The 144,179-nt window shown below is 41.7% G+C and overlaps 1 protein-coding gene across 4 annotated transcripts; it reads right to left on the reverse strand.

Moving 5' to 3' along the window:
• Positions 1-5,186: 5,186 nt before the first annotated feature.
• Positions 5,187-95,261, reverse strand: BCL11B (BCL11 transcription factor B). 4 transcript variants are annotated; one of them, XM_054400147.1, is made up of 4 exons: positions 95,204-95,261; positions 81,072-81,437; positions 53,349-53,564; positions 5,187-7,198 (listed from the first exon to the last, which is right to left on the reverse strand). In XM_054400147.1, exons 1-4 carry the CDS (start codon positions 95,259-95,261, stop codon positions 5,187-5,189), a joined length of 2,652 nt encoding a protein of 883 aa, XP_054256122.1. The 4 variants fall into 4 exon arrangements, with proteins under 4 accessions (XP_054256122.1, XP_054256121.1, XP_054256125.1 ...); XM_054400146.1 differs by having other exon boundaries at positions 81,072-81,440; XM_054400150.1 differs by lacking the exon at positions 53,349-53,564.
• Between the last annotated feature and the right edge of the window lie 48,918 nt (positions 95,262-144,179).

The following is a 144,179-nucleotide window of genomic DNA, read 5'->3' on the forward strand; positions in this document are numbered from 1 at the left end:
TTTATTTTTTATAACTTGAAACTGGAACAAACGTTGTTTTGAACGAGCGTACAAATGAAATGGTAGACACATGCTGAACTCAACATTGTGACAATAAGGGAAAAAAAAAAAAAAGAGGCCAAAAATCTTGTACAGAGAATAAAAGGAACAATAAATATTTCACTAAGCCATATTGAAATGACCTCCAGCCATCTCAACATTTTATCCATAATAAAAAAAAAAAAAGTGCTCTCGTTTTTTAAACAGAGCACAAATACCAAGCAATAATAAATAGTTCCAAACTTGTAGTAAAAGACAAAACCTCCAAGTAAACAACAAAAGCTCATACAATAAGTAATAGAAAAAGGTAATAAAAATATTTTGCCTTGCCGGTACAAATGCAAACAACTTAAATCAACGTTACTTTGCTTTGCAGTTCTAAAATACAAAGAGCACCATAAAAATGAGTTTGCCTGTGAAAAACAAAACCTTGGACTGTCTTTTGCAAAGGACTGGGATGAAATGCTGGGGTTTTGACCCTTTCCTTAAAAATCTGTACTTTTTCTTTCTAAAACCATGTTCTCAGATCTGTCCTGTTGCCAAGGAAGTTGACTGGAGTTTTGCTCTGGACTTCAAAGGCAGTAGGACCAGACACAATGAAAAGAATGAATTCAACCTTAATAATAATAAAAACCTATTTAAATTGTGAAAAGAACTATGGCAGCATCATAGCTATTTTATGTCTATGTTATATTGTGCTTATGGCCTAGTAAACTACAATTCTTCTAAGCAAGAAGAAAAGGAGAGCCATTTCATTATCACTACAGTCTGCAGAAACATAACCCTTGTGCTTTTGGGTGACTAACTGTTAGTTTCGGTGATCTAAGTCACAAAATTAGACAACTGCTGGTGTTAGCTATCCTTGATAAATAAAAACAACAGAGAGGCTGGAGATCCTAGGCAATTTACACCAAAATGAAAGGTGAAATTCTTTCTCAAATCAATGAATTGTTGACCGTAAATATGCCGTTAATTCTGATCTTTGTTACACTGATGCACATCCAAGGAATTCTGCTGAGTTGTGTGGAATGACTCTGGATTTATACAAATGCCAGAGATCTGAATTTTGACCAAAAAAGTGAAAACGTGCCTTTAGGGGACCACATTCCAGCCTCAGCTATGCTGGAGTAATCCAGGACTATGAGTGATGGATAATTCCTGATTTGTATTCGTTTAATCCAGAATTTGTCCAGAAGTCTTAAGGGTTGGTTGTTCAAGACAGGAAGACACACCTATCTGCTAGGTAGGTGGACCAAATTTTCCCCACTGTCACATGCATGCCTCTCCAGTTGCTGTGGCAGTTCTGCGTGGATGAAAGCAGCAGAATTTGGCATGGCAGTATGCTTTGGGGGTGGGTTGTTTTAAGATTTACCATTATTTTCTGCAAGAGCAGTGAGCTCCTCCCCTCCTCCTCCCCTTCACTAGAGCCTTAGATCCTCTTCTGCCACCTGTCCTCCCCTTGACCCAAAAGTGTAAGAGAAAGAAGGAACAGCAAAGAAGAGAAAAATCAAAAGGCACAGGATTTCATCCCAGTCCCTCAAACATTCAGAAATTTATGGAATGTACAATTAGGAGTGAACAGCAGCAAAGCAGCTAATAACATGGACTGGCAAGACCTGTACATGGACTAGGTCCTGTTCTGACAGGGAAGAGGAGGGCTGTGCCTGGACCGATTTTACTTCAGCCTGGTGACAGCTGTACCACCAGCAGACCATTTTACCTTTCTATGTCAAAATGGGTGCAACAGCTCTCACTTTTTGCTATAAAATGACTTTCTTTCAGAGGGTGGTGGCAGGGTGTGGGGAGCAGTGAGTGGAGAGAGGGTGGCCAGGAGGGGGAAGATGTGTTGCACATCTTGTTTGGAAACGGGAAAATAAAACTCCTCTCTCTCTCTCTCTCTCTTTCTCAGATCTGCGGGGAAGCTGTGGGATGTCACCCCAGACACCTTTTCAGGAACGAAATTTAATTTCACACAAAGAGGCAATAACCATCCAGCCTGGTTCAACCATACCTGGTAAAACCTTGATGCAAGGGGTCCAGGCAACTTTGACGTTATTTAGAGCCCTGTGGGAACAGCACTTTTTTGTAGGCCATTTCTGACAAAAAAAATTTATATACAACTAAAATTATTTGTGAACAACAAAAAAACTAAAAATAAAAAAGCGCTTAATTATTTTGTTTTGTTTCTTTTACTCAAAGGTCGTCTAACAACCCCTTTTTTCCTGTACAATAAGGACTTCACTTACAAATTTTTTTTTTAATTTTTGCAATATTTTATCCTGCCAAATTAAAAAAATATATTATGGCAGCCTGTTTGTTTGTTTTTATTTTTATTTCCAAATTCACTAACAAAAAGGTACATTAAATCCCTTTAAAAGGACAAGCGTACAGTTAAAAAATTACAAGCTTCAGTAAAAATACAGCAAGTGCCTACATCATATGAATCAACCAATATCAATATCCATTCCAGAAGGGGAAGGGAAAGAGGGAAGGAGAGAAAAAAAGAGAAAAATAGGTACAGGTCAGAAACGTGATTTTTTTTCCTGCAAAGCAATAACAATATTAAGCACTTTTTTCTACATACTTTTTCTACGTGGTGTAGCAATCACCTTTTAATCCCCGAATACAAGATTCTATACATTTTCCAAAATAAAAATTCAACACCCAAGGCAGAAAAAAATTTACTAAAACTCAAGACTTTACAGTTACAGTGACAAGAACAAATTTATAGACCCACCATTTAAATTTTACTGCAACATTTTCAAGGAAAAAAAGAAAGGGGATTTTTTTTTTTCTTTCTGGTTTTGTAAAATGCCCAGGCATTCTCCATTATTACAAATACTGGTCCACTTTTACAGTAATCAAGAAATTTTAATATATATAATATATACTAAAACCCCGTCACCAAAAGAAAACAATATACACATGGCCATTATGGCATTTTTTTTTTAATAACCTATTAAGCAAACTTTGAAAAAAAAAAAAAGATTGCTCAAACACACATACACACAATTTCTTTTTTTACCCTTGTATGTATTCAATACTGTAAACGTATTTTAAGACAGAGTGCACTAAATTTAACTTTTAAAAAAAATTAGCCGTTGTTCCTGAATTGTTTTTTCTCATTCAATGATAACAACTTGCAATTTGTGTCATTTGAGTTTTAATTCAGCAGTAAATCATTTCCATTCCATTTCCTAAGCAGCGTTGTCCTGAAAAAAAAAAAAGGCTGAGAATAATTCAGCTAATGGATGTCCGAAGTTGTGCTGGGTATACATCTTCATTTGATTGGGTCTTATGGCATTTTCGTGTCCACTATCTTCAACCAGTAATTTTTTGTTTTTGTGGTTTTTTTTGTTTCTGTTTTGTTTTTGTTACATAAATGTGGCTTTTTTTTCTAAAGAATGTACTTTTCTTGCTTTACTTTTTTTTTAAAAGTCTTTCATTTCACAAAAACGTTTTGCATTTGTCTCAAGAGACTCAAATAGGAAGATCAGTTTTCAAGGCACTCACGTCAAATTGAATGGCAGTAGAAAAACTGTCCAATAAATTATTTTTATTTATTTTTCTTTATAGTGCCAGTATTGTGAATGCCATGCTTAGCAACACTGACACTTAATCTCAGCTGTTCCCTTACAGTTTAACCCACCTTTGGGCCAAGTAGAAGAATATGATGTAATTTCTTGTTGAGAAGCCATTTTTCTCTTTACCACAAACAAAAGCTTTAAAGTGCGGGTCAACATAATTAAAATCTCTAACCATAATTGTCCATTGTTTGATAACATTAGTCATAAAAGGCTTTTAAAATTTTGGAATTTAAAAGTAGAGCAAGTGCATTTTTATTTTCTTTACCTTTTTTTTTCTGTCACAATGCCTTTATCTGAATACAACCCATTCTGTTCCTAATTAAGTCATGGGGAAACGCTTACCAATTTCAGCAGGAGCAGAATCTTGCCAAGACAAGTAAATCAACTAGAATTTATTTTTCCCTTCCTTATAATAATATTATTGTACATCATATAAGATAGTTCTGATATTTCTATTTATAAAACACATGCCTATGAGTTGAGGCTTTTCATTGAGAAATTGCCACTTCCCATCCTCTAGTAAATGTTTTAATTACAGCAAATATGGACTAAAGTAGAAGTCCTGAACTTAAATTTATGATTTTGTGGTTTAAAAAGGAAAAAAAAAAAAAAAAAGACAAAACATGGCATTTGGTTCCTCCAAGGTTTGAAAACAATATTACAATACTCAATATGTACTTTTACTGTCTCCATGAAGAGTGGCAGGAGCGAAAGAGGGAGGGAAAGAGACCCCAAAAAGTGACAAAATGCCATCGTTATCTTGCCATAGCTTTTAACATGAAGAAACTATCTGACAGTAATACACAATCAAGAATGCAGAGTTAAGGTTTTTTTAACGTAGCTGCCTTCTGCACCTATGTCTTTTTTGTTGCCATAACTCCAGTGACAAAATCCATCTAGAAAAGGTCTCTATCGTCAGCAACATTGTCAGTGCTACATATTCGATCCAATTCCAAAGAAAGTGCTAATTTTAAAGATTGTTATCCGCTGTACAATTTAGTTTTCCCTAATCTTCAAGGTTATTTAAGAAAAGGAAAGGAAAAAATAAAAAGAAAAAGGTATTTATGTTCAAATGCTGGCTTCTTCACAAGAAATTACACATGCTTAGTTTAAATTTCAACAAAGCAGCGGCCCAAAAATTATAATTTTAAAGATATGTTTCTCTCCTACAATGCAAGTAATCTCAGGCTACGACTGGGTAAAATTAAAAAGGGATACCCAACAAAATTTTAAAAGAAATTTAAACAGAAAGAATAAAAAAATGTACCTGCACATGCCAAAAAAATTACAAAAAACCCAATAAATACAGAAATTATTGCACAGTTAAAAGGCTCCACAATTTTTACTGCCTTAATCAACCCTCGGGTTTAATAGAACTTTGTAGACACAGGTTATATTTGAGTGCCAAAGTCTGGCACCTACCATAGTTATGCTAAGTTATGTTTACGGAGGCAAGTTAGGTCATCTTTTCTCAGTTGGCAATAGTTAAACTGTACAAATAAAATGTTACCTAGACCCCTGAAATTTAACCTAGCGGGGGTGGGGGGGAGGGAGGGGGCTTTAGCTTCTTTCTGCCTGCTCAATTTTGACGTCATTTGTCAGCAAATGTTCTCCGTGCCACTTTTTCATGTGTTTCTCCAGGGTGCTGTAAACACTGAAGGGCATCTGGCAAATGTCGCAGCGGTATACCTCCTTCCCTATCTGGCCATGTGTTTTCATATGGCGCGTCAGCTTACTGCTCTGGGCACATGCATAGTTGCAGAGCTCACATTTGTAAGGCCGCTCTCCAGTGTGGCTCCGACGGTGCACCGTCAAATTGCTGCAGTTCTTAAAGACCTTGCCACAGTACTCACATGTATCACTCCTGCGCCCCTCCTTCGAGCTGGGTCGCCCAGGTCCGGGACCACTGATATGCGGAGTGCTGCCTCCACTTGCTGTGCCACTGCGCCCTGAGAGACCCCCGTCCAGCATGTCCCCCGGCGGGGTGGAGAAACGCAGACTCCCATTCTCCGACGAGTGCTCGGAAGAGGTTGCGAAGGGGGATTGTCGGGAGTCTGTGAATCCAAGGAACGGATCCTTCATGAAGTGCCGCGATGCCGCATACCCTACCAGCCACTGGGAGTAAACGTTTTCAGAAGGTATTATCGTTGCTGGTGGCAAGTCCAAATCTTTCTCTACCTTTATTCTTTTAGAGGAATTGTTTAAACTGGGGCTCGTGATAGGTGTTGGCTTGCGAGGGAACAAGTTTGGGAAGGGTTCACCTGGGCCAAAGTTTCTTCCATTGACTGTCCCTTCCTCAGTGCGGTCCAGCTCTCCTACCACTGAGTCTTCGTCACCTGGATCTCTCTGACAAAGGTCTCGAGGACACAAGTCTCGCTGGTCAGAAGACCTTTTCATGAAGCTACTCCTCTTCTGTTTTTCAGCTAGCATGTCATTATATTGCTGGATGGCACCTAGACTTACATTCTCAATGACTTTTCCCAGGACGAGGGATTTCTCGTCCGGCAGAGACTTGGAGCCGTTTTCTCTGTTACGACTCAGCTCTGAGTCCATACTGAAGCTTGATTCTGGCCGGCTCTCATTTTCGAGCTCCTCTTCCTCCTCCTCCTCCTCTTCCTCTTCCTCATTGTCATGGCCCAGGGAAGGATCACTTTCATTCCTGAAATCTGCCTCACTGGATTTCAGTCCCTCTCCAGTGAGCTCACTTGTGCCTGGCTCAGGAGAACTAGTAGTGGACAGTCCATCATCTGACCTGCCTGTCATGGAGCCAGCTTTATGCATATGTGTTTTCATGTGGCGTTTTAGCTTGCTAGCCTGGGAGCAAGCATGGTCACAGAGCTGACACTTGTAGGGCTTTTCCCCTGTGTGACTGCGCCGGTGCACAATAAGGTTACTCTGGAACTTGAATGTTTTCCCACAAAATTCACAGGACTTGCTCTTGGCCTGAGGCTGGGGAGGCGTAGTGCTGCTGGGGGGCATGGGGGGCAGTGGTGGGGTGCTCAAAAAAGGTGATTTAGGACTCGGCTGGAAAGGATTCAACAGGCGATGCATAGGGTTGGTGCGACTGGGCGAAACTGGCGGAGGGGTGGAACTGTTTCCTGCCAGCTCTCGAAGCCTTCTGGAGAAATCCATTGCTGGAGACTCAATTGCCATGGGGTTTAAACGCATAACTCTGTCAAAGGCACTGGGATGCTGGGCAACTAACCCCATTTCTTCGGCACTAAGGCGGTGTGGATCCAGATGATGACGAGGTGGTGGGCTAAACAGCGGAGGTGTGTTTGGGAGCCGACCCTCACCAAAGCCAGGATGTTCACGCAAGATGGGTCCTGTCATTCGCAAAAGATTGAAAGGGTTGTTGTCTCCAAGGAAATTCATCAGTGGGGACTGTGCAACAGTCTCCGGTCCCAGAGGAGGAGGGATGGTGATGCGTGGAGTGAGGGAACTGTTTGAAGGGCTTGTTTCCAGGTAGATGCGGAATCCATGTGTGTTCTGGGCATGCTGAAGCAAGAACCAAGCGCTATTAAAAGGCTGCTTGCATGTTGTGCAAATATAGCTTGAAGGCTCATCTTTACCTATAAAAGAAAAACAGAAAGAACATTCAAAAAATAATATAGCAGAGAACATTTAAATACAGTTGGCATACATTTTATTTTGCTAACACATTTCCTCCTTGGCATTTCTGAAAGAAGGACTTAATTGCAATGTATTGACTGATATAAATTGTTGAACAGCACTTTTACTCACCACACTTATTCACTTAACATGTATGACAACTATCACACATACACATTGGTGCCATATACATTTATATCCTCTGACTTGCAAATAGAACCTTGCTCTATGACGCATAAAGATTCAAATCCTTTCACGTGTTTATTCCACAAAAAGGAATTAGTTTCAAGGAATTTGACTACAGACAAAACCCAAGGAAAATGTGTGGTAGGTTTTACAGGGCACCTGCAAAGAGCTTCAGTGTCACTTTCACTCTTTCTTTATTTTTTTATACTTTATGCAGCATTCCCCTCAGATTTTGCTAAATTTAATTTGTACATGCTTCAGTCATACCAGCACATCCTTTTTTCAAAATACTGTGTAGGTATTTAGCTGTGCAAGTCCTACTCAAGTCAACAGGAGCCTGGAAAATATACCCCTGCGTAAACCACTTTGACATTCTTTTTGCCAAAACACCAAGAAGCCACTCAAATGAAACATCCGGTAATCAAAGCCGACAGCACAGTTGCAATTAACAGTAACAAATGTCGGGTCGTGCTTGAACTGAGTCCCAAGAATTCCTGAGCCTGAGCCTGCCTTCCAGTGTAGAAATGTTCACCACAGCCAAAAATATTGCTCTGTTTGCCTTTCTAGCCTATTTGAATGACAGAATAAAGGTGGAAAGCATTCCTTTAACCTTGATTCAGCTTTACATAAAGAACAGGTGTGGACAAGTCTGGGCTACAGTCATAATTTTGCTAGCTAGAAAATTCCAGTCCTGGGCACAATATAAACTATGTGCTATCTTCAAAAAGCACTTTCTTCCCTCCATCACCCTCATTTTTTCAATGCCTCTGCAAGACTCTAATAAATTCATAAATATGTGCCAACTTGAAAAATCACGATCCAGGATTTCTTTTGTTGTTGTTGTTTTTAAATGAGGAGGAGGTTTCCTGAAAAAACAACTTACCCATTTTGGAAATTCTGTAATTAATTTCTTGCTTGCTTGTTTGTTTATGAAAAAAACGTATTTTGGCTAGCAATGGTACCGCTGCACCTAAAGGCACTAAACTTCCTGAAAGTTCAAAGCGTGAACCAAACATCCTCCTTGACCTGTGTTTGCATAAGAACCCAAATGAAGCTTGATCTCAGCTCCTCTGCAAGAGCTCAGATCCAAAACTGACTAAACAATCCCTTTTCTAGAAAGGGGGACTGAAATTCACAAAAGCCTGTTGTTTGATTTTGGAAATGAAAGAGCTTATAAGGTGAACAGGACCACGTCATTGAAAAATACCATTGTAAACAGGAATGACTCAGCAGTAAAAAAGAAAAAAAAAGAAAAAAATTTAAAACTTGATCACATCAGGAAAAGCAGGATTGCTGCTGACTGAATTACCCTCTTCTGGCTGTTGCAGGAATGGCTGCTGCTAACACAACCTACAAAACCATAGACAAGGAGGCTAGAAGATTATCAACCTACCTATCAGCCTGTCAGTCTACCTACTCATCACTCAATGAACATAAAGGAAAAAGCATCTATCAGATTGAGATTTATTTACAAAGGTAGGTGATAAATGTGCTCCTATTGATTTAGTAGGGCTATTGTTCTGAACTGCAGCTTCAGACCCTGATTTTGGAGAAGCTGACTCTCCACAGCCAAGAAAACATATACACAACACGGCAGGCATTTCTGTCTGGCTGACATAGCCCCTGTGGCCCAGCCCTGCATGCATGTCAAATGGGACAGACTCAGTTTCTTTGATTAATCTCTTACAACCGCTACTGGAAAAAACATGTTTGGGAGCTGTACTCAGCTTGGAAAAAGTGCCTGTAACTGCTATTGACATTAATGAAAGCCACATACAAACACGGAAAGGAACTGATACATTATCCCTTAAAACTCTACTCAGTGCCACGGCAGTTAGGGAGTTTTATGTCAGCTCTGCAGCCAAAGCAACAGTAAATGCTCCCGTTATTACTTCAAATATTTAAAATATTTTTTTCTTACAGAAATATGATGAAAATGTCTAGACTTTAACTTTTCTTGCACAGCAACATGTGTAGTATAAAAAGTGACAGAAATCACTGAAGCAGACTAAAGAATATAACATACTCTGTCAAAAGCTTTTTTTAACAATATGTTTTACCTCAGCTCACCCTAGAATAGATTTTAATAAAGCCCCTTCTGAAGTGTGATCTAATAGCAAATGAAGTGCAGCATCTTACAAGGTCATACATCTTCAAATTAAAGAGTGCTCTGCACCCTTCACCTTCATTTTATCCACTCTAATTAATCGATTTATTACCAACAGCTGTTCGATTCTTTCATTTTTAAACTCACAGCATGCGTTCCTTTTTTTGCCGTGTTTTTTTTTTCTTTAGAAAATAAAAGTGTGTGAGTGTGTTTTTACATTTTGCTTGCTTAGCTCAAGAGCTGACAGGAGAAAGAAAGCGACTGTATATAGACAATGATGGCAACAACGGCAACACATTTACTTCAGCGAACGCACATACTTAAGGAAGAAAATTCCTGAGCAGGCTGAGGATCAAAGCCAATCCAAAACTCAAATGGCTGATTAAAAAAATTACCCTCAAAATGGCAGCTGGCTGGATGCTTGCTACTGCATGTTACATGGAATTGAGATGTTTTGGTTTGGTTTATTCTCCAAAACTTTACCTCTGTGAAATTCAAGTGAGGAAAGTAAATCCCCTGCCTTTTTAGTTTTCTTTCAAATAGAGCAAATTAGTGCTATTAGTGATCTAAGATTTACAAGCTAGCAGTCTTCTCTTCCTTTTTGATTTGTTTCACTTTTATGCTCCTTAACACTTCCCTTCAAAAGACCCTGGCATGACGGCAGAACTGACTGCAGGCTACCTGGCTACCAGCCTCTGACTGCTTCATGAGTGTTTGTGTGTATGTGCCTGTGTATACATGTATACATGTGTGCATATATATACACATACATATATACATATACAAACTTTTACAACCCTCGAAAGAGTCTCCCTAGACTCCTCATTTTTAAAAAATAATAATAAAACCCACCATAGAAATAAAAATGTTCATTTCTACATTATCACTTGATTATCTTGCCTAGAAGTTGCCCTGAGCAGTGTAGATCCTCACTTTTAAGAACAGAACAATGTCAAAAAAGTCTTTGAAGATCCACTTCATACATTTTTTTATTAAAAACTCGCTAAATATTTTAAATATGCCCAGAAACAGCCACGTATTGTTCAAGAATTATCCTTATACTTAATAATGCAGTGCACTTACACTATAAAATTCTTTGTTATAAGGCTACTTTTGATATATTGCTATCTTAATCCCTTGTCACCTGTACTGAAATCTAAATACCCACTTTATGACAACTAGCTATGTAGGCTTTGCCATATGCAGTCTTTATCACTTTAGCATGTGCTTGACTTTGAGTATGTGAGTAATCAATATCAGTGAAACTTAAGCATAGGGTGAAGTGCTCTGTTGGATAGTGAAGAAATTTTTAATGTGCTTAGAGTTAAGCACAAGCCAAGACTATTAATTATGTTCAATGAACTGCATGTGGATTCAACCCTACAGTCTGTAACTAGGCATGTTTTTTGGACTGATGGATCAAGTTTTTTTGGTTTGGTTTGGTTTGGTTTTTTACATTAGTTGGTAGATATGGTATATGTACTGAAACGAGACATCCAGGACACAAGCCCTGAGTATTCAATAGTAGCTTCAAATTTGTTTGACTAAAGTCAGATAAATATTGCCACTAGGGAAGGTTTGTAGGTCTGTATCCTAATGAGATATAATTATCTAGGTTCAGAAACATCAGTATTACTGATAGGAAGGACTGTGAAATCAAAAACTGAAAGGACTGGTATAAACCTTAAGGGTTACCCTTACCAAATTCCTGACCAAAGGGATGTCCACATCTATGTCAGATATCTCACTTCAAACCACTTATAGATCATAATATTTTGTTCTACCCACATGTACATGAAACACGTATTTAGTCTGCACCTCACATATAAATATCATCCAGCCCAATGATTCGTAGTTGTATCCCCTTCTACCAACTTGATTTGGAAACAGTGAGACAGAATTCACTCTGTTGAAGCACTCTGTGGCAGTGGTTGACTATTTTCATTATTTAAAAAAAAGTCTTCTTTCCAGTTCAGATTGCTGAGTTCAACTGCCAACCATTAGATATTGCTATGCTTTTATCTGGCAGATTAAAAATTTCTGTAGTATCCTCTCCCTATGTAGGTAAGTATAAACTATGAACTTATTGAATATTCTGCATATTATGACAAAAGATGGTCTTTTCCAGAAATATTAAAATCTGTTCCCTCCATTACTGCATGACAGATTATGTTCCATTCAAAATGTCAAAGCAATAGTGAGCTTTTTTTCTCTTTCATGAACAATACAAAACAAAGTTAAATTCAGATCCCACTTCGCAAAGGCTGCCTCTACAGCAGGCAGTGAGGAAAGACAGGTCCATTAGTCCAGCCAGGAACAAGAATAGCCTGAGTGCATGGACATTTACCCCACTGCACCAGGCAGCCTGAATCCTGACTTATCTGTCCTCTGCAGTCTGACTTGTGTCATGTAGTGATATGCAGATCATCCTTGCCCAGTTGGTACATGACTTCCTATATACCCTGAATGCTGGGTGCTTTTGCCTTGGAGATAAATTTCTCTCAAAATATCCCTCAGTTATTCTGGATACCATCAAACCATAATCAGTATGAGATAAGAACTGTTGAGAATTCATTATTTTCTGCTGGGCTACAGTGACATCCAGTGCCTTTCGAATCCTCCCATCAGCATGCCTGAATAATTCCATTAGCTGGAACAGAGAACAAACTCCCCTTGCTTTTAATCACCCACCCATAACCCCTGCCAGGATTGCAGTGAGGACCTGCGGTCAGGTCCATGAAACCACTACCATTCTTTACCTCTAGCAATATTTTCCAGATGATGTTTCTGGTTCCCTTTACAAAGTTACAACAGCAGCAATAAAAATGTTAAGAAATTTTAATGCTGTTTTACTGCACCTTTAGAAGTTCAGGAAAAGCAGAAACTTGCTGGCTTAAACAAAAGGACACCTTTTAATGTATCACTCAGGAACAGACATGCATCAACTTCCTACAATCTTCCCACCAATGTTACTCTCTTCTCCATGACTCGATTTTTAATGAGCATTTAAATAATTACTCCTTGTTATTATGATGGTTACTCTAATAATACCAATAAAGCTATCCTGGATGCTCCATTAAAAAACACACTTTTAATTGAATTATTGTTAAATTAAAATGCCATAATTGAGAACACTAGTTTAACAAGTCTCCTTATAAGACCAGCTGACATTAAAGAGAAGGGCATTAAATACTGGAAAGATGTAGTGTTTCATAGTGAAGAAAATATATGGCTATATGTGGTTTGACAGGTCACCTAGACAAAGGCCAAATACCTTCCAGGTGTCTGCAGTGTAAATCTCAATGTGAACTCTATCAGTTCATGCCCAATGTTTGATCGAGTGTTAAAAAATATCACTACTAAAGGTATTTCTGCTGAAGAGGTTTTATAAGCCATACTACCACTCTAAATTATGGAAATTAGGAAGAACATTTGCTTACATATGTTCATGATTGAACAAGCATATGCTGAGAACACCCAGTCTTGAGAATATTACCCTCCCTGCACTTCCTGGGGTGTTAGGAAGTGCTGCTACCTCCTTTTCAGAGGGACTGACAGTCTCAATTAAAAAAAAAAAAATTGAAATAGGGCCTAAGCCTGGATGAGGATCACCACTGCCAATCCAATGCCAATCACTACTTTTCAAGACCAAGTACAAAGGAACCATTTCTCTTTATGCCACTCTTCATTTTAATTTTGACAGCAACATGAGCTGAGCACAACTCCTCTATCCACCTCCAAAGCTAACAGTGCATCCATCCCCACATTGCCTTGTCTAAAGAAAGGGCTCAAGAATGTCAGGCAGCACATCCTGCAAGGGGACTGTCACCAACAATTCAGAAAGTAAGCATCAACTGGCAGCTAAAGTTGTTTTCTTACTTAGCTTGCAGTCTCACAACCTGAGTACTTCAAATACTCCACTCACATAAGCAGATGTTCTCCTTTAGAAAGTTCAACCAACCTGACGCACATCTCAGTCAAGAAAAGGAGCTGAAGATTTAGGTGGAGGAGTCCAAGTATAAGGGGCCACAGAGACTGTCATCATCTGAAAATGGGAAATCTCAGGATGAGGTCAGTGAAAAGAAAGAATATGGCAGGGAAACACAAATTAAATGTTTTTAAGAAGTGAATAGGAAAAAAAGTGTCTGAAGAAAGTAGGAGAAGTAATTAAGAAGTGTTACTTCTCAGTAACAGAATCCTGTTTCCTCCCATACTAGTCCCCGTTCTCTTTTTTCTACCTTACCTCTTGAATAGCCTATTTCTTCAAGCAGAAGAAAATTCATGACTTCATGCAATATTCTTCTCCCACACACACTGCCTGTGTGTTTTACAGCTTTCTATTCTGACTAGCGAGACTGCAAGTTCTCAATACAGATTATACAAGAAGCTTCATGCTAAGAGAAACTACAAACCCCATAAGACCCCCTCACTCCCAGTGCTGATTTCAATTAGCAATGCGAATATTCTCAAGAGCATTTTCTACCTGTTGAAAAAGATCTACAATAGCACTGGTTGACACCAATATTAAATTATATTACACTACTGTTAGTAATGTAATATTAATTCTCTCTGTGCTAAAGCCAACTACCAAACTGTCCTAAACGGATTAAACGCTGCCCCATTTTTGGGAACCTATTTTATTTTCTGAAGCCACTTGTGCTTTTCAGCTGTGTTCCTTTTCTCCTAAGCTGGATTGTAAATCGTCCGTTTATCATTCCTGTAATATTTTTTTTTTTTAGGGTCAGAGGAACTATGTTATCACATGAGTGATAAAACCCAAACAAATTAATTACCAATCATATAGTCAAGAAGTCAGGCTGCCATGCTGTCTTCAGTCAATCCTTTCAAAATTCCAAGAACAAAGAGTATAAATCTTTGAAAGACTTACGAGATACCAATCTGACACCTTAAAATCATACTCTTAGCCAAGTTCAGATTTGGATTACCCTGCTAAGAATTCAAAGTAACTCCAATGACCAGCATTACAAACTTTTTTTTCAAAATAAACTATACTAGCTTATCAGAAACAAGGATCTTAACTAGGCTTATGTGAATATGTCAACTTGTGATTTTTATTTTTCATTAAACTTCCTCCAGAAGCATTTTATATGCCCTCTCTGGCATTTATACTTACAAGGAGACTACAGACAGACTACAGCCATGCATAACACAAACAGATGCTTCCTGCTTCTTAATGGACACAGGCGACCTTTGGTTGAAGATGCAGCTCGTGTTCAATAGTCCCATTTTCTGTAAGACTTAATCATGCCTCAGATCTGTACTGCCAGATTCACATAAATGAGCCAAATGTGCAGCTCAGTTTAATTTCTAGTGCATTACAAAATGGCAATATTATATTTTTAGGTATAAAATGTCAATAGTCATTTTGGGCAACTTCCTTCTGGATGTCCAATTTCTCATTCCTTGTGGCTTACTGGAAGTGAATGTTGAGCCTACAGAAGAAGTACTTTTGCTTAGTGCAGAAAAAGAAAGAAAAATGTATAGCAAAAATTGGATCTCTCAACACAGGAATTTTGACCCAGAAGCTGTATTACAATGGAAGATAAAAAGACATCTCTGAACACCTTCTTCTAATTGGTGTTAAATTCTAAAATACAAAGGCAATTTATAAAGCAGAGAAAGGGAGAAGTGTGAAAAGGCAGGAGCAAACAGCAAAATCAATATTAAAAGATCAATAGTGAATAAGTTAACTTTTAAATTAGCCCTTTGTGATACAACAGTTTCAATTGACTCCACCTTTAGCATCTAAACATCTCTATGTCTTTGGTTAGTTTCTCTGAACTTAAGACATCAGAGAGCAGACTGAAACGATGTTGTACAAACCTGCTGTATAAAACAGTGAGAAGTATCAGTGAAAATTGGGAGTATAGTACGGAGGGCAAATTTACCCACTCGTGAGATTAAAAGACCATAGGACTACTACAGCTAGTGGTTTAGTATATAGAATCCCATTTACAACATTCATGAAAACCCCTTGTACTGCTCAAGGACACTTTCAAGCCTCTTCTTTGCATAAGGTATTCAAATGCATTTGAAATAATGTTAATCTTTTCTACAACATACAAAATATCCCATCAGTTTCCCTTTAAATTGGTTTCCTATAAACAGTTTTGTTCAAAAACTGCCTTTTTTTTCTCTCCCAGACTTTTCTAAGGTGCCATTTTCTCATTTTACAAGCAAGATTTCTCAAGTAATATGAACAGGAACTTAAAAGAGGACACATAAAGGAAATTGTCCATGTCATATAATGGAAAAATAAAGAGTAAATTAGGAAACAATAAAAAGAGCCGAAGGGTGAAAACAAATTTTCCTTTTTTTTTTTTCCCAGGAGTACTTCAGCCTGTTTTACTACAACTTATTTCTTAAGAGTATTAGGTATCTATTCATAGTTAGTAAATGAAATAGCGTTTTTGTTTTAATTCATTGCTTCTTTAACAAATGCTAACTCCCATCTCTGCTTCTTTAAATCCACAAAATCTCCACGTTCAATCCTAAGAAGTATTATAAAGGCTGTAAATCTTGTTTTAATGGAATGTACATTTAGCTATGAGGAGATAATTGACGTTATGGAGGGCCTAGATACTGAATTATATAGGTTATCTAATACAAAGGGGACTCATTACCGAAGCACTACAAACAAGTAGTAATATATGTATATTGTTCTGAGTGGCGTTATAGCAAAAGTGTTCGGGTCTGCAGGGATTTATAAAACACAAGAAAACAGCAGACATGCACTTGTAAATTTGTCTCATTTGTCTCTGAAGTTAAAGGTTATTCCCTTGATCTGAATTTGTAATAAAAACATGCTAGACTAAGGTTTGTAGAGAATGTTTGAATATGTAAATTGTGTATAATGATAGGCAATTATAGGGTAAAAACTGGACCTTATGAATGTTACAGAATTGCATGGAGCATCAAAGTATTTTCCTTCAGATGAAATATTTATCTTTTATGCATGTTATAAGCACTTTTCCAAAGGTATTCAGCAACCTATTTGAGTGTAGAGTTGACAAAAATCAAACCATTACAACCGACTAAGACTCTGGGCTTATGCACAGGAGAAGCCACAGCTTTTTGCAGAAAATACATAATAAATCTCTTGAACTAATGGTTCCGGAAATGGATCCTCAAGGACAAGTTCTACTGATTTTCACTCCCTTAAGAAGAAAGCTGGTCAGATGTTTCTGGATTTTTTTTTTTTTTAGGAAGATGTGGGGGTGGAAGCATGGGGAGGGAGACTGGGGAGAATAACTAGGTAAGTGTGAATTTTCTTGGACTGATTCAATGAAGCCCCATTTCCCATTCAGTTTGTTGGCTGCTATTTTCAGGGAATAATGTAAAAGGAAAGAGAGGGGAGAAAAAAAAAAAAAAAGAAAAAAAATTTATGCATTGAGATGGAAAGATGGAAAGGGGTAAAGCCAGGAGATGATACTGCAGTTTATGCTGCTGAAGATAAGGTTTTCTCCTTCTCTGAGCACGACAGTCTGTTCAGGTTAACCAACTGCAGTGTTAGAATAACTCCAGCCGACTTGTCACAGAGTACAAAAGTCATCAGCAACTGAATGTTCTTTTCTGCACCGCAATTAAGACGAATCAATACGACGTGCCACAAATGGTATTTTACTCTCAATAAGAACTCGGGCTGAGTTTATTCAGAATATTTTAGCGCTTCCCCAGGGGATTTTGGTCCGACACAGATGGCAAATAAAGTACTCAGCCTAGGGCTAGAGCACATTATGCTAATTCTAATGTCAGATGTACTTTAATATACAGCTCTATTTAATCACCCCATTATTTCACATTTCCATATGAAAAACCTGCGGCACTTCTGCAGAGCTTTCACTCTGCGACAATGCCAGCTTCCTTCAACTAGCTCGCTGCAAAAGAGAAAAGAAGACTGGTCATTCTCACCAGTCGAAATGTTACAGTTTCAAAGTTTCAGTATTCCTGAATTTAAAGTGGTTCTTCCAGTGCAATTAGCAAATCGCTCAGCTAGAATGCTGATATGTACAAAACGCTAAGGAGGTGTGATTGGGGGGAAAAAAAAATAATAAGAGCCCTCCCTTTCTAACTCATCTGCTCATGCACACAGATATAGGCAGGCACATATCTCAAATCCACTTGCAAAACAGTAATAATAAAAATAATGAAAATATTTTCATAGTGCTTGTCACCAAAACACTGCTATTCCTGGCTGCATAGCTTCCGTTACTTAGAACAGACATGGCTGGCACAGCTGCCAACCTACAGATGTCTCTGAATAAAACCTTCCTTGTGTATCAATAATTTTTGCCTGCAATAAACTACACCTCTAAATTAGGTTTAGAAGCCACACACCTTCAGCATGGGCCACTCTCAAAATAGTCTGCTGTTTTACCTCAATGCCTCATTTCTGGTGACCACAAAATCTGAACCTATAGACTTGAAGGTAAAATTATTCAGAAGTGAATTTACATGGAAAGAACATCGGAAAAAACTTTTCTGTGGAGCTATATTTCAAGCTGTTCTCCAAGGTTTTTATGTACAGGCAGGAAAAGCAGAAACAGTCCTTGGAGCACCTCTTCAGCATCCAAGCTTTCCAACTTCAGAGTAATTCTGTGAGGGACCCTTAATTCACCATTTAGGTACAGTAACCAGTGAAATAAGTTTCATGGTTTCAACAAAATCTTCCCCCAGTTTGGCATAACTGGGGCTCCATGACAACTAGTTCTGCACATCAGGGGGAGCCAGGTCAGGACAGGATTATACCGAGCTGCTAATAGAGAAATGTACAAAGCTTAAGTCAATCATTTTTCTTAATCATTGCATTAAACCTACAACACATTTCACAAAAAAATATCTATTTAGTAAAAGACCTACTTTTTCCTCCTCCAACCACCCAATCTGCATCCTTTAAAAATTGTTCAGCAATGCATACAGCAGCCAGCACCTGGGGCCACATCTCACCTGGTTTCACTGTTACGCATCAACATTTAAAGATACACAACTGAGCTGCTGTGCCCTGACATGGCATATGCTACAGCATCCATGTCCTAATTCTAACACAGCAGATGATATCCCTCACATTCAATGCAGAAATGCTTAAGTTTTCAAGGTTCCCTTTTTTCTTTTAATTTTTTTATTATTCTTCATATATGTGTGTGTGTGCATGTAAATATGTATACGTACCTGGTTTGGTTTCTGCTATGATTACAGCAGTATGCACAAAGGATAAAGGAGGCTGAGTCAAAGGGCAGGGGTTTGTCCTTCCCCAGTTATTCTAAGCAGACTTTCAAAAATACAATCTTATCTTCCAAGAAACATATACAAGAGTTTCACCCTATGGGAAGTTTTGCCTGAATGGTAAATACAGCACAAGTTAATTTAGTAAATTGGCACAACTTTAAGATGTCTTTAAAGTAAAGACAGAAAACGAGTAGTTAAATTAAAAAGAAGAGGAAACGAATGTTTAATATTCCAATGCAAAGCCCACCAAAAGTCAATATGAATCTCCCTACTGGCTTCAATGGGTTCTGGATCTGGGACTTCTTCCACAGTGGGATTTGTTAGTCTCAAGACACTGTCTTCCGTGTAGGGATAAATCTGGTTTATGGTGGTGTAGTTAAAAGAGAACGGAGTTCACAGCAGCTATAAGCCTAAAGAACTCAGCTGTTAATATTTCAGAGGAATAAATGGAGACATATCTATTAAAGTATTTTTGTATCTTTAGTTAAAAGAAAAACAGTTGATACAGGAGAAATACATAAACTGAAATTAATCCTTGATAATTCTGTTGCTTTTTCTTATGTTGATATCATGTTGACTTTTGGAAGTAAAAAAAGGATAATAATAGTAATTTTCTATATATCTGTCCTATTTCTTTAGCCCACTTTATAAAGTGACTGTATTCTTAAACTCCATTATTAAGAATTCTTTGAAAACAATTGTAGCTGAGACTAGCAAAAAAAAAATTAATAAAATGTTTATTCTTGACAGTACATAATTTTGTGAAATCCCATTCAATTTCCATCATTATGGAAATGTTTTGAATGCCAGAATGTCTGCAGAGACATCTTACACTAAAGGGCTCTTAGAGGACTCAAAAGTCCTGTAAAGGAGAAGCCCAGACTGAGTGAACAAAGAAGCAAAATGAGCAGAAGCTTTAAAAGGCTAAATAGGGGGGGGGGGGAGGGCACAGGAGAAGGGGGGTGGAGGGGACAAGAGAAGGAGGAAGGTATAAAATACTTGAGATCAAAAATAAAACTCATCAATTACAGAAGTAGAAATCATGGGGGTTGCTCTCGATTAAGCAGTTAAATTGCAATCTATGAAGGTGCAAAAAATGAACCTCCAGTTATTCTTCCTGAAATGCAAAGATAAAAATACCATTTTTGCTCCTTAAATAGGTAGTGTTTTATGCTACTGTAACACCGCAGAAAATAATGCCAATGCTGGCTTAAAATGAGATCCTAAAAACTTCCTGTTTTATTTCTATACAATCCAGATTGATCACCTAAGAGAAGCGTAATTAAACAATGCTAAGTATCCCAACCCCTTTGAGAATGTGCTGCTGAAAAATATTTTTAGAACAATCACTGTAGTAATTCTTCTTAGTTGTAGAAACACTCCAAATCAGAAAGTCAATTTTTCCTCTATTTGCAGAAGTGTGCTGGTTTTCACTGGAAAGGCGCCTGTGTTTTGTTTGGCTGCTGTTCATATACTGCCTTGGCAGGATTTCCTTGGATTGCTTACAGTGAACATTGCTCTCGCATACAGTAGCACTCCCATTTTAACCGTCCCAGCCACACGTTTTCTAATAACACACGGAGAGCTGCAAAATCCCTATAAGCACAGCTCTTTAAAGCAGCAACAGAAGGGGGTAGGGGCGAAGGACCGAAGAGGGGGAGAGGCTCTGCCTGTTCAAAATCCAGTACTGCAAACAGAGGAGAGTAGTCCTTTTAAAAACAACTAATGTGAATTGTGTTTAAGAAGCAGCTTTCCAGGAAAATAAAATAAAAAAAAAAAAAACCCTCTCCGAGAAGAGGGCCTGATTCACCGAATCTGATCTGCACTGGCTGGGCTCTGAGCGTCACTGAACTGGGTTCTAACTGCTGTTTATTTTCTTTTTTTTTTCTTTATTTTTCCTGCCCTTCTGAGGAGCATGCAGATAACTTAATAATTACTGACATTGGCTTGCACGTTTGAGACCTTGCACCTGAGGCTGTGTTCCTCATGCATCCAAATTTTCCACCTCATCAGGGGGAGACTGGGGTACACGGGGAACACAGAGCCCCACTGTGGGAAACAAACGGGCAGGCAAGATGAAAGAGGGGGACATCTATCTCACTGAAATAGTCACAGGAAACAAATGCAGCATTTCTACCTACGGCTGAGAGAGAGAAAGCCAATAACAAAACCGTTATTCAGCTCCGTGCCCTTTACAAATAGGACTGACTTGTTAGTGGACAGCTGCGACTCAGCCCCCCTCCATGCCATTCCAACTTGCTGCCTTTGCCACCCTGCTCTTGGAGATCAACAGCAATTTGCATCTCCATGCATCTCATTTCTCGTTAAGTAAGTTGATTAATTTGGGCAAGGGAAGTTGTCATTCAAAAAACCAGAAATTTCCACTGGCTTTATTTCTGCCTTTCAAAATTCACCGACCTGCCCCCATACCAGTCCAGCCCCCACTTCACACCTCTCTTTCTCCCTATCCCTTTCTCCCCCTTCCCATTCCCTCCCTCCCTCTCCCTCTCCCTCTTTCTCCCTGTTGTTTACAAAGGTTTCATTATGTTTTCAACTAATCAGAAAGGCCCACTAATACACAATTAACATGTGACTATAAAAAAATAGCTTCCAGAAGAAGGAAAAGTAATTAAGTAGAGAATGCTTTTCAGTAAGTGCTCGCTTTAACCCATCGTCAGAGAACAGAGTCTAGGTTAGTCCACAATGGATGGAACAGATGCCAAGGGCGAAATGTTAAAAGCAAATAAAAAAGGACATTGTTTTCTTTGGGAATAATAATTATCAGTGCCACAAAACAGAACATCAGACTGCAGTTGTTTTTATCTGACCTTCTCCTCTTTCCTCCACTTTTCTAAAGCGCCTTTTCTGTGTGTTTCGTTAAAATAAATACAAAAATAAAAGTATCATTTATTGCATCTCTGCTTCCAAGGTGACAGGAAACGAAGTGTCCTGATTTTGGCTGAGATAGAGTTAATTTTCTTTCTAGTAGCTGGCGTATACTGCTGTGCTTTGGTTTTAGGATAATAATAATGTTAATAACACACGGATGTTTTAGTTGTTGCTGAGCAGTGTTTACAGTAAGCCAAGGACTTATGCTTAGTTTCTCCTGCTGCCCTGCCACTGAGGAGGCTGGGGGTGCACAAGAAGCTGTGAGGGGACACAGCCAGGACAGCTGACCCAAATTGGTCAGAGAGATGTTCTACAACATATGATGTCAGGCTCAGCATATAAACTAGGGAGAAAGCTGGTCAGGGGCCACTGCTTGGGGAGAGGCAGGGCATTGATTGGTTGGTGGTGAGCAATAGTTTTTAATTTGCACCACTTGTTTTTCTTGAGATTTATTTGTTCTTGGTTTTGATATTTTCCTTTTAATCAGAATTATTTTTATTATCATTTTGTTTTGTTTTGTTTCAATTATTAAAGTGTTCTTATCTCAACCCACAAGTTTTCCTACTTTTACCCTTCTAGTTCTCTCCCCAGTCCTGGGGGGGGGGTGAGTTAGCAAGCAGCTCTGTGTTGCTTAGCTGCCAGCTGGGATTAAACCACAACACCAAGTAATCAGCATCACCATCAAAATGGCACAACACTTTAGGTTATTTTAAATATTTTGAGTCTGAACTTACACATAAACTATATCTCCAGAAAAACCAATTAGGAATTCTGCCCAAACAATGACGAGGGATGTTGAACCCTCTGCAATTGTGTAGGTATAGTAAATACAGAAGACAGTTTTAAAGGTTGTAGCATATGCAGAACTTCAGTTATTAAGTGTGGATGTATCTACAGACACTGCCTTCATCCTGAGTGTTAGCACATGGGTTGGCAGCCTGAGGACTCCAGCATATATATGGCACACACCTTATATATATGTGGGTGTGTAAATTAAAATATTATCTAAAGAAATCCAGCCTTTTGTTGTTGTTTTAATCCAGAAATTGTCAAAATATGTCCAAATGTTGCCTGTTATCTTGACACATTCAGCTAACCTCTAATAGTAAAAGTGGTTCCCTTTGGGGAAGTATATATCCCTCTAGATGTCTATCCTTGAAGTGGAGCATTTGGGATATTTTTTATTTCTATTCCCCTCCCTCAGATGAATTCTAGAACAGACAGTTGTGTATTTTGCAAACAAAATTCTGCAAGGAGCTCAGTGTTTTCAGCAAGACACTAGGCATTATTTTGGTCCCACTGAAATCAAGAAGGAGCTGAAGACTTTTGGGAGGAAGAGGTCTTCCAAAGTCACAAAGGGCCACATGCAATAGCAGCTTCTTTTCCTTACATCTCCCTTTCCAATGAATTTATATTCCAAACTATGTATCACAGAGAGAGTATTTTTTACTATCCAAAATCCCATTAGTTTCATTGGCACTTTAGGTAATAAGATTTGCATGGTAAAAATTCCATTTCTATTAGATTGGGTCCATAGGAGTCACCAGCCTGATATGATTGTCAGAGGAAAGGGAGGATGTGTGGGTTTGTTACAATACGAGGATTTGTCCACACAGAATTTGGCACCAGTTAAATCAAAAGGACTCACTTTAACCAGTGCAAACCCCAGTGTAGCCTCTATTTCTGTCAGCTTAAAACTGGCTATATCAGGAAATTACTCACTGTAAATTTATATAGGTATGCAAAAGCAAGTGAACTAAACTGAAATGGCAATCAGCTAAAACAATCTCTACCCTGAAGTATTCTAGGTTATTTGTCTGAAAGACCCCTTTGGTTAAACTGGTGGAAGTAGGCATTCAGGCCAGATCCAAGTCATGCATTGGCTTTACACAAGAAGGCTGTGATTGGAACCGCAAGGTCCTTTTCCAGATAGAGTGAAACCATTGAGATCCCATCAGCCAGACACCCCTGCTCCTGCCCACAGGCAGGACCTCATTTTCAACCATGACCACCATGGGAAAGAACATGTGAATCAAGGTAGAAAAGAGTTCTCAACTAGACTCTATCTGGACCTCCCAGATCCTAGCAAGCAACGATTTAGAGTCTTTTGGTGCCAGGGCTTGATCCAGACCAAATTAGCATTCTTATTATCTACACAGCAGATCTTCCTGATTTTGCCTAGACCTTTTCTGAACTCATTTGTTACTTTAAACCCCTGCAACATCCTGTGGCAACAAGTTCCACACCTCTGCTCTGTACAAGTGAAAAGTAGCATTGGCTGTAGGTCTGGTGCCTGACTTGCAGAATATTTAACAGGGATACTTGCACTGCCATAGCAGGGAACCATCATCAAATATTCCCCAGCAATACAAACAGCAAAATCACACTCTGCTTTTACACAGTTCTTACTTCAGCCAAGTCTTTACCAGTTCTGCATCAGATTGACTTCTAACTAACAGCAGATGGAAAACTTCAGGATTGGGCACAAGTCAGATATGGCAGCTCCTTCCCAAAGCATCCTTCCTTTAGCTTGTTTGCTCTTGATTTCTGATCAACTGAATAGTTTCTTGTTCTGGTCCTAGTCTGGGTTTGATATCTAATCTAGGTTTAAAAGCCTCCACAAAGGAGACATAATCACTAAATGTTAGGAAATAGTACTTTGCTGAAACTTGGCATTTTTCCACCTCTTAAGAACACTCTAGAACCTGAAAATCAGTCAGAGGCTGGAAATTTTTCCTAATACTCATTTCACATGTCATTCAGTTTACCTATTATCCATGGCTGTAGCTCTCATTCTGAAAATGCACCTGGTGTATAGCACCATCAGCTACTGAAGCTTCGTTGGCTTCCTGGACTTTATAACCTCACTTCAAACCTTCTGGAAATGGGGCCTGGCGTGGGTATCACACTACTGAATCATCCAAATGTTCCTTGTTACTTGAATCGTATTCCCACTACCTGCTCCTTATTTAACTTGCTTATGTACTTTTAGTTCTTTTCCCTATGAAATTATCCTGCCAAAAATGTAATAACATTTGTTGTTCTTCTCTGAATTACCTATGATTTGACAACCCTTTTAGCAAAGTGCACAGTATTGGGTCATTGTTCTGTGGAAAAATAGTTCTCCATTTAGCCTTGCTGGCTTCAAGAACACCTTGGGATGGTGAAACCGAGGACTGATTTTGGCCCATGCCTATAACACAGCTGATTGAAGTGTATGAATTGAGAAGTAAGGGTATTTTCCACAGCTCAGCATTATCCTCCCTAGATCAAGCAGTGACCAAGAACCTTCCCTCCTCTACGAGCCCGGAGACTGGCAGATGGAGCTGGGTGACAGAGGGATGAAGTGACAACCTTCAGACTGGACTATTTCACCTTTACCAATCTCAGGCAGGTTCTCTGGAAAGAAGTGATTTTCTAACCAAAACATGATGGAACACAACATTTCCAAAAAAATGCAATAGAGGGTTGCAAAGCAGCAAGAAAGACCCTGGACACATAGAGAGCAGATGGCAATCAGACTGACTTAAAGCCAGAGTCTGGTGGGAGGCTCCAGATAAGCATCCAGAAGTATCTGAAACAGACAGATAGTGAGGATGTCAAGGAATTGTTTGGGGGATTCCACTGGACTAGAAGAAGTAATGGGATTTAATTGGACCAGTGACAGTGTAGCCTGATTGTCAGGAACATGCTTCCTAACTTTGAGGATGGCAAATCCTTAAGAGAAGCCCCAAGCCATCAGTGTCTCAAACAAGGAGGGGCACTTGAGAGTACATAACAAAACTAATGTCACATCGCTAGAGTCAGGGTAGCATTATGTAACAGGCATTTTCTGCTTTTTCAATTCACAAAAATTAATCATGTTGCTCCAAGTACTCCGTTTAGAAACACCAGACAGTGTGAGCTGCGCACACACCCCCTCCCACCTCAGCAGCTGGGTTGCATAGAAGCCTTGGTGCACTCTAGAAATGAGTGTTACTAGTATCAGGTCAAAACTGTTAATATCTCATCAGTCACACAAACTGCATCTCTTTCCCAACACACAACTACAGATTTATTGCTAGGATTTTTCAGTTCTTTTGACTTTCTAAAGCAAGTCGATTCACGTACTTTAATGCTTATTATACAATTAAAAATATAATGGTAGAAGTTTTTTCCTAACTTATTACATGAAGTACATCTTATCATCTTTTTAGACCTCATGGTGTGTGCTGTCTCAGGCTAGACGACCTGTTATTCAGACTAATTGATTCAATTTTATATCTACAAGAATGAGGTATTTTAATCTATGCTTGGTCATTTGGCTCTGTCCATAAAACATGTTCTTTGGGGGGGGGATGGAAGAGAAACAAGATTGAGCACTTGAGTCTGTATTTATCCCTTTGTCAAGATGGATGAGGAATGGATAAATCTGGTGTATATGCTTTGTCTGAACTTGGCAACCTGGACTCTGCTCAGCAGACCCATCGAAATCCACAAATACTTTTCCAATTAACCAACAGGGAATGCTAGGTACCAGACAAACAGACAAGTACTGACTGCTTCAGTGAATTACATGAACTTTCATGATGACAAAATGAGTAGCCCTATCCACACCCTGAAAAGCTGAGATAAACCCTCAAGATCACTGAAGTGTTAGGAGAAATAGTAAAATAATTTCTGAGGTATCAATTAAAAAATGCCACTTTCTTCATCTAGGAAGATCCCCTACATTTAAGTGGATGTCAGTTCTTCCAAGCCTCAATGCACACAAAATTGTTCTCAACTGCACTCTTGTGTTTGGAAAAAATGTAGTACTGCATAAACCTTGCCTTCCTCAAGACTAAAATGGGACACAGGCATGAAAGCTCCCCCAATTCTCTAGCCCTCAAAGCATGAAAAGGGACTTGCATACTTTTATTCTTCCAATCAAAGAGGACTTAAATCAAAGTGGTCACTCCTGCCTCAGTCTACAGACCTGACCCTCCTCACAGATTCAGAATGATTTGTCACATCTGCACAGTGTGAGGTGCTCTGAAAATACGAAATACTGACTTGCAAAGGCTGGAGCTGTATTTCACACAGCTCCACACTGCCAATTCTCCCTCCCCTGGGTATACCAACAGATTTGTGTCAGATTTTGGAGCTGGAGACTGTACACAGACCAAGTTCCTCTGCAGCTTAGCTGTGCACTGTCCCCTGATAGCCAGCACCAGCTCTGAAAGGAGGAAAGGTTGTGGTTGTGGTATGCACAATTTCAGCAGGATGAGGCAGGGCTAGGAGGCAGCATGGAGAGCATGAGAGGTAACCAGAGGTACTGTCTGTGACAGTCAGTGAACTCTGACGAGGGAATCCAAATGGAGCAAGGGTGACATTTGAAAGCTGCCCACAGAAAAGGACTGTGAAGCTTCATTGAAGCTACAGAGAACTAGAGATCTCAATTTCTCCCTTCAAATCTCACTCTGTGATATGCACACTCCATTCCTATCTTTTCCTCACAAATTATACCTCCCTCTTCTGCCAACTTCCCCTTTGTTTTACCTCCTATCATCAAGCTCTCTTCTGATGGCTCCAGTTTAATTTTTCCACTGCCGCATTACCAGTCAGAAACTAAGCAAACCAAATTTTGCCCTAATGTAAACCTACCAGAGCTTTTAAAAAGAGATAAATGTAGCCCTGCAGACAAAATAGGGTACAATGGAGTGGCACATAGAGAGATCTGATTTTCATTGCTATAAGGATACAGACACTGTGGTTAAATGGTGATTATTGTATAACCCACACCCCTATAATGGACCAAGAAGAGTCAAACTTGTGCACTTAAGTAATAAAAGGTTTACAAATGAGCCTCTTCTATTAATTAAAATAATCTTCTCTATTTTATTAAGATCCATCTATTGTATAGTGCACTGAGCTAACAAGCAATCTTCAGTTGCCACCTTGCATATCTGCATCGCATAGTACAATTCCTCCTGGATAAGTATCTTGAGAGAAGCAGGAAAACAATTAAAACTAGAAGGTAATAAATGATGAACAAGCCTATGAACAGCATGCTGGCCCTCTTCCCAGTCTTCATTCATGCATCAAAAAATCCCCTAGCTCTGAGTCTGAGAGGGCAGCTGGGCAGTAGGGATGTCCACAGTAATATAAATGGGAATTAGATATGATTGAATGTGCTCATTGCATTTTCAAAAGCACATGTAATCTTCTCCCCTCTTCCCTGCAGTTCCTCCACCTCTCACCCTGCTACCAGAATAGATGACAAATGATCCTGTAACCAAGCAACTGGGCAACTGAAGAGTTTCAAAGTTCCAGTACATGATAGTTTAGCTATGATCATTTGGGTGATGAGGCTCTAACTGGAGACACCATCCCTGAGTTAAATACCTTTCCTTTATCCAATCAGTTTTACCCTGGCAAAAGTTTGCAGTGTAAGAGTTGACAGAGGTGGAATTTTGTCCTCGGAGCTTAGCATCTCTGTCCACTACTTCTGATGCTCCCTGAAACACACAAGAGGATGGTGACCACAGAGGAAAGGAAGATGCTTCTATATGACAGTAACCTGCATGGCATATATGGTGGCAGCCTATTTAATAAAGCCTTGGTGATATCTCAATGAGATTTCATCCCCAGCTAGTAAGTCCATCAGTAGGTACACTTAGCACAGTTTAATCCACCACCATTTTCCTTTGCATAATGCAATAACATTATTTACAAGAACTATGTCACGGGAAACATTTTAAAATATCTAAATCTTTTTCATGGGTCTATTCTAAATGCAGTAGTCATTTCCACTGGGGGATGGATTGTCAGATAATTGATTTTGATACCACCATGCGTGCCCTTGCTTTAGACTCAGGACACATAACTCACATGGAGGTCAATTAACTCATAGTACAGTCCCCAGTGGCAAAGTCTATGGCTTAAAATGATCCTATGCCAGAAAATTATTTACCATTATTAGAGGCTAGCATTTGTTTCCAAACAAAAATTTAGTGGTAAAATTACTGCCTACACACATATATACGTGTGGATACATGTGAGAGTATAAAATATATATTGAATATGAAAGGAATATACCGCTTGTATATCTATTTGTACAGGTACATCTGTAACTCTCACCGCTATGGTATCTTTGATGTAGATGTAGAAAAGTGCACAGCAAGGATTTTTAACTCTTGCATTGCAAAGAGAATGCCTACAATGAGGACATTCATTTCTCTCCATTTGAATAAACAAGGCAAATAAATGTCTTTAAAAGAAACACAGCCTAGAAGGTGCTAATTGTTTTTAAACTCTGAGCTGTATTAAGCCTTCTCAAACCTTTGAGTATCCTGGCAATACTGAGTCAGCATTCACACATCACCCATAATTGTTAACCCATAATTGCAGATGAAAACTATTTGCAACAAAACTCAACCGTATTAGGTTGACCCAAGATTAAGTTTTCTTCTCCAATCCCCACATCGGCTAATCACTGAATGGCAGTATCCAGACATGCATTTGTACATCTTCATTTAGCAATAGGGGCCCAGAAGAATGTGGCAGTATTCTAAAGAGAACTAGTCATAGGTAACTAAACCCCCCACAAAAGACTTGGCAAGCCACTCTGAGATCACACTGCCAAATTCCAAAGGGAGGTGAGTGCTTTCCAATCTCCAGCAAGCATTCTGGTTAGACTCTTCCGTGAGGTAGAGGTTAAATCAGTAACAGGCAGAGAAAAATGGTGCAAACAGTGGCATCTTTACCAGGTTGGGATTCTAGGTTTGCAGTAAGAGGTAGCTTGCAGGTAAGGAGATATGGCAGGAAATTCAGTTAACTGGAAAATATTACATTCCCTTTTTTCAGCCCAGCTCCCTGGTACCTCTCCATAAGCACACTCTTACAGTCTCATTTTTTAAATTATGTCCAATTTCTGACCCCAGATGAATGCTGAAAGTATTCACACCTTACCACTCGTAACTCCATTTGGTTTTTACCACCTTAAACTCACTGAATATGGCCTCAGCTATTTGAATAGCAAGCCTCAAGACTGTGTCAGTCCCAGTGAGAGATTTGCCAGAGGGTCAGATGTGCCTCAAAGTGAAATCAGTGAAAGAAATTAGGAAAACTATCTTGGGAATGTGCATCACTGGGACACTTTAAAGCTAAATGAAACCTATGTTCCTTTTCAAAGTCAAGCCAAAAATCAAAGAGCTTCAAGTAAGGAAACAAACACTCTGGGAAATTAACAGGTTAGTGCGGCTGGAGTTTTTCATCACTGTTTAGTGTAGGTCTATTGGCCACTTTTAAATAGGGAAAAGAATGCTTAGCAAAGATCGTCTCCAGCACACAAAGCTTCAAACCTGGAACTATCAGCATCTTATTCAGGGTGAATAATTATTATAAATAAACTAACCCTCTTTATCCATGTTAGATTACCATGAATAACATAGATAATATAGGAGGGATTTGGGGAGTAACTCTCCTCAGTGCTCTCACTGAACCTACATCTCACTCTACTGGGCAGTAAGTAATAAAAGCAAAAACATTTGCGGGGGCAGGGGGAAAGGAAGAAGAAAAACCGCTCCAGATCTTGTGAACTATGGAAGGCCAGGTCCCTGTAGAGTCTGGCTGGTTTAATAACACTAGTAAGAAAACAAGAGTGGTAAAAAGAACGATCAGAGTGTTCAAGAGCAGCGAACAGAGTATCAATCACAGTGCAACTGCCAAAACACTGCCTGTTCTCCTCCTTGCCGAGACACTAACTCTGAACAATTTGCTGCAGCAAAGGAGCAGATTTAATGAAACAACATGGCTGGAAGGGTTGCGGTGGCAGGATGCCTGGCAGACTGTTATACATGGCATGCAGGCACTGGTGCAGAGCAGCATGTGGGCTCCTACCTCCTTGCAGGGTGTTGATCCCCTCCCCTGCTTCCCAGCAAGACTGCGGTCCCAGAGCAGCCACAAATCTACTGACTCCTGCTCTCCCTCCACCCTTTCTCAGGAGTAAACCCCAGGAAGGCAGCTCACACACTCTAGAGCTAGGCTGGCATTGGAAATGTCAGTGTGAGCTGAAGCAGGAGACAAACAGATGATGTGCTACTGTTCCCACAGTAGTTCTGGGAGAGGCTTCACTCTTGCCTAACAAAAACCATACAGAAGCCTCCTCAGCTGATGACTTCTTTTCCCAAAACAGTTCACTGATAGTCAGGAAGACCTGTTCTGAAACAACCTGCCCCTTGTCAGGAGTTCAGGGTGAAAGGGCCCAAGCCCAAAGCACCCAGCGCAAGTCTTTCTAATACCTCAGGGGTTTGCTCTAAAATGTATCCTCCTAAGTTTTAACACAGGTGGGCAGCATGTCTTGCATTTACCGTTCTGATTCCTGCTTGGTTTATAAACTGCTCAGGCTCCTGAGCATGCCTCGCAGCCCCGCACACTGCCGGTGGATCACTGTGGGCCCATCAATTCAGCGTGACACGAATTCTCATAACGGAGTGATGTCTTGCACAGGGCTATTGTCCACAAACCATTATTTGTTGAAAAACAAACAAGAAGAGAACACTGGAAATACTTTTACATGATACTTTTCCGGTTCCTGAAAATGTGAGATAATGAATAAAAATGTTCATTACGGAATTATTCACTTTTCCCCATGATTCACATCCCGGTAATTACCGTGACCAGCCTAATAAAAACTGCTACAAAACGAAGGTCAACTAGCAGTTAGAAGTGTTCATTTTCATTTCAATGTATTCATCTCTGGCTCCTAATGGCCTCATTTTCTCCTATGCTCTTTAATAAATACCACTGAATTACAGGTTAAATAGCTAAATTAAATTATTGCAATTACAGCATGCGGAGCACTGAAACTGGTTTACCTTTCCCAGTTCAATTAGAGGGGAAGTTTCAACAGCCTGAGACTCATGATTGCTGTCAATATTCTGAATCACTAGGAATATGCACTAAAGGCCAGGTTATTTGACTACAGATTGGATAATTTCTACACCCTTCTTCCCTCCAGTATAAAGAGGAATGAATTGAGTGCTCTCAGCTAAAACAAAATGAGGCAGTCAAAGTATTTTGGAGGAAAGCAACCGCAACACATAATTGATTCTGACTGAAGAGAAGGAAGCCTTGAAGTGGTTCAGGCTGAGGAAGAGTATAGGAGACGACAATCTTCCTCTAAAGGAGAGGCAAATACACTTTAATAAATATGAATGCTTAACCTGCTATCGGCCCACAATTACTTTACATGTACAAATTAAAGATGTTCTTCATTATTTAAATATATTCCAGCATTTGTTGATGTTGCCCCTTCCACAGGCTTAATTATTTAACATCTATTTTATAAGAATGAATATCTTAGTAATAAGGGCCGTTGGAAGACAGATTTAAAAAAAAAAAAAAATAATTCTTTCCAAAAGATGCCAGAGCTTGCAGTGATATTTGTTGTGGAAGAGCTCCCCCTTACTTCTTCACTCTCATGTTTGCAAAAAACACCAAAAAAAAGCTATCAAGGATGGGAGATTCTTTCCTGTAATGAGAGCAGGACATGAAACACAGGCACACTCAAATATAGATAGAATGAGAGAGTGAAATATTTTGCCTGCTCAGTGCAATTACTATTTCTAGAGTCAAGGGAAAAGGGAATCTGTGTTCCACCAAAATCCACATGTTCTGTACTGCACTTAAACAGAGAAATGATACTTTCTCTGTGAGAAAAGTCAGGTGGACCATGCAGCTAAATCACTCACATGCTTTGATTACTTTTTCTTAGGGCACCTATAGGAAGTAGTGAGAAAGGGAGTTACTTTGTGCCAAGCTGAGGAGCCACATTAAAATGTCTTTACAGCCAAAATTATATATATATATATATATATATATATATATATAGTCATTGAGGTAATTGGCACATACACAAAATCCTGTTCTTTTATTATCTTTAATATGTTTTACCCCTACAAGCATTTAATTCCCAGTAATCAACTGGGTGTAAGCAAAATCAGAGTATGTCCAACATACCAAAACGGAGTTGTGATTAATACTAATGTTCAAGAAGGGGACATAAATAGGGACACAACTGTGAGTTAAAAATGTCACCAAGTCCTTGCACATGCCACATCAAAGCTGTAGAACATAAATAATTTTTCCTACTGGATTTTATGTTGGGTTTGTTTTGGGTTTTTTGCACATGCATCCTGCTGCTAATAGCCTTAATGAGCCACAACATTATGTTGGTGTTTGTTCTCAATAGCTTAAGCAGAACTGTATCCCTATTGTATTTTCTGTAAATTATAACCCACACTTCTCATGAACTTGGATGGAGAGATAGTTCCCACATGCAAATTACCAAGAGAAGATCAAATCTGAAATGAGGTAGCCTACAGCGTGGGGCAGACCCTGAATGCACTTCATAACAATGCACGAGCTAATTAGTGGCAGCACCTAGAGTCCCAAAGGAGAGGAAAGGACTATATAGCATTATAGCATGACTCAGCAGAGAATGTCAGAAACACAATTACAGAGAAATTATTACCAGGATCACTATGAAGTCCTAAGAGTACTAAAGAGTTCAATGCTTGTTTGAGTAGAGGAAGAGAATGAGGAGTTCTAAAGGTATGAATTTCTCAGACTCATCCCTCTAAGCAAACTTGAAAGGTTTGATTCTCCACCCACCCTTCCTCAACCTGAGAGCAGGTTCAGTTCACATACAACCATGTGAAATGAACCCTGCAGGGCTTGAACAGTTCTAGCCAAAACCATAGCAATGGAAATGAAATGAGAGTTTTGTGATAGCTGACAAATTAGGTTACATCTCTCCAACTGTGAAGTGCATCCACTCTACAAGGTATGTTTCCACTGCACTCTTCCCAGGTCTAAGAGGGCATCCATAACACCCCCGGGCTGAGTGACCCATGTCTGGACTTTCAGATCCTATTAGGAATTTAGCTGGGATATGCAGGACATGGAAGAGACAACTGGAAGGCTTTTCTTATGTCTATCACATTAAAAAAACTCTTGCAAGGATAACTGTACCAGTCAAGCAACATAGTCAATGTATAAAACCTTTTCACTGGATACCAGAGATCCTGTTTTAAAGATTCAACTCATGCATTTAAAGCTAAAACAAGTCTGAAGATCATAAACTAAAGCTGCTCAGAACACTTTTACCAAAGGTTCTCGACATCTAAGAAGACCTGTTTTAAGAGCTGAGTTTCAGTGAAGTTTCATCAGAAAAACTATGAGAGTTGCCTAAGGATCAGAGACCTGCCCTAGTAGTCATGAGACCCATTTACAAGTCCTTTTGTCAGACTGCAAATGATCTGGTGAAAGACACAGAAACAACATAGACACTGACCCAGAAGCCATCAGATTTGAACCAAAATACCATGATGTTGCCTAGAAAACTGAAAATGAAATTTAATTTCTCAGAAATCTTTAAATTTGGGATTTGTTACAGTAGGAAGGAAAACACAATTTGAAACTTTAATACTCGATGCAAAGTGAACATTTAGTATTATCGGTTCTTGGGATGCAAATCCTTATAAGAAACCTGCTAGAAGTCACCATGAAGTTTCTGCTGGGTTGTACCGACCACAATTTCATGCCTAGATCACATGTTTGTTTTTTTTTCAGAACATCATTGCTAGCACTTGAAAAAATGAAGAAAGTTGATTTTTTTCTGGGCAATTTCAAGCTTTTATATCACTATGAAATAAAGCTTTCCTCAGCTCGAAGCTAAGAAGGAAGGAACACTAGTACATTAGTAACAGACAATAAAAGAAACATGAAATGTACCCTATAATTCCTTGAATTACAGAAACAAGTCAAAGCTCAGACAACTTGGAAGAGTGAGCCAATGTCAACTTTTTTACTCTTTTTGTTTTACTCTGTGAAGCATAGTTTGTACCGTGAAACCTTTATTATGCTCCCTAGGGAAGAAACACCAGCTTGCTAAAGTCACTCATTCTCTTACGGATGAATTGCCACTCCCTTCTTCAAGGTGAAGAGAAAGGGCAATATCACCATAATGCACTATCAAGATCTCAACAATTTCAAGAGACTCCAAACCAGCCTCTCAGGGCTGGTGGCAAGCTGTATTGCCTGAGGGAGGGCAGAGATAAAGTCTACAGACCTCTCCAGGGCAGAAAACTGCATCACTGCAGTCAGATGCAATTATGGGCTGGAGCAGCCTGCAGGAAAGGGGACTGACAGTGACCAAGAGAGTGGAAAGGCCTGGGAGAAAGCAGACCAAACATTAGTAATGCTAAGTCAATGCCTAGATTGCTAAATCTATGTGTTACACAAAGGACCTCCTTTGGCAACCACTACCCAAGATGACTAACATTTGCTCATGCTGACTTCAACAAAAACTAAGTGCCTGAGAAACTGCCACCTAGGGTGAGGAAGGGTATGTCTACATGGTATCTGGCAAGCTGACAAAGGCTCACCCTGCCTGCACTCCAACCTGGCCAGATGCAAGCCAGCACCAATGCAGAGGACATACAACTGTGGTTAGTACAACTCCAAACCCAAGCTAACAAGCCCTGCAGAGACACGAGTCTGGGGCTCAACATCCTCACTCATATAGCTGTATGGCTTCCGGTGCAGGGTTGGCTTGTGTCCAGTTGGCTCAAAGCATGGGCAGAACAAGCTCATGTGTACTTGCAAAACACTGTGCACACCTACCTTCACACAGCTCTCAATTTCGCCCAAGAGGTTGAAGAAATGAAGAAATCCCACATAAAACAGCCATTCTGGATTCCTGGCTTCTTTAAAACCCAGCAATTCACACTGTAGAGACAATCCTAGTTTGCTTTCCTAGCAGCCTCCAGGTATCGAATACTTCATCTCAACAAAATAAAATTAGTTATAGTTAAATCTTTCAGGTCCTCTTTTTTTTCTTCCCTTTTTTTTTAATTTTTGCTTATTTATTTTTGTGTGATCTCAATTACAGTAAAACTTGAAAGACAAGCAGATCCTCATATTTGATCAGAAGTGCTTCAGTACCTCAATACATAAGTTTCAGCCTTTCTAAGCAGGAATTTTAGACGTGCTTTTGTCATGCATTTTAATTCTGACTACCTTGGGCCAAAATAGTCTTATCTTCTGCAAGATCATTTGGTAACTACTGACCTGGATTATGAGCCTAATCCAAACTCAGAGAAAATCGCTTTCAACTGTATGTTCATTCTATGCCTGTTGTTCACGTTGCAACATGACTAGACCAGACTTCTAGAGGCTGAGAACTTACTAACCAAGTCTGTGCCCAAGCCCTTTTTATTTCCTGCCTGTAAAATGGTCATACTCACCTGTGAGGGCTGATTAAGAGAAACCACAAAGATGAGCTATGCTACACAATCTCAGGCAAGTTGAAGCATTTTTAAGGATTATTGCTCCATTTCTGAAGTACTAAAAGACTGTACCTCAGAGAGCAGAGGAGTCAAGAAACGCTACACTCTCTGACTTCTACCCAGCTTAAATTCTTAGGAATCTACATGTCAACATGATGGCCACTACTCAGTAACAAAATTAAACACTGTACCCTAGAACTTTCCAATCAAACCAGATTGCTACACCCACTGCCAAAAAATAATGACTAATGAAATGACTAAGAAGGGATTGGTAACTGAAAAGCAGAGGCTACAGAGTGCCACTGTGCTCTGAAGTATTAATTCTGTCAGGGAGCTTGGCACCATTTGAGTATGTTATAGCCTTTTCCCTTTGATAACACAATGCCAATCCAGTTTGGTCATTTTATTACATAAGAGAGGGGAATTCCTCCTTGCAGCAGGAACCTCATCACTTCAGAGGAAAAAGTAAAGTCACCCAGGGGAACAACAAAATGTTAAAACAAGTGTATGTATTAGAGCTTAAAGTGGGCCTCAGAAAGGCAGCAAATGATAAATGAACTGGAATCATCCCTTGCTACTTACCGTACACAGACATGAAGGGACAGAAATGAGACAGAAGCATCAAAATGGCAAAAATGAGTGGACTGACAAACTTTCTCTTAATGCCCTTGCCAAAACGCCCTGTTGTCTTCTGAAATTCAATTTAATGGTAGTCAGGGAGTAGGAAGTCTGATCTAATGCTCACTGAATCAATAGCAATTGATTTTTCTGATAACTCCCATGGACTTCATCTATGTCCTGCCCTGAAAGAGTTCATTTGTTCCCTTGTTATTTGGTCATATTTCTTCCTAATGCAGATCTCCAAAAGGGCTCAATTTCTTTGAACATACAAGTCTATTCAAAATAATCCTGTTAACATTCTTCCACTGTTTGCTTTATCCACACACCTGATTGCCTGAGATTACATCCCCAATACAAGAGACACATTAGGGAAAAAGGGAATTGTCCAGGTTCACAGAGGAACAGTGTGATGGCAGCAGCAGCCAGAAACACCAGTTTCCACTGGCTTTCCTGTCTGGCATTTGAGCTGCAGAATTATCCTTGCTGGAATGACTCTGATTCTATTATTTATTGTTTACTCATGAATCAATTAGAAGTTCTCTGGGCTTCTTGAGATGAAAAGTTCTAGCTAAAAAGGTACATATTGTTGTTGTTGCTATCATTAAGATCATTCACAAACAGAAGCGTCATGGTAAATTCAGAACAAGTTCTCCTGAAGCTCACATATCCTTCCAGGCACCTGTTCATGTCGTTATATAGTATTAAGGTGTGAACAGGGAAAACCATGTACCCAGTCAGTGCTGTAAGTGGCCTGCCAGCTCCAGCTAATCACCAAGTTATTTACTTCCAGTTTATTAGGCTGAAATTGCCACTAGCTGTTGGCAGCCTCTAATATTTACACCTTACTTTCCTGGGGTCTCTTCAAGCACTGCTGTAATAAAAAAAGCCATTTCTTCCAAGTTTAGATGCAAGAATTAACACACAGAGCACCACACAAGGCCAAGCCAAATTCTGATCTCAGTTACAAATGTGCAACCCCATTGATTTCCAATGGCTTAATTTGCAACACTCTTGAGCTGCTGTACCTGAAAGCACAATTTGATCCACCATTTTCACAGAGAGGAGTAACAGCAGTACCTCTTACACACTTGTAAGTATTTTAAACACAATGCAGTTGTACAAATATCAATCACAATCAATGGCCCTCAGTCTGATTTCCATCACATCCAATAAAACCCAGAAGCAATTCCACAAATATTTGCCTAAATTATTCTTATTCATTTTATACACTTCTGTAGTTTTTTATTATTTTAGCATTTGAGAACCTCAGAACTTCCAAAACTTTATCCACCTAATACTCCCATCAGAGAGTGAAGAATTGAAATTCCTCATTAAATTGGTGGGAGACTTTCCATGGAAAAAATTAAGGGACGTTTCCAAGGTCACAGGGAATTTTCAACAAAGGCTTGGACTTAGATTTCCCAAACTGTAGCATACAGGACATGCAATATAAGAATTTTCTTCTCTTATCAATACTTTTCACTGTATAGCAAGAAAGGCCTACATCATATTCTTAAATCCACTCGCAGTATTTTCCAACCAGGATTTTCCTTTTTCAGCCAGATATAGGGTCCTTTCACTGATACGGTTGGGAATCCCTGGACAGGAATGCTTTATTTTCTCCTACCTGGAAAGAGATCCTGTTGTTGGTCTCCTAAAGTTGCCTTTTCTAAGGAACACACCCAATATGGTGTTCACCTTTCTTTTTAGACATGATTAAAACTCACAGCCATGCCCTCAGTTGTGTAAGGCCAACAGAGTATCTGTTTGTACAGAGCCAACATGAGATTCCTGATCCTGAGCCTCTGATGTGCATGGAGCTATGTGCTCCACGTGAAGTTCCCAACCCTTTCACACCTTCCAGCTACCAACACAAGGGAGTTCCACAATTTGCTCAGGGCCAGGCACGCCTTTATTCATAGGAAAGCCTGCTAAGAAGCAGCCAGACCAAACCAATACTGACTCATAGCACATGTGCACTTGCTCAAGTGACCACTTCCAGAAACAATAAAATACTTCAGACAAGCCCTGTCCTGCAAAAATTACACATTCACAGCTCATTTGTCAGGCTGAGTTCATTGCAATAAAGAAAGCTACCGTATTACAAAGGATAGCTTTCTTTACACATTTTCTTAAGGATGTTTTCCCCTACCCCACGTAGGAACAAGCTGTCAGGAGACTGCACTGCTCTGTTAAGACTGCTGGCTGCACTGTATGCTGTGCCTGGTCTCTTGACTTCAGTCCTGGCTCTCCTCTCCTCCTCTCTCATGCACTACAGACTGACCAGTAATGAGTATCTCACCAGCTTAATCTAGGGTCCGTATCAATTATGTTTCTTCCTTATAAGAAAAGAAAATGAAGAAGGAAGAGAAGGAAGACAAAAAACAGGTTTTGGTTTTTAATAACTCGCAAGTACAACCTGATAGGAAGAGAGCTACCATTTATTTTATTTTGGTTCACTTTCAGATTTCCAGTGGCTTTGTGAAGTATATCATTTGGGAGCTGCTGACATTATAGCACAGTCAGGTAGATAGAGGTCAGGAAAAAAAATCATCAGAAGCAATCTAAAAACGCCAGGTTTCAACCCAGTAAAGTGTAGTTACTTTAATTGGCAAAGTCACGCTGCTCAGTTCAGTACCATCTATGAAACAAAACCCAAGGATTTTAAGAAATAATTAAATTTGAAATAATTTTGTTATAGTTACATCCCAAATTGAAAAGCCAGCTAAATGTAAAAAACAGTCTCTCCTCTGTTCTCACCTGCCTGATGTATATAGAGTATCTATTCATGTACCAGAGGAATGGAAGGTAATTTTGGCATGACTACAGTACAGAAGCTGATGTAACCAGGGCTCTAAGATCCCAGTACCTATCCTTCTCCATGACTCCAAGTCCTTTCTCTGTCCCTTTTATCCTCCATCTCCCTTCCTCCTTCCTGCTCTCTCCTGCCTTACACACATCCCAAGTCAGCCTGATTTACAGACAGTGAGGAAGATTTGGTTTAGTCTTTACACCTTCGTCTGCCCATGTGTGACATAGTTTTCTAGTCATAGTCATTACCTGAATAGTGATTTAGCAACAAATAAAGATGGAAAAGATAGTTCACCAGAAAAAAAAAAATCAAAGTGATTAAATCGGTTAGGCTAACTATTTTTCCTCTGTGTTCACAGTAATACTGGCAAACATTTTAAAAGTCCAAGGAAAATTTTCAAGAGTCTTTAGAAAGCAAGAGCTCTCTGTTTCCTGGAAACGCTGACAACCCTACTCCCATTATGAGAAATTCCTGCTCTTGCCCAAAATGTCACCTTCATACTGGCACACTCTGGGCTGCTAACCTGCTGTTACACACTGGCTGGGATGGCATATTCCAATGGCCAAGAAAGAACTGCTTATGAAAGGACTAAATTGGAGAGCCCGTGTGAAAATATTACGCTTGTACCTGTGTTTATCTAAAAAGCTGTTGTGCTTATTGTATGCAGGTGTACGTCAAAGTTGCCTGGATGCTACAAAACCTGATCTTGCACCCAGACAGTTCAATCTTTTGCGGCTTTTACTGTCTGCTCTCCACAGATCTGCATAAATTCAAGCTACGGAACTCTGAGAAGCATTTGGCCTTGCCAGAAATGCTTGAGCACCTAGCCAGCACACAAATAGAAAAGGGAACAGTAGCAGTTTTTTGGGGTTTGCTTGTTTGTTTGGTTTTTCTTTTTTCTTTGGTTGGTTGTTTTTTGGTTGTGTTTTTCTGTTTGTTTAGTTGGTTTTAGTTTTGTTTGGTTGTTTCTTTTCTCTTTTCTTTTCCTTTTCTTTTCTTTTCTTTTCTTTTCTTTTCTTTTCTTTTCTTTTCTTTTCTTTTCTTTTCTTTTCTTTTCTTTTCTTTTCTTTTGTTTTCTTTTATTTATTTTATTTTATTTATTTTCTTTTATTTTCTTTTTCCTTTCCTTTCCTTTCCTTTCCTTTCCTTTCCTTTCCTTTCCTTTCCTTTCCTTTCCTTTCCTTTCCTTTCCTTTCCTTTCCTTTCCTTTCCTTTCCTTTCCTTTCCTTTCCTTTCCTTTCCTTTCCTTTCCTTTCCTTTCCTTTCCTTTCCTTTCCTTTCCTTTCCTTTCCTTTTAAATGGATTGAATTAACTTCAGAATCCACACTGTGCATGCACGAGGACTGGAAACTGAACTTCCTTGCCCTCAGATAATACGCCAACACTTCTCCCTGAGTGAAAACTGAGAGACAAAGTCTTGGCAGTAATCGTTTCACCGTGTGTTCTCCTGGAGTGGAGTTTGTCAAGTACTTCAGACAATTTGAGGATAGCACTGTCTTGTGTATAGATATTTCACAAGTAGAGAAAAAAATTACCTGGGATACATTATCTGGTAACTGTTCACTCAGCTCATGATAGGTATGTGCCTCTGAACTGTTTCTGGCATCTAACAATCTCTCTTTTGATAGATAGCAGTATCTCAGCAGCCTACTCTCTGAGCCAGTGCAGACAAGGAATGGGCAGCACACGTTCATCAAACTAACATCTGCTTTCAATTCTCCTTTATAGATGTGGAATCCTTTCAACTGGACATTAATCATCCTCTACAGCAGCAATTAGACACTTAAAACAGAGCAGAACAAATCAAATTAGCCTTATTTATTAAACAAAAGAATTCTAAGGAGTAAATAAGAAAAACACCAGACTATCCTATGTGCAGCAACATAAAAAGAAAATTAAGATATTGACACACAAGAGTGTAAAAGCTTTCAGGTGCTATTTTCAAAGCTTCAACTGTAACCAAATAGCAGAGGGCTCTACTGCAGAATGCCTCATTGATTATTTTAGCAATAAGGTATAATTGAAAGGATTATCATGAATGTGATGTTTCCCTTCCAAAAATTCCAGGAATGCAAAAATGACTCTCATCTGCACTGCATGTCTCATGTTCTTAATGCGGGAACTTCGTTTTTGCTCCTGAGGAATTCAAGTTCAGGGAAATGTTACCACAGAAATTCTCATTCACTTGACAAAGGAAAATCTCTCTCTTTTCTGCGGTTAAACAAACCTAAAAATTGTATCTTTGGAGAGTCTGTCTTGGTTCAGCTTCAGGCAATGGATGTCCTGCACACTGAGAGACATTCATCTCCCCCAGGGATTAAGCAGATCACCCAGAGGAGCTCAAATTATCCAGAGTAGCTCCTCTAAATAAGGAAACAGAGGAGTTTCCTCTTGCTGGGTTTCCCCGTCTTGGCAGACAGCTTTCAGCAAGCAGGGTGGGTGATACATGTCTATGAAAATTAGTAGCAAAATATCTGTATATCAGGAGACAAATTTGGACTGGTCCACAGAAAGGTGCACAGCTCTCCACCAAACACCCGATACTCTAGTTGTCTCTTTTTCCATCTAAATTTAATTGCTTTTTCCAAAAACACCTTTCATTTTTTAATGAGGAAATGGTATAATGTGTTTGTTACAGAAAAATGGCAATGCTTAAGTGAAGAAGAGCTCTCATCATCCAGATTACACCTACCAGCACTATTTCAAGCTTGGGTTTTTTGTTGTTGTTTTTTTGTTTGTTTATTTGTTTTTTAATAAAGGTGGCTAAATGTTAGGCAGATGAGAGGTTTCATGAAAGAATATGTCTGAGGACAGCAAGCAGGTTTTGGCTGTTCACGCACAAAAATGATCTTCCTATGCCTGTGCCACAGACATGAAGTTGGTCATCTGCTCCCATCCAGAAGGTTCCAGCTTCATGCTGGGCTGCTTTTGCTGCTGTAAAGTACCAGAGGAGGACAAGCAGGTCCAGAGCAAATGCGGCTGCTGCCTGCTCTGAAAAACTTGTGATGCTTTATTTCCTCTCTCTCTCAGCACTTACTCATGGTGTCCGCTGCTGGGATGGAGGCTTGTGTGGAAAAGGGAAAAACACTTTCTTCAGTGAACCTGTCAGACCTCTCCTCCTCCTTTGATATCTGCAGACCACTATGCTGATCCTTTCCTCACCCTTTCCCAGCTCCATATACACCTGACTGTAATAACAGTAGAGATACCATCTCAGGTTAGCTCATTACGTGTTTATTACTCCTTTGTTTATTTCTTCCTAATTGTTACCTGTGCAAGCCTGTGCCTCTAGCCCAGTTCTGGTGAGCCTGAAAAGCCTCAAACTGAAAATAGCCTAAAGATGTGAAGAATCTCGGCCAGCATCACAGCCCAAAAGGCAGTCAGTTAGCTGAGGTATGGAGGGAGAATAAATACAACACTTAGCACATTGGGATGTTTTTTTATCTAAGATTTCCTGGCTTGGAGGTACTGTGTTAGCTATTTAGATGTGGTTACAAATAGAAGTGCCTGACATTAATCACAATAATTTGGCAATGTGGCTACCAATGTGAAATTACAAATGGGACAGGTACCTCACAAACCTAAGCTCAGTGTATTGTTGGCCAGATCATTTATCAGCCAGGGAAAATAACCTTTCCTCTATGTTCTATGATCTCATGCAAATGGGAAACTAAGCAAGAGAGGGAGGATGGGACCTTGTTTTTTGATTTGATTTTTCATTTGGTTCAATGTAACTTTAAGAAATATTAAACTGCTCCTTCATATAATTTCATCTCTACCACTGGCCAAGAGAAAAGCACTAATTTATAACTTGAAGCAAGCCTTGAGATAATGTCACCCACCATTCATCCGAATTTGTCACTAGCATCCCATTAAAGCTGTAATTATTTTTTAATTAAAACTAAGGAAGCTGGCATGCGTGTGCCTACTTTATACATCTGTTATGGGTTAAAATAGCTTTTAAAAAATGTTTTTTTAGACTGCAGTCTTTTGTGGCCATGGCCTATGCCAAAGAAAACGCAAACTTGCTTATTTTCTCCATGGGGCGCAACACTGCCTATGTGTGCCTGAACAGATTCGACTGGCCGTGAAAAGAATTCTAAATAAAACACAAACATGGAATTTGGCAACGCCACAGAAGCGAGCTTAAGACTAATTCCAGCATGCGGACGGCTCTCACACAGCAAGTCTGGCTCCACTATAAATGAAACCAGGCTCTGTAAAATCGCCAGTAAAGTTTGAGTTAAGATTTAAAGAGACAGCGCTCTTATTCCAAGTTTTAAGGGGGAAAAAACCACATGCACACACATGGGCATGGACACATGCATACCCCAGGTTATTAAGGAAATTCATGCTGGTCCAATATGCCTGTACATTGTAAGCTGTGTTTACTTTCAGCAATCATGTCCATTTAAAAAAATGAAGTTAAAAAACACCACAAACACCTGCAAATTCACCTTGGACTTGCTTTCTAGAAATAAAATCTGTATTTATTACTGCAGGGACCACAGGATGAAGGTCCTACCTGGTAGCAAAGCTGAAATGATATGTTAAGAGCTTATGAATGTTTGGGGGAGAGCAGAGCAGGGGAAAGGTGTGAATGGGAAGAAGCTCCAAGGCCATGGTGGCCACAGACAAAGCAGCCTGTTCCGATCTGACAGCCCAGCAAGCAGGATGGTGAATCACTCGGACATGCTGAGAAGGAGCTATATGCAATACAGCCCCATGCTGCTATGCAGAGGGGCAAATTCAGCCCTGGGGCAAAGAAATCCCCTGGGTAACACCTCCCCGGCAGTCCTACCCAACCCAGAGAGCAAAGACATCTGTGAAAAAAGAGTATGAAGGAAGTGAGAAACAGTGCTCACCCGTTTTTACCTATTAAGGAGAAAACAAATTTAACAAATCTCAGGTTATAATCACCAAACGCGGTCTAGCAAACTTATCAGGAAAGGAGCAAATTACTTAAGGCAGTGATGGTGCTGTCTGCCACACACTCTCACTCCCCTTTACAGCTCTGGATAACACCAGGCCACAGAATTAATATTATACCTCAAATGCCCACCTCAGACCCTGACCATTGGGTCTTTCCTCAAAAAGCAGAGAGCTAAAGGGAAGATTTACTTGTTAGAGGGCTCCAAATATGGAAAAAGCTCAGACTTTTCTGAGTGTGCTCAACTGCGCTAATGAACATTGACAACGGTAGCGAAGGCAGGGGCTAGCAATACTTCAGCTTTCACACTGCTTCTCCTGGAAGGAGTGCAGAGATAGTAGGAAGGAAATTGGGAAGGAGTTTACAGCAATTCCACAGGATTACTTTTAAACTATTCTATGCATCAATTGATAGTGACAGTGAAGTGTTTAGCTTCAATAGGCTGCAGGTTTAGTTCAGTCTAAGAACGTGCCAGGAATTTTTTTTTTAAATACCCAACACACTTTATTTTTATTACTGTTGTATTTTATAAGGTTTTACAGAAAGATAAAGTTATGCACCAATCTTGTCCTCACTGTAGGCAAAACTACTATTATCCTATACCACAATGATCCTATTCACAGTTTAACCAACAGTTCAGATATTTTTGTAAAGGATTTGGATTGATCAATCCAAAAACACTCAGACCTAATTTTTTGACAGACTAAATTATAAGTCTGTCTGTACCATAATAAATGAACTTACTCTCCCCCTTTTCAATCAGAGGACTGGGAAAAATAACCTAAATTTCTGTTAGAAGATGCAAACAACAAAAAAAAAAGGCCATGGACAGTTTAAATACTTATTTCTAAAGAATACTCTGATTCTGACTTTAACCTGTGCACATCCCTGAATTCCATAGACCATGTTCACGGTTAGCATACACTGCTGAAGTCAGGAAACACCTCATAGAAAGATGCTCGACAGCCCCTAACCCACCTCTCAGTGGACTGCTGGCATGGTACAGCATGCTCTGGAAACACCATGCTTGTCACGCAGCCATGGAAAAGACTTAAGGATCAGGTTTAGATCTGTGTCTCACGTGAAATAATCTAGGTCAGTACAGGACATGTCAAGAATCAGTACACTGACACACCAAAAGGATAGGATACTCCCTATGCTTTGCCAAGGGATGTAATACATTTATAGTTGGCTTCAAATAGCCAAATGATGTTTAAACAGGCATAAAAGCTGCAGGTGTGTTGTGCAAACTGGCCTCTCTCTAACCAAAGATTCTTTATGTTAATAATAAAGACAGCGATTTAGAAAGCACGATTTCGTGGCATGAATCCAGCTCCTGTGTCTCCCCATCTCCTTGCTTAGTGCCTGCATTAACCTCATTTCAGAAGTCCCAGGACCTCTGACTCTTACAGCTGAATTCATTAAAAATGTAAGCCCTCTCTACGTGGGATTTTTGCCTGCTTCCTTCCAAGTGCATGTTTTAGTGACTCATTGAACCTGGTTTCCCTAGCTTGTGCTACAGCAGGTTGTGTTAGCTGAAATAGGGATCCATATAAATGGTTTGATTAACACAAAACCAAGAGGGAAATAAAGATAGCAAAGGCACATACCATACTCTAGCCTAGCATATTTCTGTTTGTACTGCAAAAATACTTGAAAAGAGAGTGTCCAAAATAAAGCTAACTGCACTAAAATGTATGTTGCTAACAGTTGCTCAGCTGTTTACTGCTCAGCAAAAAGAAGGACTAACATGCAGCACACAGGAGCCCAGTGGGGTACACATGAGGTACATCAGCATGGCTTCTTTGACTTAAATCCCTTTCTGAACATAAAGCATCCCATCTGAGCACTGAACACTTCCTTTCATCTATTTTTATGAAGCATTCAGGAAAGAAAAAAGAACCCAGGTCCTCTGAATTATGAAGCTCTAGAGGAACACAGGGTAATATTTCTGCAGTTCTCTGGCCTAAACTGAAGCTACTCCAGTTCTTCTAAAAAAATATATAATAAAGCTATTTCACTACAAAATGTACAACACCTCACTGTTGCCTCCACCTTTCCCGCTCCGGCTGGTGAACTAAAGAGTGGTTCTCATCACAACTACCTACAACATAGAACATGGCTTGCCCTACTTCCTTTGACCCTGAGCACTGTATTTGTGCACAAGAGATTTATCTCTGTTCTCACAAACTGAACAGCCCAATTCACTTCCTGGCTCAGACACACAAACACATCTGCAAGTGTCTCACAGAAAGTGAGAAGAAAAGTGATGACAAAAAGCTCTTGCTGAAGGGACAGAAGAAAACTCCATTCTGAATATGCCAGGTGAGGCTGTACAAGTGAACTGTTTAGCATATGCTACATACAAATGAATAGAAATTTACTGAGAGAAAGAATAATTGCATACATTTATGCCTCATGCATGTGTATAAAAAAAAAATCAGCTCTTAGAAAGATGGTGCATTGCCCAACCAAAAGGCGAGGCACCTGACAAACACTACCCCTAATTTTGTTGCTTTGTAGGTGATTGCTTCCTTCCTTCTCTTCCTGCAGTTGATTTCTTCTCTTTTTAGGAAGTGTTCACCAAGAAGCATTCAACTCCCTGAAAAGGCTAGGAAGGAGGTATCAGCAGGGAGATGATGGTCCTATCCTGCAAACCATTCCTGGTGGTTACTCAGTTGCAGAAACATTAAAGTCATTCCTGTCCTTTCGTGGAATACGAGCAAGCACCATGCTACCATTTTAAATCTAGGTCTTGTCCTCCTTCGGACAATCAAGGTACTTTTGAATGTAATGGCTGTCAAAAGCTACAGAGGTGCCCAGACCTTGCCTGCTGCACCCCATTAATGCTGTCTTTATTTATGCTGGTGTCTTCTGAAAAGTACTGCACAAATGCCAAGAAAAAAGAAGACTCTGATTTGTTTGGGTCTTCTGTCAAGAGCAGCAGGCACCTTGCCATCAGTGGTGCCTCTTTGTAACCAAGCAACTCTCTCCCATCTAAACTACCGATACTCCCAAACATCTAATGAATCGGGGAGGGGGAGGAAGTGGGGATTATTACTAATGGGAGCAACAAGGAACAAGAAAGGAGCTCTGTAAAGATAAAAAAAACCAAAACAACCTTGCCTAGTGAGATAGAACAGAATTGTCCTTCCCTTGCTCTCCCATAACCTTGTCTTTTGCCTGGTCTCCTACCTGATACCACCAAAGCCTATTCATCCTTTAACAAAGATGGATCAGTTGTGGTGCAGTTCCCTGGTGGTTGCCTATAACCTATACTCTGAAGTCTCCTACTAACTACTAACCCAGCCATAGCTCAGCAAACTCTAAAAGGAAATAAATTTGTTCATTCCAATAAGCAAATTATAAAATCACCTTCATCCGTCATGTTCCTATATTTTTAAATTTGCTTGTGGACAGAGAATTGCCTGCTGGGAATTACCCTTCCCCCACTCACATATACATGCTTTAAAAATGCAAAATCTAGCCCTCTATTTCAATATTTCTGATGTCAGTGACCGGTGGCGGCTCTCCCCATACAGTAACTGCTTTAAAGCGCTGCATAGAGCACTGCATTAAAAATTAATTACACATGCTATTTTATTGATAGTGCATAATGTAATGAGCACCAGCTGTGCTAAACATCCAAACTCCTTTTTAAGACAGCTATAAAAAAAAAGAAAGAAACTGCACTTCCAAATGCTTCTCCTGTCAGAGGAGAAAAACAGCAACATCTTGGATGGATTTGAAACAGGATTCTTTGATTTAGCTCTCCATTTGGAGTGTTTGAAGAGTTCAGACTCTCGGGCTCAGTGTAGTGGTATGCAGTCGAGTTAACTCTCTCAATGTTGGAGCCACTGTCTTTACTGCAGGCATCGTTGCCTTGAACTCTTTTGTCCCGAAACTACCAGATTCAGTTCCACCCGTTAATATTGCAATTAAGATCTTTTCTTTTTTTCCTGGGATGTCTGGAAATGGCATACATCCACTTTAAAGCACCTTTAAATATCTCTGTTGCTCCTGCTGGTTCTTAACTTGACATAATTAGGACTTGCAAAGTTATGCTGATTGGGCATCTGTCTAGAACAAAGTCTCAGCCACACTCAAATTGCCAGTTCCATTGCCCCATGCAGCACCCTAATTTTAGTCACCTCTCTGCAGTCTTAAGATCTCTTCACTGCCTCTTGACACACTATTCAGTCAAAAAATCATCAAAAAATCAGTTTAGGATTAGATCCATCTATTTGGAGTTTGGATCTGACTTTAATATCTGGTGAGACAGAAAGCTGCATAGACAGGTCACATATGATTTTAATACTTTGATAGATGAAAAGATGAATGCATACACTCACACTGATGCATTACCATTTTTAGTATATACATCTCCCACACATCTCTGCATTTTGTAAGTACTGTCCATAAAGTCAATTCTACTATAGCATGTATTAAATATTTCACTAAAATAAATACATACGTGTAACCATGACTAATAGGGACATCTCTCCTGAATGTTAGCCAATATTTTATGCAAACTTCTTTATGGAGCAAAATGAAAAGATACATTTACAAAGCATCTCAAGGAAGCCATGGGTCTTTGTCTGTCCTCAGACACATAAACCAAATTCCTCTTCCACCTCTCAAAAAAAGCATCCAGTGCTGATAGAAATCAAGTTTTAGTGGACTTTTTTTTTTTTTCTGAGATTCCATTCAACAAAAAAATTCAGAGCAGAGTATCAGCCATTGTCCTGGGACTTGATGAGTTAGGAGGATTTTGCTGGATGAGTTTGCATTTTCTACCCTGATTACTGTTTTGTTTTACATTGATCTTCTTGTGTTAATAAAACCCATTCTGAAGTGAACAAAAGCTTGTTTCTTGTTCTAGTAAGAAATGTGCTGAGCGTATACCATATCACTAACACAAAATTTTTCTAAATAATACTGCTTTCTAGACAGACTCCATCAACTGCATCAAGCTTTTTAGAGCAGGGTGGTCTAATCTAGCTCTTCTTATTGGCTTACTGAAGTTACAAAACCAACACAAAATTAATATCGTGATATAACTAAAGTAGGGGGAATATTCTTTTAAAACTATATTTACAGGTATTATGTTTTATCTTTTCTGTCAGCTTAACCTTTGCCAAGAAAACACCAGACTAGTTAAATGATGCCGTAAGTAGAATTTCAGTAGCTAAGTAAATTGATACTGACTTTACAAGATGACTGTGCTTTTCAGAATGTCCTAACGACCAATACAGCTCATTCCTTGAATTAATATGAGGTTTTTCCTCTCTTCTGAGCTATGGCTCCATGCCTTCCTCTATTTTAGATCCTACACTTCACAGCCCTGTCGATTAATCATTCCTGTCCATGACCACTTGCTGGTTTTGGATATATATTTGAATGCAGGTGTAGGGGACAAATTATTATGTGTGCTTTTACAATCCCTCTTTTTTTAATGCCGATTATAATTCCATTCCTGGGGCTTTTGCACTGTAGGATCTTCAGGGCAGGGACTTTTTTCTTTGGAGTGCACACTGTAAAGTGCCATGCACTTCTGTGCTGAGGTTTTCAAAGCTCATCTCTCGTTAACTTTAATGGGAAATGGGCATCCAAATCTCTTAGGCAGCTTCTACAATTTAAGCCTTAATGTACAATATTAATAAATCAGCATCATAAAAAGAGCCTTATGAAGATGTATTGTGAAAAAATAGCCCCACAAAAAGCATTGCAGTGTGTATGAATATGGGCATATACTTTTCTTTACATAATTATGTCTCGCAACAATCATTTGCATGTCTCTGTTATGCAAAAAACAAACAAACAAAACAACACAACCCCCCCAGAAAAAACCCTGTGTGTGTTTTAAAGTTACTCTGAGCAGTTGCAATTCATTGAAACAAAATAAAAAGCAGGTTCAAAAAAGCACCCTAATCTGGCAAGAGGTAAAGCAAAATGAATGCTTTGCCCATTTATATTTTAGATCCAAGCTACACAACCCTGTGAATTTCATGACTCTATTCCAACTTCTAATTAAATAGGCACTAAAAACATTTAAATGGGAAAACCCAATTCCACAGACAGAAGCCTCTGAGGCTAAAAATAAATAAATAAAGATACTGAGAGAGAGACTGTTTCCGTGGTAGATATTGTTTTTAAATCACATGCAAAAACATAGACCTTTACTCACAATTTCCTCATTCTTTGGTGCCCTGAATGCAAAGAATTGAACAAAGACAGAGGAGACCAAAACCAGCAATAGCCAAGTGACATGGTGGACACCAAAGCAGGCTTCCCAGAATCATTTACTGTGAAACTACTATTAGCATCACATTTTCTAAAGATTGCAAACAGCTCTGGATGAAGCAGCACCACTTCCCCTGTGCATGACTGAAAGCTACTCAGCATTCCAGGCAACGATTCTTATCTAGGTCGGAGATTTTCAAATGCAGTTTTCATATGGTTGTGCCCCAAATCCCAACACAAATTCTCTAGCACAAAACTCCTAGGACTTTCAAGGGCCCTATCTGTGAGTGCCCAGCAGAGATTTGGGAGGACCCGCAACCTCAAGCCTTCGGAGTCACAGCTTGCTTGAGAACTGCACAGAAAAAACTCCAGGTGCTGAATTAAATGAATGCTGAAAAACAAGAAAGGTAAGAAATTATGAAGGAGGAGGAGAGGCAGGAACTGTTGATGGCTTTTGTTCAAAGAAGGAAACAATTCCTCAGAAGCAAGAACAGGGCTGACAGAATAAAAGGCTAATCAAGTCAGAGAGACAAGCAGATCTCTAAAGCTGGAGTAAGTGACTGTTGTAAATGTCTAAATTAAAAAAGAGGGCACAATGCAGGGATCACTAGATTATTAGTCACCACAAATAACTCATTTTTCTTTCATTTCCACAAAACATTCAGGGGACTAGAAAGATCCCATAATCCTTGCCACAGTGTTTAAACCATGCCCCAGGGTTATATGCAGTGAATGCTATGGCTAAGAAAGGGTTAACCAAATATAAGCTCCTTTTTTAAGGGAAAAAATGTTTCTTTCAAGCAGAACTTGACCAACTACTGTCATAAACATGTAGCATGCACTTTGATATAACCTATTCTCTAAGTGTGGCAGACTGCAGCAGTAATTACAGGAAGCCATGATAACAGGTCTCTCCACAGAGCTGGCATCATTCTCCCAGCAAACAAGCAATTCTGAAAACTCACAGTGCACAATTCCAAAGTGAGAACTCGAAATACACAAAGCACAAAAGCCTCACTTTCCCATGTTCTCTAATAAGTTATTCCTTCCTTCCTTTTCTATATTTACTTGCTTTTCTCCCCACTAGCTGCTGGCAGCAGAAGCAACAGGGAATCGGGGCATCCAGTTTACTGTTACAAAATCCTGCCAGTCAAAGTCACCTGTGTGCATACTGCACTAGCGAAGACAAAGCACATCAAAACATGAGAACAGTTCCAGTTTGGTTTACTGGTTACAGTTAGAAAGGAAGAAGGGAGGTAAAGGAGCTATCTGACTTTCTGTTCCAGTGCTCACCATTCGGAAGAACCCAGTTCTGCATCCATCTCAGGCCAATTGGTCAGTTTGCTAAGGCTGATGAAGCAACACCTGATTAAAATAGCACACATGCACAAACACTGTATACAGCAGCTTGGATAGGAAATCAGACCAAATCCCCAAGATGCATTGACTGACACAGTGTATTGCTGCAAGCCCGGTGCAAGCAGCTGGGTGCAGGATGAGCCTCTCCCAGGCAGCACAGGAGCCTTCCTCACGTGCTCCTGAGATTTATTCAAAGTCAGAATAGGACCTCAGAATATTTTCTTTCAAGACTGAGAGTTTCCAAGATGTTAATTTAAATTTCTTACAAAACTTCTTGTCTTGCTTTGTTACAAGGAGAGTTGTACAGGAACATTCTCATGGTATACGGTGTACTGCAGCCAGGTGATACCACTGCTTGTGGGAAGGAAAAAGCCGGGCTCAAAGTCTTCAGGGAAGAGTCATTTCCCAGCAGCTTTACCCCTGACAGTCATTGCTGTGTCTCTAAATCCTCTGGTCCTCACACATTACTTATCCAGCATCATTCTAGTAAGTCCCTATTAAAACTCCACACACATTAGCATGAATGAGGGCTGCAGGGTTTGACCCGCCACAGTGAGACTCCATAAATGCTTGCAGATTTTGTCACAGCTATATTTTCTTTTAAGCTCTCCCCATTTTCACCTCTCTAGCCTGCAGTTCACCATAGACCAAATCTTGCAACTGAGCCACGCTTAGAAACATCCACCGATTTCAAAGATATCACTGAGTCTGAAATGATGGGGTCTGGTGACAACATGTCCTTGTCCTCTTCGGCTAGCTCAGAGAGCCTTCATTTCCACAACACTTTCCCCTACTCATGGTGACAAAAGTCAGGCACAAAAAAGGAATAAAGGAAAAGAATTCTGACAAAGGGAGATGTGAGGGATTTTTGGCGTATTACTAAGGAGCAATTTCCTCAAAGCAAGGGAGAAAAACAGCATGAAGTACATACATCCTGCATGCACATGGAAGTGGAAGGGGGCCTTTAATATGAATGATTTCGGGGAAAGGGGAAAAGAAAGAGGAAAACCCAAAACCCTCAGATGGTAAATGTTATCCAATTAAGCTTAAAATAAACATCCTTGAGAGATGATATCTTGGTACTGGGGCATCACATTTGAGGAGTCTCAGAGGCTTATTCACAACTTGGCACAAATGGCCCAGCAATGGTGACCGGTGACAGCTGAAGGTGGGCAGGCAGGAGGGAAGGATTGGGGAAAAGGAGGGAGTGGCACACCCTTTCCCACTCCCCAACCTCTGTCAGGATGGAGGGGGAAGCAGGAAGTGGAAGGGGGTGGTTTAGAGTATTTCGCTGCCTTCCCCATGTGACCCAGCAAAGGCAGCTCTCCCACAGCAAAGATGACATCACTTGGCAGCACTACTGACCTTCAGATAGGAACAAAAACAAAAATGTTTCTATTACCTGACAACTGACAATGACATCCAAATGTGCCTGACGTCTCAGTCTGAATCTCAGTCTGAGTCCCGCCAACTGAGACTGCACGTGCACCACAGCAGGGCAGGCTAAGGCAGGGCGGGAGGGAGGCCAGTGCGCGGAGAGGTGACGTTATCACGGATGTGTGAGGGTGGGAGGAGGCAGCTATGGGAGCCCCCGGCAGGTTTGCAGGCCTGGACGGCCCTGGAGAAAAAACAATAGAAAAAACTGTCAGTTGGATCTAAGTTTGAAGGGACAGAGGAGGCATCAACAGGGGAAACAGGCAAGATGGGGGCTGGCTGCCTAATGTGAGACACACTTAGTCTGAACACCTCTCTGGGTTCAGATGAGGCTGATGGGCTTGTGATGGGCAGGGGAAGAGAAAGAATAGATCTGGGGAACTCATGAACCTGGGCTGGAGGCCTGTGGAGGGCACAGAGAAGGGCAAAGTGGGAGAAACGGCTGGCCCTGGCATGGAGGAGAGTTAGAGGTGGCAGACGTTGCCACCAGCACTTGCTCAGGGACTGAATCAAAAGGGGGATTATTGTTTTACATCTGTGTTAATGTACTGAGCTGACACAAAACAGGGCAGGTTTTCTGCTGAGCTGCTGCTGAAGTAGGCTCCACACGCTAGCCCGGACAGAGTACAGCGACTTAGAACTCAAATGGCTTCAGCAAGGTACCAGGAGCTGAGCTCCCAGAAGAAAGCATTGACGACCACTGTACTGCCTTCCCACTTGAGCTGTGGCCAGTTGTGCATTTTGCACACCCTGATTATGCAGCCTGCTTTGCTATCACGTCTGTGAAGAAGGGAGCAACCTTTTTGCTGGTAGCTAAAAGATGATATCGTAACCTCCAACCGTGTTCTTTCTTTTTAACCCCTCTAGGAATCACCTGCCTTTAAAAGCTGTATTTAAGAGTTTTCTGCTGCTCAGCTGGAAATGCTTGGTTCTCCTGGCACTAGTCCAAACTGAGCTCCACAACTTTAAAAAACTGAGATACAAGTCTTACATATCGATACACAAACGTATGCTGGTATGCATACACACACACACAATCAGGTAAGAGTCACATTTGTGGTAGGCACAAATTAGCAGAGTTTAAAGAAAAGCTGAGCAAATGGCACCGGTTTACATCCAATGAGAATCCCACCCCCTTAATTTAAAACTTTGCTTGCCACTTTATTATTAAATAAAGGGTAGCTACTAATCAAGGGCAGTTGCTAAATGAAGACATGTGGTGGAGTGGTAGCCACTAGAATGCTGGCATTTGCCAACAGTTACCATACAGTGGTAGATCAGAAACCACAGTTTCCCCCTACATTTAGATCAGGAAATACGTGTGTTAATTGTGGGGTATCTTCTCATAAACCGTCTCTTTTTTAATGGTGACCATTCTGGCTATGTGTGCATGTGGGCCTTTCAGATACATGCAAACACCACAGCAACAAGAAGAAATATTTATCTTTGTTCCCTCCAACCCTAGAAAAAACATTTTCTAAAGGAGCCTACACTGTGGCAGTAAGGAGAAATATTTGTCCATGCTCCTTCCAACCCTAAAAAAGCAACATTTTCCAAGAGAGCCTCTCCACCTCAAGATTCCTGATTCGGAAACTAGGCCTGCATGCTGATCTGACAGCTACACATGAGGCAAACAGGGATACTTCATCCTTGGCACAGTATCCAGTGCTCCAATCTGCAAGGACTGCATTTGATTTTGTCGTTTATCTTAAATGGCTAAGAGACCACCAGTGCAAAACATTTGTGTGAAGCGTTTGCCAAAACCACAAGTGAGGAGTCTAAATTCCCTGTGTAAATACTTGAGCTTCAAGCATCAAGGATAAAATTTGTGCTCTGTTGTGAGGAGTGGTTTTAAATAGAAGACATCTCTGTGGCTCATGGAAGGATGTTTTAATTTTAGGGGCTCAGTTGCTTGGCTTTTATAACTGTTTGATCTCCCTGGAAGTACTACCCAAGCAGGTAATGATAACTACTATCCAGATCTTACCTATGTTGCATTTTGGACAGGACTGTGCATTAGCCATATGGAAGCTGATCTCAGACAAGGAGTTCTATGTGTGTATTCTGCTGCCACTGTAATATCTATATGAATAACAAGTTTGTTTTTTTCATGGAACAAGCAAAAAGTAATAAAGAGGCTAGCACAGGTTATCATGAGTTGCCTGGCCACTAGCCCTTGCTGGGAAAATTGTGACTTTGAAATTGGGACCACAGGTTGCACTTAGAGATGTCTGTGGCCTCACCATGGCTAAGGTTCTGCACTCAATACTCTGCACATCGTGGTGGCATACTATAGGTTTTGGAGGAGCTCATCACACACAGGAACTTTATGAAGCCTACCAAGTGCACCAACACAACTGCATGGGATTTGAATGTGGAAGTGCACAGGTCCTAGCACACAACACTGCCCTGAGAATAACAGCCTCTCCTATAGTCCTGGTGGGTCCTACTTGTCCTTCGGTGATGCATTTGATACAATCTGCATATTCCTAGGGCATGCAAGAAGATGCTAAGAGCTCATCAAGTAGGTACAGGGAGGCACTCCCTTCTCTTATCCAATACATTTCCTCTAGTGTAGAAAGGGAAATAAGGTTTCAAACAGAAAGGCCAAGGGATCTTGTAAGAGCCCTCCAACAGAGGTACTAAGGGCACGCCAGCAATTTGCTTTAACAAGGTACCTAAAGAATTTATGGAAAGGACTATAGGAACTAATTGCCAATGAATTAATAGAACTGAACCTGTCACTCATAAGGCCTTTTTCTATCCTCTGGTATGTATGAGGAAATCTTAAATGTGATAACCTAGTGCTAGAAAGAAAAGAGTTAGTAAGGAAGAAGAAGAATGAACAAAGAGAGACTCTGGCAAATGCTCAGGTAGTTTCACCACCACTTCTGAGTCCTGCACTAAGAGACAAAGATCATGGTTCTACCAGACCAGGACACTGAGTCCGACCCTACAAGCAAAGTCAAATCAGGTGGTTTCTCCTCCTCCTTGGTTTAGGGTTTGCTTCTTTGTCACAAATAGAATAGACATAATTCTATAGAATCATGAAAAGGGAAATCATGAAGAGAGAAATTGTATTCACTGGCCTCCAGTAAAGGTATGGGGGAAAGGAGAGCTCCACTGTTAGGTACATGATACCTCTCCATAGCTATAGAAAGAAAAACAAACTAGTGTTCAGAAATGCTCAGCTTGTGTATGCTAGGAACATGCTCATGTTTTACCTTTCCAGCTCTTCTTCTGTGGGATTTTTCCTCATAAAGGCTCTGTTTAAGACTCAAAATTAAGACAGGGGGTCTACTGTTACACAACTTAACTACTACAGGTGATGGACAAGCACAAAATGAAAAAAATAGATAAAAATATAGAAGTCAATAGACAGACAGTATCCTAAGGTGGTGCTGAGAGTTTTCTGCTCAGCTCACACAGCACAAAGCAAGGGAAGGGAGCCAGTCTCTGGAATTCTACAGAAAATTGACACCATAATATTGCACACAGATTTCAAAAACAAAACACTCCTGCAAATCCCTCACTGATACAAAAGGCACAGCCACAACCAGCACTAGGGGAGAGCAGATCACAAGAACTGCAGTTCAATCCTGAAGGCAAAAATCTGATCTGACTGGGGTGAGCATGCACATACATGCAGCTCTGTGTCACTTGGACATTGCTGATACAATATGTAAGGCTTGATTTTCCTCTTGGGTCAGCCCTGGGAAATCACTCACCTGCACTGCAGATCTCAATTATATATTCTGCAGTCATGCTGCACGTATGCAAAGGGGAGTTTTGCTCATAGCAGGAGTGTGAAACATGCACAGAGACTGTCACCATGTAAAGAAAAGATCTGCATTGCTGATGGTAAAGCAGCATTTTGTCCTCACACTTCAAATAGCCTTGGCATATACTCAATACCTGTATAAGGCAGTAGCTCACGGGTTATGTTGACTCCCAGGCACTGCTAAGTGTAATTTTTCTGCTCTCTTCTATTTTTAAACTTGCAAAGAAGAAAATAAGGTAAATTGGACATGACCCCAGAAGATGGAAATGAGCATAAAAGCCTAGATGAACATGACAAAAGCCACAATCAAGGCATAAATTGCATCCTTTTGTTGTCCCTCTCCTTGAGCATCAGCATGACTGGCCATATGATATGGTATATGTAAAATACCACACTCCTCTCGCACATCTGCAGAAAAGTCCCTGAGTGGAGCACAAAGATGAAGCCGCAAGCAGCATTTGCAGTATCCCACCTCAGCATGGTTCAGATCAGGGAACCTGATCTTAATTTGAGAGACCTTGCTTTACATCTCACATCATGTGTTAAATGCAGCCACATGTACCAGCGTATCTGGTGTATCCTGTGCGCTTGCCTGAGTGAGTGCCTGGGTGCGTATCTGTACCCAGGCAGACAGGAAGGTGCACAGGCAGACACATAAGCCACTAAACAGGGCATGAACTAAGTTTTTCTGTGTGTATTTCTGTGACTGTCTGGTGATGGAAAATCAATCAATAGCTGGTTAGAGACTAAAGCTCAGTTCCATTATTTAAAAAGTCTCTTTAAATAAAAAGAAAAACATCTGTTCAGACAGTGTGTGGCTACAAATTCAGAATACAGGCTGAAGCCTCATCACTGCCCTGTGCCCATCATGTTTAGGGAGAGTACTGCAGATGTTTTGAGATGGGTTTTATATGTACCGTCACAGCAGCCTTGAACAGACACTTCCACAAATGTTCGACAAGTTTGAAAAACTAATCACTAATCGCTTGTACTATCCAAAAGTGAAAGACTAAGCACTGAATACTATTCACTAATTTTTCAAACAGATTTTTTGGTAAGCTTTTCCTAAGACAGGTTGTCTCATCTGTATTACACGCTCTCATATGGGCTTTTCCCATCAGATATTATTATCTTTCTACCATGCCTTTTTACACAGACACCAAATGGACTGACAAAGCAAGTATGCACAACCACACATGTACACGCACAGAATGTACAGAGACACAGACATTTCCAACAGCGACTAGCAGAGCAGTACACGCACACCTTGCAAGTGGCAGGTACATACAGCATCCCCCAGGAAAGGCAGAAAGGCTCAGTGGCACAGGCAGACACAATATTACACACACTAAATGCATGGAGCCCAGTGCTCAGCCAGACACACCTGCGCACCAGCCTCTGCCTCTTGCCCCAGTACACACACAGTGGGCTTGGAGCAGTACCCTGGTACTGGCTTATGATGCAAAGACTAAAACTTTGCTTGAGATGGAAATGGAAAGGCTGCACTGGGTAGAGATGAAGGAGTACAGAGATGGGATTTCACATTATATTTTGCTCAGGGATGGAGGGGTTTTTTGTTTGGTTGGTTTGGGTTTTCTTATTTTTGGCAGACGAGGATTCCCTTTGAATTGATACATTTCTTTCTCCCAAGAATTTCAAATCATAATGTACAAATGAGTCATAGAACAAGAACAGCTATGTGGTGAGCAAGAAGGAGAAAGAGTGTGAGTGAGGGGCACTGGCACAGAAATTTGACAGTACCCCAGCTCTCCCCCCCCTTTCTCCCCCCATGCCAAGACATTAATTCTCACAAGTCGGAGAAAATTACTATGCATGAATGCAAAAAGCATGATCAGGAGTAATTAACATGGCTTCATATGCAAATTTTATTAATGCAGAAGTACAAAGTCATTATGCAAATGAAACTTACGTCAACTCTCTTGACAAATATTCATCTCTAAAGCTCAAGTTTCTCCCTTCTATTTTTTTTTTTTTTTAGATTTTTTTGGTGTAAAAAAACAACAAACGAAGAAAAGAAGTGGTGAGGACTGTTCGACAAGTTTGAAAAGTTGTTTTTCAACTGGAGAAATTTATTGTTGCATTGTTGATATATTTTTTGTTGTTGTTGTTGGCAGGTACACGACAGCTCATGGAGGAGAACGGGAGGATGGGGGACGCAGGCTACCAGCAGCAGGCAGCCAATCAAAACGCCAGCGGCTGTAATGAGCGCGATTGATGACTGTTTGGCTTTACTGCAGGGTAATGAACTAGAATCCAGTCTGAGGAGGAAAAAAATATGAATATTCATGAAGCTGTGCTCCTGCCTTTGATGATTAAAGAAATTTTTAATATTCAAATAAGCGCTTGCCAAGTGATTAACAAAGAACAAGCACGCAGGAATATGGAAATGGAGCTGTGGAAGATTTGGGAGTCACAGTCTGTGCAGAAAAGACAGCACAAAAATTCATAAACAAGATAGGCAGATAACCTAATTCAAATCTGAGCAAATAAAGGGGAAAAAAATCCCATTCTTTTTCATCAGTTTGGATATTTCATCAGTCACTTTGGTTTAGAGTGTGAGGAATAAAAACAACTGGTGCAGTAAGATGGAGTAAACATTCAAACCCTCAGAAACCCAGCCCAGCAATTACAAAGTAAGAATTGGGGGTGAGAAACCAATAGGAAAACAATGGTTAAGTCCACCATCTGCCGTGGGCTATTGCTTTTCAAAAGCAGTAGCCTGACTGATTCTGAGAGCCTACTGGCTACTGAGAAATGACAACTTGTTGTACAAGTAGGTCCAGGTAGGAGATGAAAGTAGCCCAAAATAACAAAGACCGGTCCCTTTCCTCAGCTAGAGGTGCATCTTGGGGTTTGACCACTGTCTGGGAGAGGAGGGGGGGAATGTAACAGAAAGAAATATTATTGTCAGTGAAAAAAAATGGGGGGAAAGGGCAAGGGTGCAAGGAGGTCTCAGTTGCCCACCCTAGTAATCAGTTGGTAAGAAATGTGTTTTCCATGTCTGAGCCAGAAAGGTCCTCCACTCCCCACAGCTTTCTGAACAAGGATGCAAAAATCCAGCCACATTACAAAATGTCTGATAAATTCAAGCTCTCACAGCTTAAGAGCTTCACTAAGGATTCACACTGAAGTACATAATAACAATATTATTGCTAAAATGACTTTTCAGTTAAAATGCATCTAATTAGCAGCCAGTGACATCCTTTTTCTTTTCTTTTCTTTTCTTTTTTTTTTTTTTTTTTTTTTGAAAAACAGTTAACTTCAGACACCAGAACAAAATGTGTTTGAGCTCTTTCTGTAACCCAAAAGCCAGAGTGTGGATGTCCTCAAACTCAGGGTACAGATAAAATGACTCACCTTCTTTGCTATTAAATCCTGGAGTTTCACAGGCCTGTTTGACTTTTCTGCAGATCTTTAAAACCTCCAGTTAATCATTTCCCATTTTAAAATCTAAAGAAAGCATAGGCTAGATACCATTTAATAATTAGCTTGTGTCATTAGAATGTAACATTTCATCTCTACTTAAAAAGTAATAATAACAGCATGAGGACAATGATACAAAATGCACAAAACAGCCATGACTGGAACCTTCAGAGCTGCCGTGAAAACATATCATGGAGATAATGGGATTTTTCCTCCTCTATCTGCTCCAATTTTGGAGACATAGAAACAATCACTGTTGATGTACCACAGGAAAGAAAAGGGGGAGAAAAAAAGGAAGCAGAAAAAAGAAATTAAATGCCTAAACAGAAGTAAAGATAAGGTTAAACACCATGCAGGGGTATTGCTGGGAGTCTTTCCTCTGAATAATGCCAAGACCTTTTTAAGATGCCTGTTGTCTCTAGGTGTGTGTGGGTGGGTAAAGTGCGACATTACATAACACACGTGGCAGCGGCTGTGCACAACCGTACTGATTAAAACGCTTGACTGTGAAACTCAGCTTTCCATTTCCTGGGCTGTCCGTAGCTCGTGTCAGACCCTTAAATACCATAAATGTTATCCTTTCTCTCTGAGATTCCTTGGCTTTATTTTAATTAACACATTTTCCTTTTTTAATGGCAGAGAAGCAACTACCAGCTCATACATTTGGTGGCTTTGAAGCCCTTCTTAAACAGCAGTTGAGTTCTACCACATAAATATGAATACTTAATATTTATGCCAAATTTTCATCCTTTCTTTAAAAGCATCTCATTTACATATTTCTGGAGCAGAATGATACTTCAGCAGGGCAGGTGAACATACATTTCAGCATATAGAGTCAATGGAGAAAAAGTGTTAAGAGTCAATATTGTAAAAATCAGCCCCTAAATACAAGTGGCTTGAAATGAGCACACAGCTGTGGTTGCCTGTCACTAGTTAGATGCTGTAATAACAACAACAATAATAATAACAATAATAATAATAACATGCCTTTGATTTCTCTAGTGCCTTCCACACAAAGATCTGGAAGCACTTTACAAAGCTAAATAAACTGAGCTTGGAACACCCTACATGGTGAATAAATATCCTAATATATCTAAATATCTTGGTTTGATCATGCAACTCTTCTCACCACATAAAAATCCACATTTTAGGTTGTCCATGTATTTGCAGTTAGCATTTTGGAGGCTCAGATATTGAGAGAAGGCTGCAGAGGTTTTTACTTACCTAAGAGACCATGTGGATTCCCACAAGGTTGCTTATATGGTACCAGAATCTCTCTTTTAGGAAACAGGGACACTGGACCCACTCAGTGGTCAGGGTTGGAGACCCACAGGAGTATTCAGGTGTCACATAACAGCATCACCAACATACCTATGATCTGGGTCCCTGTGAGGGCTCCTACAGGACCACCAGTCCTCACTCCCACCTGATGTTCATGCAAACTTGCTCCTGGCCCTTTGTCTGTGCTTTGAACATGAAGCTAAGGGAAAATCTGAAACATCTTGGATCATCCCAGTTAAACACACAGGAAAAAGGACTTTTGCCTACTCCAAAGATGTGTTCCTCACTTCCTCCCACAGTGCCCTCTGCCCACCCCATTGACAAAAGGCTTTGCCCCAGGAGGACTGTATCTCTGTTCTATCAGAGAATCCAGGAGCAATAGCAGGGGAAACAAGGGCAGAGTTGGATGTAAAACATCACAAGGCATATCAACAGCATATCAACAGCTGTGATATAAATATAACATAGGAAACCAGGGCCTTTTCTCATCTCAGAAGGGTGGTCTTGCAGATAGGGCTCTGAGAGGAAAGAGGGCCAGGGCTCATATTCCAGGGCACAAACCATATGGGATGCAGCTTGTCCCCTCCAGGAGCTTGTCTTTCCCCTTCCCATCCTTGGCCTGTCTGGGTCTGTTCAGCTCCGAAACATTTCCAGGCAGAGCCTGACTCTCATTCCTTGGATGCAGAATGCCTAACACAATGGTGTCCTGATCTGAGCTGCACTGTCCAGCAGCTACCACAATAAACTAACAAATAACAATAATCACTCTGATTTGTGGAGTTTGTTTTCCAAAGGGCATAAAGGGTTGCCAATGAACAATTCATCAATTTTCTGAAGTTTGCTCCCCAGCTCTTTTAAGTAAATCCTGGGGAGTTTCAATGGTCGTAAAAACCCTTGTGGGGATTCAATTTTTTAGTCCTGAATATATCATCAATATTTCTATATATCAGCAAAGATTCCTGATGTAAATTAAACATAAAACTACCCCAACAGTTGATCATCTCCACGGAAATAATAAAGGAATTCAGTAAATTGAAAGAGCTGTTTCCAAAGGGCAAAACAATATATACAGGCAACTAGAGAGAGAAATACCACTGAAATAATCAGAGGGCTTTATCTCAAGAGCATCATCAAGAGGCTAAAATGAAGAACTGAAATGGCAAGGGAAAAGCCCCAGATAGGCAGTAGTCAGTAACGCCAGTAGACCTCTCCTCTGCCTTGGCCATTGGGACCAAGCCCGGCTCACATCAGAAGACACTGCACTGCACACTTGTATCCTCAGGCAGAATGCAGCCTCTGGAAAATAAACAGCTGCTCAGGTAAGTATCTCTTCTTGTTCTAAAGTTTGCCTTCTACTAGTATTCTGTAATTTTGTCCCAGTGCCACACTGAAAAAGGCTTTAGCAGGTCTTCAGCTGTCTGATGCAAAAACAATTCCTGGAAGAGGAGAGACGTGGGGAAAGAACTGCAGATGATGTCACTCTGCCCCTCTGTGCCTCAGTCTCCCCATCTGTGAAAACTGGCTAATGACATCCACCTCATTTAGTTAACTGTTCTGGAAACTAAAAAGACTCTAACTGCCATATATTAAGCAGCAGCATTGTTAACTGCTTCACCACTGGAAATGTGAAGGACCATCGGGTGATGCTGATGCCCCTGCAAAGCACAGATGGACAAACTTAATATACAGACACAATTAGCTTTGGGAGAGAATCACAGCTCCTGGTTTGGGGCTCACTCTTTGCCAAAAGCAATGTAAGTGTAGGCACTTTAAAAATTCTGGTTTCCAATGCAAAAAATAGTCTACCTGCCTAGTGTGAATGCATACATTACACTTCAAGTACTATAACAGTGTTTGGGAGGAGTTTCATTGATGTGCACATTTATCATTTGCAAATTTTCTCATGAGCATGGAGGATGTTCACCCTCAGCAGAGCATTTCACTAACACCAAACTTAAACAAGCAAAGCAGGGCAAACAATCATAGCAGGGGGAAAAGAAAGAGAGATTTTTAAAATTAAGATTCCCTTTGAGTTTAGAATCTCTCAGGGAAAAACCAGTCCAGCTGCATGTGTACAAGCAGGCCCAAGTCTGATAACTGAATCTGTCAAATTAAATGAGCAGAGCAATCAACCGGAGATGGTAAAACAATCCACCAAACAAGGGTAACCCTGAGGATCTAAAGCTTCAGTCTTCAAATTACTGGACATCAGCACAACTGAGTAAATAATGCCCTCTGAATGGAAAAGAAGCTAGAAAATTAACTAGGTTTTAAATAACGAAAGAAAGCAGACAAATAAACCACCAGCCTGGAATCTAGCTCACACTATAATATAAGTTCAAAAAGGGAAATAGTAAACCAGTGTTTCATTTGCACAAGGAAGCATGTTGCAAATCTGCACCCAATCCCACTGCTAAATAGCACAATGAAAACTTTTCAGCCAAACACTTGTACCCAAGCAGAATTCAGCTAATTAGACAGGATAACTGAAGTCTACACCAGGAGAGGTAAAACATAAAACCGATACAAAAACAACCCCTTACTCCTTTCGGTATGACACAAAACTAAGAGCAAAGTCAGCTACAAGAAACCAAGAACCTTTCTGCATACAGGATGTTTTTTCTGAGGTATATTTTTTTCTGGACCAGATACCCTCATAACTCCCAATTCACCGATTTGTTCGTATAGAATAGCATCTTTCTCCACAAGACGGAAGTATAACACCAAAAAAAGCTTTTTACTATCAGGTCTGGAAAAAAAAAAAAAAGGAAAGAAAATAGAAAGAGAACAAAACAGAGATATTGTACAAACCAATGAAGAATTCCCTCAAACATCCATGGTCAGGGTGAGGAAGTCATATTAAATTTATACTTATCACCCCAGTAAAACAAAAGGTAGTGGGGTTTTGGTTTGTTTCTGATGAAAATTTCAATATATTCAAACAGCAGCTTATTGCTATATACATCACTGTCTAACCAAATCTTTCTGTAACCTCTTTCATTACAAGCAAAGTCTCTAAAATGTCACCAACTGAAAAACTGAACTAGCCTGTAATTAGTTTCAACAAAATACTCCTTTAACCCTAATTTTCTAGATGTAGATGGCATTTCTGAAGTAAGCATTATGAACCTTCCTTAAGGACAAGCAGAATCAAACTGTAAAATCATAAGCAGTGATCTAGTAGTTCCTCCTCTAAGCAAGCCTTTTATTTCCCTGTAATAAATTCAAATCCAGTCTTCAGTCTCTTAATAGGTGATCAGAGAAAATATGTGTGCACACCAAAACCGCTACAACAAACCTTATTTTTTAAATAACACTTCAATCACTAATATAATAAAGACCGCTGTAGCACGTTAACTCTGGTATCATTATTCCTTATGATTCAATATTCTAATGGCTGGCTGTAACAGAGGTTTATGTTCTGCCGAGGTTTATACCACTATTTAATGTAATTAAGGGAACTGGCAGCCAATGCCTCTATGGAAATAACATTTCTATCGCAGAGTATTCCCACTAGAAATGCAGAGAAATCAGAACATGCAAACTTTGATTCCATTTATTTTTTCTCCTGTTCTGAAACTGATCTGGCATTTCTTGGACTTTGTAGAAGGAATTAATTTGTCTTCTGTAGGCATGTTGTTATTGACAATACTAATAATCTATGACAAATGAGCCATCCTTGCTCATCTCTTTCAGCAGGCATTGCAGTCTGCAACATGGCTTTGCAAAACCCTAGAGCTGGACTCTCCTCTTGCTGGAAGCCATGTAAGTGTACCACCAATAGGGTTTTAAGTAAGCCATTAAAATGCTAATTTTCAGTATGGGCCAGATCCCTGTTACCACCAAAAGCAGAACTAAAGCTTCTCTGGAGACAGGATAAGGCCCTTCCAATGTGATCAAAGAGTAAATACATGCAAAGCTCTGATGGGAAAAAGGATCTTTTTTGTAATTTTAAAACCAGACAGGGAGAGTCCACCAGGCACATAATCCATGTTACAGTCACATCTGGGATCACTGATATCTGGGATAACAGCAGCAAGAAGGATGGATCCAGGCTTTCCACCTGAGGTCAAGGAAGAGCACTTAATACCTAGGACTGCATCAAAACAGTCTGTTACCTTTTGGGCTACACTCCACTCCACTCAGCACAGCTCTGCCAACAACAGTGGATATGCCACAAACAGCTATGCACGACTTTGTCACGTTTGCATTCACCCCATCTTGAGCAAAGATAGCTCAGACCCTTTACCAGCCCTTGCTCAAGCAAGAGGTTTATGAAGCTGCCCAGGTCAGGAAAATAATTCATCCTCAAAACCAGAGCTCTTCTGCTGCCTACAGCACTAGAGCTCACCAACTGACCTGGTTAAAATAAAGGCTTCGTTACCTTTCCCCTCCAGGTGTAAATCTCTCTGTAGAGGGGAGGAAAAAAATTGCTGAAACAAACCCCACACACATTTGTAGGGAGGAGCAGGACAAGGAATGATAACGAGAAAGGGAGCATGTCTGTTTCCTATTATTGCTATCTCCTCTGCTTTCACCTCCACAAACAGATTAAAGGAGGGCTTCTGGAACAGAAGTCGAACTTTCCTTAATCTGGGCTCTTAAACTGCCAGGATCTGGTTACATTTTCTCATTCTCCAGATTTTAATACTTTTATTTTATACCCCGTTGCGGGGGAAGGGGAATAATTTCAGTGTCACTGTAAGAAAGAAGTCACTGGGTTTTGCGATCCAGCAGCTTCTTTGGCAGAGGGAACTGCTGGTTGGCATATCCACCCATTTGACAAAACTACTATTTCTGGGCACAAGCTCAAAAACAGGTAGGAAGCAAATGCTGAGAAATAAGGAAGTAAAAACAGCCAACAGATTTTTCACTACCAAGAACGCCAAGAGTAAACATGATTTATTTAGCTGTGTTTAACATGTCTCTTCTGCACTAGACTGCAGAAATCTGCTTGCATTTAGAGCAGGAGGAGGAGGCGGCGGGGGGGGGAGTGGGGGGGGTGGGCAGGGAATGAAAAGGGAATCCATTACGGCGCTCCGCTGGTACTTTCTGAATTGTTCAGTCACACAGTTTTATTGAGTACAAGTATTTTCTAGCCCAAAATATATTCATGTGTCAGAAGAAAGCAGCACTAATCTGCTGTTAATTAACAAGCTGCTGCTAACAAAAGATGAAGGACCCAATTCATACAAACAATATTTACGTGGGTGTCACATGATTTTGTCACAGATCTTTTCTTACACCACCCCCCCCAACACCCCTCAGGCCCTTCTCCCCTGCCTCCTCCTCTTCCTCAGTACTCATTTGCAGTGCTGCAGTGCAGAGAAGTCCTGGCTGTTCTTGATACCAGCACCCAGAGTGGAGGTGAGGGTACCCAGCCTCATCCCAACAAAGCCAAACTCAGACAGGATCTTGCCCAAGGCACTTAACTCTGGGGCTCCTTTCTTCCCATGTGGAGAAGGTCCCTATTGCACACTCACAAGTGAAATTTCCGTAGATTTGTATTCAATTACAAGGCAGAAGCCATCTTCTGGCACTGTGCCTGCAGCAGTGGCAGTGCTGCTGAGGCTCCAGGAAGTGGCACAAAGCATCCCATCTTCTATCCATCCTCACTGGCAGCACACGGGCTGCAAGAGCAAACAGGCAAACTGCCTTACCTGGTGTCCTGCCTGTGATTTTTGCATCTGTTTCATCCAACTCTTTTTTGCTGAGGAATTTGTGGAGGAGGGGAACATGCTAACGGCACAGAGACCTGGAGAGTTTTGGGCTTGTTCAAAAACATCAGTGCATGCACAAAAAGGTAGGTTTGTGAGCTGTGAACCAGAAGGCAGGCTTTCCCTGCCATAGCCCTGCTGCTGTCACTTTGGACGACAGAGCTTGTTTCGTCATCCAGAGGGGTGCTGGGGGTGGCAGGGCACCCCAAGGTCCCCACTGCTGGATGCAGCCAGGCACTTTGGAAAATCAAGCCATCCACATCTTTTCGGCCTCATATGAGAAATGCAAGCCCCTATCTGTATGTCTGCTGTGGGCGGTTTAAAGCTGATGCTGGGAAAGAGATGGGAGGGTTAAAACAAGCACTAAAAATTTCTGGACTTGCTGCACTCCCAAGAAGAAAGGTGGGATTGCAGTGCTGGAGAAATGACAGATGGTCTCCTGTGTTTTAACCATGAAGACAAAGCTGCATAGACCTGCCCTAGAGAAGGGTGGGATGAAGTTTAAGTTCCTCTCAGTATTTCCATCACATAGCCAGGGCTGGGAGAAGTGTAGGAACAGGAGGGTTGGAAACAGGAATATTCAAGTGTGATTTTAGAAGTGCCAAGGCTCTCCCATGACGACATGCTGGGGTGATATTTCTGCTGGCACAGTGCTCTGCATACCTCAGTTGGAGTTTCTCCTTGAAAGCCACAGTTTTCTCAGTAAGAAACAAACTGCTGGAGTATATGCACATCTGCCCTTCCCGGGTTTTCTCCCTGTACCCTTACCCTGTTCCCCAAAACATGTTTTTTTTCACTGCAAAAGTCACAACCATTTGCTCAGCGCCCAGCCCCACTTGTGAGCCACAGGTCTCCCCTCACCACTGGCTCCCCACCCTGCAGGACTTGCACAGGGCTCTGCCCTGGCAGGAGCATCCAATAGGAACCAGCCCTGAATGTAAACCACCATTGACTCTTCCCCACATCTTCCCTCTTTGCACAGGTCCAGAGTCACCTTTGCCATTTCTAGATCAGCATTTTAACAAAGTCTTGGTCTGGGATTTTTCAAAGATCTATTTTATGTAATTTATTTTTGTTAGCAGTGATGTTTGAAACACCGACATTTACCATCTGAAAAGCAATGCAAACACTTTTAAACAAGTGTCTTAAAAGAGCTAGTGAAAGAGAAACAGATCCATCTGCATTGCATTCTCTGCTCAGTATGGTTCAAGAAAATAAACCTTTCCAGTCAAGGAAGTCTCCCAACAGGGAACACAATAGGAGTTCCCAGACTTGCCATGGAGGGAGCAAGGACAGCCAGTGCATCATCCTACCTAGATAATGCCTTCTGCGTGCGGCCAATTGCCCAGCACAAACCCTAGTCTAAGCAGCCCCAAGGCTCCAGTGCCAACAGAGACCACATTAATAGGGCTCATCAGTCCTTCCAAAACAAGCAGGTGCCTCTACCAGGGGTCTCTGACAGACATGCCTGCATCCATAATCTCCCCCTGCTTAAATACTCCTAATGAGCGCTATTTGTCCTCTGAGAGATGTTTTTCCTCATCCACAGAGCAGACACATTAAAGATGAGGCCAGTCCAAAACAATGCACTGTCAAAAGGCCTCTGGATTGAGGGATGGGTGCTTCTGGTGGCCAGCAAAGGTGTTCTTTGCTTCTGTGTACTAGGACTGCTAACAGCAAACTACCTTGTGCATCCCTTTCAAAAAACAGCAAATATCCTTGATCAGCTTTAAAAGAAAAAATAAAATACATCATCTTAAATGATAAACTTTACATAATGAGGCATGATCAGTGTAGTCTGAGGATGCTGGAGTGGAGCATCAAGATAATTTTTTTTAGGGATTTGGGGGTTATTCTCTTAACTACTTTCTGCAAAAAGGCACTGTACCATGAACATTAATCAAACACAATATTCTGCCTTTTAGTCTTGAACAATTATGAGCACAGTTTTGTGATCTTTAGCCATATTTACTGATACTCAAAGGCAGAGTCTATCTTGTTAGATTGTTATAAATGGGACCTCAGGGAATCGGCACACAGGCGGAGGCAGATGTGAGAGAGAGCCTTCACAGAGCTCGGGTGTGCTTCAGTTTTCTACTGCTGAAATTTATGAATGTTTTGGAGGAAAAAAAAAAAAAACAACTTTATACTGCACTGCCAGATCATTACAAAGAGCTGTTCGTAGACTCAAAGAAAAGTTCCATTTTGCTGAACTTAAGATTTTTTTAAGGTTAACTGTTAAATTTCAAAGTGTGGTTTACATGTGCTGGCCACTTGTATGCACAAAAGTTTCAGAAACAGACACGGAAAAGGTTTCTGGTTATAAACCACCAAAGAAAGAAATCCACAAGTTCTATCTTGTTTTCTCTTAGTATATATTGTTTCTGCTCCAGACCTGTTTCATAATACCATAAAACAGAGACAGGTTTCCGACACTAGATTTAGGAAGCTGTCACATTAAAGGTAAACTTTTAATCTGCTGCAGACAAACAGCACACATTTTTATTTCCAGAGTAACAGCTCTGGAGAAATGTTTAAACAAGAATTTAAGAACGTTGTGGTGAAGCCAACATATAGGGGTCTCAGACAGCTACTGGGTTTGAGCTTCTTGTCTTCTTTGTCCTTCTTTAATTCTTTAAATAGCCTACTCAAAAATAGGTTTCTAGCAGCAGAGTAACCAAGATACACAGAAAAGTGAACTTTAGGCTTGCTTTTACTTTAGTTAATTAAAAAAGGAATGTTTAAACTGAAATGCAGGCCTGAATTTCTAGCTATTCATGCCCATCTTTTATTTTCTTGGGTCTCACAATTGAACACTTTTAAGAAGTTAATTGTGTCACAATTAGTAACACATTAGGCCTCCGATATTTTTAATAGCAACCTAGGTTTTCCCCCAAGGCACTTTAAAAATGGCAGGCTTGGTTATACTCTCCTTTTCTTAAAACTCCCATGCACTTTCTTCTTTAAAAACCTCCCACATGCATTTCACTCTGAAAATACCAGCACAGATCTTAATCCTGCCAACGCTTACAGACATGCTTAACTTTCTGCACATCAGTAATTCTGCTGTGAGAGGACCGCTGGCGTACCTACATCTTGGTGCAGGCAAAGGATGAAATCCTGCTTTTGCTAAAGCAAATGGCAAAACCCCCATTGACGTCAATAAGGTTATCCTTTCACATCCAGTTTGTTGCAGGATTGGGACCATCCTCACTTCAAGGTACTTTTCCTAAACTCTTTTTGTTGGGTTGTTTTTCTTTTTCTTCCTTCTTTTCTTTCTGCTGTTTCTCACCCTCACCTCCCACACTCATTCTTGTGGGGCCCCATGTTGAGACCACTTGAAAACTTCTGCTGTTCAAATCCCTCTGCAAGGGAAACCCCCTTGCTGATATGGGAAACATCCTTTCCAGGTAAAGCTGAAAGAAACTATTTTGCCCCATTGGTATGTGTTTACATAAACTAATTAAAACTTGGGAATCTGGGTTCTGAACTATGCCAAGAAGAAATAGTTAACATTAACTGAGGTGAAATAGGAACCTCCAAATGTTTAAAACTAGCTGTAGAGAAAAAGGAAGGGGGGGGGAAAGGGGTGTGGGGGTGGCGGAAGGGAATTTAAAAAAAAAAAGTAAAAAAAGTGGAAGGAAAGAATTTTTTTAAATTTTACCATAAAGCAAATAGGGTTCAGCCTGGACTGCATGGAGTTAAAATCAATTTAGGCACTTGTTCTTGCTCTACAGTGAAGGGGGAAAGTGCTGCTGAAAAAACAGGGGAGGGGGGAGCAGTGGCAGCCGTCTTGGAAGCACTGCAGTGCTGTGAAGAGCAGGCAGAAGTGAGCAAACCAGCTGAACCGCTTGCAAAATTAATCAGTAACAAAGAGGCTGGAGTTGTTGGCGGGCTTCAGCCCTTGAACCTGGACTCCGGTCTATAAATTTAAACTTGGAATGGCTCTCCACTTGTTGAAAGACAGGTTGGCTCCAGGCCAAGCCATAGGAGGAAAAAAAAAAAGGAAAAGAAAATTCCTTCTTGCTCAGGAAACTTTCCTTCAGTTTCTAAACTCTTTTTATGAGCTAGTAATAGGGCACTCCAGAAAACGGGAAACAAAAAGTCGTCATTGAAAGGAAAAATTAACCAGAAATTCATTTATTAAAGAAAATAAAACAAGTAGGTGCTAAATTAAAATCCGTATTTTGCCTCTGCACAAGTACCTTGGTTGTAATAGAAGACTTAAGAGCACCTCGCCAATAATTCAAAGGAGTCTTTTATAGTTACATTAGCTGGCTACAGGTCTGACTCCGAAAATTATACATGTCTTTAAAGAAGAAGAGGGCTGTTTAATCCCTGTCTGCAGTCACATCTTGTTCTCTTCTCCCCCACCACTCTACCTTGTTTAAACGACCATTACAAAAGCAGCATGGTATAAACCCCATGTAGAATGATCATTTATTCAGCAGTATATCTTTCCTTTCTTATTTTTCCCCTCTTCAAACAGGGGTGTGCAGGAAAATCGACACTCTCCCCTGCCTCTGCTCATTGCCAAGGCAGTTTCAACCACAAATACCTTCCCTTCACGGTGCTTTCCTGGAGTGAGCAGACAAGGAGTGGGCTGGGGCAGAGTGAGGGGCTGGAGTGCAGAGCGGGGGAGCTGTCAATGTGGGAAGAAAGAAGGCAAACATCTATTCAAAGGCCAGACGGGCCGAGCAAGGTCAGATACAGAGACACAGCCCCTTGCAGCAGCTATGCAATTATTTTCAAAGTCTGCACAGCACCAAGAGTCCCACAACCTGCATGCAAGGGCTGGACCAGAGGATCTAAGGCAGCTGGAAGAAGGTGTATAAGGATTTTAATTGCTCTTCCGAGATGCTAAAGGGTAGATGAGATGCTCTTTAACTAGAGCAGAGGGCTGATGCTCTATGCTGCTTGCAAGAATACATGCAGATAAAATACCCTAATGAGAGAGTGGAAAGAGAAATATGGTAAGTGCCAGCCATGATCAAAAGGTGAAATAAAGTACTGAAATAAAATGCAGCCTAATCAGAGCATGGAGGACAGGGATCTGCAATCTCTGCACCAAAAGTGGCTGTTAAGATAAATTAGATAATCACTCCCACCTCCCTTCCTCCCCAAACTTGCTTGTTTTTTAATGAAGGGGCTTACTCCTGCAAAGCTGAGTGCCGTGCAAAACTGGTGGATGTTTAAAGCTATACATGCAACACACCTGCCACAGACATGCACCTTGTACTTGCACTTTCCAAGAAAATCGGGATCTGCTACTTGGTAAGTCTTTTTCATCTGCAGATTTTATGACCCTGCTGAGGGACTAGTGAGCAGTGTCCCCCTTTTCTTGCTCAGGAAATACACTACTGTATGCCAGAAAAAAGAATGAGTTTAAGAGCTGTTTGGCTTAACAGTGGTTTGTGCTGATTGTGCTAAAATCTTTCTGCAAAAGCATACATGCAAAGAGGAAAAAACAACAACCGCTAAGTAACCACTTCACATCTACCATTAAGATTATTAAACTCCTTACAAGTGGTATCTACACAGCCTTCCCCACTACACACAAATATACACACACCCCCAAGCTCTGCAACATGGCAACTAGGAGCCAAGACGGCTCTCCCTCTTCCCAATGCAGCAACCACATTCATTCCTGTTAAGGGGTTAACGATTCGTTTCCACTACTTCTCTCGAGAAAACCTACAATGAAAACATTGGCTCACGAAAGCGTTCTCACTGCCAGAATGCCACAGCGCGAGTGAAAAGTCCATTTTGTTTTCATTACATCTCTGGGATTTCCGGCTTAACTCCTGAGCTTAGACACCAAATCCCTAGATACCCCACCCACCCACTTTTTCTTCCCTTTTTTTTTTCTTTTTAAATAACATTTCTACTGCACAGCCCACCAATTACCATTTGGAGGGTGGGAGGGAACAGAGAGAAGGAACCATGCTGAAAAGGATGTTCTTGTCGGAGTGAGTGTGCATGTTTCCCAAGGCTGTCCACTGAAAAACAGTTTTATTTCTATACCTGGCCTCTCTCCTCTATTTCTTACCCTCCAGGCTCCCATCTTCCTACTTGGCCACCAAAGTCAGTGCTGAAACTCAGCCCCAAATCTATGCCTTTTGAAGTTATGCTACATGACATAGAAAGTTAAGCCTTTTTGTACAAAAAGTATGATTATTTCACATTTTTTTTTTCTCCAGTTATGACAGAAAAATGTTCCAATCTCAAAACAAACAAACAAACAAGCAAACAACAACTAGAAAGGTTCAACTTTTATGTCACAGCCTATTTGGTCACTGTGTGTACAGGCAATGCAGTTCAAACGCAGGCTGAGAGAGAAAAACAATTTATGGGAAAGACATGAAGGGAGGCAGCCTCACGCTATAGCATTTTTGTGCCTTTATGTATTTATTCACCATTGGAGAGGAACAGCAACTTTATCTATATGGGAGCTTTTCTGTCCTATAGTACTTCCATGCAACCAGCTTTCCTTCAGCTACATCCTAGTGCAAAATTCCCCTGCTAACACACACAAAATCCTTTCTTGCAGTTAATACTCTGCTGAGCACAAGCCTATTGCTATTAGTCACACCTGCACAAATGCAAAAGCAGTCTATAGGATGGGTGGGCACTACTTTTACTTTGCTTCTAACAGCTGCTTGCAAAGTTGTCGATAAAAGTGAGCCATGACTGGCTGACCAGTGTGCCTTTTCATCATTTACCTTTAGTGTTGTCTGAAAAAAATCTACCAATCTTTCCATCCAAATACTAATCAGAGGTATGCACATGGTTTCTGGTCTCCCACAAGTAATTTCACATAAGGGTTCAAATAAAGGCAAAACCCCACTTTTTTTGGTGACATTTTGACTGGGCTCTACCTCTGAGTAAATCCAGAGTCCTTCCACTGAGTCAAGAGGGCCACAGCAACTCCAAGCTCATGCAAACAACTAAGTTTTGCTCTTAAAGAGTGACTCTCAATGCACATCCACCCTGGAGCAAGAAGGCTCTGGCTACATGTACTGAATGACCTTCTTAAATTCCCTCTCATCAGCCTGTAAAATGGCACTTCTGTCGAAAATGTTTTACCTAGCATTGTCATACGTAAAACTGAAGATGACTATAACTCAGATTAGCCAAGGTGAAACCAGGGCTGAATGGGACGAGCCAGATCCCTTGCCATACCTCCAGCATTGGCACATGCCATCCTGGCCTCATGGGAGTACAGCTAATGACACAGAGGGCACAGAAGATCACTTTGAAAAACAGGACTGTGAGAGGAATAAAACAAAAAGCTAAAACCAGCGGGGAGAATCAAGGGCATAATATTCCACAGTGGTTTTTTCAGTCTGCCTTTAAAACTGTTGTGCCTAATTTCACACTTGATTGTCAGGTGACTTTTGGGAAAGCCTGGGTGCCTGGCAGTGCTGGACCCCTGGCATGACAGATTTGGGAGCAAGTTGAGACAGTGGTCAGTCGCTCCCAGGCTGGGGCTGGAGCTGAGCCACATGGGTGTGGTGGAGTTCAAGCAAAGGAAAGAAAGGGTTTGGTTTCATAATCGTCAGGTTTCTCACCTTAACTCTTACCAGAATCAGCAGGATGCTTACCCTTGCCTTGAGGAAGACACCGTGCAGCATAGAGCAGACGTGGTCTTACCATCCCCCACTGCCAACTCAGGGGACACATTGAGGAATGGGGGCTGCCAAGCTGCTACAGGATGCCCTCCACACCAGCCCCCATAAGGATCCCATCCCCTAAAGGGAGGATCACATAACCTGGATCACATAACCTGGAGAGCCTCCATCTGGCCTCTGCAGCAGCCTAAAAACATTAAGCCATTAACATTCTGGCAGATCCTTGTACTGCCTGAAGTTGCCACAAACTGGGGAAGGGCAACTGCCACTGTGGGCCCCTCCCATGTACTAGGGGTGCCCTGTCCCTGGAGAAGAGCCAGGCTCCCCCATCATGTCCCCCACCCTGCCCATGGTGCAAGCAGGGCTCTGGGTGAGATCACCCAGCTTGTTTTTCTCTCCATGACTGAAGTCAGGACCTCAGCCGAGACCCTCGGGACAGAAGACTTGCTTGTTAACCCTGTTCTCCGGGGAGCGTTGGTTGCCACATCTGTGTGTCCTGTGTCCCCCCTGCCCATACTGCTGAGCAACACCAATTAGCAAAACATGTTGCTAAATACTTGGTGAAGACATGGAAGAGGAGGAGGCCAGGTAACTCCTCTGCATTCAGGGAAAGCCAGCAGATGCAAGGGAAGAAACAAGCCTGGAAAAGCTTCACGAAAAAAAGATTGCAGCTACAACCCAAGTTTCTCAGGCACTATTACCACACACTTCTTCTTCACATAGTGTTTTTCCTGGCCTAGCTTTGAGAAGACAGTTCTGCAAGAGCTGTCACCCAAGGGAGGTGCTGTCAGCAGGACCCTGTGCCATGGTGGCCTCAGGAAGGGGTTGGCCCCCATGCCCCAAGCCATCTTGGCGCTGCTCTGGACACCTCTTCCCAACCTGCCTGACACTGCCACCACTGGCCTTGGGTTGTTTCAGCTCACATTTTCTTCTCCTCACGTGTGAAGGCACCACGATGGCTGAGTCCTACAGTTAATATGGATGCACAAGTCCATAATGGTACATTGTAAGTGAATGTCTCAGGGTAGACAGCAATAATAATTAGCTGTCACGATTTGAAAAACGGATAATCCATGCCATTGAGTTAACAATCACTCACACAACACACATGGATTTAACTAATCTTAATTTGGAGAAAAATAACAATTCTAAATATATCAAATAGCCTATTTCATGGCAACCTGCGGCGGTGTTTATCTCTGGCTTCCAGCACATGCAAGTTATTTAGTTTCTCTCACTGGCAGTTTTACCATTCAAAAGCCTGAAATGAACATTCATGGAGCAGGGGTTGCAGTTAAATCCTGCATCTGACAGAGAGTCTTTTTTCATGATGCACATCTAGTTCAAGTGCATAATGTATGGAGTCCAGCAGTGGCAGCCTGGTTGGGATGAATGAAGAATTCCAATCAACCTCTTCCCCCTTCCTAGCACCTTCTTTGCAGAAATTAACTACACTGTTTTAATGAACCTCTGCTGCTGATTATGGTTCTCTGTCCATTAGGGGGACACTGCCCAGAGCATGCAGATCAGCCAATGAAGCTGAAGAAAGTCTGGTCCAAGTGGTCCCTGACCCACTGAGGCTCCTTTCTCTGCCGTGGTTCTCTGAAACCATCCAACATTAAAAACAAACCAATTGGTATGTTTTCATTAATCTGAATCATTTCAGTGTGCCTTACTGAAGAACAGGGTAGTGGCCCACAAGGCCAGCAGGGCTCTGAGAAAGACAGGAGATATCATCAGTCAAGGCCACTCCCCATGGCCTTCTTCAGCCAGAACAGGTCACCTAAGATCTGATAAATATGAAAGATAAAAAGAAGCATAAAATACGACAGTGGTCTAATTTTTTCCAAAATACCTGCCAGCACTGAAGTGAAAGAAGCAGTGACTGATAACTCCTAGCCAACTGATTGGCCTGGCTGTGTTTTGCTGTGAGACAATCTGGTACATCTGTTCGATACTATCACACCCTCTGTACATGCGGCAGAACTGATTTTCAAATGGGTCGGCCAATTTGAGAAAAAAAAAAAAAGCTTTACAGGACAAACTGCTCCTAAGCAAGTCACGTCCTCCCAGGGCCAACTAACATGCTACCACACACCTTATGGACAGTGGTAACTAAGTGAGAGCACCTTGAAAAGCTTGGATTTGCAAGTTACCAGTCAGGGACAGATGATAGACTTCATTATCGGAAGGTCTTTAAAAGCTGATTGTGGAGATAAAGTTGCTTTTGTTTCTACTGATAGCTAGAAATGTTAGCTGGAGATCTGCATTGTGTGCATGCAAATTCTTGCAGACTCCCGAGCTCTCCCTGCTTCTCTCAAAGCAGTGCAAGGTCTGTTACCTAGTCAAGAGGAATTCATTGACCAGAGCAAGTGGAGTTACCAGGACAGAAAGGAAAAAAGAAAGGCAAAAAAAGAGAGAGAAGGAAAGACCTCAGGACTCTGGAGCACTCTGCACTAGGGTGAATACTCAGCACAGTCCAGCATCCCGATGTCCTCATGGCCAGGAGAAAGAGAGGTGCAATGGCAGAGTCAAGCTCAGCACTTGATGTACCCTCACTACACTCAGTCATGGGAAGCTGTAAGATTTGGCAGTTGTCACACCGCAGAAGGCTGCACAAATCATTTCAACCAAATAAGAAAGTCTACAAAAATAATGCGAGATCAAGGAGAGGAGCCAAAACCTATTTGAGGGCAGCAGAGGTGGCAGCACATTTCAGGGAGATGGAGTGGCAAGTGGGTGATTTCTGGTTTCCCTCTTCAAATATAAAGACTCAATTATCTTTGAACAGCTTGCTTTACACATGAATTGACACATTTATTTTACAATAAATAACTGAAACTTATCTATGTTTCCTTTACTGTTAATCTACACAAAGAAGTAATAAACAGAGCTTGTCTACAAAAATGCAACTACTGCAGTCCTCAGAATTCAATTAAGCTAAAATAATTAATGCTTCCACCATATTAAATTACTTTATACATTTCAGCTACTGAAGTTTTTTATTCTTTAATCTTTTTTGCCTTTTTATTTAATAAAAAAGAAAAAGAAAAAGAAAAAGTTAGTTTCAAAGTATGGGGGGGTGACTAGAAGAGGGAAAAAGAGCATGATTTGCTGTTAAAATGTAATGGTCTCCTTTAGCTGACACAGCATGTAGAGTGTTTTGTGCCTTTGATTAAAATAACATTTTAAATGCTTTGAACAAACATATCTCCCCATACTTCTAAGGGATTATTTTACATATTTCTTGGTGGAATAAAGAAATTCATTCTTCCTGTAGCAGTACAGAAAGGCTAAGAATATCTTTCGTCACATATAAAGTAAAAATACTGTAGGCTGTTGCATTATTACCAAAAAAATAAAAAAATAAAGGGAGGGGGTGGTGGGGTGGGAGAAAGCTGCCTTAGAGATTAAGTTTCCCTTTTATGAAATCGTATTTAGTCTCTTTTTTTAACAAATCTAACAACAATGCTCTACAGCCGCTCACTGGGAAATACCTTTAATGTTAAATGCAGATTCTGATTTTCTTGGCTAATGCAGAAAGCCTTTCTATTGAAATATAAATAAGGGGTTTGGTATATCCCACTAAAGCCTTTCCAGTGAATGACTTCTGTGGGTTTTTCATGGCTACCCTCCATGGCAGTAATGTGAGGCTTTTATCCTACTATTGAAAACTATCCACTGCTATTAAAAAAAAAAATATGGAAGGACACTGCACCTTTTTATCTCAGAGCTGGGCTCCTAATTGAGAAAGCATTATTACTGCACTGTTTAGTGGATGTCCCTATCTCTGTGCACTGCTGAGAAAATGCCAATCAAGTGATAAACCCTTTTATTTTTCTCAATTCAAAATCTTTCCTACATATTTTCATTTGATACTCAGTTTAGTCTGGAAGAGATTAAGTGCTCCAGATTGGCTTTTAAAAATTTTTTATGCCTTTTCCATATATGAACATCTCCTTCACCCCTTCTCCCAGCACATTTTCTGCATGGCAAAAGCATTAGCTATATTGATGCTGACCCCCAGAAGCTGGGATAGAATAGTACCCTCTGTGCTGGGCACAGACATTGGGGTATTTCACTATGAACTGAACTTGGGCACGTCATATTAGGAGATAAGATCTGGACAGAGCATAGGTTTCCTCAACCAACCTTACTAAGTACTGGCTACCCACTGCAAGGGACTGAGTGACATCAGCTTGCATAGACATCAACAGCTATTGCAAGTGCTCAGCACCATTCAGCAGACCTTCAGCAGACTGGAGGAGAAAGTCCTAGATACTTCTTTTCTGCTCCCACTAAATGGGAAGGAAATCTAGCGCTCAAAGCTGAAACACCATGAGGCAGTCATCTCTGTCAAGAAGTTTGTTCACAAGTGCAAAAGGATGGAGAAAGTTGAAAAACAATGAGGAAAGGACAAGGTCAGGTCTTACAGTAGGGTTGCTTACAACACTACAGCACAGGCTGCCGCTGCTAATGTCTCCAAGGCTACTAACTGCCCCATGTCGAGATGGTGACTGCACGCAAAAAAGATGGCTAGAAGACAAGAAGATAGTCAATAGGTGATATATGCCCTCTCCCAAGATGTAGATCATCTGGAGATCTGATAACTGCAGCAGCTCAAAGCCCACATCCTCATTTATGCGGCAGCCAAGCCTGTCAGAGATGCTAGGGACTGACTCTGAGACCTCAAGTGTTAAAAGTGGGCATCTCTTAATCTTCAATTGTAAAGACACAACCCTCTCACGAATCTTCTAAGGATGTTCCCTCATAGGAACATCTCTACTACAGGCAGGATCCTGGACTATCACATCACAGGACACCTCCTATAGAAATTAGGGTAGCTGCAGCAAAGACAAATTGCCACTGGTCTTCTTTATGGGATACAGTTGATTTGAACAAGAAAGACCTTTTTGAGAGGAGATGCTGCTGTGTAACGTAAAACCTCCACTCACTAGCAGGGAGCAGAGCCTTCCTTTTACCCCTCTGCAAAGGAGCAGCCCACTGCAGAGGGGAAGAAAGGCCCTGCATGATAAAAATTAACCCATGTTGGGAGCTGCTGCACAGCAGCTCACCTAGATGGACACTGTTGCCCACTCACTCACCTCTGAGTCAGGGAGGTCCGGTGAGTAAATACTAACTGCACCATGTAAGATAGTTTTAGGAAAAGAAGCACAATTTATTCACCCAGGCCAACCTGTGCTCCTGTCTTCTCATTCAAAAGCCCCATCTGGGGTGTACATATGAATGGAAGTGTCACCCACCCAACTCCAGCCATCTGCAGAGATCCAGAAGAGACAGCACAGGCAGCAATGCAGACCTGACATACACCCCAGCAGAAGGATCAAGCAAGGATTTAATGAATTACTGCTTTAACCCTCACAAGCGAATCTTACCCCAGCAGTCAGCATGAAGATTTTTTTCACTGACTTCAGCAGGGTCAGGATTTGGTCCTTCCCAGTGGGTCTGCATGTGACAAAGGGTATCTGCACTGAACTGAGCATCACACCAAAGTCCCCTATCCCTCCACCATTACTACTGGCTTAGGAATACTCCTGATATGGTTTCTGACCCCAACTTTCTGCTTTTTCCTATGTGTACAGGCTGCCCTGTGGCTCTCCCAGATCCAGAGGCCTCTCTCTCTGAGACTTGGCCCTGCACAACAGCTAGGCTGAATTAAATGTGAGGTGGACAGCCCTGCAGAGCCCTGACGATCCTCCAGACTGATGTGTCCTATAGAGACCTGTTACCGAAGTTTCTGTTTCGTTGCACTTTCTTCTAGAGGCTCTCGTTAAAAGATTACCTAGGCAGTTGATTGAGTGTAAAACATGCTGTACCTGCAATGTTCTCCTGCTTGGGGCAAATTCCTTTTGTAGGCGTGAGAAGACGGTCTTCTTCATCGGGTGTGACTTGGATCCCGATTTCCACTGGCTCTGACACTTTCCTGAGCTCGGCACGTGAGGAAGGGGGAGGACTGCTCTTGTCCATGCTCTTTTCATAGCAGGCACCACCAGTGCCATTGCACTGTTTTCTCTTGTGCTCTATAAAAACCAAGATGTCTCCCAGCGGGAAGTTCATCTGACATTGTCCACAGGTTAACAAGTCAGGGTCTGTCCCACCTGTGGTGATGCTGATGCCACCTGGCTCTGCTATTGCCAGACTCTCATCCTCGTCGGCGAGTGCCGGTTCCACATGGTCAGCCTCTGCTTTACATGGACAAGGAGAAAGAGGGAGGAAAGGGACAAGGGGAAAAGAGAAAGAGATTGCTTTGAATGTTCACAGACTCTGAAGGATGCATCTTGAGAGGCCCAGCCTCTCCCCACCCCCTCAAAGAAGCCAAGCCTGATTATATCTTTCTTTCATTTTTCAGCTTTTCCACTCTCCCAGAATTATTTCAATACATTTTGCAACCAAGCCTGCCTGAAACAAAATGGAAAGGCTGACCTGGCATAGCTTTCCTGACAGCTCCTTCCCACTGCTGCTGGAGCTGCAAGGCTATCAGTAAAGAACCATTTTGCAAATGTTCGAGCCCTGAGTCACTTTCTTAAATAGTTCCTCTCATTTTATCCCACCTTCTCATTCCCACTGTATCTCCCAGCCATCTGGCCAAGGCCCCATCCAGTAAAGCTTATGCACTTAAATCTCTTCTCCAGTTTCAGAGACAAGGGGAAAGCTTGTATGCTCTAAACAAGCAGGATCAGGCTCCTTGTAGCACACAAAATTAGTACCACCTTGTCCCACTCTAAAGATACCCACAAGGTTAAATGACCACCCATTAGTACAAATTACAGAAAACTATTTGCAAGAGTAAGGTAAGCAAGATAAGTCTCATGAGACATTAAGGGGTTTCAAAAGTGCATACAGTAGGGAAGAGAATGAGGGACTTATTTAACATACTGGAATATTGGCTGAGACTGAAATCTTCCACTCTGTTTTGCTTTCTATGTCAAATAACCTTGCAGTTGCTATATAGGTTAACAGAAGTTTTTTTGTTTAAATCTTGCCTGTGGACCTGATGGCTTTCATAGCATTACCCCCAAAGACTGGGAAAGCATTTGTTAAGTGACCTGTATCAGTTTCAAAGAAATGAGCAACTTCTCATTTCACAATTAATAAAACACAGTGCATTTATAATGGGTACTTAAGAAGATAATTTTTACATTATAAAATAATTACAGATCACAATCCATTTCTGGGACAAAATGCAGGTTTTGGTTTGTTTTCTTTTGTTTTGCCATGTAACTGCCAAATCATACAAACCTTGGTCTTTACTCAGGCAAAATTTCCACTGACTTTTGCCTAAGGCTGTTTTGCCTCTGCAAGGACTATAGGATTTGGGCTGAACAAAAAAGAGGAACTAACAGTATGTAAATCAGTGAGTGAGACCTCTAATCGAATCAGGATTAAAGGAATAGGAGGAAAAAGGTTCGCCATTAACTCAAGCGATTTGCTTATGGATTTCCTGGGTAAAGCAAGTGACACAAATATTTCAAAGAAGTAAGACTGAGATAAACAGATGTTATCATCCATATCTGGATTCTCCTCCCAGCAAAAAACAAAAATAATTTTGTCCCACTCTTCAGAAAATTGGGAAAAAAAAAACAACAAAGCAAACAAACAAACAAAAAAACCCACACACACAAAACAAACACATAAGAATGAGACAAGAGGTCAAAGGTGAAATGTATTATGTGGCCACCAAAAAAAATTTAAAATAAAAAAGAGCCTTCAAAAAGACAGTTTAGAAAAAGAATCACCGCCATTTTCAAGCTCCAGAATAAGTAATTAATTGGTATACCACAAACTGCATCAGAGCTCCCTAATAGCAAAGTGGAAGGCAGCAGCAACACCAGCAGCAGGAGCAAAAGGATGGGAATCCCAGAGAAGTGCCTGAGCATGGACTATTCTGCTGGAGCAGAGGACAAGCACAACAAAGTTTCCTAACTCGTACCAAGCTTACCAAACACACAGCACAATACTCCTTCCAAAAACCATTAATTACCTTTTTCCCTTTAATCTAAGGTTAAAAGGAGTTTGATGGCAATACTACGTAATTAATTCACCATTTTATATCACTGAAAAATGCCTCCTTGCCTAAGTGAAAATGTAACCATAACCCTACACTAAACAGGGACTGCTGGGAAGGGAGTGGATGCCTGCAAACAGTGTGTCACGATGCAATTATTTAGTGCTGCGGTTCCCTTTAATGATCTAACATTGAGCAATATTGTTTATATTGAAGAGAGCTTGCACCTTTAATTACCAATTACATATACATCATTTTAGAGCCAAAAGAAAAAGGACTATGAAAAGGGTCCTTTAGAAATGTGTGCACTATTTCTAGGAAGAATTCCTATTAAGGGGGAGCAGTGTGTCAAAATATTAAAAGAAAAAAATACAGAGAGGCACACATAGGCACACAGACACACACACAGGAGATGGGACAAAGAGCTGGAAAAGACAACATGAAAACAGGAAATGAATCAAGGGTCCTAAGGAAAAAGAGTGGCAGAGGGAGAAAACCTCGTTTTGTCTAACATTCCTGTAAAGCCTTCAGATTAAAGTCTACATCTTAAATTACAAAGGCTGAATTTTGGCATTCAGATATATCTATAACAAATAAAGAGAAAAGCAAAAATCTCAATGTTATTATCTTTTTGCTCTGGGGAATTTTTTTTCCCCAGCAATTTAAATCATGCTCTTCAGAAAACACAGTAAAACAGCTGCCTTTGGTAAGGGTCCTGACCATACGTCTGGGGAAACATGAAGAAGGTTTGAATGGCTAAACAGTTTCAAATTCTTTCTTTTCAGTTCTATAGTTGATTTGAATATTAGTTAAATTCACATATGTCTATTCACTTACACTCACTCACTCTCTCTTTCCAAGGACTCTGCCATGGCACTTTTTTAAAATAACATCTGGTATTCCTTCATATTTTGGCAGTCATCACATTACCGAAAATCAGCTTTTCGTTTCCTTGGTACGCTGAGCCCTTGTGATCAGTAGTAATTTGGTCTCAAACTATCAAAAGATTTTTAACCCGACTCTATTTCTGATTTGAACTTAATAAACCATCAAGCATGAGACCAACGGTACACCCAACAATGCAGAAGCTATATAACATCTCCTTACTCTGGACATGGAAAACAGACATAAACCAATGAAAAACAGAATACTGAATAGATCTTCAAATGCATTTTATCCATGACAATTTGCTTTTCTTTTTTTTTTTTCCCCAAACTTGGAATGGAATTAAAAAAAAAAAAAAAGGCTTCCTATTGACAACTCAATTAAGCCATTAAAAACCTACATTCAAGTAACATTACAAGAGAGATTTAAAACCCACAAAGGAAAAGAGAAAAGCCTGCAAGTCCAGCCCATAACACATCAGGTCATGCTTGGTTAATACAACAGCCAAGATCTTAGGCTGTTTAAGGAGTCCTTTAATACCAATGGGGCAATTTAGGCCAGTCTCATTCTAAAGTTCTGACTCTACTTATGTCTGTGGGTTTCAAATGAGTCGCTTCACATTATTTGAATTTAACTCTGTGGTTTTATTGCTGTTTGTTGGTAACTGGGTTTGGGGGTAGAAGGGTGTTTCCTCACGAGTATTTATTTTAAATTAATTTTTTTTTCTTTTTTCTTTTTTCTTTTTTCTTTTTTTTTTTTTTAAGAAGGAGAAATCAAGGCATACAGAAAAGACAATCGAAAATACCGCATCTGCCTTACGTGGGAAAAGGGAAAAAAATGCAAACAAGTTATTTCCAGCCAGGACTCATGTCCTGGCTCTTCCAGGTGTGTTAAGGTCTGCCAGGCATTTTCCCTGCACCCAGAGATTCCTCCAAAGAGAACTGCCGTGGCATTGCCTGCCAAGGAAGCACAGAGTCGGGGATGGGTGGTCTATGCTGTTATCTGAGGGCTTCATGAAATTAATGCAACTGGACAATCTAAATCATTTGCTTTATTTTTAAAAGCATTACACGTGCTGGCTGGACTCTAAGCAGCATCTCCATACTCTCTGCCTACCACATCAAATTACAGTGGACAAACTCCTTAATTCCATAAAGGCACTGTCACAAAACTATCAGTTCTCCTACTTCAGTGTGGTGACATCATTAGAGCATATGTGCCCCATGCAAACAACACTCTCGTGCCCAGTATTAAAGCGAATGCACAGGGTAACTATTTTCTGCCTGTCAGATGTCTCAAAATCATACCCATTAATAGTGAAAAAGCCCATGTTACTAAAAAATCATTTCCACGGCCTCAAAGGAGAGAACTGTGGATGCCTGTTCAGGAGGTTTAGATGAGACTAGGTCCAGGCAGCATCAATTCATTGCACCTAAGAACCAAGGCAAGAGAAGATCTAAAAGTTGCCAGCCTATTCTCTTCCTTATTTATCCTACCCCCCAGTATAGAAAGAAGGTAGAGAAAGGGGGAAGAGGGATGTTTGGTGCCAGGCCAAAGCATTGCCTGTGAAATCTCCCCTCTGTTGTTGATTTCTGCACAATAATGAAGTGGTTAATTCAAGCACTGTCAGTGCCTTCACCACAGAGGTGCTGCTGGGTGCCCTGTCTGCCCCAGCACCCCACCACAGCCACCACACACCGTTGTGCCCATCTGGTAGGGAAAAGCACAGGGTAGCCCAGTGGCCACCCAGTTCTGGGATGAGATGAGGCTGCCCAGAGTCTGACACAGGGGCATGGCTTCTGGTGCCCAGGCACAGGAAGACATCTGCAAGTGTGCTGCAGTGCACTGAGCATGCTGTCTTCTGTACACAGCTATTGCTGTCTCAAAGGTAGATCCAGAGAGAATAGTCTAGTCAGGGAGTGCGAATAAAGAAATTACTTGCTCTTCGGGGTGTTGGCCCAAAACAGGCCTGAAAATGATGTCCTTCAATCAACACCCACGTCACATTTACTGTAACATCAAGATGCTTAACGGAAATAGCTTGGATCACACGCTCTCTAGCTGGGTTATCATTGAGATCAGTGTCAGGATCCTTGCTGCACAAAGGCCAGTGCTGCTCAAAGAAGGCAATGCAGCTCCTTGCCATCAAAGTTTATCAATAACCTGTTTTCAGAGCCTCCCTGCAGCTCCCTGCAGCTGCAAGATGCAGAGTTGAGTTTATGTCTACATATTACATCAGCATCACACTCAAGAGTACTAGGCACTGCTTGTCTGCCATCAATTTTTAATTTTTATGAGAGCTGAAAAACAATTACTCAGAGTCTTTTATAAATAAAAGTCTGAGGCCAAGTTGGCCAAAAGAGACTACTTGATGGGGAAGCCCAAGAAACACTGAGACCTCGCGTTCCTAGCAATTCTCAGGTGTGTGCCAAGTGCACAAAGGCAGCCAGAGCAGAAGCAAGCCTTTGTTGCACCGTGCCTGGCCTCATCACAGCTGCCCAGCCAGCACCGTCCAGTCATCTGCCCACCACCACACACCAGCCCATTGGCCCCACATGCTGGACAGCAGCACAGTGGTGCAGCAGGTGACAGCAGTTACCAAGGCGGGCTGGCCACTGACACCTGCCTGCAGCAGCTGGATGGATCCCACCACCCTTGCACAGCCCACTGAGCTGCCCTGACTGGGCATCAACAAGGAGGGGACTAGAACCAGAGGAATTAGGACTCAGCAGTGCAGGAAGAATTGGGGGAAATCACCAGTTTCTTTGCAACACATTAGCAAGCCCAGCACACAGCCGCAAGTCAGAGGAGTCTCCTACAGGAGTGTCAGACACCTTCTGCAGAAGTAGCTTGGATCTCTCAGACATCAGTTTAACCCTCCATACACACCTGAGACAGCAAGCCCAAGCGCCCCCACAAAGAGCCAAGCTTAGGGAAAGGCAGAAGGAAAACAACACTGTAACCACATCAGACCCAAGTGGAACAAAAGCCAAGAAGATCCAAGGATCCACACAAATATCCAACACTTGTCAGACATTATTTCATCAGGAACTATGTACAGTGTTGAAGAAGGGAGTAGTGTGTCTCCTCTTAAGTAAACTATATATTCATAAAAAATTATTTACTGCTTTGGAGAGTAGAAAATGCATAGGCTCTTCTATAGGCTGGAGAAGCTGCAAATCTCCACAGATAAAATGGGATGTGATGATGTGATATAAAAGCATTCTTTGTTCCCCAGCAAACACATTTGTTTTATTTAAAACTAAACCACCAAGGAGAAAAAAAAGAATGCTTGATGCCACAAAAGGAGAAGGAGCAGTATTTGGGTACAGGTTTTTAACTGCTATAGAAAAGGACATTGGAAGCACAGATTCTTACCCAAGGATTTAAAAAGACATCATCAAAATTAATTCATTTTGAACAAGTATTAAACACACAACAGCTCTGTTCTTCTCCTACATATCAGACTCAAAAGCAACTGCATTTCTCAATTGTGTATGGCACACTGTTCCTCATATACAATTTTCCTAAGCCTTTTATTTCACTTTCATTGAAGCATATTCATTATAACATTCAGCAAATTTATGGCTTCTTCCAGAGGCTTAGTAAGAGGGGTCATAAAAAAGTTAAGTAAACCAGTGTGTTTTTTCCTCTCCCTTAACTTTGGATTCCTTTTTCATAGTGTGCTGTCTAGTGCTTAGTCTTTGGAAAGTACCTTTGGCATATCCAGCACACACAGAAATTATCAGCTGCTCCAGGAAAAAAAAAAAAAAAAAAAAAAAAAAAGAAAGGGAATTTCTTGCACTGAGGCAACTACACAAAAGACTTGCATATGTCAAAAACACAGAACGAAGTCCCTGTGAATGCTGCACCATTAATCAAATCCCCGATTTGGTGTCACTCTTGCCAGTAAAATGATGATATTCTCCTAAACCCCTTCTACTGACGCGTGCCTGCAACACATGAAGTGTGTCCCTCTGCTTTAATTCTTTAATTTGTTTTTGAATAGCCTGCTTTAAGCATTTTTTTATATATTCTTTGGGGAGGGGGAAATCTGCTACTTAAAGCTCCAACAAGGGTTTACATTACCAAGCAAGCAACAGCTTTTTGGGAGAGAGGGCAGGCAGTGAGCAAATTTAACTAATATTCAGGAGCTCAACGCACAACTGCCTCTGAGACTGAAACTGTGGATGCTGAAGAACAGTGTGTAGCCTGCCCAGATACATTTTAAGAAAGTAAATAAACACGAAAGAGGAAGGTGCTGTAGTAAGAATAGCTGAATGAATCATGCATTTATATCAATGCACACAGTTATTGATGCCTTTCCCCTCCCTCGTTAAAAGATACATATACATAAATCCATCTGCAGCCAACGCTGATGCTTCACCAAGAGCTTTTTCGTTACTGCTAGCTTTAAAGTAGGCAGTCAGCCCTCCATTTATTTTTCCACAGGGAAGGGGCACCAAATTCAGCAGACAACTGAAACACAATCCTGGAGAAATTGAACTGCAATCAAAAAGAAGGAAATGCTCTGGCAAGGAGTCAGAGAGCCACTTTGAGGTAGCAGGTCTCCACAGGGAGACTTTTACACCAGGCTTTGACCTGGCAGAGTGGGACAGGTGGGAGACAGATGAAGAAGCAGGATGAAGGGGAGAATGGGTTGTGTGTGTGCTGGGTGGGCAGAGGCAACAGGAAGGAGGAGAGGGGGATTGTTGTTTCTCGGTAAAAGTCAACAGTCATGGAATGGAAGGAAACCTGCAGATGAAGTCTGGGGATTTGGGAGGGAAGAAGGGAAGGTTTTCCCCACTGCTGGGCACACTAGCATCAATAGTGGCCTGGGCACTTCAGCTTACCACTCTGTCAAACTAGCTGGCTGCTGTCTATATGCTTCCAACAAGCTCAATTCAAACATTAAATGAAGTAGAGAAATCATCAGATAAATTGCTGGCCGTCTCTACCCAAGAGTGAAGGGTTTTTGTACAGCTGATGACAGCCCTGATCTTTTGTCTGACCTAATTTACTTCTCTTTCAGGTTAGAATAAAGCACGCTTTCCTGTCACAGCATAACCTCCATCCACATATTGCGCGCCGAAAATAAGAAGACGCTTCTGCTGTGTTAACAATACCATAATTTAATTAATTTTTCAGGCTGGGGGAAATAAACATCCACCGATCAAAGCTTCCCATGTGTATGCCACAAAATTACATGTTTGGGCAAGAAAGCATCCCGATAAAGTCCATCCACCACATGCAAGCCAACTGCAGCAGAAAACGGCACAAGCCCGATGAAGAAACCTGTGAGCTCAGCAGCAACTTCTACATGACAGATGTGATTTTTGTGTTTATTTCTCTAGGAAAAAAAAACTGAAACAAAACAAAACCAAACCCACACTTATTCTCATTTGCAGGAACTGCAGATTTTTTTGCTATAAAGACCTCCAGATCTAAGAATGGTAAACTATCTAGTATCAAACCCTTTTGGCAGGGGTTCATGTTGCTTTCTGACATTTAATCAACACCAAATTATGTAGGTGTATTTCTGCTTTATTGCTGTACAAACCTTCTAGAACTCCAGCTTTCGTGCCGTGTTCTTATGTCCACTGGAACAAACGGATCTCTGTGGGATTTTACACACACACACACACACACACACACACACGCACGCACAGTGACTTGCTCATGTACAGGTATCATCACCCCGATCACTTATGTGACAACAGCAAACTAAAAATTTAAATATTGTATGCTGACAATAAAAGGCACTGTTAAAAACTAATTTTAATTAAAAACTCTTGTCTGCCCAAATCAATTAATCAGCCACAATTTAGCTAAAAATAGATTGGTCTCGCACACAGTCCCTCTCAGCTAGCGCTATATAGATCTTCGCATGAAAATCAATACTACAACTTTACAGGGAAAACATTGTGCAGCAACGTGAACTGAACGGCGGCGGCTGCTTCCGAGGGCAGCGCATCCCGGGGCCAGTCGGGCCATCAGACGGGCGATGAGCTCCCCCTAGTTGCCAGCATCCGCCACTGGCAGCCGGAGCACAAGGCAGACTGGCGAGGCAACCCGAAAAGCCAGCAAAGTTTGTCTGGGAAAAGTCTTCTCTGTCAACAAGCAACACAGAGCGCGAAGCAGGCCAGGTAGGAAACACGGAAGGAAAGCGAACATCTCCTGCGAGGCATTTTTTTAATGGAAGAGTTTTGCTGGCAGCAACCTCAGCCCCGGGAGGAGTCGATGAAGAGGTGGTAACTGAAGTCGGTCATTGACATCAATAATTTGCACTACTCCTGTGAGCGCACACTCCACTAAATCATAATTATTGTCAAATCTGCCACAAGATAACCTTTTGTTCTGCTGAGAAACACTGTATGCAAGACAAGGGCTCCATCCATTCCTATTAAAGGCAGCCAGGTTGTAAAATCTTGAAGACTTCTATTTCTCAATATTTAAACAATCCTGACAAAATATGCAAGAAAATCTGCCCACCAGCAAAAGTGTGCAAAATGACTTCTTATCCATTGGACATATATTTAAGCCACTGAGCACATCAACCAAAAAGGATGGAACAACCTAGATCTGCAATCTAGATGTTCTGCATCAGTTTAAAAAAATATTTTACAACACCAGAAACTACGAAAATGTGCCAGTATTTTTAATATTTTTTTAAGATTTTTTTTCTTATTTTGAAAGTCCAATACAAATATATTCAAATTAAATGCAATCTGGAAGTCAACAGCACATAACCTTTTTTTTTTCCTGTCCTATTTAAAGCCAGCACATGTAATGTCTTTTGAAAGCACGTTAGGCTTTTCTGTGCACAACTATGCAGGTATTACAAAAAAAGTCAGTCCTTTCCAAAATAATGATAATTTCCTTTCCAGTTTTTCAGTCACAGCTTATATCCTGTTAAAAGTTTATTACATTGGTGTGGGTTTTTTCTGTAGGAAAAATACATTAATTGCACTAAATCTAAATGCATTTTAAGAGAAGATCCCTGAAGCAGTTTGCAAAAATTTGACATGCAAAAAATCTTAGGGCTTTTAAATTATTATTTTTAATGACTACATACAAATATAAAATGATAAAAGAAATTATTACTCTTCCTAGGAAACCTGTTGGCCAGGTTGGTACTGAAGAGTCTCCTTGGGAAATCTGGTTCTCCACTTGAAATTGTATGATTTTACTGTGCCTTTCCCTACCAATCTTTGCTGCTGCTCTATAGAAATGTTCTTGCTTTGTCACCTTCTGCAAAACTGCTACCAGCAAGCTTTTCACATGCTCTTGCCTTTCACATTTCCTTCAAATGTAAAATGTAGAGCTAGTTTGAAAACAGATTTCTCAAGTAAAACAAAAAGAAAAAATCTTAAGGTGGGAAATCAGCAGTTTGAATCAAACCAAAATAACATTTCTTTGCACAGAGCAGCTCAAAAGCTCAGCCTCCTCTTCTCTAATAGCCTCTCATGCTTTGTCCATCTGTTTAAAGTGAGCTCAGCTACCAAGTTTGTTCTGTACACCACCACTGAAGAAAGGTCCAGAGCTGCTCTTTTCTCTCCAAGTGTTTCCCCTCTTTTTGTCCTACACATGCATCCATTACAAGGCTGCCTGGGTGAGCCTGGCAAGGACAAACAGGCCACTCCGTTTTGCAGTCTTAAAGACTACTGTGCTAATGAGGCATTGCAACTCTGGAGCACAACTATACTGCAGCCTCTCTGCTTTTTGTGTTTGTCTTATACTCAGGATCTAAATGTTTCTCTGAACACCAAGAGAATGAAACCAAATAAACTCCAGCTGAGCAGTGTCATCAAACCCTTCTCTCTTCCTATCTCTCTCCCACTCTCTCTTTCCTTGCCGGGCACAGACCTCCAGTCCATCCAGAAATGCAACTCTCCTGACAGATGCCAAAAAGGTGGGGGGCGGGGGGGAACACCAAAAACACACACAAAACAAACAAACAAAACAAAACAAAAACACAAAAAAAAAAAAGGAAAAACAACAACAACAAGCTAAACATGACATAAATGCAACATTTCTGGAAACGGTATCAATTCATCCTGGCTCTGAGGGCTTGGCTTCGTATTGGCTTTATCTGGGTCTAAGTGTTTTGGCTTCCCATTCCGTTGCCCGCTACTTTCCAAACTCCCCCTTACAGAGCACAGTCTCCCTGGCTGCTTTTCCCCACGAGTGACACCTTCCCGAGGAGTGTGGGGATTGCAAAACCCCCTCCTGCAAGGCTGCAGCTGAGGCTCAGCGCCTGTGCACTCAAATGCCTGCGCTTCCTGCTCCCTCAGCCCCAGCCCCAACCCCAGCCAGCCTCCCCCCCCCCCCCCTCCGCCCCCCGCCAGGCTCCCACCTCCTCCTCCCCTCGATACCTTCATTTTTTCTTGCCACTGTTCAGTATGCAGCCTGATTTCTCCGCCAGCTTCATCAGAAAGGATAGATACAAGAGGGAAGACAGGAAGGCTGCGTACCGCTTTGCTCCCCATTTCTTCCCGCTAAACCCATTGTACATGCAGCTCCTCGGCACCTTTTAATGCTCCCCTGCCTCATTATTTACTTTCAAATAAAGCGATCAGAAAAGGAGATCAAATTGAAAGAACAAATCTACCTGGCTCTCTTCTCCAACCCACCCACCTACCCACCCCCCCAGCATCAACAGTAACGAGATAAGAAACGTTTCACCCCTTTTAAACAAATTCAGACGTGCGCAACAAAACAGATTTTCTACGCATCCCCTTTCAACACCCCACATCTCCTCGCAAGTGAGACAGAAGAGAAGTGGGACAAATTGCACAAGGCGATTTAGAAGGATGTTGATGCTTTTTCTTAAAAAGAAAAATGTTTAAAAGGGGGGGGGACTCTGAGGAACCAATAAAAAGGAAAACTCATTTTCCACACCGGATGGTTAAAAACAAAAATGCAATTAACGAAGAGGGAGTTGAAACGGGAGAATCCACCTTTTATGGTGGTGCAAATCTGACTCCAAAATAACAATGAGTTAAAAACAAACCCCCAAGAAAGAGCTGAATACCAGATGCATCTTCATTTGTGTTTCACCAGCTGATGGGCAGGAGGCGGGTGCGGGGGGAGGAGGAACGGGTTAAAAAATAAAGGCAAACACTAATACAAAATACCTATTTTTAAAAAATATTACAGGAAAAGCAGAAGAAATTGAATTTTCAAGACCCAAACCGTCCCCCACGACCCTCCGCTAGGAAAAGAAAAAAATCTCACAGGAAGTGGAAAAATTATATACACATATATATATATCGATTCCCAAGAAAATCTTGCAAATAGAAATTTATCACCGGTAACAAAGAAAGAGAGGATCTCGCAAGCACCAAATGCTCCTGGCAGATGGCTCCTATTCTTGGCTTTCAGGGGAGGGGAGAGAAGCCGGGGGAATATTTTATTTATTTATTTAAATTCTTTAAAATCTCAACATAAATATTCGGATCCGCCGCGGCTCAAGCTCAGCCCTGGGCTGGCTCCACGCGCGCCGCCGCCCCCCACAGCACAGCAACTTGCGGTCCCGTCCCGGGGAGGCTGCGGGGGGGAGAATCCGGTCGGCCTTCCTGGAGGGGTGCGGAGCCCCATCCAGGCCTCCTCCCGTCCGTTCCCCGCACCCCGAACCTCTCCACGGCACCCCTCAAAGGGGTCCGATGATATAGCAGGAAAATGAGGACCCCCTGACATCCTCCCCCTTTCCCTCCCACTCAGTGCCTCGATCGCGGCAGAGCAGCAGGAAGTAATGGGGGCCCAGCGCCCTACGAGTCGTACCCCTCACACCCCCACTGCGGCACAAGCCCGGCGGGGACGGGAACGGCGGAGCAGCGAAGCGGGGCGCCCGGCGCAGGGACTTGCCCCCGACTCTGCCTGCAGGCTCTCGCCCCTCTCCAAGGGCTTTAGGGGATGTTGGAGAGGGGGGGCTCCTTCCCTCCCCTTCCCTTCCCCCATTTTATGTTTGCCTTTTGGGGGGGGGGGGGGGGGGAGGGATGGAGGCGGGGGAGATGGGGATGTGGTGCTGGGATGAACGTGGGGTACGTGTGTGTTTTCTTTTCACAATGGGAGCTTCGGCAAAGTGCAGCCTCCGCTCGTGGCTGGGCAACCGAGCCAGCGCCACTGCCCTGACCGCCTTTCGTGCCTTCTAGCCCCGTCCCCCGCCGCGGCTCTCCCCCGCCACTGACAGACAGCCTCGCCCGCCCCTAGCCCCTTCAGAGCCCCTACCCTGCCTCTAGCCTAGCCGTGCCGATCTTTCCTTTCCTGCTTGGGAGGAAGTTCTCTTCCCCCCGCTGGCGATGCACCTGGGGCAGGCAGGGTGCCGCCTGCATCTACCTGCCTCGGGGGCTCGGCGCCCGTCGCTGCCGGCCCGCACCTCCCCGGCCGGCCCACCGCTTCCATGTGCTTCCCGTTAAGTTCTTCCCAGCCGCTTCGTTTCTCCCCCTTCGCTGCCCACCTTGATCCGCCCCCCACACGCACAGCCCGTATCCCGGCCCGGCTGTCACGCCGAAGCAAGGCGCTTGGCCAACTTTTTCCACCGCTCCGCACTGCCCCCGGAGCAGAGAACGAGGAGCGGGGCCCGGGGCGAGCGGCGAAGCCCCAGCGGGGTGGCCCGGCGCGGCATGTAGCGGCGCGGCCCGGCGCGCCCCTCTCCGCTGCCTTCCCCCCCCCCGCCCCCCGCCTCGCCGCACACGCACCCGGTCCCTTGGGGGAACCCCGCACCGCGCCACGCTTCCCCACCGGCAGCTCTTTTCCCGCTCCACGTCGCCTGCCTGCCCACCTCACCTCAACACCGCTGCAAAAACGCACGGCAAACTTCGAGCTTCTCCCCCCCTCCACCCCCAGCCCATCCCCCCTAGCCACACACCCCCCTCCCCTCTTTAATTCCCTTCTCCTCTCCTTCTCTCTGAAGTCATTTACCAGCTTTAGTTGCTCTTGGAGTCTCGTCTCATCTCGTCCCCGTGTCGTCCCCCTCCCCGCCCCCCCAGCCGCTTCCTCCCCTTCCCTAATTTTGTTACTCGTTTCGGCTCAGTCTGGTTCCAAGTTCAAACTTACGTGTGATAATCTCTCTTTGTGACAAGTGCTGCGGGTTTCCCTGCTTGCGACGGGACATTGCCCTGGCATTTACACTGGCATCGCCTGGAGAGCTGCACTGGTTTGGGGGGATGTCGTGGGGGCGCGATCCTCCTCCTCTTTTTTTTCCTCTTTCTTCTTCTTCTTTATCGAGTTCTTCTTTTAAAAAAATTAAAAAGAAAAGAAAAAAAAAGCCTCCTTTTTCTTGTTGCTGCTGTGGTGCACTGGATGGAATCCTCTCTCAATTAAAAATCATCATCAGGAAAAGCTCTTTTTCGGTCTTTTTTTTTTTTTTTTTTTCTCTTTCACACACACTGTCTTTTCTCCACTGCTTCTGCCACTTGGACTTCCAGATCTCTTCTTGAACTTAGGAGGATATGCACCGCCAGTGACACTTTTCTCTTTCCCTCTTTCCAGAGTGCTTGGCAAATTGGCAAGTGCGCTTTTCCACCAGGAGGATAAAAAGAAAAAAAAAAAAAAAGGAAAAAAAAAACCGAGATATATATTTAAAAAGTACTAGAATTGGGATTGCCCAAACACAAAAAAAATGCCAAAAAACAAAAACGTTTTTCAGAGATTGACCCTTGCTGGGTAGATATATAGAGAGAATTTTTTGAAAAGGGGTAGCCAAAATTGTGTCTCCTCTTTCCCAGTTCAAGTGGCACTGCTTTGCCCTGGTGCTTTTGGATTGCCAGTGCTCCTGCACCACTTTGCACTCTTCACCCCTCGCCTGGCACTGGGACTGGAAGGAAGGAAGCCCCCAGTGCAGCTGGGCTGGTGCTGGCTATTACTATTATATATTGCAATGTGAAGATGGCGGAGTCCTGGTTCTCTGGGAGCGCTCTGTCTCTCTATGGCTGGGGCTGCCTCTGTACAATGGGATAAAATTCAAGTTCAAGTGCGGACGTGACGTTTAATCTGCACTAGAGACAAAAAGACCCAGAGAGTAGGAGCACTGGGGGCGACTAGCGGTGGCTTTTTAACATTGTACCCTGCAAGAGAACAAGAAACGCCACTCGCACACACCCGCACACACACACACACACACACACACACACACACGCTGACACTCGCGCACACACGAACTACAGCACATGCCGGGCTTGGGAGCCGCTCCGGGCTTTGTACAGCGCTGCCTTCCCGGCTGCGAGGAGCCCCGGCAGCCACGAAAAGCCGGGAGGAAAGAGTAAATCCGCATCCTCACGCACGGCCAAACTTCCCCGAACCCGGCGCCGGCTGTAGCGAGGGCGGCTGTGGGGCTGTGGCGGAGGTGGCGGGGCGGCCCGGTCGCTCTCGGGGCGGAGGCGGCTGCCGGGGCCCGCGCCGGGCTCCGCCGCCGAGGCAGGCGCGGGCGGAAGGCTGCGGCGCGCTGCCCGCCGGTGCCGCCGCCTCGCCGTTACTCATTGCGGCGGCCGGTCTCTGCTGTCTGGGCTCGGCGCTGGGTCGTGCTCCCGGCGGTCCGTGCCCACGAGCGGCAGCTGCCGAGGGGGTCTGGGGATGCTCTTCCCTCCGGGCGTCGCGCGTCGGCGGCCAGCGCGGTCCCCCTGCATTTCTTTCGAACACTTTTACAACAACACAAATATCCGTGGGTTGGGGAGAGGAATTTTTTTTCCCTCCTCTCTCCGTACCCGAAGTGTGATGGTAGCGGGACACGCGCGCACACTCGATCCGCACACGCACACACGCTCCGACCCTCTTTTCCCACTCCCCCTATCCTCCCTTCCCTTAAAATCCTGGCAGAGGATTTTTTCTGGGAGGAATTAAGTCTCAGACACGAACTGAGGGACTACGAGTTTCCAGGGACCGCATCTCAGTGCACTTGTCCTCTTAATTCACACGCAGGTAAATGCCCACAACTGCGTGCGCTTCGAACTTGGAAGATTCTTAGAAACGAACTTTTTCCCCTCTACTCCCCTTCACTCAGCCCATCTCCTGAGATTATTTCTCTTCCCAACCCTCCCCCTCGACAAGGAAAGCAAACTGCTTTTCAGCACCAGGTCTGGACAGGGCGAGGGGAATGGGAATAGGGAGAGGGCTAAGGGCTTGAAGGCAGATGGAACCGAAAACCCCAGAAACCCAGCCTCTATCCGGAGCACGCTCGGAGAGCCGCTTTGCACTCTAGTCATTTACTTTCCACGCTAAATAAATCTTTTTTTCCCCCTTTATTTTTTAATTTTTTATTAAATGAAATAAAAGCCTTGAGGGATAGCAGAATTCATCTCTGTGCCCTTAATCGGCTCTCAGTAGAATTTGGCTAAATAGCATCTCTCTCGCCGTCGCCAGCAAATCTGCCTTTTTTCTCCCCACACCCGCCCGCCCGCCCGCTCACAGCTCAGGTTACGGCGCAGCCAGCCCTCGGCCCCCTGGAGCCCGGCCCGACGGTATGCCGAAGGGGCAGCCGGCCCACATCCCCACCCACCCCACCCCCACCAAGCTCCCAGGCCGTGAGGTGGGCACCCGGCCAGCCTTGTAGTACCCTCCTCTGCCCCAGCTCAGCCTTCCGCCTCTATTAACGGACGGCGAACATGTAAAAGACATTTAACGGCGCTGAAGCTCTTTAGATTCTTCGCCGTGGTTTTTGATTTGGTTTGCAGGGTCCTGCAAAGAAAAACGAGCGTGGTAATGGCAGGGGCTCTGCACCGCCGGGCAGGGGAGAACGCGGCCCTCGGGGATGCCCTGGGATTGGCCCCGCGGGGCAGCCTTCTCCAAGCCGACGTGGACCAGGGGGCGAGGCAGGGCGGAGGAAAGGGGCTCCCCAGCGTTGGCCTCCGCACCCGCGGGGAAGAGGGCCCGAGCAGGTCAGCGGGGATAGGATCTGTGTTCACTCCTCTTCCCGCTTTGATCCTTCCTCTCCTCCCGGCTGGCGAGGCCGCGGGGCTTTGTGTAGCTCTATCTGCCACACAAAGCGTAGCCCGGCCCCGGGGCCGCTCCGAGGGGCTGCGGCCGCGGTCACAGGGGTATGTGTGGGGGAGTCACTCTCCACCCTCGATGGTGCAAAGTCCGGCTCGCAGCGGCTACGGCCGTTTCTTCGCAAGCTGCAGGAAGCTGCACCCCTTCGGAGTGCATCTTATCGGGAAGTTACTGGGCATCATCTGTTGATTAACCAGTGTCTTCCAGTGGGCACTGACAGCTGGAGATAAGGGCCAGTAATGATTGACCAGGCGGACGCCCTGGCTGCCTGGAGCGGCCGGGCCGCCAGAGCCCCCTCCTGCCCGCCCCGCCTCGCGGCGGGTGAGCCCCCAGCCTGCCTTCATCTCCTCCTCCGAAAAGAATCCCAATAGGGGGAAAAAAAATAAATTCCGAAGTGATTTCTCAGTCTCCTCTTTCCTCCCCTGTCTGGCACTTGTGATCATTAGCACTGAAAGCTGTTAATGTCTTGTCTCACAGCTCCCCCTTTAGTCTCTCTGCTCTCCCTGTCTCGCGTTCAAAGCCAGATCAATAGCAGGCTCTTTCTAACCTTGACCTATCCCTCGACCCGCCTCCATCTGCAGCTGGCCTCGCTCTTGTCTCACCCCCCCCTCGCCGCAGCCGGTGGCGGCAGCCCCACAGGAGGGGCCAGGGTCCCCGGGGGCTGCCTGGGCGGCGGCCTCCGGCATCTCCCCGCTTTGTCCCGGGTTTCGCGGCCGTACTAAGCACTCGCAGCCGGGAAAGGCCGCTGGTGTCCCCCCGGCCCCACCTCCGCCGTCCCGGGGGCAGCGGCCTCCCGCTGCCGGCCTGCAAGCCTGGGGTTGCCGCACCTCCTAACAACAAAAAGCAACCAGAAAAAAACCGAACAAGAAATCCCCAGAAGGGAAAAAAAAAAAAAAAAGGCCAACAAAAATAGAACAAAAAAAAAAAAAAAGGCAAAACGGGAGCATAACCCTCATGAAGACAAGCTTTCTGCTAGCTTTAAAGGTGCTCCAGTCTCTTGTTTTAAATTACGGGGAAGAAAGCATTGTCTTGCACAAAATAACTTGCATTAAGGTAATCATCTTTTCTGTCTTCCTAATATACCAGGGATTTGAGGACTTCTCATCTAAAAACATCATCCTTATCATAGGGGAAAACAACCTAATGTGATGGCAAATATTACATTTTATCCCATATACAGCAAGGCATGCTGAGTCAAGAAGCCTCTGTACACACATGTTCAGCTTCTGGGTTTCTTTTTCTTTACTTTTTTTTTTCTACTGTGCAATTTCTTTATCTAAAATTTGGCATGGATATAGATATGTAAATAACAGTGGCTTCAGTGTAAAGAAGAAGCCCCAATATCCTCACAGAGGGTAAACTCAATGTGTTATGTGAACACATTTTGAATACATTTCCACTTTCTCTCCATTTGCTCAAATAACTTTTCAGTGGAAGAAAAATTGGAGCTTCAGATTCTCCATGATGTGATTTTAGCTCCTTGCCAGTCTTTACTGAGAAAGCTTATGCTAAGTTAGAATTAAATTGGTTTTGATACAGGTCTGGGAGTTGGGGAGTGGGGTACACAACAGAAGAGAAGGAAGGAAGGACAATGGGAAGGGAGGGAAGGAAGGAGGGAAGGAAGGAAGGAAGGAAGGAAGGAAGGAAGGAAGGAAGGAAGGAAGGAAGGAAGGAAGGAAGGAAGGAAGGAAGGAAGGAAGGAAGGAAGGAAGGAAGGAAGGAAGGAAGGAAGGAAGGAAGGAAGGAAGGAAGGAAGGAAGGAAGGAAGGAAGGAAGGAAGGAAGGAAGGAAGGAAGGGAGGGAGGGAGGGAGGGAGGGAGGGAGGGAGGGAGGGAGGGAGGGAGGGAGGGAGAGAGGGAGGTTTGAGACAATCTTGACATAAATGAGGCTGCTGTCCTCATTCCCTTTGAATTTTTAAGTGTTGCTGCTGCTTGCAAAAAACATAAATAAACAAATAAATAAGTAAACACAGGGCGCTGATCTGATCAGCTTAGTTAGCCGCTCCACCTTGTGAAAAGACACAGAAACACAGGATCTAACCAGATCATATTTACATACATATTAATAAAGCTCCCGAGGTGGCTGTTCAGCCTTCACATACAGTGCGAGGATCTCTGCAAGTTCTCATTTTAGACCCATAAAAAAAAGATAAAAAGAGGTCTTTGGGGCTTCCTTGAATATTTTTCTGCAGTGGTTTTATGTCATCTCTGAAAATTACATAGTTAAGTGGCATCAAATTTCTGGGTGATATAATAACTCAAAATGTGTAATTTTTTTGCATCAAATCACTTTGCAGCCATAAACAGAGCTTCAGAACCTCAATCAGAGGAATGATTTGGTGAGGTTTTTCATTTATGGCAAACAGTAAAATTGTTCTTGTTATCTATTCAAATATATATAAATTGTAACATTTCTTCACTTGATTTTCTTTTCTATGACACTTGTATATTTGAGGTTGCAGTGAAATGAAGGCATAAGAGGATAATATATTATCCCCTGCCCCATTCCCAAGACTTTTTAGAGAGAGGCAAAAGTAATGCAGATTTTGCTATACTTTCACGACATTTGATGTCCCTTTATTTTTGATGATTGTCACTTGCTTGTGTTTCCAGGAGTGAATTCAGAAAACAAGATTTTTCTCAACATTTACATTCTAAACTTTCCCTGGGATCCTCTGCTCAGTCAATTGTCTCTGGGTTTGTTTTGCTTTGTTTGTTTGGGGGGGTTTGTGGTTTGGGGTTTTTTGGGTTTGGGTTTTTTTTTTTTTTTTTGGTTGTTGATTTGGTTAGATTGGTTGTTTTTTGGGGCGTGTTGTTGTTTGTTGTTGTTGTTGTTTGTTTTTGTTCTTAGCTTTGTTTGCTTGTTTGTTTTTCTGCAAAGTCCCTCATTTTCCAACTCATCCAAAGTGTTAAACATACTAAATAACAGTCCAAATGTTGGGGCCTAGTTTTCTCCTGCATCTTTTTTCAATTAAAATCAACAAAATCAAAACAATACCTCTCCCCCCATCCAAATAAAATAACTATGCAACTAGCAAGGCAGAATAGAAGAAAAACACAGATTTTTGTTTTATTTTAATTCAGATCAAATGCAGAATTAGGTCCTATTCTCATGCAGTTTAAAAGATGCATTCTTAAAGGCAGAAATTGGTCCGTTTCAGCTTCAGGCTTTGCAACAGTAGAGATTCAGTTGTGTGCCCACTGAAATCACTTGCACGACCTCCCCTTACACTTGTAACTTGAGGATCTCTCTAAAAGTCAGATAACAATTCTCTCCAGCAACTTCTTTCATCCTGCAAAGGATGCGACCTGCATTCACATGTACACACTGACAGGCAAAAGTAGAAGGGAAGACACTTTACAAGCAGACTAAGTCAAACATCCCACCTGCTATGTATGCTCCATCATGCTAAAAATGCTGTTTGAGCATCCACAGAACACCCAGGTTAGGACTGTTATTTACAACAACAACAATAACAACAACAAAAAAATTGAAGGAAAATGGGCAAAATCCATTGTTGCTGGGGAGGCTTTTTAAAAAAATACTGGCACATCTTCCCTAACAACTTCAATCTAAGGGTTGTTTTTGTCCTTGGAAAACAAATTCCATCATGGCTTGGTGCAGTGAGCTGAGTTTGTGAACAAGCACTGCTGTTACAACAACAAACCAAAAAATCCCTGAAAAACAAGAAATTGAGGGATATTTTTGTCTGAAGAGATAGTCTTAAAATTTGCATAATATTGTCAAGAGAGAGAGATTGATGTGCAACTTGGTTTGCATGTGGACAAAGAACCTCTCCTCCCATCATAGGTGAAATTCGGAATCCATACACTCTCCTCTGCTTTCAAGTGCAAGCCTTAACAAATTTATTGTCTTTGTCTTCTCAGATGACTTTAAAACCAATGATTTGCTTAAAATCTTTGTTGCTTAAAATAGCAAAGGCTTCTAAGTTCTGAACGTGGCAATGATATCTCCAGCTTGAGCTCATGACAGAAATGTGCCAGCCTGTCTCTTGAGAATTATGGAAATCTGAATCTGAGCATCAGAAGAGAAGAGCACTTCATTCACTCTTGTTCTTTATCCCCGTATGTTCCTACCTTTTCTTATCTAAATAGCATATATCCATAGTAACATATTAGTACAATTATTATTTTAATTTTTTTAACTTAAGGGACAGAACTCAAACAGAGAAATTCATCAGTTCCTAGGTGCAGTACCAGCCTCTGCAGTTTCATTATTCCTGTTGACAATTACAGATTGCAGAAGTGTGGATGCCTAGCCTGGGAATGGTTGTGTATTGCACCCAAAATACACATTCCCGTCCATAAAGAGTGGAACAAAGTATGAATGTGAACGTCATTGCTCGTGTCTCAGGCAACTACTCACATCTTAATTGAAAATTATCAAATAACAGCATTCCCTCTGACAAATAAATGACAATGTATCGCCGCACTCAATTAAGATGGTTGAGCTGAAAACCAGGGGCAGCAGCTGGTTTTGACCATAACACACTCAGAGCACATGCGTGTGCACACACACACATATGCCCCAGACCTGGATTGTGTTCCCTTCCACCTCCTGCTTCTGTCTCCACTGCTACTTTCCCAGTTTTGTTTCCACCTTCTCTCCAGGCACCTCTTTTGTTTCTGGGCATGAGATGCAGGTCAATGTCACAATGATGGACCAATTGTTCCTCTCATCTCTGCTGAAACTTTGAAATGTGGTTTAGGATGATCAGGCCACCTTGATACTGGGTGGACCAGAGGTTTGTTAGCACCCTAGACAAAGGCCACAGAGATGCAAAACATTTACAGAGCAGCAAATGAAGTATTTTCTGAGCCAACTGTTCCACCTGGACCCCACTACAAATTATTGTTTTCAATTACCACCTGTGTACTCCTTCCCATGCAACTTATTGATGTAAAATTACAACAACACTGGTATAAATAAGTTATGCTGTGGTTGTAAAATGGAAGAAATTTTGTTGTAGCAATTATGTTCAGCAAGATGACAAAATAAATTTCCAGTGCTGTGCTTGCAGTAACCTGGGGAATTTAAACCTCATAATTTCCATTCATTTCAGATAATTTGGAGTAATTTCTATATGTAATAACTTTGTAATGAAAAACACAGCAGTACTGAAGTGATTTCAACACTTTTTTTTTTTCCTCCTATGGTATACATGGCACAAAATAAATAATGAAAATAATATTTCCTTTTTGTATGTGTTCAGTAATTCTTTCAGCAAAATCATAAACTAATACCAGGACTAAATCTCTGTCCATGAAATGAAAAATAAATTGAGTTAAAGAAAGTGAAAAAGTATGAAAGGCCTTGGATCCTTTATTGTGACTTTATTAAATTGTATAATCTCTATGCTCTATGGTATCCCCAGGGGTTACTGTTCTGGGGAAGGGCAGAGAGATAGATAGGTACATGTCTCTAGATCAAAAGCAGAGGTGGTTGGAGGAAATTCATAGAAAAGTGTTAATTCAACCCTTTAATTTTTAAAATGGAAACTGGAAGTAATCATTTGGAAAAAAAAAGTGAGAGAGGTATGGGATAGTGCAGGACAAAAGGCACAAGTGGCTTTGGGGCACTGATTTTCGTTAGTGTATTTGATGGTAAGTTACTTGGAGACTGTAAACATGTGTAATCACAGAATAAGTTCCTATACAAGGGAATAGCATTTAATTAAAGATAAGAAAGAGTACTGTACATCACTGAAAAGCTGTACGTGTCCTACTTACTATCACAACACAAGACGATTATTACACAATAAACAAGAAATCATGTGCTCTGCTTTCTGGAAAACAGTGATTTCCTTGGGAAAAATAGTAATGCAATACCAGTAATATTATTTTTGCATTTATGTCTCACTTGCATGTTCAGGTGATTCATAAAAGTGGGTAACAGTTGAGATACTTCTCCTGGTAATGAGCAAAATGAGGCATAAAGGTATTCCTATAACCTTGAAAGGTTACCCAACCAAGCTGTAGGACAGAAGCAGAAATACAAAACTCCAAAGCTAAAAGTTAGTTCTCTTATCTGCTAAAAATCAATCTCCTCAAAGCATCTCTACTTCTCTTCCTCAACAGCAGCAATATTAAAATGTCATTACAAATGTTTTTGTAACACTACTGAGCTATTTAATAAAAGGGTCAGTTTGAGTAAGTTCCCCCAGTGGATGGTACTCAAGGTTTGCACCTGTCCCTGAACACCCTTGAATTTACAGATGCCCAGTGACTGCAGGGTCTCTCTCCCATGCTGGCTTCCCTATGGCCTCTGCTGTAACCCAGTCTGCCTGAAGATAATGGAAAATGCAAGGAGACTGAAGATATATGACAGCCCACTAGAAATGTTGTCCAGAGATCATGCACAGGGATAACCAAAATCACTGTCTGCTTAGAGGAGAGAAAATAAAATGGCAAACTTTGATTTTGAATCCACAGGAAAAAAAATAGTGCACAGATCCTCAGTTTGGGGCTTACCCCTTACTGTTGTTAGGTGCCTGAATAATTCTTGAGGCACTGTTGCAAATCTATCAAGTCAGTATTTGCCATACAACAGTTTATGTCTTGGGACATGTGGGTCCAGAGGCCATGCTCCAGCAGATACTTCTAATAATTCAGATCTGGAAACAGAAGAGGAAAGGTAAGGGGGGGTAAAAGTCAGCTACAGTACCACGGCACACAGCAGTTGGCACGAAGGCTTTAAAAATACAGATTCCCATTCCCAACCTTCACACTAAAGGAATGGAAATGGAAATAAAGTTCTAAAAACTAGAAGCAGGTAGAGGTCAACAGCAACATTTAATGGCAGGGAGCTCAGAAACTCTGATCCCTTCATTCAAAGCAGCCTCAAAAGCAAGGACGGAAATAGAACGCACTTCTGGTCGTGAAGTTGAGGGGCTACATTTGAATAGTGGCTCCTGTGCTTCAATCTTTGTGTAACAATGTTGCAGCTACTAAGAAGAGAGAGCTATCTGCTGCTGCTGCTCAGTCTTATACCAAAGACTAGGAATGTTGGGAATTTTTTTTAGTATATTTAAGTATATATATATCTCTATCTATCTATCTGTCTACACTCATACACACACACACGTATGCTCATTTTACCCTCTGCGAATTTTCTGATTCCCCTTTGGTATTACAGGTAAATGCACTGCCTAGATTGCTAAAAAATTTAGTAGATGTTTTCCCAAATAAAAACTTTTAAGAGTAGGCTAATGCCTATAAACAAAGCAAACAATCATCTACCAAAGTACATGCCTAAATTCTTGAGGCAAATTCAGACTAATCTTTCCAAAGAGCAGTACCTTTTCATTGTCACTCATGATCTGAAGCCTGGCCCTTCCTGAGCCTTTTCTTCTAGAGAAGGAGTCTTGTATTGAATCTTAGCTGGGTCAGGGCACAAATAGATATCGTTTTGAGGTCAGCTTCTAAATAGAGATAAAAACAATCACTATTTTTTCTGTATTCAAATTTTAATTGCGATACTGAGCTCAAATTAGCTATCTAGAAGCAAAATAATGCTGGGAGGGGGAAGGTAAGAGAGAGGAAGACAAAAGCAGGTGTCATTTGAAGTATATTACTAAGTCCCCTTGCTTTTTATGTTATTTATGTGTTTGCAGAATCGGGGCCTTAGACTAAAGTACATCCAAGGCCACGTTTGCCTAGATGCACAGCAATGAGCACACTACCAGCATTTGCCATTCAAAGGAGCACATCAAATAAGAATAAAACAATGCCAACAAAATCCCCCTCACCCCATGCGCAAATTAAATTCATGATGAGCAGGCCTGAGGGAGGGAAGCAGCAGTGGAGGCCTGGCATGCCATGTTAAACTGAATCTCCCTTCTGCCTACTCCTCCACCTCTTTCTTTTCCTCCTCCTCGCCATGTGGCATCCTACTCTCCTGCTGCTTGCCTGCTACGCCTCTGCATCCCCTCCATGAAGCACTGTACAGTAGCAGTAGCAGCAGCAGGAGCACACTGCCAGTCCCTGCCTAATCAGCCCCCACTCTGCCATCCAGGAAGACCTGCTCACCCCCCCTCAGCCTCCTGTCCCACCAACCATCACAAAGCTAATCGGGGGAAGTCAGGCACCAGCACCACAGCCAGGATGTTTGGGCACCTTCTGGACTCGCTGGGGTTGAGCATGCAAGCATTAGGCAGCTGATGGATATTCTCCTCTCACTGAAGACCCACCAAGGCTGTCATTGCTGCCACACCTCTGATTTACTAGGCAGTTTGGAAGGGAATCTCAAACAGACTCCGTGAGGCATTTGGACCTACTGTCCCCTGTCCCTTGCAGCAGCTGTAGGATATTGAACTGTTCTGTGGCCTTTTCAATGATGAAACCTCACTGACACACTCTTCAGGGTGGATTTCATTGTGGTTAACCCAGTACTGGTCACTCATGGTGACAGCTGTTGTTTTATCACTCTCTCCTTGGGCAGCTGCTGGGTGAACTTTGCTGAACTTCACACTTCCCCTCAACCAGGCAAGTTGGAAGAGGAGCTGTGGGACTAGCAGAATGGGTGGTGAGGGACTTCAGACTGCAGCTACAAGCCAGCAGTACTGGTGATAATGTTTTCACCACTGAGAAATCAAGAGATGCCTTATCTCTGAACCTAAGTACAGCATATCTGTTTGCTGCAGGCTGGACATTGTTCTGAGACGACCAACCCATGCAAATCAATTTACAGTTTCAGCATGATGCATTCTGATATTATGAGGGATATAAAATGAACACAGTAAAGACGTAGTGCCTGAAAGCCTGTGTACATCAACTTTCCACGGACCAAATCTGCACATACTCTCATCCCCTGTATATATACTTTCCTCATGCTTGCAGAAAGACATTTGAACATGCTGGGGAGGGCTGGGTGTGACTGTGGGCTCTGCATAGGCAGCCTGTGTCTGCAGAGCAGGAGCAAGAACTGCTCTTCTCAGCACAGGGACAGCAAGATGTGCTGGAAATGCAGGGCTTGCCAACTCAGCCACAGACCTTTTCAGACCCAAACTGCCAAGTCAGGAGACTCTACAAAGTCAGGTTTGCAGTGGGTTGGGGATCTCTTTAATTGTATGATGGGAACCTGCTGTAGAAGCTGTAGCCATAGCCTTGCTACTGTTTCATTGCTGCCACCTTCAGATTTTATTAAATTGGGACACTTTTGTTGAAAAAAGTTCATCGTTAAAAAAAGAGCTTTTCCTAGCTGCAGAGATGGAGAAAAAAAAAATAAATGTGCCAAAAGCCCAAACTGTGCCAACCAAAAGGCTCAGTATTCCAGAGGGAGAAAAAAAAAAAAAAAAAGGAACACTTTACTAAACACAATAAAAGGAACTAAAACAGCAAATGCATCTTCAGTCACAAGAACAGCACTCAGGCTTACCTCATGGATCTGGAGTGCCTGTGGTTATCATCTTGTTCTTCTCTATGAGCTCGAGCTTCATGTGCTTTTGAGAGTGTGAACCATGAAACCATTCTCCAGCTGGTCAGTATCCAACAAGAGAGAAACCTACATAGTTGGGAGACTGGCTGACCAGAAACCATTTTCAAGGGCATAGCAATTAAAAGCACAGTAATGAAGCTGCAGTAAAAGCCTGAAAGGTCATGTGAGAATTCAAACTTCAGTCATGCTCCTCTCACATAGCAGAGTTCAATGGGTGATCTTCAGTGCAGGAAAGCATATAAATAGATGGAAAGCTCAAGGCTGGTCTGATGCAGCCCAATATTGACCTGGCTTTGGCTTCTCCAGCCACTTGCATTGGACGGTTCTGTGCAGAAGTGTCTGTTGTTCCCTTACCCAGCATACATGTGCTTGAGTTTAACCATTCTTCACCACAGGTACATTCCTGTATGCTTGAGGTCTTAATTTTTCTGATTAATATGCCGAAATATTTTAATTCCTCAAGGACCCTCATTCTGTGACCATTTGGGACATTTGATATTCAAATTACATTTCTCTAGGGTCTGTGCAATTCAAATATTTCAACTTTCAGACCATTTCACTTGAATACTTGGATTAGTTGTTTGGAAGGATATAAGCTACTTGCATAATACAATCAGCAGAACCTCACCCAGGCTTTCAAGCAACCAAACCCACAGCTCCTATTAGAATTGTAGAAATCCATGCAGTCTTGATTTAAGGACAAGTGTGCAACAACCCTAGATTAATTGCATCAGTAACATTGCTTCCTTTATTTAAAAAGCCAATGCAACTTATTGCCAATCTGAATCTGTCCATCTTTAGTTTCCAACCAACTGATCTCACTAACTGATGTGTGCTAGAACATAAAACTGAATCCTTTTCTCCCAGTACCAGTCATTCCCAATTTCTAGTCATAAAATTTCTGAACAATAAATTAGTTGTGGTCTCTCAATAAAAGGTGCAGAATCCAGAATCCAAATCAACTCCTTGCCTATTTGCTAAGCGTTTTTCAGCCCTCACAAAGTTACACAAGATTTCCTTTACAGTGCTAAAAAGAAACAATGCTAGCATTCTCATCTCATTTGCAGAGCCAAAGAAATCAGTCATCAGGATCCAAAATAGATTTATTGTGAATAACAGACCTAGAGAGTTTGTTGTATTTATTTAAATGGATCAGTGAAGGAAGAACATTCAAAATCCATTTTAGAACCAGATCTGCACTATAACCAGCCTGCATCAAAGGCAGATTTTCTGAGGAGGATAAAAAGGCTCAACCCTTGTCCTCCCTAATTAGCTCTGATCAGTGAGAGATATTCCTGCCACAGGCTAAGGGAATTGCCACATCACTTCAGAGCCCTCAAATCTTTGTCACTGCTGCCCCTCATCCTGGTGGTTGCCTTGTCCTCCCTGTCCTTTGGTTATCTCCATGTTCCTTCAGACCAGAGGATGTTCAATATTTTTCTTTTTCTGTTGAAACAGATATCAACCAGGAGCTTCTGCCCTTTGAAGACTCCACTGAGTATTAATTGTGTTATTAAGAGACACATTATCCTCTCAAAATTCTGCTGGCTAGAGTATGAGAATGGGACTCAGCGTCCATCTTAACAAAATTTTCCCTTTTTCCCATGAAATTCTAGTTTAAATATTACTCAGAGAAGAATGAAGTGATTGTCCTCAGTAGACAAGAAACTGATTTGTGCTGTTAAGCAATTTCTGAAAGGGATTTTCTTCTTGGATCCTATTTGTACCTTGCCACCGCAAAAAAAAAAAAAAAAAAAAAAAAAAACCACCACCAAAAAAAAAACACCACCAATCCACAATTCTCCACTGAAGAATATTGTGAAGCAAAACTTTTCTACAGATGTTGCACAAATGTCTTATCTCAATTTGTGCTTCAAGATTTGTATTTACAAATATACACTTAAATATATTGTTCTATGTTTTACCTAGTCTGTACTGGAATAAACCCCTGTATTTTCGACAAGACTGTTTCAAATCTAAGTTATCTGTGCTGTCTTATATCTATTGGAAAGAACGTCCATCTTCAAATCTCTGCCTATTCCTCTCCTTTAATTTCTCAACAATTCTTACACAGTCTGTGACACAGGTCAGTTGAGTTGTTTTGATAGTGACACAAGGCTATAAGTAAGGTCTTGTTACTTATTTTCATTAAATGAAGGGCAGAGATGATTCCTCAGAAATTTCAGCTGTTAGGAAATTATGATTATTGTGTAAGTTATCTTTTATTGATAATCCTGCCACATCAGTTACTTTGAAATATATAGATATCCTGCACAGGAAGTGTGATATTCATACATCCTGTTGCCAAAGAGACAGTTGGTCTCACTGCAATTGCACTTGAGCCAGTTAGATGGAATTGGTTTAGCTGTAAGATGGCACCACTGGTTTTAGAATTAGACCCCACTGTCTGCAAGACGATGTGTGAAGCATGTGGCCACGTGCAAGCTCTTGGCACAGAGCCAATTATATGAATTAGCAGTGTAAGGTCTGTTGTAAAATATATAATGCATTTTCTGAAACAGAAGCATGTAAGCTCCGCACCTCATCCATCTCTGTCTGGTACCTTGTGCAGGTGTTCAAATATGTCCAAAAATGGGTACCTGAAGCTATCAGGTTAGGATAGAATATTTCACCATCTCTTTACCCATTGTATGCAATGTGCAGGGACATATAGTCAGGAGGTCTCTGATCATAGTGCAGTGTCTCGGTCAAATTCTCTGGGCAATGTTATCTTTTGTGATGTGGCACAGGGAACAGAGCTATGCCCTTTAGTCCTGTTTGAAAATTGGACGTGTGTGTCGGTGTGAGCTGAAATTCCCCCCCCAACGACAATAACCAGGCTAGCCCAGTCTGGAAGCAAGTGAAGGCTGTATTTACAAGCAGAGAAATGCAATGAATATGTACAAATATACAAAATTCACAACATTTACAAATATATGCAATCAACAGAAAAGCACAACCAATTTCCCTTTGCTTCCCCCCAAAGGGACCCTCCCAAAGGGGCCTCCCTCTCCCAGGAGCTTCCCCCCAGAACCCCCTGGACAGAGAAGCAGAGTTAGTTAAGCAGAAAGTTGTTAACTTAGCTGCCAAGGTCAGTGTGTTATCTTCAGCCAGAACAGAAGAAGAAACAGCAGCCAGACAGCCCAGCAACTACCCCCACTGCAGAAAGCAGAATGTGCTGAGTGCCCCACTTTGTTTTGGGTAACAGTTCTTAAACATTTCTATCTATCCAATGGAAGTGTTTCGAACAATCAGTATTTTGCTTTCTTACACCCAATAGTGACTTATTTACACTCTTTCGCTTTCTCTGTTCTGAACTTTGCAAGGAAAAATTAAAAAGACAGTTTCAAACCATCACAACGTGGCCCACAGAGACTGTACGAGTGGAGGGTACTGAGGGTTTGTACTGTGACCGGAGGAAGGCCATGCACTGCCCTGGTGTTCTGCCCTGGGTGGTGATCTTGAATGTCAACTGTTATAAACTCTGAGCAATAACACCGCTTGTTTCATAGATTTATTATCAACAGTCTGCATTGCCCATTGGCCTCAAGGTGGTTTTATTGTACATCACCATGATGTGGTCACATTTCTCCAGGTTAGAACTGTTGCTTGTCACTTCTTTCAATGACATTGCAGCTTCATGACCCAGCTGGCTCTGAAATGGCTGTTGATATATGAGCAGATGTAGGTCCCAAAAGCTGGCGGTCACATTCTGTGGGGTGTGTGGACCCCTAAAGTTCCTCCTACTGCTGGAGACATGCTATGGGTATGGATGAAAGACATTCCACTTTATAACTCCTTAGGGATCTGAAGGACTGCGACCAAAGTGTGTTGTTTTGTTTTGTTTTGTTTTGTCCACACCTCCTGCATTTTTGCCCTTACCAGGACTTTTCTTTCAGCCTTTCTTGATGTTTCACTACAAAGTTCCTACATTGGCCTCTGTTGCCTATGTTATGGGAAGACTCTTCCCTCCTGTTCACTGCCTTACTTTTCTGTATTGGTTTAACTTTTTCCTAGTATAGCTACTGTTCCCTTGCTATCTGGAGGCGTTTCTCTAGGGCTAGATCTCTTCGTATACTTTTCCATAAGAGAGACTCATATGTCCTACAGATGATCTTGGCCCCATTTAAGGGAGTGTTAGCATCTCCAGAGCTATAGATTTTGCAGCTCTGCAAGGCGGGTGTCTATCACAGCTACTGCTTCTTGAGGTGGGGTAAAAGAGACAATATTTCTCCAGAGTCTCATTCTGTCTGCAGGGTCATGATTCTAATCAAACACCTTTATCAGCTATTCCAGTGTTTCAGGCATTATTCCTGGCAGCAGCATCTCACTTGCTTCTTGTCCTTTAATTCCCAGTGAGACAGTAAAAATCTACTTTCATTTTCTCATCTTTATCTCTCATGGTCAGCTCTGCATACAGACTTGGTTCTGGCTTCTTGGCTACTATATGGGAGTTTTTTGTCTCCATTCACACTATTTGTTTGCCTTTTTTCCTGTTTCTCTATAAATTTGCTCTTTCTTGCTTGCTGTCAGTTTGCTACCCAAATTCACGTACCACATGCTGTGTGATACCATGAGAGGACTGTAATATTTTAAGGTGTGGCTCTCCATTTTGACAGTTTCTTTGTTTATGCTGATATGCCATAGACACTGGCTTCCTGGTGCCAATAAACTCTTCTGTCCTGCAATTCTTGTCTCTTGGTCGTGTTCCCAGGAGACTGCTGAAAGTGTCCAGCAAGGCGTCGGCCATCACAGTACCCTGAGCTGCTGCCAGAGTGGTGGTGTGGAACATGCAGGGACAGCTATTCCTTTGCATTTCATTGTCTGCTTTAGCAAAATATGGAGTCAAGATCTTTATCAGACAGCGGGATAAAACTGGGAAGACATGATGGGACTGTCCTGATGCAGTGGACAGCACTTACACAGTCATGTGTACACACTGGCAGGATTTGAACTCTGACATACCTGGAAAGAAACAGGCAGTTTTCAGTGCAATTCATTTTAGCCCAAAATGCATCCAAAGAATTACTCCCTCCAAAAATGCTTGTTTCCATCATTCCTTCATCAAAGGAGCAGAATATCTCCAGAATGGAGATAGCATAAAGCAAGAATATTTGGGAAAGAAGGAAACGTAGAGAAATGACCCAGGGAAGAATATTGATTTTGCTCTGTTGTGCTGGGAGGAAAAGGATAATAACTCCTTGCTCTTTTGTACTTAAAAAAGGAGAAAATTCTTTCTGCTGTTTGCTCCAAATATTCAGGGTCCAACTCTCTGCTGCTGTAGCCTTTGATGTAGTTGCTACTTCATTACTAAGTGCAGCTAACTCAGTATAAGAGCAGCAACAGAACAGAGCCCCAGACCATGTATTTTTTTTTAATAGCTAAAAAAAAAAAAAAAATGAAAAGCCCTGGTCTCCTGGTGTTAATGGAAGGCTTCTTTGTATTTAATACTGTGGAGAAAATTTGTCCAAGAGCAATTCAACCAAATGTAAATATTGCCCCCTACTAGTACTGCAAGATCAATGAGATGCTGGATTATCTGCCTCATAAATGTTGCCATTTACGTTAGATCAGTGCTGGAGCTGTTTACACGTGTGCACCTGATTTTTCAGGACTTTTGTGATTTACCTTTTTTTTTTTTAATTTCCTCTCAGTGAATGAAATACTGATGAGATCTGTTAGGCTCACATCTCTGAAAACTGAAGTCATCTGGTTATCAGCAGAGCAGCCTCAGGTGTGGCACCGTTGTGTCCCCAGGGTGTTTCCAAGAGATACCCACCAGGTAGCTCCAGTCTGGTGTCCTCTGGGCAATTAGTCAGTCTGACAAAGACACTTCCATGTGTCCAAACTGCAGGACATGTCCATAGCACAAGGTTTCCTCACTCGATTAATAGGCTGCAGAGCTCATTCCTCACGGTTCATGTAAGCTTAGGTCCTTACTGCTATGCTGAGTTGTTTTGTGAACACGTAAAAGAAATAAATTTCATTTTCATTGCATATTCACATTTTTTATTCATTTTCCACAAACATTTATAGGGGAAATGTTTTTTGTTTCTTCCTTCCAAACAGGTTACCAGAAAGTGAAAGTTGCAGTATCACCAAGAAAGTTACACCCCAATCCAGCAAAGCAATTAAGCATATGCTTAAAACTATAAACTATCACACTGACTAAAGCACTCTGCCAGAACCAGGACACCTTTCTCCAGTTCTCATTTTGGAAGGCAAGGCAGTGACACAGAAAAGGCTTAAGCCACAAGTACACAAGCATCATCCCACACGTCCAACCCCAGAAGCAACTAGCTGGGGCCTGGAAAGCAAGTTTATGCTTTACATTGCTTCCAGATCCAAACTCTCATGTCCACTTAGCATTGTCTTCTCCAGCTTCCAACTGGACACAGTGAGCTTTGCCCAAGCACCCCAGGATGGCACAGACACCATGTATGTGCCTATAAGCTCCCTACAACACCAGGACTTTCCCTGGGGAGGGAAACATATACCAGAGAAAAAATTCCCATGAGATAGGCTCCCTACAGCTTCGGCATAGCCACAGCAACATTTTCAAGCAACTCAGGATGGAGGCTCTGGTGCCAAAGCTTTACAGGAAATCTGCACTACATGGAACAAAATGGTTCAGGACACCCTGAGGAGCCTTCAAGCAATATGATATTTTGTCAAATTTAATCCAATTCTACATATTTTGCTTTCCAAACTTCGTTGTCCTACGATTTTGGCAACTCTTCCTTGTCTACCCTTACAAAATAGGATCAGCTTTCAAAAAGAAATGTGCCCAAGCAAAATCTGTATCTTCCTTGCCAGCAATTATGGGAACATATTCCATCGCCTTTGCCTTTTCTCACCCATTCGAAATAGCCTTCATAGGACAATTCAGTTCTTCCCCCTGATCTCCTACACAAGGCCTTAGTTTTTCCTTTTGGAAGCTGAATCTCCTTCAAGAAAATGAACACAGTTTGGAAGAGGAGTTTTTACTCATTGCTGAGATGAAATATCTGTCTTCTATAACAGTGATGAAGAGGTGGTGTCTCTGATGAGGGTAAAATAATCAAATAACCCTCAATATAGTCCAATAGTAACTGAAAGAGCAGTGGTCTATATCTCTGCACTTTCACAGGTGCATTTATATCTTGCCATCAGCTGAACAGAACCTGAACTGGCAAGTTCGGTTGCCTAAAAGTGCTAAGAATTGAAAGGAATTTTTCCTTTGGCTCATGATTTTGGAGTGTTTGTCCTGAGAATCAGAGAACTAGAACCACTGTTGCCACAGTATAGCAGCAGCTCTGAAGATTCAGTGAGCCAATACTCTTGCAATAGTTTGTATTTTTAGTACTTTTCCTTGCAGTTTTTTGGTTTGGGGTTTTGTTGTGGTTTTGCTTTTTGTGTGTTTTTTTGGTTGGTCGATCGGGGTTTTTTCATTCCTGTTGGTGAAGGGATTAGTTAGGGTGAGGGGAGAAATAACTATCCAAGAAAGTAAGAATATGAATCTGTGAGTCATCACTTATCTTAACAGACCAGTCCTGAGAGCAGAGTGTTAGAGAAATGTCTATTTTAGTCCACTAGGAAAAAAAAAAAAGTTTGGAGAAGTGAACATTTCTGCACAGATTGTCACTATTTTGTGAATACTCACTGAAAAAGCCATGAATCTGGTGCAGCTCTACAGCAGACAACTTTGGAGCAAAGCTTATTCTCCGGCCGTGAATTATGCACAGATAATTATACTGTTCCTTTTTGGCAGCCCACTCTGTGGTTCCCATCTTGGCACATCATCTTCTGTTCCAAGGCATACACCCATTAGCTCAAGCCTGAGAGCCCTTCCCCAGGTCACACGCACAACACCCTCTGAAGGAGTGGAACCACGATGACAATTTGTCAGATATGATAACTAACAAATTAGTGCCTCACGCCACTGTCAACGTTGGGGGTTTCTGATACAGTGCATGCAGAGCTGTTCATTAGGCGTGTTTGACAGAGGGTGGGAGTGGAGAGGTTGTTTTGTCTTCCTTCACTTTTAATTCTGACAACTGCAAATGTGCTGCAGGCTTCTCAGCTCAAATGCTCATTGCACTATCCTGGCTAAATCCTAGTGAGGAGAAGAAATGAGCTCTCCTGGGTGACCACTCCAGTGTGTAGGAGTGAAGCATTCTTTTCATATTCTGTCAGCACTACAGTAAAGCAAAAATCTTTCAAAACATCCTTCATGTATATATTCAGATTTGTCATACTTTTATTCCACTTTAGGAACACGAGATCATTGGAGACGTCCTATTTCTAACAAGTATTGTGGAAATACATTGTCAAAAGCCTTTTAAAATGTTCCCTTAGATACCTCATCTTAAGAGGCAGCCAAGCTTTCAGCAGCTGTGAGGTACTGTAGTTAGCTACAACTGCTACAATTTGTTGCAGCTCAGCCTCCTGGAATAATTCCTGTCAATGAATCATTATGGATTAGGCCATACTTAAAAGGTTAATTTATATACAACTGCTGGAGCTTGTATTGACCCTTCTTACAGTGGTCTAAGGCGCTGAATGTTTTATTGCCTCTCTGTATAAACAAAAGTTCCAGATAACTGCATATCCTTGACAAGATGTTCTTAACTCTTTCAGTGATGGGCAGCCTTTCTGAATCAGCTTTGCCCGTGGGGAGTACCCAGGAGCAGTGTGTTCAGGGACATATTGGCATCTTCTCCTTGGGGTGCCTGCTGTGCTTGCAAAAGCCATCCCATTACATCATGGCAGTGCCAAATTGGATTTTGTAGTTTTTCATCCCTGATAAAAACACAAGAAAAGAAAACAGTGCAGGAGCAGCTAAAATCTTTCACTAGAGAAAATGATACAATTTAAGGGACACGCTTATTTTTTATTGCGTTTGCTTCTGATGGAGGAAAGAGTTGTGTGCCTGTGAGGTCGTCCATTTCTTTTCAAGTCTGTCACCTTTCGAATAAAAATATGACTCATCCTTACAAACCTCATGCCACCTGATGCATGTTTAGCCACAGCACAGTAGGTGTTGGAGCCTTAGGTGTTATTCATGAATAACCATATATCCTGGACGTTTCTCCACACCATAGCTACAGGGTAACTCCATGATCCTACATAGGTAGTGCTCAGGTACCCAAGGTATGCTTTAGTCCCCAAACATACATGGTGCTAGTATGGCTTGGGAAAGCACACTGCAATAAAAGCTCAACAGTGGTTTAAATGTCTCCTATTGCTCTATGCAAAAGAGATTGTGTTTGCAATCCTTCATGGCCCAACCATATGTTATGGGAGCACAGACTGATCTCAGCCATCTTCTGTGTGCGTCAGCTGCTCCAGCACCACAACATGATCCTCCCTACAGAAATGCCTGTTGGTAGTGTGTCCAGAATTTCTGCCATCCTGAAATGATTTTGGCAGAAAAATTGGGAGAGAGACTTCATGGGCTGCATTCCCCAGGGACATTTCGAGTTTCCATATACTACTGGAACCTGCAACCACATCCTAGCTGGAGTACACCTTTTGGGGCATCTGTCCCACAGCTCTTTGTGCTACACAGGCTGGGGCTCTTCAATATACCTTAGACATCATGATCCTCACATGACATTTGATTTCATTGTATTTATAGTGCCCATCCACCATGCATGCTCTCAGCTAACCATTGCACAGACACCTACTACTCATGTGATGTCATCTTCCTTGCTGCCACACCTCTTCCCAAGGTTTGAGAGGCATGGGATGCATGCCTTTGTCAAGTTTTTCCTAGATGGAAAGACCTAGCACTTCTGAAGCCGTTTCAGTCCATGTTTGCCAGTGGTGTTCCTGTCATTTCTTCCTTCTGACATGGGCCAGGATCATAACTATAATCTGTAGTTTTTCCACAATTTAGGATGATTTTTATGGGAAAAAACTTACTACCCCTTCTCTTCACGAAGGGGTAGTAAGCATCACAGTGTTGGAGGACAGTAACTACTATTCTGTCATGAGTTGTGTGGCTATAGATGGGTGCTGAGGTCCCCAAACTCCTATGAGACAAATGTTTCATGGCTAGTCCAAGGATCTTGTAAGCCAGCCCATACCTGGGTAGTACTGCCACAAGCAGCCCAGTTCTCTGAGGTGGCAAGAAATGTACATGGCCATCTGCAGACATATGCTCCAGAGCTAAAGTTGAAATAGTCTTAACATACAATATCTTGTGCTGCTTATGTTAAACTGAGCTACCTTATCGGTACTCATAAACCCTACCCTCACATATCTAATAGTAGTCCTTCCTTCTGCCAAGACAGTAGAGCATTGTTCTCTTCCAGTTATGAAGGATATAAGCAAGACCTCTGTCTCTCCTTCCCCTGTAACTAGAAAGTAGAAGCATGCTGTAAAATATAAACACTGTCCCTCACATGGAGCCTGTCTTCTTCTCCCCACACACATCCTGAAGATACAGAAAAAGCTTCTTGTCTCTCCTGAATAAACATTCTCCCCGATTCCCTTCTATCTAAGAGATTACCAAAGGCTGCAGGGCCTTTTCTACAAAAGCCATGTGCCAGCCCCATGCAGAGGAAGGCCTCCCAGCAGCAAACTTCCCTGGGCAGTTTAACAGTACATCTTTGCTGCTGCTTGCCCACATACGTATCCTTTGTGAAGAAATCCTGTGTCTCATCCAGGCTCAAGTGAGGCTGCAGCCCAGTGCTGTCACTCATGTGAACAGGGAAATGAGGAAAACCTTCCCAGGTCCTCACGTGTAAGAGGTTGCATAACAATTTATACCAAAATGTACATTTAACGTCATCTGTTCATCTAGATAAGGTAAAAACTGCCAATCTGTCTTAAAAATAAATGCAATACCAGTCTGGACAACAACAGAAACAACTCATTGTGCCCAGGGTGCCCTGTTGTAGCACTTTGCTGCCATCAGATCCCTAGCAGGGCTGGATGGGCTGGTGGTTGGGACAAGCATTTGAGAGGTTTTGTCATGGGAGTGTGACTGAGCAAGCATAAAAATGCCTTTTGATCCTATTCCTATTCCTGCATCTCCTCCTGTAGGGAATGAGGACATGTGATGCCTTTTGGGCTCAGTTTTACTTAGGGAGTGTTCATTCACTTTTTGTTGCCACATCCATGCCTAGCTCTTGGCTGCCAGAAGTGATTTGTACTATAGTGGGTTATTTTTTGCCAAAACCAGGGGTATTTCTGCTAGGAAAATAAAATGGATCTAACTCCTGCTTCACAAAAGTAGATAAAGATCCATCTCTGTTTGCAATTGGAGGCTGTTTTAGAAGCTTAAAGCAGGTCAGCCTTTTCTCATAAAAAATATTTAGAGAGAAGCAAAAATACTCTCCTCCCGTATCCCCTGGATAGAGATGCAACATAGAAGGGGAGGCTTGGTTTCCTGCCTGAGCTCAAGGACAGGTTTACCCTGAGAAGAGGCCCAATACACCATACACTGTTTTCAGTGGCAAGACAGAAGCCCTTCCCCTGTTGTAGATAATAAAATATTTATTGGCCCAGAGATTTGGACCTCTCTTCCTTATTTCACATTAATGTGCTGATCTCTGGCAGCACAGTAAATTTCTCTCCCCTTCACGCGTGTGCAAGTGCTCTCCTCCTCCAGTTCAATGGATATCTATTTTTCATATAAAATTGACTGACTGGAATATCAGAGTATCTGATTAACTAAGGATGGTATCTGATCCTGAGATGGTGTGCAGTAGGCAGTCAAAGAATTTAAGAGAATCATAGAATCATAGAATCAAGAAGGTTGGAAGAGACCTCAAAGAGGTGGTCTCTGCTTCCCACTTTAAATGGTGCGGTTGCCATGGGCTAAAATGGGATACCTTAGCAGTCTTCTTAGGCCCAACTACAGTGGGCATCTAAATAGTTTCAAATGTTTTGCTTCTCTGAAAGGACTTCCTCTAATGTAAAGTTTACTCTTCTGATGGGACTGAAGTCACATTGGGCTAATAATCAATTATTTTTTCCTTAAAAATTACATTATGAAAACCCAAAGCCACAACCACCCCTGTATCTCTCTTAGTTTATACCTTTCTTCAAAGCAGAGAAATTTCAAGCATATTTTTTGTTATGACACAGACCTCTTTCTGGGGAATTGAAGGGATTTTGTCTGTGATTTTCTGTCACTGAAATCTTGAGTCCAAGATGGGCAAACAAAGAAGTTCTCAAAGACCTTTCTGAAATTGCTTTGCATTTGTGAACCTGAAAAATAAACAGAATTCTCAACTCTGTCATGAATGCTATGTTCTCCTTCATACCAAATAGTCTCAGAAAGTCTCATAGGACTACTTACATAAGTGAGCAATTACAAATGCAAGCAAGAAGACCACAGTTTGTCTCCTAGAAAATCTTTCAAACTTTGACAGAGGGCAAATCCTATGCCTTATCACCCTTTCCCAAAAAAATCAGCCATTGTAACTTGAAAGTTGGCTGTACCTAGAATGCTACTGAGAGCATTTTTCCAACACTGCAAAAGAAAATTGTCATGACAACACATTATTAATAACAAAACCTGCTGCTGTTCTTCCTCTGTGGCACCAAAATGCTAGAAACTACTTAAAGCAGGAAAGATAATCATGTTTAATAAACATGTTTGATTGTGCAAGACAACGCTCCTGAAGCTTGTCTAGATGAACAATCACCTAATCTGTATTAAAAACAAAAGACACAGGGGAAATCTACAAACTTTCAGAAACTGAGTTAATTCATTTTTGTCAAAGTCTTTTGTTTGAAGATTTATGAATAAGGGAAAACATATATTCAGGAATTTATGTCTATTTTTGTAGTATGATTATAATATGCCAGTGACTAGAGTGCTGGCTCCTGGGCTGGATTCTGAAGATTATGTGGCTTGGGCAACAGAATGCTTTGGTGATGAGAATTACTGATTCTTTTTGCCTCAGTTACTGGTTCCAATGCAGTCTGGGTTTGTAACTGCCCACCTTTGACGATTATTCTCGATAAACTGATTGTTACCTCAGACCTGACCATCACTAAGATTAGTCTTAGTTCAAGCTCCACAAATGAGTATGGCTGTGAGGTGCTTCTGTTTAGTGTAGGCCAGCAAAGCCATGACTATTGTTAATGACTGACCACCTATGCAAATCTCACCTCATCTTGATCTCTGCACCAGGAAGTATGCTGATGGCCACCTGCAGCTGCAACCTCTAAGGTACACAGGACATGAAGGCACTAACTCCTGCGTAAGCATCCCTCTTGCTAACCCTAGTAGCAGCAGCAGTCAGAATGGGGCTTACACAAGGAGGGGCTCTTCTCCCCACATGAGGCAACCTTTCAGAATAGGACTGAAGCAAGCTGGCAGGATGTGAGACAGCAGTTTGCACAGTTTTACTTCAACCTGCACCTATCTTGTGACTGAACATATGCCCTCAGGTCTACAGAGAGCAATACACAGCCTTTCTTTTAAAAAATATGTTATATTGAGAAGCATTTAGTGTACTACAAAGCCAGTAACTGGGTGTGCCTGTTGAAACTCTGAGTCATTTCTGAAGTCCACTCCAAAGCCAAGTCATTTGTGTCCTAACGGGTAAAGGAGCAGTTAAGCAATTGCCTCAGCACTGCAGTCCACACTGCTGATAAGAGAAGGGCTCAGGTTGTTGTCAAAGCTCACAGAAACGGCCATCCCCTTTAAAATAGTAATGAACAGGGCTAAGGTTTTTCATTCACACCCTTGGAAATTTTGCTGCGATAGGATGTAAAGTAAAATTAGATGCAGATTCATTTCAGTCAGACCAAGTTATAATTATTGGTCAAAAGTCACAATGCCAGACACATTTATTGTTAGTTATCTCACTAATCTTTAACCTTCCATGGCAAAAGATCTCCAAAGACAAACAGAAAACAAACAGGGGTTGGGCATTAAAACATAATGACTCAACCGAACCTGCACTAGCTAAAGGCATTATTTTCTCTTCTTTTGTTTTACCTGTCCCCCCCAGCTTAGAAAACAAGTATCAGGACACAAAAGGCGTTTGCTTAATAGCAATCTTGTGCTTGGAGCATCCGTAAAAGCATCAAATTTTCTGAGATGCATGGATTTGGTCAATCCAGAGCAAAAGCATCCCCTACCTCTGTGCAATAACTTCACACGTTGCTTAGAAGTCCAGTTTGAACTCAAGATATTCATGCAGTCTGTGCATAAGTTCCACCCTCTTTGTTGGGTACCGAAAGGGTAGATACTTCAGATATCAGGCAAAAGCTCTGAAAAAGTGCATATCATTGTGCTAAATTCATATGCCACTTGATATTATGTGCACCAGAGCACATAAGTTATGTCCAGAGAAAGATAACTCACCTATTCTTTAAATATGCAAACTGAATCATGAATTTTCATTGGCACAAGCAGAACTAGGCAGCCTTTCTGCAAAGTAATATGAAATCTTTGAGTGAGGGATGGTTTAAGAAAGAGGTGGTACAAACTTTTGTTGATCCAGGGTGTCTTTAAACACAATATTAAGGGAAAAAAAAGAGCTATGATTTAATTTCACAAGGATTCAGAGTTTGTTCTGCAGATGAATTACACACCCATGTTTCATTTAGGCTTTTGGTGTTCAAAAAAAATCCATCTTTGGCTGTAACACTGTAACAATATGTAGGATTAATGAGACACTTTCAAAGAAGATGTTCAAGCTCTTGATGAACCAAGTCTGTGTCTCAAATCTTGCAGGAATTGAGAGAATGTTAGTTGGCTGGTGTGTTTTCTATTGGGGTGTTTGTTTGTTTGTTTTGTTGTGCTTTGGGTTTTGTTTTGTTTGTTTGTTTTTTGGGGGTTTGGTTTGGTTTGGGGTTTTTTTGTGGGATTTTGTTGGTTTTGTTTGGTTTGTTTTCTCTTTTTCCCTTGGAATGAATCACCTACTTTCACCTGGTTTTGAATTGACACCATAAGAGAGTACTTTTGGCAGGTTTTTTAATCCAGGCCTGCGAGTCCTCCTAGCTCCTAAACACTGTGGAAATAGTTTTAGAAATTCAGGCAGATTAGAGAGAGAAAGAGAGAAAAGGAGTATGCAAGGGAAAGAAAGAGAGAAATATCTCAAAGGGTTAGCAAATCTCAGTAACCCTTTGACAGACGTGGTCTGAGTTCCAAGTTTATGATGAAACCTGAAGCCAAGCAAAGTTCTTGTGATTTGGGGCTCTGCTATGAACATTTTGCACAGCTCTAGCTAAAAAGATCTGTCCTGCTGTGCTGCACTCTGTGCCCTGTGTGCAGTGCATTTGTCACTGTGCAGAACAGAGGAGGGGAGTACAGATCAAAGGCGGCAGAGAAAGATGGGCTCAGCAGCATCCAACGATCAAGGTGCCCCTTAAAGTTTTTGTGGTTTTCTGTTTGTTGTTAAATATATTTATTTGAAGGTGGATGGGGGGAGATGCAGAGAGGAATCTACAACTCTCCATTTCTGTGTTCTGCTGATCATTTCTGCCCTCTCACACTGAATCTTCTTATCAATTAACGCCCTAGCTCCTGTACAGAAGTATGTTTGTGATCTTCCCATAGAGAAAATCAATCTGATTCCTCTCTGGGTAAACCCTCGTCTCCCAAGGTGGCCAGCTCTAGAAGCCCTTTTCTAAAAGAGTGTTCGTAATGCTGCAAAGGAAGGATTTGGATTAATTTCTGTTGTCTTCCTTGTGTGCAGACGTCTTCAAACAATCAGAAAGATCACCTGCAAATCTTCCTGACAGTACAGTTTTGCCTGTAGCTATGAGGTTCAGTCATACACAACACATTTTCCTTCTAGTCTCATTGCTCTTAGAACAGTGCTGGGCACATTTTCCGTTTGCATTATGCTTAATTCATAGACTCAGCATTTGGCATTGTTTGTAAGTCTGTCGTTATCTTTGTTCATATTGACATCAAAAGCTTCCCTTCATGTGTGTGCCTATGAGCTCAGCAGAGACTCTCTATCAATCAATCAAGCAAGCAGGCAATCAATCAACGTACAAGTATCTGAAGCTGCTAAATACAACAAGAGAGCATGTCAGGCAGATACCTGGCTTCTAATTAAGGCTATGTATTATTCTAATTTTTCTGACTTGTTCTGTACTTCATAGGACCTGGGGAAGTACTTTGTCATTAACATGTCAATAAAGCAATACAAATGAGGCTGGAGGGAAACATCAGCTCCCAGCACCACAATGTCAGCCCTGGTCTCTGATGCATTCTTTTCCTGGGGAGCAGGAGGGGGGGGGGATGCACTTTCAGACGTAGCTGATCAAAGAAATATCATATACAATAGATTTTCCTTTCTTCACTCTAGTGGCTGGGTGGCCCATTGCGATTGATTGAATTTTATGAATTAAGTGAATAAATGAACACACAATGACAAGGAGGTTGTGTTACAAAAGCTAGGACGCCAGATTCTGCATCCCTTAAGCCACTGTCACTTGGGAATACTTCCACTGACAGCGATGGAGTTACACTAGATTTCTTCTGAGGCAGCTTGGATGTGGCTTGCTTTGTATTTTGATGGCTGTAATTTAGTTTAATTATTCATGCTAACCCTTTATGCCATACTTTAAATGTACTATGATATATTTTCTCAAGGTAAAGAAAATTTAGAAATATAGGTCATCACTGCAACATTAACACTGTTAAATCTTTAGAGACAAGAGATCCCACTGCTGATGGTGTGAAAATGATGAGGTATGTAGATTAGTACAGAGACAAAACCAATTTAACTCTAAAGTAGGGGAAAAAAATCCAACAATTCCTTTTAACATTTTGTGTTATCTAGAAATATCAAACCCATCTTATTTTTCTTTTCCTTATGTGACATTTGTAGAATAGGACAAAAAATATGTAAGAAGGTTTAGGGATCCTGAAAACATATATCTGGAATTAAAAGTACCCATCTAAAAACTCCTCCCATGACAGTTTACTTTCCTCTACACCCTGAAAATTTCTCCGCTGTGTTGATGACAACAAAACAGTGCAAAAGCATATGAGAAATATTAGCTTTGATGACTGTAGAACTTAGGTAAGCAAAATTATTTTGCTTAGTAAATGTTAAATTTTTGTTCTTAGGTGGTTGCATAATCAAATAACTTTAAGGAAGAACTGTTCTGTTCATGAGATTTAGGGATTGTTTAATGCATGAATGAACTGCTGCCATCTTCTGACTTTTCTGAGTTCTGCAAATTAAGAAGACAATTTTCTACTGTAGTCATGTGCCCTGGGGAAAATACTTGTAGTGTTAGAACTTGGAGGCACCAAGGGATTTTTGAAATCCTTTTTAAAGATGCTGAAGTTCTTCGGATGTCTTTTATGAATATATAATGAAATACCAAAATTTGGGTATGGATACTTTAGTAAGTTGCCATGAAGCAGATGAGAACACTTCCATCATTGCCTGAAGAGTGTTCTTTGTCATGAAGTTAGACCCTCATTTGCTCCTCTGCTGCCATATGGACAAGTCTACTAGACCACTGGGTAAGGCCCATGTGTAAATGGGGTGGAAACATGACTTAGGAGGTGATACTCACATTAGGATGCCATTTGATGGTGCAGCCTCTAAGAGAAGTTTCATGTCTCACACTTACAGACCAGGGAGGGGTCGGGGGGGAGGTGGGGTGACACACCCAAGCAAAAAAAAAAAAAAGTAAATAAAACATCCACCTAAGAAATTTTTCATGTGACTCATCAGTGCAAGGCCAAGAGGAATCTCAGATCTGAGCATCCACAGTTTTGGGGGTATTTGAATCAAGGAGCCATATTCTGCAGTTTGAGCCCTTTTGAATATCAGTGCCTTTTTTGGTTGCTGTTTTAGGATTGAGGATTTTTTACACAGTGTTTGCTCATAGAAGTTGGACATACAAGCTTGTTCATCTATCAGCATCTCATCTACCATCAAGGAAATTCAGAATTCTGTTAAATTTAATAGTTATGGTGATAAATAAAGATATTACAGCCTAATTTATGTGAGCTGTGGCTACTGCCTGACTGGTTCTGGATTATCTTGTCCATGTAGATCCTACACAGGTAGGATTGCCTGAAGAAAGGCTCCATGCTGAGTCCAAAGACTGACTTCTCACATGCTCCAGGAGGACATGTGAGGATATGCCTGAGGAAAAAAGGTTTTGAGAAAGAAATTTTACACCAAATATTATGACATTTTTTGGCTGCTACCTCTGAGCTGTGCTCAGCACTAGCTGTTTCCAATGTTTACAGCTGATTTTGGAGCGATCTCTGCACTCAACCCTTAGGTTTGAGTACCTGGATGCTGATTTTGGTACCTGACAGAGTTAAGCCCCACTAGGCAGACCCTCCTATCAAAATACCAATGGAGGCACCCAGAGAGAGCTTGAACACTTTGCAAGTGGTCATCCTGCTTTGGGAAATAGCTGTTTAAAAGAAGTTCCCTTAGAACTCAACAAGCATCCAAAAGGGAACTACTTTGGATAATTTAGTAAACACAGGAATTCACTGGGACTACACACAAATTGCACATCAAGAATCACAGATAGAAACCTTGCCTGGCCAGAGAGCCTTTCTCTACTTCCCTAAGACGCATACCTCTGCCCTTTTTAGTTTCTTTGGCTTTCAGAAGGACTCTCATACCTACCCTGATGCAAATTCCCAGTGAGATGGGATGGAAATAGAAGCTTTCCTTTGCCATGTGAATAGGTGGATAGACCAGGCACCAGTACAGCTATAGAATAGCAGATACTCTAGGGCATTTCTGCCATGACAGGGAGAAAAACCAGGCCAGACAGTGCCTCTGGGTATGGGGCTTCTCATGGTCACAACCACAGGCAGCTCCTTGCTCCAATGACATAACAAAGCCCCAAACCATCCTGAGACGTATCTCTGCTCTCAGCAGCATCTGTCCCTGTCAGTCCAGACCTGATGCAACAATTTGGTTACCTACCCTACACCTTTCCCTTCACTTCACTTAAAAAAGAGCAAAGTAACTCATTGTGCCTTCCTACGGGTGACTAGGAGCCCCTCAAGGCATGGTGACCCGCTCTCACCCTGGCAGCTTGCACCATCATGCCTACACAGTATTTACATCTCTCTTGTGCTAGCCCTGATGCCAGCTGTGAGTGTGCCAACAAACTTCCTTTCTATTGCCTGTAGAGCACCATGAGACAAGAAGGGTTCTGCCTCTGTGCTGAACTGGTGTTGGCGTATGAAGCATATTCAACGTCCAAAGGCCAGCTGTGCTCCATTCCACCCTTGAAATCTCAAGCTGGTGAATAAAACGAATGAAATGTAAGCGCTGCTTTATTCGCTTCTTTTATGTAGTCACCTCAGGCTGAACAGGTGTGCTCGGAGTTGTTGGGATGTTAAATGTATGCACCCGGTACGTGGTTCAACGATGCGGAGACATTTCATCTCAGAAGCCCCTGCTGAGGGTGAGAAGAGCTCCTGGGCTTTCAGGCAGTATCAGGCTGAAAATACTGACCTCATGTGACTGTCACAGTCACCCCCTCCTTAGCCTTGGCTAAGTTCCAGAGTGGTTTAATGTATTTTATAAATTCATATTCTTTCTATATGTTCCAAAAGAATACAGTATCTTCTTCTTTCTGTCTTAAACTACTGGTGGTTCTGACTGAAACACCTGTACCCTCCTGTCCCAGGGATACCTGTGGCTTTTCTGTGCAGCTTTGCTGTTTGGAAAGATCCTGCACATACTTTTGCAGGTTTCAGCATTATCTTTGATTAGGAAAGGCATTTTATAAATCCTAACCCAAAGAATCTTTGAGGAGAATTTCATGTTAGTAGATGATACTGCTGAAGGATGAAAGCAACAGTTTTTCCACATGCCGTTTCCCCCTCCCCCCTCTTGTGTCATTAAACTGAAGATCCAATTTTCTGTCATTCTGCCCAGGAACATGCACAGCTGCAGTCATCTCCACAGCTTCAGAAAGTGCCTTCTTGCTTGACAAGGAAAGCTCAGATAGCCTAGAATCTCCTTCAAAATTTGTCTCTACTTGCCCAAGAATTTCACCTTTTGTGATACGTCCCACATGAATCCAAGATTTTAGAAGCAAGATATGTTAAAAGCTGGTATTTTTTCCCCAGCCTTGTGAATGTTTACTGCAAAGTGTTCTGAATCATGCTCATTGCATTAATATATTGAGCCTTCCTCAAGAAATCTGGCAAGATTTTTCTGGTGATTTACAGCCCTTATTTATAGACATGCAAACTCTGGCCCATAAGAGTAAGGCATAGCTGTACAGCCTTATGTGTTGGAGCTTCCACACTTACAGCCTCCACCAGTGACCAAGTTTGGCATGACATCTAATGAATGTAGTCATACGAAGCCTGCATGGCAAGGACACTTAGGAACCCAGGGTGGTCACAGATCTCACATAGGCCAGTTCAGAAGCAGATGTTTTCCAGGAGAGTTCAGTGACATGTCTAACAATTACAAGTCCCAGCTTTGCCTTCCTTGTTCTCTTCTGCAAGAATAATTCTGGTACCAGTAGAAATACCTTCTCCCAATAAAGTAAAATTTAAAAAGCTCTCTAGTTCATCTGTTGTGCCTTCCTAACAAACTCCCATTGCTGATCAGGGAACAAAAAACCCAGCAAACTTCCTTTTAAAAAACAGTAGAGTCAGTGCCACATCTATCTGGTAGTTACTCCTCCTGATCTTCAGTGCTAAGGGGTGCTTAGGGTGCTCAAAATCCTGTCATTGAGGAGCAGGAGTGAGAACCATGTTCCGTTACATCAACTCTCTGTCCCAGAAGTTTTGTCAAAAGAGAGCTCTTTGCCCAAATTTGTTTGCAGATAGGAGTGGGAGGTAACATGGACAGAGCTTCATTTGCATAGACATTCAGTGCAGAATTCATTTGGAGACTCTTTAGGAATTGCTATGAGTAAATGTTAATTCAGAATTGTTGAAGTAGTAGAAGTGGAAAACAAGGAGACTTTGCACAGTGCAGCAGGAATTTTTTTCCTCTTTTCACAGATCCCACCTACACCATAGTGCCACTCACTTATTTACCTCCATTTGGAATGAATATATCTTTGGAATATCTTCAAACATAACTTATATAGAACATTGTCCAGCAGAAGCAAACTGAATGTCAACTGTAATAATTTGGGTTAGATGACAACAATTCAATTAGTATGTTAAATGCTATGGAAGGTGGAAAGGAATTACACATTCCGAAGCACAGAATACTTGACTAGAATTGGCTTGAACCTATATAGTGCAGCACTGGTGTCAGAAGTGTGTTGAGTCAAATTTAATTCTTATCTTTGAAATCCAGATAAATTCAGGCTTTACCCGCTCTTACTTTCCATGGATGTAAATAAAAGTGCATTACCATTCTGACTAACATCTCTGATAAGCAGTTTGGTCTAGAATAAATTGAATCTGCTTTATTGCTTTTTATTTCACAGGACAGAAAAGAGGTGCAAATGCCCTGGTGGAAGAGAAGTGTCTTACTCTTGATGGTTTTATCTGTAGCTTCCATGACTGGGCAACAGCTCAGCCCCTCCTCAGTACAGTATCAGAAGACAGGGAGCCCAAGGCTTGAAAGTTGCCATACAGTGTTTATCTAGGAGGTTGAAACAATAGTCTGTATTTTTTGGGCAGTAGCAGTTTGAGAAAGTACTTGAGGCTTGACATTTCCCTTGGTGTTTGTCCAGTAGAAAGCCAAAGATCATAGAGGATTTGGTGTATTTCTGATAATCTCTGCACTGCTGTAGAGTTTCATACCAACTATGTTGTCTTGACTGAGCTTTTAACTAGCCTCAAGCTGCATATTGTAAATTAATTTGTCAAAGGATACGGGGAAGATTGTAAACATCAGGACTGGTAACCTTGAACCAGCAAACACGCAAGCAGTTCTCTAGCTTTGCCTGGAGTTTCACAGTCCTCTAGTTGGGCAAACTGATCTGCTTACCAATGACCCCAAACAGATTGTGAAAAGAAACAATAGGACTGAAATGCTTTATGCACACAGGAAATAATTAAGACATTAAGAAATTGTTCTCCACATGTTATGTGAGAAAGATTCCACCCCCTCACTTTCCAGTGCACTGGGGAGAATGGTTACTGTAAGAGAAAGCCAGTGTCTTTTTTGTTGTTGTTCTTTGTGTTTGCTTTCAGGTTGCTGCCTGAAATGTTTCTTTAATTAAATCTAAGGGAAAGAAGTTACATTATTGATTTCTCTAGAGATGTTTCTGTTTGATACAAAGGTGGTGCAAGCCTTTTGACCTCTTCAGAGGCTAACTTCATGCACCTCACCTGTGTCATCTTCTTTTATTGCTGGACACAGAAGCAAGTTATGAAGTACATGTAAAAAAGATGTGTAGCTCTAAGTGGTCTGGCAAATACTAACACAAACTACTGGCTAAAACAAACCTTAAATCCGAGCAAATGTACCAGTGCAGTACTGAAACTTTTAGCGCTTTCTTGCCTTCACTGTCTTCTGCCACCTGCTTTGTCTGTCCCTGAGGGCATTGCCTCCCCTTGCCTGGTGTTCTGTAACTGTCTTTACTGTCTTTAATTATTGTTTTCTGAATCTCTCTTCTGATCCTGACCAGTACTGGAAAGGTAGGGTTATAAACCAAGTGAGTCACAGTGCTGGAAAATCACCTGAGAAAGAACTGTTCTTGCAGGATAAAAAGCAGGAAAAGTAGATATTTTCAGATTAATTTTGTAGTCCCTGTTGTTGCAGGCCAAAGCTATTTGGACAACCCACATAGCCATCTGTGTTTCAGAGTGCTTACCTGAACTGAACTGTCTTTTTTTTTTTTTAATTTTTTATTTCGGGCTTATCATTAGCTTTGAACAGAACTTTGTCAGGTCTAGGAAGGAAAGGCAAGGACATAGCTGTTGGTCAAGTCTCCCGCCACCTTTAACAGAAGGGATGAACCTGTCAGGGGCTGGTTTGCCTCAAGGTATCCTGTGGCAGTTTTTTGTTAGTCCTGTTACCACTGACCCGCTGACAGTGACTCCAGCTCCTGGTTATGGTCGCAATAGAAATTATAAACTAGGCATTGGAAACCCAGAGACAGTTATTATTTTGCAAAGAGACAGCTCCTCAAGTATGTGTTTGCATACACACTTGTGATTTTGCAGTGCAGGCTTTCTCTGCCCATCACTCCTACAGAAAATGAATCCTAGCTGTCGATGAATCTCACAAAGGTCTGAAATTAATCTTTCAGAGACCTGCTCTAGGGCCTTCTGTATAAGAGGAGAATTTACAAAGGAATATGTTAGATCTTATAGCCAGCACGACTTTCAAGGAATCATGCTTTAAAAGCAAAACTATTGTTTCATAGTGCCAAAATTCATTCATCCTTGCAAAGGCTCAGACTTTCTTGCTGCAGCACATTCATTCTTAAATGTCAGACTCCATGCACATGGCCCAATTTGGTATTTATATGATAAACGCTGCAAACCAATGCTCCTTAATATAGTTGCAGCCTTGTGATGGGATTATTTCCCTTGTGAAAACATGGGATATTAAGTCCCTTAAAAGATATGTGAAGTATGGCAGGTGCACAGCAATTTTGCAAGACTGAGGGAAAAAGAAATTATACCCTGATATGCTGAATTGAGGCCTTTTCTAATTTTTGACAGTTTACATTTCCAAGCTATCTGGTAGAAATCATCTTTGGTTAGTTCAACTAGAGCAAATTCACATAATGTGGGTGTAGACCTGGAGTAATTCTGTTCTGCACAGAGCTACTTCAGGTGTACTCTAGACCCACTGTTATATGGGTGACATGATAGAAAAAGACTAAGAATCCAGCTCATGAAATGGTGATTACCAGGGCTATGAGCATTGGTTTTTGTTTATCCCCAGGGGAATTACAACTGATGAGGTGAAGGACCCATCCTCTGAGAGGAAAGTGCCTTATTTCAGACTCATTTTGTAACACAATAATACAAAACAGAGACCTTGCTCAGATCCACACAACTCAGTATCTAACAGGGATTTGTGTCATTGGTGCCACTCTGGCTGGTGAAACTGGGATACAAAGACAGAAATTGCTCCAGGGCTCTGTGAAGCCACAAGGAGAGGGAGGACCAGAGGCTTGTTTGGAAAGTGAGACAAATGCATCAGCTGTATTGGAAGGAAGCACTGAGTAAAAGGTAGGGGTGTACAAAATAACTGGTTGTGCTTTTGCATATAGTTGAGCAAACTCTTTGCAGGGCAAGAAGCGTGTATGTGTGTGTGTATCAATAATTGATTGTTTCATGCCAAGCTTCAGGCTGTCGTTCAGCTATGTTTCCATTCTTCTTCCACCCCTGTCCCAGAACACTCAGATTAGTAATGGGGTGATGCAGTTTCCTGTTTGCCGGGGCTGGATTCTGCAAACACATCAGTCAGGGCAGCCACTGGCTTCCACAGCAGGGCATAGGGGTGATATCAGTGTGTTTTAGGGAGGGGAGGAGAGATTTTCATCTGGAAGGGAGCCAAGACTAGTTGCCCAATGAGAGGTGTCCTCTCCATCCCACCCTCCCCATTCCTTCCATTCCCTTGCTGTGCAGCTGTATGTCAGTCAAGTTGTGATTTTGCCTTCACAGGAAGGGCTGGAGTGGGATGTTGCTGTATGCCCTCTCTGGCTCGTGGTAGCTGCTTCTCATTACTGCCATGTTTCTCAGGCTTTCATAACTCTTGTCCAAGCCTAGTAGCTGGATTTTGGCAGCCTTCCAGGCAATTCCACTAATGTAACTCAAAGTTACCACAGGTTTTCTCAGGAGGTTCAGGATGCTTCCAGACTCTTAGGAATGCTTGCTTTTCCTGGCTGCCCTTCTCCAAGGCTTTAGCTTTAATTTTGGGTAGCTTACATCTCTGGAGTCATTAGAAGAAGGACCCGTGTGCTTCTCCCTGATTATGCATCACAGCAACATTTCATCAGAGCAAGGCACAGCTCTGGTGATGTATGACACTAGAACATCATCAGTCAGCCATCGCAATAATGATGCATTAGTGTAATATGCCTTCAGGATGGAGTTGTACTGATGATGTATTTTCAAAAAGATGGAGTCTCAGAGAAAAGAAACAGTCTGGAGCTAATTCAGGAGGAGCATGCCCACCAAAAGCATGCACTGTGCAGCTGATTGGCATAAGAAGGATGACTTTACAGTGCCCATCTGACCCTGATCTTTTCTTCTTCCCTTCTTCTTTTCTCCTCCACGCTTCTTTTCTCCTCCACTAGCACTTTCCCCCTCTTACTCTTTGTTCCTCTTTCTCCTTTTCTTTTTTTTTTTTTTTTCGCTTTCACACTGGTGACTCTCATGGCCACTGGCTTTATTCATATATTCTTGTCTCTCACAGTCTGACCTTGTGTCATGCTGTATAACTTAATATTATCCCACTAGAAACTTTTTTCCCCCTCTGAGTGAGATAATATTAAGGTGACCTGTAAGTGCAATAGATAAAAATCTCCAGGCCATCTAGACAGTGACATTAAAAATCATCACAACCCTTAAGTGATGGAGGGGAGGAAATCTTATGGGATCCTTCCTTGGCAAAGGCAGCAAATGTGGGCTGAGGAGTGGCTACCCCTGGGATTTCTCATAGCCTTCAGCTTCTGGAAGATGAGAAGTGTGTTAACCCATTCACACAGCTAACAATATTAAAATAACAAACAGTGATCAATCAAACCCAGATTTTGAACTTTCATTGGATAAAAAGTAACCTTTCTAATAAACATTTCAACTAATAAACACTGCAGAAGTAATTATGCTATTAGCTTGCTAGCCCCTGACACCCAGACATTCATTTCAAAGTAACTTTCCTGCGGTGTTTAGAGGGAGACAATTGAACATCGGAAAGATATTATACCAAGACAAAACATAAATAAAATTGACTTCAGTCACGTCTGGAATTCAGGCTATACATGGAACTCAGATAATGACCTCAGTCTAGTACTAACTTGTTATTAGCAGCTACCTCAAGAATAGATGAATTCTAGGAATTTAATCTTTTGACACTTCTAAATGTATATCCTGTGAAATAGAGTACTTTGCAATGCCTCACAATACAAACGCATTTTGGAACAAATATTCACCACAGAGAATGCAAAAGATGTTTTGTGATATTTACATTTATCGTCAAATTTTGTTCTTTACCTCTTAATTTATTAGTATTGTCATTTATTCAAATTAATGCTCAGAGATTCTGATCAGGGTATAGCAACCCATTGTGAAAAGACCAGGGCACACTCGCCTTAAAAGGAAATTCTTTCTTGGACATTTCATCACTACACCCCACATAGTGCAGGATCTCACTTTATGTTTAGAGTGAGTTAAAAATCTTCTGAAAAATGCAGGGGCTTGTAGCCCTGGTGGCTGAAATCATCTGTTTATTCATGTATAACTCAGGCACATCAGTGTGCCTCAGCACTGAGCTGAAGTGACACAGCAAGTGTTGATTTTCCATGTCTAGCTTGTGGCCTCTCTGCTATAAAAGGTACTAAGCAGGTCAGCTGTGGAGACATGCAGAAAATGGACTGTAGCCCCCACTGCTCGTTTTCCATAGCCTACCATGCTCACTGCAATCAGGATTGGGAAGCAGTGACCTGCAAGCTTGATGTAGTTCTGCTCTTGTTGCTCCAAATTCATTTCCAGTTAAATTGTTTAGGTGGGAAACTACATTATCATTGGAACCAATGTCTTTCTTTTCATTTAATTCCACTATGAGCTAATTCATCCTTAGTTCATCCAGATGGAAAGTCAGGTAGCTATATTCCCATTTTACAGGTAGTGAAATTGAAGCAAATTTAATTGACATACTTCAAGTCATAAAAAGAAGGAGTATCGTAGGAGTGTGCCCTTCTTAAGCACCAATTCTGCTTCAGTCCAGGAAAGCAAATTCTGCATTTAGTTTTTACTCCTTCTAAAATACAACTTCTAAATATCTAGTCATTAAGTATCAGCATGAATAATGCAGTTCTTTGATGTTCTTTTCCCATAAACTGTCATGAGTTCCTCTACCAGTAGTAGGTCATAAAGGGTTGGCTTGCACAATAAATGCTGCCATATAAAGTTAAGGGATGATCTCTGTTGCTTTCTAGCACCAAAGCTCTAATTGGCTGGTGAGATTGATTAACATGTGAAGCAAAGCTAAGGTCTTTAATCAATCTTAGAAGTCATTTATTAAGATTATATGACAAAGCCATAGAGGTTATTGCAAATGACATATTTTAATATTAAACCCAGAACCTTCTGCCTTTGTAGAGGCTTGAATATGCTTTCTTTTCCCCCTCTGTGTAATAAATTAAGATTAAAATTAAGCAGATACAAAATAAAAGGATGAATTCAGGAATGCAAGCCTCTTTAGCATATCAGTAATAACCAGAACACTGAAATTCCTTGCCCCAGTATGCCTCAGAGCCCAGCCCAAGGTTCATTCACCCCAGCTAACACCTACTATCACTCCGAAGTGGTTGCTTATCATCATGTCTGATCTTGATGAGAAATTGCAAAGCACCATGCTCACTATTCTCATTTCTCTCTTTGTAGAAGTAAAGTTGAATAAAGTATAGGTGGTGTCAGCCTCAGTGTATAAAGAAGTCATATGCTGAGGGCTGATTCCCTGCTCTGCAAGGCAAGAGGGAGCATTTATCCTGTATAGATATCAGATTCAGAATGGATCCTCGGGGTTGGCTGGGGGGTTGTAGAGGTAAACCTGTTCCTAAATCTGAAAGCTCAGCCTGAGACTACACTGCTATGTGAGGAAGGGCTGTGCCAAGAAATTGCATAAGCATCTGACAGCTTGCTAGCTGGATGAAACAGAGAGAGACACCTCTTGGGTGATCTAACATATAGATAGTTATAATTATGCTTTTCTATTTCTATCCACCTGTCTCGAAATTGAGTAACTATGCTGTTAAATCTGGACTGCCACAAAAACAGTCTTCTTTGCATTTACCTTGACATTTGCCTTCTGCTAAGAGTGACTTCAGAGTAGCTGGAAGTTATCCCATTGTGAGAACTTGACAGTCCTCAAAGTCGGAGTCCTGGATCAACACCTAGAATTATCTCATAGGTAGAGCTCCACAGAAATGCTCAGTGATTTGTGGTTCAGGTCTTCAAGAACACTCCAAAAAGGTGCCATTGCTCCTCTTGGACCAGGAGCTTCTCCAAAGAACCAATGCAGAAATCAACGGCCTGGATAAGACTTCATAGTTCTCCAAATAATAGGATAAGACTCTAAAATGGATAAGACTCATAGTTCTTCCAAATATCACATTATCAGTCTTGCTCTGACTACAGATTTCTTACCACATAGATTTTTGTTTGTTCAGATGCTTTTCAGCTCCTTTTCAGTCACCTCAGGTGAAATGAAAGGCCAGTCACATTCAAGATCAAGCAAGGCTGTCATAATGAGGAATTCCAGGATGGTTCAGTAAGAGACCAAATTCATCCCCTAATACAGGTAATATGAAACAGAGAGCAGCCAAGTGTGATTTTCAAATACGTTGAAAAGAAGAAGGAATTTAATTCCACAAAATTTGCAACCTAGATTGTCAGATGAGGAAGCTGAGGCACAAAGAAATGTACAATTCTTTTTCCTGTGACCACACAAAATAGCCAAGGAAATCCAAGTGTCTGAAACCCAATTGCAAAACCTTGACTGTGAGACCAACCTCCCCTTTCTATTTTTTCAAAATTGCCAGTCATTGACATGTAGAAGAACAACTCTAGCATTGAAGCCATGTGTATAAGAACTGAGGATTTCCATGGGGAGTTGAGTGATGTAGCACAAAAAGACTCTACTATTGATTGCCAGAAAGCCAGTGCTTGACCCAAGAAGAATAAACCTCATACCTTAGGTTTCTCTGACCAGTGCAAAAGTGTTGTAAAAAAGGAAAAGGCCAGCAACAGGTAGGAAAGGAGATGTGCAATTTTGTTTCTAATGATGGAGTCTGTACGACCCTTAATGACCTCCTCCCATCTTTTTGACCTGAAGGGCAACAGATATATAGCTGCTAAAGCTAAATTAGGGCCAACAGTACAGCAAGATGGCTAGAGAAATAAAATAAAATAAAATGAACATTATTCCAGAGGCGAAACCTGATCCTCTACCTTTTATTGTGCAGGAGTTTCCTAATGAGGGAAGTGTGTATATAGAAATTAGAGATGAGAAAGGCTATCAGGTCGTTTTGTCCATCCTCCTTACAATGAGAGAGGTTTTGAAAGAAATATAGTATTCATGTGGGGCCAAAGAACAGAAGAAAAGAAAGGAACTGAGTGAAATAAGTTCCAAAAGCATTAGGGCCTCTTATAGGTAATGCAAGTTAATAAGTAGCATTAAGGCAGATGTGGACATTAATTGGCCATTTAGATTTGTGTGTGTGTGAAGTTATTAATGACAGAAGAGTTATAATATATCCTGTCCATGTCCACAGTAAAAGTCAGAAAGAGTCCTCATTCGGTAAGATAATGAGGCAGTTAATGGATGATCCAGCTACTTGATCGGTATTTTTAGTGTAGTTAAATAGAATAACTATAATATGGTAACTACAACTGAGATCTATCAGGTAAAGAGAAAGACCTAGCAAGTAAAGAGAGGGAGAAAGATGACATTTCTTTGCAGGAAAAGGAGCTGGAAGCATTACTTCAAAGTTCACACTCTGCTCAAAAGCATCAGGAAACACAGAGGAGAAAATGGATTACATTAAATACTTCACTCCAGGAACCTCTATGGTGGCACAGTGCTGGTCACGAATGTCACCAGGGAAGAATCTAGTTCATTTTACCAGCATTTACTGCAACCCAATGCTATCTGCATGGAACAGGGAGTTGCTGGCTGTTGTAGTTTAGATGAGTTGGGGACTTTATGACTGAAGGACCCTCTATCCTGCATCACAGCGGTTGTGTCGGAAGCAGATATAAATTGGTGACAGCTAAGAAGCATCCTACAGATCTGTGCAGCATGACGTCAGTTACTAGGAGAGACACAAAATAGCTCTGTAATGAAATAAAGAAATTGGTCCTTCAGATTTAGTAGACTGTCTAGTCCTTTCTGGAGTCAACTTACTGGATAATAAGTGTTTTGTTTGGAAAAGATTTGGAGGAAAGAAGGTGGTTCAGTATCATGACTGGCCTTTACAAAGTATTTACATGCACAAATACGTACAGCGTGCAAAGCACCTCTACTGTTTGTCAGTTTGTCTGGGTCAGTAATCTCCTCCTGAAGAGCCCTTCAAACCCGAGCAGTCCTGATATGCCTGGCTCCATTGGCCTGCCAGTGGGCTGTAGGTGTCTTCCCAGAATGCTGACTCACCAAGGTGATGGGGCTGCACCATTGCATGGGGCAATGCCAGCACTGGGATATCTAAAGAGAGAGGTCAGTTCATCCCGAACAGCAGGTCTTATTCCGAGGTACTGATTTCAGCTACTGAAGAAGGGGCTGAGAATCTCCCCAAAGAAGGAGTTAAGTAAGGTAAATCCCAGGTAAATCCCAAGATTCCCATATCTATGCATCTGGAGAGAAGGCCTGCAGTACAGTTATTAAAAATGTGGTTTTTAAGAAGGCAATTAGTGTCATGTGACTTCCTCATGGGTGTTTCTCTCTCCCAGAGGTTGTAGGTGAGGAGCTGAAAAGCAGTATTCCCAACCTCTTTTTTTCCCAGAGAGCCAAGCTATCATGTTTCCCACCCTCTCGCAAGGGTTAACGAGAAACCTTTTCTGTGCCCCTGACTTTGTCTTCCCCCCTTTCTATATTCTTGCTTCCCTAGCCGAATCCATTTGCAAATGATATCACTTGTCTGCATATTGTCACTTGCCGCCTGCCCACCCATTTATCAAGTGTCTGCAGCTCTGCACAGTCTTGCCCTGTCCTCCCTGCTCCATTGTTCCTCTTGACCCAGGGGAAGGTGTGTGTGTGTGTGAGCTGGGGAGGGAAGATGGGTCTCTCCCACAGCACCGGGAGCTGGGGCCCAGGCAGTGCGGGCAGTGCAGCTGAGAAGACACAATTACATGGGGAGACTGACAGCTCCCCCTCCCCGTCTGGCATTGACAGATGACCTTGCAGGGACAGCAGCCCTGGGCCTCCCCACAGACATTAGCTGATATAATGGGCTAGACTGGACATGCCATAGTGAGAACATAGGAGGTAGGTAAATCATCCCAGCTCAGTGGAAATAAACTCCACCGTTTACTTTCACAATAGGTTTCCCTTCAAACTCATAAACTTGTTTCTCAGTAACCCTAAAGCAAAATGATCATGGAATTTGAACACAACATTTACCAAGTCCTAATGAATAACATAATTATCACTTTATGCAAATCAAAGCTTATTTGCATCTGTGAATATTTAACTATTAAAAACAACGCTTTGATCTTGAATAAAAATATGTATATCACATAATCATAGCCTTATGGAACATGAAAACTATCTTTTTTTCTTTTTTTTTTTTTTTTTAACTGTACATTTTTGCTGTGCTTGGGTTTGCTGTTTGAACCTTCTTGGCAGGAACTGTATTTATTGAGCTTCTTCCCTGAGGATGTCCACTGGGGTCTCTCAGTGGCTGTCAGCCAAGCTGGGCACATCAGGCCTTTCTCTTCAAGTCACTTTGGCAGCCTTCCTTCACTTTGCTTTTTTCTCCCCTGGTGCTGTCCACTGTGGTGGCAGGAGCAAACCCCATCTCTGCAGCTCAGGTGTACTGAGTCCTAGTGTGTTACACACCCCACTGGAGATATTGCCAAAAGATGGATACTTTATACATTAATTACAAAATACAAGAAGAAGTCAAACTCTGCTTGCATATTTAAATCAAGCTACAAAGATGCAGGTTTTTCTCTTAGGGAAAGGTTACCAGGGGTGACAGAGGAAGCAGTGTTTCATGGGACATTTCCTTGCTGAAAGCTCTGAACCTGGCTCATGGGACAGCCTGGTCACTATAGGCCAAGGATCTAGAAATATCTAGGTGCTCCACAACCACTGATTTAATCTTAAAATTGCTAAACAGCAGCTCTTTGTGCCAATCTGGAGATTCAGCTATGTGCTTTGAGGTGTTATATGATAAAGCTCCTGTTTTCAGATGCTGGAGATATTAACACGAGTTGTTGTCCTGTGTTATGCTTCATTCACAATAAAAATTAAATTTAAAGAAACCCTCTACCATAAGTTATTAAATGAACTGAACTAATAAAGTGTAATTGGCAACCCAAAATTACCCCAAAGGCTGTCATTTATTATAGCCCCTGGTCAACGAGGTTATCTAATAAATGGCCTTAGATTTGCCTACCAAAGCAGAGTTGTGAAGAATATCAGGGCATTAATTGCCCCTTTCTTCTGTCTGTTGGCTTAATGTGCCTTGCCCAGGATCTGAAATAGCAGCCACTCCTGGTGGAGCACCGTTGTAGACATCCCTTCCCTGCTTGCCTTCCCCTCATTCTCTCCCAACTCCAGGCTACCAGTTACTACTCTGTCCTGCCCTGCCTGCGATAATCCTGTATGCTAATGCTAATGGAGCCAGTCGGGGACACAATGCATATGCACAGTGCATATGCTTGACACTAATTTAGCAAGGAAAAAAAAACACATCTGTTTCAGCTATCTCCATCCCCTGCTTAAGTACTTTGCCCTGAGGAAGTCTATCCTGGAGCAAGACTTGGTATGTATGTGTCCTTTTCCAGGCAATCTTACCTGCGACAAACAACAAACTTAAAATCTTCCTTTTTTTTTTTTTTAATTTAATATTATTTTTCAAAACAGTGTAAACACCTTTCACAAGACTGACTGAAGGAGTCCCTCACGCGGACACCCTGAAAGTCGGTGGCCTCAAATTCTTTTCCATCTCTTTGGAAACTGAACTTGGGTCATCCCTCTCCTGGCGGAGCACACTAACCGCTGAGCTGTTGCAAAAACTGGGAGTGATGAGGAAGGAAACAGGTGGTAGCACTTGCACCTCTTCTGATATTTTGTAAGCAAAGGCTGGTGTAGGAATTTAACTCCAGGACTGCTTGTAGTGCCGTGATTCCCAGTTGGACTTCAGTGACTTTAATGTCTGCGCTGTTTAGAATTTGAGTGTTGTTTTGAACTTTGCAGTTTGGGCTTCAGTCTAGCAAGTGCATATTTTAAACAAAGAAAACATTTGGCAAATAGTTGATTTTGCATGCAGGCAGTGTCCCCATGCTCCACGAAATTTATTTTTACAGGGGTCTAAGGGAGACATAGTTCTCTAAAAATAAAAGGCTGGATTTTTCCTTCTCAAACAGAAACTGAGCTTTTGCTTGTTTTCAAGCACTCTTTCCAATTATTAACAGCAAAGCAGCACTGTACTCCTTCAAGTTAATGAGTGTAAGAGTGCACTCACACTGCTCCTCTAATGCTTTTGTCCATTCAGAACTGGTATCATGACCTCTGACCTTTGAAACTTTAGACGTTATTGATGACATTTCCTACAGCTATGTAATATGGTAAAGTCAGCAACTGATGCAAAAGCAAATCACTGGAGAAGAGTAAAATATTAAGGATTTTTTTTTTTTCAACAATGGAATTTATCTCTCCAACAAGAACAGGAAGATGACTTGAAATTACTTAGTTCATGGTTTAGAGATGTGTAAGAGAGAAACTCTTCTAGATCTGTGAAAGGGGCTAGAGAAAACACACTTCAGCTACCAAGGCTGATTTGGTGTATTTAACAGAGTACCGAAAACTTTCCAGCATGTGTGGGCTGACCCTGTCTGGATGCCAGGTGCCCACCAAAGCCACTCATCACTCCTCTCCTGAGCTGGACAGGGGAGAGAAAATATAATGAAAGACTTGTGGGTCAATATAAGAACACAGTGATGGCTCACCAATTACCATCATGGGCAAAACAGACTCAAACAAACTCAGGTAAATTAGTTTAATTTATTACCGATCAAATCAATGCAGGACAATGAAATATAAAACCAAATCTTGAGAAACACCTTCCCCTCATCTATCCCTTCTTCCTAGGCTTCTGATCATTTCTGATTTCTTTATCTGTTTAGCCTCAGCAGCACAAGAGGATCAGAAATGGAGACTGCAGTCTGTTCATCACATGCTGTCTCTGCTGCTCCTTTATCCTCAGGAGAAGGACTCCTCACACTCTTCCCCTGCTACAGAGTGGGGTCCCTTTCATGGGAGACAGTTCCAATGTGAGTCCTTCCCATCGGCTGCAGTTCTTCACAAACTGCTCCAGCAGGACTCTTTTCACAGGGTGCAGTCCTTCAGGAACAGAGTACTCCAGCATGGGTGCTCTGGAGGATCACAGGTCCTGCCAGGAGCCTGCCTCAGCATGGGCTTCTCACAGGGTCACAACTCCTTTAGGTACATCCACCTGCTCCACTGTTCGCTGCCAAGGGCTGCAGGAGGACAGCTCTCCTCACCACAGTCTTCACCATGGGCTGCAGGGGAATCTATGCTCCAGTGTCTGGAGCACCTCTTCTCCCTGCTTCTTCACTGAATAAATGATTCTTCTATTTACCTGCCCAACACAAAACAGCCCTCAAATGTTGTATGCACAAAAGGATTATCTCCCTCCTTCACTCTGAGGGCTACCCTTCGTCAGGGCATGCAGAAATGACCAACAGAAATTTAATCTGAATTCAAAACATGTAGAGAAACAGGTGAAAGAGGAAGTGAATGAAAAGTGTGTTTATCATTGCCCTCTTTTTTTCCAATATATAGAACAATGAGGCTTAGATGTTACAACTTCAGGACTTCTAGAAATTTCATAAGTTATTCTGCAGGAAAGAAAAGCCACAGAAGGTCAGGCCAAATAGGCTTAGGGTTTATGTGGGGCAGGAGCTGTTCAGAATGAATCTTTTTATTGTGCAGTATCCATTACCAATTGATCATAGAATGGCCTGAGTTGGAAGGGACCTCCAAAGGTCATCTAGTCCAACCCCTTCTGCAGTCATGCCAGAGATCCTCTTATAGATGGATCATCGAATGATTGGGTTTTTTAGAAGGCAGAAAAATAATCCAAAATAATCTATGGCAAATCTTCAACACATATATTTAAAGGAAAAGTTGGAGTTAGGGAGACAGAACTTCTGTTTCTACTAGCTAAGAATGGCAAGTTCAAGTTTTATCCTGCTGTCTTTCCTTCCCATAGTAGGATGATTACCACACACTCAAAAAGGTCTTGGAAACTTCTATTCTGTGTAAGAAAAATCTTTGGGAGCTCTCTATTTTTGGATGGTAAGTGAACCATCTCTGCTTTCATCTAGTAGCCTGCTGTCAAGTAAGCAGGTTTGAACAGGTTTGGGTTTATTTGTACATCAAGTGCAGCATGTGTTGGTCTGTGTTTCTAGGACAAAACCCCAGTTTAAGTAAAGTTGATGGTTTCCCACATTAATGTACTTACACTCCATCATCTGCAATGTTGGCTGCAAAAGCTCCCACTGCTCTGGGACACATCTAAATCAGAATTCCACTTATGACCTCTGCTTTAATAACTCTTGCAGCCTTGTGGGAAAAGTATGTCTATCCATCTATCTATCTGTCTGTCTATCTAATCTCAGGTAGAAATATATTCAACTAGAATTCCCTTAATAAAGGTTAAAAGATTTACAGTTAAGAAATGTCAAAATATACTAGCTTGTAATTGCCCAAAAATATTCAGTTTTATATATTTACTTCATGGAAAGGAACCTTAACATACATTTAATTAAAGAAATGGAGCCTGCAGGTCTTGGAATGGAGATCACTGTATTTTGGTTTGGGGTGAATTTCACAATCTATTCTATAGTTATTAATCTCACCAAGCACGAACAAACTCCAGCTATTTCAGTAGAAAATGGAGAGGAAATAAAACTTAGAAACCTTTGGAAGTGGTTTTAAACATAGCAGGAGAAATTACAGTATTTAATGTCAGAATCTAGACAATTATTATAGAATAAATGGCTGCATGCAAGAGAAATAAACTTTGAACCAAGACTGCTAATTGATACTTCAACAAAGGAGACATTTTTATGAAATAGAAGTTCTGAAACAGACTTTTAGCACTTTTGTCAATTAACCAACAATAAAGGTTACAATCAGCACCGGGAAAGCCTACAGTATGATTGCTGTTGACATCATCTTTTTGATTAAATCTAGAAAGGTTAACCTGAAGACCTACAGAACAGGAAGCCAAGAAGTGAAGGTTTGGTGAGGTTCCTAGCACCAGCTACTGGATGCAGGAAAGGGTACAGAAATATGTCACTTGAGGTTAGATGAGGGATGATATACAGCCGTATCTTGGCACCACAGAAAATGGTGCCATGCCAATAAAAAGGCAAGAAGACTTGTGGAGTGCCTTTGGCAGAAGGTAGAAAAGCTGATCTTGTGATGGATCAGGGATATCAGCATGTAAGGAGTGATGCTGTCAACTCTGAATCTGAAGATGCATCACATCATCAGTGAAACTTACCCTTCCTCTTTCTGAAGGGGGAGTTATAGTGGGGCCAACAAAGGATGGGCCTGGAGTATTTATGGGGTAATATGTGACAGCAGAATACTGCTATAACCTTGGACTTGGCTGAGGGCAAAAGGGTACTCTGTCCTGAAACAGACTAACAGTTTCCTCCTCCTTTTTGTTTTTCCTGAAATACTTGGACTAGATGAATAGTGACCAGAGTGGTGAAAACACCGAAATAAAATGTTACAAAATGTGACTAATTTTATTTGTCAGGCATTCT

This window comes from Indicator indicator, chromosome 4 (genome assembly GCF_027791375.1).
Source record: "Indicator indicator isolate 239-I01 chromosome 4, UM_Iind_1.1, whole genome shotgun sequence".
NCBI lineage: Eukaryota > Metazoa > Chordata > Aves > Piciformes > Indicatoridae > Indicator > Indicator indicator.

Bases quoted from the DNA above. Each gene is read 5' to 3' on its own strand.
- BCL11B (XM_054400146.1), bottom strand. From the start codon at position 95,261: ATGTCCCGTCGCAAGCAGGGAAACCCGCAGCACTTGTCACAAAGAGAG. The intron at 81,441-95,203 runs GTAAGTTTGAAC...GTCCATGTAAAG, and splicing joins ACAAAGAGAGATTATCACAC to CAGAGGCTGACCATGTGGAA. The intron at 7,199-53,348 runs GTAATAGAAACA...TTTCTTTTATAG, and splicing joins ATGTCATTGTCAGTTGTCAG to GTAAAGATGAGCCTTCAAGC.